Below are 142734 nucleotides of genomic sequence, written 5' to 3' on the forward strand. Positions count from 1 at the left end.
GGTTGCCTTTTTCAGGAGTAATAATGTTTTGTTTGCTGGTATTTTGCATGTTTTTTGTTTATTGTGCTAATCTTTCAAACAGAACTAAAAAAGCAGAACAACTATTTTCTTTCTTTCACTTCCATACTGTACATTGGATACTGTTGCCTCAGATGAAAATTATGCATTATGGATTGAGACTTTACTATTTACTTTTTTTAAATAAACATGATAACACTGTATGACTATGTTTATTTGATCTTTCTTGCGATGTGTGCATGCAAAAGTCTAAAGCCATAAAATACACATAGTTGTCCTAGCCTACCAGCCTTTATATTACATAAAATATTGTCTAAACTCTTAATAGTTTTCCCTTTGAAATTGCACTTTAAAACCATTGCTTAATCAACTCATTCGATTAGGACAGATGAGTAAATGACTGATAAAAAGCAGGAATGTCATTCACTTTATGATGATTTAATCTGCTTTCATTATCCCATGTGTCCTCATGGTTCTAGTAAGCTACTATGGAAGGGACTATGATTGAAGCCATTTTTTACACTATAAACACTACATTTTGGTAGATGCAAGTAAAGAAAAATAATTTCGCAAATATAATGATGAAATACAAGCTTTAAAAAAAAAAGCTTGTCAAATGTTCATTATTAACATGCAAAGCAATGATGAAGTGGTGTTTTGATTTCAGGCTCCATGGCACCATCTGTTGGTTTAAGACTGAATAACATTAAGAGAAATGGAAAAAACAAATAGCTTTATGACTACAAATGTAAAGTGCTCCGTAATTTTGTGATGTGATATACATGGTATCATAATTTACCGTGCTTGATATCTTATTACGGATTTTGACTGAAAAAGTGTCTCTTCTTTTTTTACAAGTTGGTGATCCAGACTGGAAGATTCTCCTGGGAGATGCTAAAAAAATAAATAATGAAATCATGTGCCTCACCAACCTCATTCTGTCAATAAAGAAACATTCATTTGCTCAACTTAAGTAAGAAGTGCAAGACTTTATTTAGGGCGCTTGAGGTGGTGTGATGGGAGGTAACACATACAGTAAAAAGTCAGGGGACATTTTTTTTAAACAAAGTGTCAAATTACCCTAATCGTTCAAAGTCCGATTAGGCACATTTGAGTGAGCGTTTACTCACTCAAAACGGTTTATTTTAAGCTATAGCTAAGCAATTGTGTATTCAGGAGACAACCAAGTGTGATTAAATAAATAAAAAGAACTAAAACAGTATTTTTCTTCAGTATACATCAGGTATCATGACATGTTTTTCAGAAAGGGTACAATAATGATCTACAAAGGCTTTTAATTAGGACAAGTTCACTTTAGCTAGCTTCACAGCCTGTAAATACCCTAGCCACTTTTTTTCTAAATGTATTGCTTGGTCTATACAAATTCAGAAAAAAGTGAAAATGCCAAACCCATACTTTAAAAATGTTGTCACTGATCATAAACCAGCGTAATGCACAATCAACACTAAATGAAATATGAGCCATTTGCTATCGAGTTGAACTCAACAACTGTACATTGTTTAAAGTTAAGTCAATGAAAATCTTAGAGGTTAAGATTAGGTTAGGTTGTCTGCATGGAAAAAAGTGTTGGTTTGAAACAATTAACTGTCTCTTCTTCCCATGTTTGCCACAAAAAAGCCACAATTCCTGTTGCATTTATGATAATTGGAGATTGTAAACAGCTGTATCGTCGAATATAAACATATTCCCTAATGAGTTGGGGCTGACTTTGAAAATATAAAATAATGGCTATTTATTAGCGAAGGCCTTATAGTAAGTTGAGTTCTCACGTTCATTTTTGATTTGAGGTATTATACATATGAACAATATTCAAAACAATAACCCACATAAAGTAACTGGGAAACACAATACTGTGCCTAGTTTTTAGAAATAAACTTAAGGGGTCTTCAGAACACAATATATACTGCATATTAACAATGAGTCAAAGCATGCATCAGGCAGCATTCAGAAGAGATTTGCCCGCTTCTTCATGTTGTTTCGTTTCCACAGTGGAAGCACGTTAAATTCTTGAAGGCCCATGCCAAAGACCTCAAAGAATGAATCCGGGGATAGGTGACGCTGCAAAGGAAAGCAGTAAAGAATAACATGGACTGTTGAAACGCAGCACAGATCATCTGTTTGGTGCATTTCCTATTCTAAAATAAAACTCTACTGAAACAACTAATGTCTTCAACTGGTTTTTCAGAAAAATATTTCAGCAGATGATGTCACTGTCGAGGAATTAATTAACAACCATGTAGGTGTAAGGCATGATGTGTGTAGTATTGACACAAGGCCATGCATTTATTATAGGGTAAAATTAAGAATTATTTTGCCCTTTCGGCAAATGTGAAGTGAAGGTGTTTTAATACAGATAAAAAATAATGCTAAGCAGCATGTTTATCCACTTTAATAATAATAATAATGTTACTTTACCTCAAGTTTTGTTCTGTCAACATCCTTGGGAAGCTTCACTCGGCCTCGACTACCAACTGAGAGCAGCTCATACGGGTAGACCTTGACAAAAAAAAGGCTGGTTGAGAATCCTTTCATAGTCGATTCTTGCAGAAGCTACACCTAAACACAATCGTTTGTGTGGTTTCCCTACCAGCTATTGAGATACCAGATGGAGTTAGAACATCACGTCCCATGCAAATATGCATCCTGTATAACCACTGCACTGTTGTCATGCATAGTAGTTAAATAGTACGGTGGCCCCTGAGTGCTAAACCACTACAACATCCCAGAAATAAAACGTTTTCACAAAAATGAAATCATTTACTGAAATATTGTTGTGTTTTAGGCAATGTGTTTGTGTTTGGACCCTCATGGCCACCATTAACTAAAATGATTTAATCTTTTTCCTAAAATGTTTTTTCTGAGAGTTGTGTTTTCTCCTATAATGTGTATTGTATATGTTGTTGTGTTCTGACCCTCAAGGCCACCGTCATATAGTATCTATAGTAACTGTGCCTCAGTCTTTAGGGTGATGCTATTATAGTGAAAGGATAATAATAATGACGTTGTCCTTGAAACATGTATTCTGTTATTTGTATGTATTATTTGTACTGAAGGTGCAGAACATGATACATCGTTGCAGGGAAAACTCTTGTATAGCACACATGAATATACAAACAATACTTGCTTTCAGTTCCAACAAATTAGGCATGGACACTCCTCTGTCCATTCGTGCTAATGGATGTTGACCGTCATGGATGAGCTACAGAATGATGCAAACACGTGCAATGGGAAAACGTCATGATAGGATTAATCACTTCAATTATAAACGGCCAAATTACTGCTAGTACGATATATTTGTAAAATGTGGGGTAAGAGTTAGTTATGTAATACGTGCAATATACATATTAATGAAGAGTTCTGCAAGCTGTAGCCACTGCTATAGAATTACAGATTTGAATTCAATTGAGTTACTTGATAAAACATGCTCATGCAGACTGTGGTGAGGCCAGTCCTTTAGAAATGCAGAAAACAAAAAAGGAAAGCAAAAGCAGAGATTTAAAGTATTTTCACGTACCTTAAAGTCTGGAAGGCGGGGGGGGGGGGGGGGAAAGGCAAAGAAAAAGCAACACGAATTAATATTCCAAAATAATTATAGTGATTACTAAAGTCCATGATAAAAATAAAGATGTCTAAATACTTACCTTTGAATCTGTCACTGCTGTAATGTGAGTAATCAGCTGACCGTGGCTGTATTAGAAGAACCGACAGGGGGCACACAGAGGAAACAACAATCATTCATTCATTATAGTAACTGCTGTAAATTGGACAAACCTCCTTTGGTTTTTATAATGTGTTTCTAGAGCCACCAATTCCACCTACAGAATCAAAAGGTCACCCAGTAGCCTCACGCAATAGTTCACACAGACGGATTATGTATCAGTGAGGTTGCTCTTACCGGATTGAGGCCATTGCGACCATATCCAGGCAAAGAGGCTGTTTGCGATGTGGAGGAATTTGGCTCTATGTGAAAGTGAAACAGACAGATTAGATCCTCATGAGACGACTTACAGCCAGACTCGGCTCTTTGTGCAAATAAGATCCGATTTACTAATTCAGATATACTTCCCCTGGTTCTGTTTTTAGCCTTTTGCTAATTGATCTGTAAAACACACTTCTCAGTACTGCTCTATTTTTCGATTTACGACTAAATTATATAATAAGGTATTGTCCAGGCGATTAAAATACCTCTGTGTTGTGAAATGAAACATCACGAAGATAATAATCAGAGGCTTTAAAAGATTCAAGCAGCATTTTAACTGACTTTGAAAAAGGACAAAAAGATAAAAAGGGTCATATCATACCTTGCTGTTTATAAATTGGCGGTCGTCTGTACATATTAAAGCCTTCGTCTGCTGATAGAAAAAAAATGCAACGTTAGCAGGTGATTCATTGTTAAATATCACACAGTAGAACACACATAAATGAACATTGGAAGTAAGAACCTGCTGTAGTGCATTTTTCCTTTTTCAATGTCTAAATATGGTATGTATCTGTAACTACTTGTAACTTGTAATTTGGAGGACATTCTCTGAAAAGGACTGGAACCAGAATTAGCATAATGTATATGTATATCTACAATCATTTTAATGACTTTTACAACACAAAAAGCAGGCCAGAACTGCCAAAAGCTTAAGCAATAATGACATTTACATTTGCAAACAAAAACCTCTTTGTAGATGTTTCTTAAATGTAATTTCATGTTATTGTACAGATTCAGAAGACATCAACGAGATCATTTTAAGGATCTAATGTTTCTTATTATTGAATATAAAGACAATACACCGATCCTTATACAAAATCAAGGCCGTGTAGTTTGTGAGGCATTTTCATCTCCCACAAAAAACACATGCCAGCGATTAGCGGTCAGAGCTTTTCATATTTCATCCACACACACATGATAAAACAGGCTTCACAGCACTTCTATAAATAGGCACGGCTTTAGAGGAATGTGTGAGTGATGTCGGGAACAGGCACAGGAATATTTACTTATTTAATCAATCAAACCCGTTTTATAAATACCTACTTTGATGTAGATTTATTTAAAGGATTCTTTCTTTCAGGGGAAGAAGTTAGAGAGGTGGCAGAACAAGAGAAAAGTACAAGTAGGGTCAAGTCAAATATGCAAATTGGGGGGAAAAAGGATGATCAGTGGGCGATTGATCAATGAAATTTGACCACTAGATGGTGGAATAAGAATAAAATACATCACATCTCTGTGCCATCCGTCCTAAAATAAATCCATCTTTGAACCTTAAATCAGTTTGTTTTTAGAACTTTTGTCGTCTTAAATTATTGTTTTATCAAACGTACCATAGTCCCTTTAGAACATAAAATGGTGGGTTAGGTATTAAATACAAGTGTTTGATAGGAAATACAAAAGAAAGCAAAAAGGTAAGGCAATACCAGGAGGGGGGAAGGGATGCAGTAAAGGTGGCAGAAGAGCAGGGGTTCTTACCTTTAGTGTGAGGGAGAAAGTTGTGACTTAAAGGGGGAGTGGGGCATGTGTCATTGTTGCCAGATAATAAAGAGGAAGAAAGCATCAATCCTGTGTGTTATTCCACGAAAGCAGTGGAAGGAGGAGTTGTGGAAGCAGAGCAGATAAGGGAAGGTGGTAAAACAAAAGAATACGTGAGCAGAGGTGGGCTAATATCTATGAAAAGGTGATAAGAACATTCAGATCATTTTACTTTGATGTGTTTTCCTCACCTGGCCGGTGGAAGTGCTGCGGTGATCTGGACAGAGTTGGAGTGTAGCTGTGACGATTGTGCAGTGAATGAACCCCGAACGATCCCTGGCTGGCAGATGTTGGCATGGACTTTCTGATTTCAAAACTCTCCTTGAAAGAAGATGGACACAAAACTAGTGTGAATGCACAACAAATCAACATTATTTTGTGTGTTAAATACGTCTGCTCTTATTAAAACAAATATTCACCTCTGTGTTTACAGATACGCTTCCTGGTGACTAAATCAGAACGACAAAAGAAAAAAAAAAAAGTTTAAACCAGAGCCCAGTCTGCTCTGATTGGTTAGTTGGCCGGCTCTGTTGTGATTGGTCAACCACTTAGAGATGTCCCGCCTCTTAGCCTATCACGTACAATGTGTTGGAGCGCTAGCCAATAGAAGCGCAAGTGTTACATGATGTCACTATGTTACAGAAGTAAACAAAGGAGTCCATTTCAGGCGTTTCAGGCATAAAGAAATCAGACACATTACAGAAAAGGGAAAACCCTAAAAAGCATAATAGGGCCTCTTTCAAATGTTTTATAAGAGGAAGTCATCAGCAAAATTATCAAATCAGGAATAAGAACAATTACCAAAGGTTTGATTATAGGTTTCCACATGAAACCAAGAAACCAACACCAAAACAATGAGACACAAACATCTGGCCGGTAAAAACTTGACGTTACCTCTGCACAGCTTTGCCTGTCCTGTCTGTTGCCTTTGTTGTCCAAAGTAGAGGAGTTGTCGTTCACAGACTCATAAGACATCATATCAGGATGCTCTATTTCATATATAGCCTTGACTCTGGGAATGGCTGCTAAATCTCGGTAATCAATGATCTCATTATCTACTTTTGCCTGGGACCAGGAAGAGGGAGGAGAGAGGAGGACGGGGGTGAGGGGAAGGAAGGACAAGGAAGGAGCAGACAGCATGGGTTACATCAGGTGAAAGGTCAGAGGTGGTTTATTACAAGACTTCGAGGAATGAAACTTTAATCCCACCAAAACTGTTTTTGGCACATGAGCTGAACAGATTAACACTGTAATCTGTGACTAGGAGCTCTTTTGTTTTACTCTCCATTTCTCTGTCTTTTAAATCTAAGTAAGGTAGGTTGTTTCTGGCTCATATCATGTTTTGATAGGGGGAAAGTTTATTCCTCAAGTAATTACAGTCTATGGAACATAATAAACTGGATCGAGGAAACTAAAGGATACCAAAAGCAACAAGTTGTTTTTGTAATCAAATTCAGAATTGCCATTGAATTCAAATTGATCTAAATTCCTTTTCAACATGTGGTTGATTTTTAGTCAACCACAATTGAAATCAATTTGTTTTCCTCTGGCATTAAAACTCTTTCCGATCAGTCAAGGTAAAGCTGTAAAACTATGCTTAAATATAATTTTTTCCACATTGGCTATTTTCCTAAAATGTTTGTCTTCATTGACATAAAGAAAGATCTTGCAAGAGAGACACCTTATCCACGCGACTCGCCTGTACAAATAAATGATAAATCAAATGTAAAATCAAGCCACGTGAATTGTGTAAAGCAGATGTCGTCACCAGAACTTACACAGATGGTTCGTCCAGGACTCCCCGGGGTGCAGGAGCCTGGCCGGGAACTGGAGCTTTCTGATGAGGATCTAGTGGGCTAAAAAAAAAAAATAGCTGTTAGTTTCACTCATAGGATGCTCAGGCAATTTCTCGTCACACAACTTGGTCCTTAGATCTCAACTAGAAGCAGTGGGCCTGGCATCATGCAGTTTATGTGCAATGCTCCAAATTGTAATATGCTCAATAATAAAACACCTTTATTTGTGGCTAACATTATCAGACAGGATTTGCTTTTGCATATTACATAATCACATATTGGTGTATATTTAGCAGGAAATAAAATAGCCAAGCATGCATCATTCTATATGCCACAGCTAACATGGTTTTAAAATGTTTTGCATGAAATGTAATACATATTGGACCAACGTTATACTTTACAGCTGCTATACGATAGGCTGAATTTACTAATAATAGTAGGCAAAAATGTAACTTTTAAGAAGTCATATTTTTGCTGCCTTGAACTAGCACACTTGAAGCCTGGTGAGCAAGTGAAACAAGCGAGTGCAGTTCATCTCAAAGCGTGAGATTAGAGCCTGCTCACTCTAGAAAAGCATCGCTGCAAACGGCAGGTCTGCTCACGATATTAACCTTCATTTTTTGATGGGGGAAAAAGAAATCAAGACAAGGTGTTTTTGGTCTGCTGACCTGGGAAGGAAGAGAAAATGTGAGGACAGCGACGTGCAAAGATATCACACTCGCGTCCTCCTTTTAACAGCAATTACACCTGCTGGGTATTATCCAGTATTCGGAGATATTTTTGATATGAGTTATATAACATGTTTCAGTGTAGACGTGTTAAGTTAAGGTGGTTTTACCATGTAACTGTCATCTGTTCTGCTGTTGCTTCTGCAGTGTGGGTGCCAAACTGTTGATCCTGTGAAGGCAGGGACATAAAGGCAAATAAATACAGTATTTCAAAAATAAATTCACAGTTTAGACACTGAAAATCTAGACTGCATTGGACAACTTTTTTTAATATATGTATCCATCACAGGCTTAAATCCCCATTCTCACAATAAAAACATGCACACCCACATCAGGTATTTCTCACACTGACCTTGCAGAAACATTTCTTCGCCTTCTCTGAACATTTTGTCACATCGACTGCATCTTGCACAGCTGGGGTGATAATGTTTCTCCCCTGCCTGTAGGTTGATGATGAGGAAGGCAAAAGCTTCAGACTTAGACATTATCACATAGACCAACAATTAACATACAACACCCTAACTCTTAATCTTCTGAATGTACTTTAAAATATCTCCTCAAATCAAGTTGAAGATATACAAATTATTTTCTAATAATTTGTCCGATATGTTTTTTCCACATTGAACAATTCAGAAACTATTTATAAGCAAAATAGGTTAGATAAAACATGTGTTGAGTAGAAGGGGCCAACAAACAAATACACTCAAGATAAGATGTCATAATAAAAATAAGAATAAGTTTAAAAAAATGTTTGCAAAAAATGCCAATGTTATGTTAATCATGCAACCAGGAGAAAAACTGAAAAAGTCAAGCTGTCTCACCTCTAGGACCTTTCCTGTGATAAACCTCTGACACGCGTCACATTGTACCCCAAACTGAATCTGGTAGTCCCTCTCACAATAGGCAACGCCATCTCTGAAAGAAAAGACACTTTACATTCAAATCATATATTCTTTAATGTGTCTAAGTTATACATTTTGCTAACATATTTTGCTAATTCCAACCTTATTTTGTTAGAAAAAATAAATATTTTTAAATGACAGATTTGTATTTACTTGCTGATATATTCTCCGCTCAGCACCTTCCTGCAGGCTTTACATTTGAAGCAGCCGAGGTGCCACTGCCCCCCCAGCGCTAACAGAGCCTGGCCGTTCTTGATGGATCTGCCACAGCCAGAGCAGTCTGAAAACACATACAAGACATATCCAGTAAGAGTCCAAGGGATGGATGACAAGTGTTGCCGAATGATTATACAGTTGGGGGCAATAGAGGAGGGTATTTATTAAATATATAACAAAGCAAATTCCTCGTATGTGTAAACCTACTTGGTAATAAAACCGATTGTGATTGTGATTTATGAGGGTATTTCCTACAGTTGATGGTGGTTAGCAAGCCCCAGGTAACTGTAATCTAGGATCCCTTCAAAGCAACCAGACTCCATGGCAGGAAACAGTCATTGTACAGGGGTTGCTGTTGTTATGGTGTTATTTTGGTGTTATAAAGGATGGTTCAGAATCACCAAAGTCACACAATAACAAAAACAAACTAACCGATCGAGGCATCAGCAGACTAGCAACTCCCATTATCCCTATGGTATATAAGTAGTCTACCATAGCTTTGAAAAGACCATAGATGACAGCTTCAGTCACCTGTCAAAAATGTGTCTGAAAGCAAGGTAAAGCAGTGTAAATGTATAATTACAGCAGACACTCTTATTGATATAGATATTTTTAGGTGGCTAGCACATGTTTTCTGATGCCTCCATCCACCGCAGTACATTCCTGAGTTTCCTTAGGTAATACACTTACTGGGAATAAGAGCCTCATATAATCCCACTTTAAAAAATCCCAACTATCCTTTTAACGCTTGACACCTAAATAGGCTCATGCGTTTTGTTTAAATTGAATTAAATGTACACATTGAACTTAATGGACTGAGTCTACTTGATCTGGGGAAACATTAGGAAACAACTCAGTTCTTTGATATGATTTCTGGATATACATGAATATAATTTGAGTGTCTATGTTGTTTCCTTTAGATTTGTTTTAATAAACCCCTTTATTTAAAGTACTTAAGAGAGAGCTACTTAATCCAGAGGTATTAAGAGTCTGAATCCTATTGATCTCTGCCCTATATATAGTTGTCAGCTAGATAAATTCAAGTTCATACGGAGAGTAGTTTTTCTACTGTATCTCTTAGTCTGTTCTGAGTCATTCACCGTGCAGGATCCCAGGGGGATTGTGGGGATTTTTAAGGTAACTCAGTGTGATGGCCACAGCGGACCATTGTTAAATGCATAATCCTCTGTCTGATTATGTCCACATGGGATCAGAGTCTCGGGTCTGTTTTAAAGCTTCGTTAATCAATATGTTTGATGTCAACACTGGATCAAATGGAATTAATGCTCAGAGAATCAATAGTTCAAAAGTTCACTTACTATTTGAAGAGCTGACGTCTTTAGGACTAAGAACTGGAGACACGGGTCGGATACAGCGCTGACAGAGGCAGTCCTTTCCACTGAAGGTGACGCAGTCCCCAGCAGGAAATGGCTGTCTAGGAAACAGAGAAAGAGACAAGTGTTTACTCCACAAGAAAAATAATTGTTCTGCATCCAAACTCCCATGATTCTGTTTTCTTTATTACTTGCAACCGGTGCACACAAAGCAGGCTGGGTGATAGGTCTTCCCCAATACTGTGACCACCTGTCCCTCCACAAACTCCCCACAGTTGTTGCAGAGCGTGCCGTGAATCCTCTGGAAGTCCAGCGGGCAGTAGTAGTCACTGTTCTTCGTGAAGAAGCCACTCTGGGCCAGGTCACAGCCACACACTGCACACAGACATACAGGGAGAGACAGATGACAACAGAAAACATTAAAGCTACATTCATTTTTCTTTTAATTATCTTTGGATCAATGGATTAATGTGAAAAATGCATTGTCCCTCTCCTACAGATACTTATCAGATACTTGGTCAGCTAATACTGCTAGATAAGACTAAACCACATATGTTTGTCTTTTAGAAAAGGCAGAACTCCTTCTTGATTTGTTTTCCTATATGTATTGGTTTGCTCATGTTGACTTTTGACTGACATTTTCATTTTGTTGTGTTCTTTAAGAAGAGCTTTGGGAATTGTATTAAATTAAATTCACGTTTTCATAGTTGTAAGTACACAGCAACTATGTACTCCATCAAAGATGTAATTTGGGCTGTCTGACCTAATGACTGCCAGAGTTTTTAAAGTGTTCATGTGTTTGGCATGTTATTGACAGTGAGGCAGTGTTTCCTCCGTGCTTTGTTTGGAGACATTTGATACCATGCAACCCATATCCGAAACTGTGCCTCTGAACCTGCCACCTCAGGAATGCCAAGGGCATTACTGCACAGCTCTATTCCTGTCCGGTTGCAACCCCTGTAGCTATGCATTTACAACTTACATGTTTTGTTTTTCGTTTTATTTTTAAATACAATTTTGTATCTGCATAATACACACATGAATACACATGATGAGCCCTAGATGCCCAGGTCTTCTCACGTACACTACTGCAGGACTCTCTGTTCTAAAAGTCTCTTTGTTTCCTCTGTGCTCTAAACACCGTCACATGGGATGAAAGGGCAACAACACGAGAAGCTTGTCAGGTTTAATTAATGGGGACAATAGCCTGATGAGAAAATATGTTTTCCACAAAACAAAGTAACTTTAATGAATCTGAGTCTGACAACCCAGGAGGTTCTCACAACAGCCATGCAGAATATTTTGTATGAAATTGAATTTGATGGCACGAACAAGCTGTCTAAAAAATGACAAGCAAATTCAACTCAATTGAAAACTAACCTTCTGAAAATAAAAGGTTTTAATGCTAAAGGCTCAAATTACTATATTCCTACTCTGTGATTGCAGGATGTCAAATAGTGCACTTATTGATGGTACTCACCCTTGCAGGTAAAGCAGTTTATGTGGAAGTGGTTGTTCTGGACTCGTAGCACCTGTCCCTTGCATGAATCCCCACACCTGAAGCACGGGATGATCCGCTTCCCCCCCAGAGAGCCCGGGTCATCCTGAGCAGCTAGCCCTAAAAAAGAGGGAGGAATTCATGAAACATGAGAAATGCATTATAATTGTTACCTATCAGAAAGCTTAACATCTCATCTTACAGTCCCTGAAAATGCCATATAGCCTATTGTTTTTAAAGTACTAATTTATGTCATCCTCCTTTAAAACCGAAAGTATACTGTCAAGTTTATTGAGTGGTTTTAAAATGTAGGAAAAAAAACAGGCTGCAAGATTCGACAGGCACGCTAGCAGCGCTTTTAGGCTAATGTAGGCCTATATTGGCAAGTATCTTACTTGAGCTAACGCTTAATGTTAGCATCAGCATGTTAGCATGCTCGCAATGTCAATACCAACATTCTGCTGTTGAGCAGAAAAATGTTCACTGTGTTAAAAATCGTAAAAATTAATACTGTAAACTTAGTGTGTTAGCATGCTAACATTTATTATTGGAATTGACTAAAAGTCTAGCGTGTAAGCTAATGGGAATGTCATTGGTTTTGCTGTGGCGTTTTCTGAAATGCTGTAGCGTTTTCTGAAATGCTGTTGTGTTTTATGAAATGCTGTTGTGTTTTCTGAAATGCTGTTGTGTTTTCTGAAATGCTGTAGTGTTTTCTGAAATGCTGTAGTGTTTTATGAAATGCTGTTGTGTTTTCTGAAATGCTGTTGTGTTTTCTGAAATGCTGTTGTGTTTTCTGAAATGCTGTAGCGTTTTCTGAAATGCTGTTGTGTTTTCTGAAATGCTGTTGTGTTTTCTGAAATGCTGTAGCGTTTTCTGAAATGCTGTAGCGTTTTCTGAAATGCTGTAGCGTTTTCTGAAATGCTGTGGTGTTTTCTGAAATGCTGTGGTGTTTTCTGAAATGCTGTAGTGTTTTCTGAAATGCTGTAGTGTTTTATGAAATGCTGTTGTGTTTTCTGAAATGCTGTAGTGTTTTCTGAAATGCTGTAGTGTTTTATGAAATGCTGTTGTGTTTTCTGAAATGCTGTTGTGTTTTCTGAAATGCTGTTGTGTTTTCTGAAATGCTGTAGCGTTTTCTGAAATGCTGTTGTGTTTTCTGAAATGCTGTTGTGTTTTCTGAAATGCTGTAGCGTTTTCTGAAATGCTGTAGCGTTTTCTGAAATGCTGTAGCGTTTTCTGAAATGCTGTAGCGTTTTCTGAAATGCTGTGGTGTTTTCTGAAATGCTGTGGTGTTTTCTGAAATGCTGTAGTGTTTTCTGAAATGCTGTAGTGTTTTATGAAATGCTGTTGTGTTTTCTGAAATGCTGTAGTGTTTTCTGAAATGCTGTAGTGTTTTATGAAATGCTGTTGTGTTTTCTGAAATGCTGTAGCGTTTTGTGAAATGCTGTGGCGTTTTGTGAAATGCTGTAGTGTTTTGTGAAATGCTGTTGTGTTTTCTGAAATGCTGTTGTGTTTTCTGAAATGCTGTAGCGTTTTATGAAATGCTGTTGTGTTTTCTGAAATGCTGTTGTGTTTTCTGAAATGCTGTTGTGTTTTCTGAAATGCTGTAGTGTTTTATGAAATGCTGTTGTGTTTTCTGAAATGCTGTTGTGTTTTCTGAAATGCTGTAGCGTTTTGTGAAATGCTGTGGCGTTTTGTGAAATGCTGTAGTGTTTTGTGAAATGCTGTGGTGTCTTGCACTTCAGGGCCACCGTAGATTTGCTTTGGCACATAGCTACACAGAGCACTAAACTAGAGTGCTTCAAAATATAGACAGGAGTTCTTAGAAGCCACTACTTCTCCCAACAACATTAGCTTTATGAGGAGCTTGTGTGCCAAACTTAGTCTCTTACTTTTGCAAGAACCTCATTCCTTCTGCTTTTGTCTCTTTCATGTCTATAAGGCGACAGAAGCTGTGGATGCCTGTACAATCTAATCACAGCCCCACTTGAGAGGTCTTGAATGTGATTAACAGAGGAGAGAGGGGAAAGAATGTGGCACGGTGAGAGCGCTGTGTGGACACCCAGCTACATAAACAGACACATGAGCTTCGTCTTCTCTTTTTTCATATATAGTTTTTCCACATAAATCATAACAAGTTCATTTTTTAACCAGATAACAGGAACATCAGTTAATCTGCACTAACTCTGACATTCTTTCGACTACACCAACAAGATGTCCTTACACATAGCCTACAGCTAGAATTTGTTCCCAACTCAATATGAAGAAAATTGAGTCAAGCACCATCGGTATGTGGCCCCACGACAGAGAGATTTGTCCCTATGGTAACAAGAATGAAGTAACAAACTAGATTAAGAGACCATGCTTCCCAAAGGTTAATAAAAGCCCACTGTAAATGGCTATAATCTCCTGTTAAATCTAATAAGTAATAAATATGTAAACAACTTGACCTTCGGCTTCAGAGAACACTTGTGATATATGAAGTCAACAAAGCATACAAAACGTACTGTGTCTTTTCATTAAAGTAAAAAGTATAGGACCTATCTCCAAACTTGGCATAATCCCATTGGGAATGTGACCCGTTCTTTTGGCCATGGCACCCTAACAATGACTGAAAATTCATCCAAACCAGCCTTTGTGCGATTACACCTCAGATATTTGTTAATGACAGAGCTGTGATGCCAACACAACAACAGGAAATACTCCTACTGATTAGACCTGTAGTTGTTTTTCTGCCAGTAGAACACATTGTATTGCGCTTACGTAACAGAATGATATACAGTATCTGTGGGGTATTATCCTATATATAAAGTATATCCTTTGTCTGCTTTTAGTTTTTACTCTTTCTTCATTTAGAAATATTTTAGGAGTCCAAAATGTCGTCCGCTCTTTCTTGATCTCTCCCAGAATGTGAAGCTGATATGGTGTCAAGTATTAGCAAATGGTAGATTTAGAAAGACAGCAAATGGAGAGAAACCTGAGAACGACAGCTAATCACACACTCCACTATCTCCAGCTATGAAAATCTACATCTGTGTGCAAGGAGGTAGGGAGTTTCTACTTTCAGAATCTTTATGTAGATGTTTAAATATACCTAATTCTCATTCTATGTAAAGTACAAAGTACCAAAATACTAGCTAAGCCTAATACAGTACACTGTAGGTTATACACATACTTTTGTATTGCTAACAAAATGTCTTTGAGTAATAGCATTGAGAAAAAGTACTGTGGTCACTTAATGATTAATGAAATAATATGGAAATCAAAAGAAAGACAAGGCTCAATTCAGAGGTCATTCTAAAAATCACATGCTGGTTAACCCACCATGATGCTCTACGAAAGCTATGCTTGCACTTTTCCCCACTTGGCAACAATAGTATTAAAGCTTTTACACAGCCAAACATCAGGATTAGTTAAAACATTGATAACAAAAACCATCCAAGAAAAGTCATAAGCAATTTTCGTTTTGACCTTTAACACAATTAAATGCCACCTCAAGCAAAATCACAATAGTCAACTCAAAACAATCACATTTGTGAAGTAATTAAGTTAGCAAAGTAATGTGTCCCATTGACATTGTTAACTTTCTTGGAGACAAATGTAATTACTTAGCTGCAAGACTGTATGACCAAAATGCTAAATAACAAGTTTTAAACCAGTGACAAGGAGGAAAAGACAAACAGAAAACCCAAGCTGTCACACTCCCTTTTTTCACATCCTTCAACACACACTCTCACACACACACATCCACAAACACACACACACACACAAACATACAAATGTCTACCTTTCTCTTTCATGACAGTTGGTTTCTGCTCGTCAGTGGGAGCTCACTGCAGCGGATCAGAGTGAGGAGAGGAACTAACAGGACTGCTGGTGAAGGGGAGGGGGTGGTCCAAAACACAGAGGGCAGGACTGTGTGTGTGTGTGTGTGTGTGTGTGTGTGTGTGTGTGTGTGTGTGTGTGTGTGTGTGTGTGTGTGTGTGTGTGTGTGTGTGTGTGTGTGTGTGTGTGTGTGTGTGTGTGTGTGTGCGTGTGTGTGTGTGTGTTTTAAATCTTTGACATTCAATCCTGGAAACATTATCAATGCTTTCAAATAACTTCAAGTTTTCTGTTACCTTCCACGTAGAACACAAAAAAAAGAGATTGAAGTCTGCAGTTAAAATGTTCCTGTTTGATATATTACAGGGCTGTACAATGTCTAACAGTACATTGAGGAAAGTCCAACTTGGAGTAAAATGTTTGCATTTTATTTTCCTTTTCTTTATTGTATCAGAAACATTTCAAATCCAGGCTCTAGTCTAAATCTCTTTTTCATTCTCTGTGTGCATTCACACTATTAGCGTATTTTCTCCTGGCTATACAGCACCAGAGAAGAATACAAACAAAGGAACGTTTTTTTTAAAGCAGCCGAATGTTTGAAAAATGCTCACTGCAGAAAATTGCAAAAATATTTGTTCCACTTTGATTGTTCCGTTGTTCACTTCAGATGATTCTGTGATTACAATACCAGCTGATGATATTTGTAGACATTATTTTGTGAATATTTGAGTTGCCTTCTTTGCACACAGGCTTCTTTAATCTACATAGTGATTTCATCAACCAAATTAGGTACAATATTGACGATACATGCAACTAAAAATGCTAGTTAATATGAAAAAGAGAAAATGTTGTTGCAAAAATACATTCTGTACTTTTAATTTAACAGAGGCAGATGGTGTTTTGGACGCAAACAAAATGAATGTTTGTTTATGTACACGGAGCAGACATTGTGAAACTCACATGTCCATTTTGTAGACCAAAAACCTTCAATATAATATCATATAAAAGGATGAATGATGGTATATAAGCCTGTTAACAGCAAAAATAATACAACCTGTGAGCAACATTAGGGTTCATAATAACTTGACTTCTTTTAACAACATAAATGCATTTAAGTAATAAGAAAAGACAGAAGATGTTCAATCTAATCATCATTTAGCATTTTCTGATGTAAATCAATGTCATATGATCCATAACAATCAATGGCCAAATTATATACTGTAATGACAAGTCAATAAAACAACTTATCAACATTACTACATAGGGAAGTAAACAATTCAATACCTGCCATATCTGCAGAACTAAACAATTTCTCACACAGGATGTAGTCGTCGGGGTTGATGAAGGGCAGCTGCTCCATCATGGACTGTTTAGGAATAAGGTAAAGGACCTCTGCAAGTTCACCATCTTCAATAATTGACATGCGCCTGACGGAGTTCTTCCTCTTGACCCTGTCCACTACCATTTCATTGCTGGATCCGCAGATCCGGCCCAGGAGGCCCGACATGCTGCTGTCGTTGAGGCCGTCGTCCGAACAGATCAAACTGCAGAGTGACACCAGGTGAGAAACCATAAAGCAGGTCTCAGGATGCTAAAGCCCCTTGTTTAAAGTCAGGCGTTACGTTGCTCTCTAAGACTCTGAGACTGACTCAGCGTGTGTGTGTAAATTGTCCATCAGGCAGGCAAAGACGCAGACCTGCCACACACTAAGCAGATTAAGTGAGGTGTATTTTTAGAGTTTATCTCCGTGGTAAACACGGGATCTGAGCTCAAGGACAGGTAACATTTTTTCCGGTGACCTTTCAGATGCATCCTTCTAATAATCTGGTAATTGGGGCACAATTTTAAGAAGATTATAAACTGTATCAGATCATTCAGTTATGTAAACCTTTATCATTTCTTTACAAATCAGAGTTTGCTGTCTGATCCTTGGTCGAATTATGACTGAATACAAGGACCAGCTGGACACAAATATTAATTTTCAGGAACATTTCAGTACCCTGCGTCTGCAAACATCAAACATTTGATTGTGTTTTTCCCCTCCTCGTTAATCTACTGGACTGCAGTCTTTAGGACGCTTACATTGAACCTGGAACAGGGTCAGGACAGGAGGTGATGAACCCTGAATGTTGAACTTTAGAGTACTGAAGTATTTGTGGAGCGCAACATGATTCAAGAGCAGACAGGGCCGTCTGGATCAGTTTAGGCAGTCTAATCTGCATTTAATCAAATTTGTATAATAAAACTCAGGCGCACAAGCTCTAACAGAAACCTCTTTGTGTAAATATACTCGAATACCCTAACTATAGGTTTGTTGTCCATATATAAATAAACATTTTCAGCAATACAGGCTTACGGATAAATGCTAGTGTTAAAATGACTAAAGTAGCGATTAACATCACCATAAATGATACAGCAATGAATCCGAATAGACATACAAAATAAAGGACAATTAGTGTATGTTTAAAATGATATATTAACTTTTGGATATTTGCCTTTAGCTATTTTAAAACAGCCTACATTCTTGCAGTTGTTGACAGGATGAGGGATGTGATGTGAAGCATTGGTAACTTGACTAGCTCTCCCCCAAATAACCAACCTGGCTCACAAAAAGGTTACTGATAAACCAAATATTATCAATTCGGTTAACTGTGCTTACTACGTGAGCTTTTTTCCCATAACAAACAGATATATGTAAACAGCTCCACCTACTGACCGTAATGTGAAATTACAATGCTGGTCAAGGCGATATTGCAAGATAAGAGCTAAAAGGGAAAAGCTCCATGATGTTCTAACTCTATCTGTCTTTTTTCAGTTTAGGCCTAAACAGGTATTACATTTATTTATTTTTTTTAAACGTATAAACTAAAAACAAAGCTATGAAAGTGAACCAAAACACTTAAGTTGTTTCCAGAAAGCAAAACAATTAGCTGGAACTCCTTAAAAAGCCTTAGGGAAGCTGCACATGGTACCAAGCCAATTACACTTTTATTTTATTTTATTAGACATGGAACACAGATTTGGCTTTTAAAAAAATTGAACAGCCCTTTTGCTGCTTTGGCAGTGTAAAATAAATCAAACTCCCTTCTTTTAAGGACAAGGTAAAATCTATAACTGTACAATTACAGAGAGGAGGTACAAATATTTCAATTCTTCATCAGAAAGTCATAAAAAAACTAAAAGTTACATATTGACATGCATGGTAAATTGATATTACAATTATTTAGTGATCTCGGTAACGTTGACATGTTCACTTATGGTTTTACAGTTGATAGCTATTGTTTAACTGTATAACTGAAAAATCAGCAATACCTAGTTAACATTTAATAAAATGTATTGATACTATTTAGTTGTAAATAATACTGTAAAAACAAGGTTTCATTTGTTTGCTATCATTACAATGTCCATCATCCACTGTTACATGGTTTTCAGTGAGTTGTGCAATAAAACCAATTGTGGTACATTTCAAAAACGCATATAAAAAAGAGAAATGTTCAAATTTAGGAGTTGATAGAAGGAGATCTAACCGCCTCGCCTCCCTCTTCCTCCTCCTCTCCTTGCTCCTCCTCTCCCTGGGTGAGGGGCTCTCTGTCCGACTCCCCCTCCGCATGCTGCGACTTCTTGGTTGTCTTGTTCAGGGTCCCGCCCTGCAGGTAAACAAATATTTACTGAGCACATTGTATCCTGTGGTGAAGATGGCTGACAATATACACACACAGTACAAATAGAGATCGATGAACAGGCTGTGTGTCTGACCTGTCTGCGGTCGACAACGTTGAGCACCACTGAGGTGACGATGCAGCCGATGGTGTTGGCCAACATGAAGATCATCATCCTCTGCCAGCGCCACAGAGGTATTTTAGTTTCACTGGAAAGGAAAAGAGCAGCTAAGTTCAAATGCAGAAAGGACAATGAAGTGGTCTACCAATATGTTCCTGGTCTCAAGTAATTCCTACCTCGACTTGGAGCCCAAAATCTGCCCAACGACCAGATTGGATACACCGATCCCGACCATCTGTACGGAGGTGGCCAGACCCATGGCTGTTCCCAGAGTCGCCTGAGGCACCACGAGGGGGATCGACGGCCACATGCTGGCCTGGAAAACAGCACAGATTGTCATTTAATTTTTGTTGGATTTATTTCTAGGTTTTGTTGTTAGCTTAGTCCTTTCTTATTACTGTTTTGTTCTTTTCTGTTTTCTCCTTAAGTTGAGGAAAGTCCATTGTTTAAACCAGTGGCTCCCGATACATTTCCTTTTTTTTTTCCTTTAGATCTTATATGGTCATGTGTGCTCAAAAAATAAACAAATACTGAGAAACAACAAATGTTTTTCACAAGAAAAATCTCTGCTTTGAGAAGATTAAGCTTTGAGAAGACAATCAATTACTAACATAAACTGGCCGCCACTATCATTTTCAATAATTTCTTTTGAGGTAAACTCACAGCAGCGAATGAGTAGGTGACTCCGAGCCATATGGTGGAGACCAGAGGAGGGACAAAGGTGAAGGCCAGCAGTCCGAACACAGGCAGCGTGAAGATGGCACAGGCCAGAGCAAAAATGCCCCGCAGACCCACAAAATCCTGCAAGAAAAACACAAGAGCCTCTTGTTTTATGTTGCTTTTTATGACAGACTTGTACCAGGCTAAGGTTACAGATACTTACTATGAGGATGCCCACGCTGGCTGAGAGGACCAGTGAGCTGTCATAAACAGCGCCAGCGATATAAGCCGCCTCCTTCTGACTGTAGCCATCGTACTTATCCTGAATGAATTTACTGGACAGGTAGAAAAACAGCCTTATGTTAAATTACTTGACAGCATACTGGCATTCAAAACCCATTTTAAATCTGAGAAACATATATGTGTGTGTGTGTGTGTGTGTGTGTGTGTGTGTGTGTGTGTGTGTGTGTGTGTGTGTGTGTGTGTGTGTGTGTGTGTGTGTGTGTGTGTGTGTGTGTGTGTGTGTGTGTGTGTGTGTGTGTGTGTGTGTGTGTGTGTGTGTGTGGACATCACTACCTGGCATCTGCAATGAACGGGAAGATGCCGTTATAGAAGAACATGATGGTGAGAACCAGCAGCCAATATCTTAGAGACAGGAGCTTCACATCCTGAATCCTCTACACATACACAGAAACACACATTACTTAGGAGTTAATGAACATTCAAAATGTGTACTTGGTGTGGAAAGCACGTTTTTTTCGTTAAAATATATTTTTGGTACCACTTTGCGGGACTCCTCTTGGATGGCGCCATCAAGTCCCAGCTGCTTCATTCCTATCTTATCCAGGGCGCTGACAAGGATGGCGGAAACAAAGCCCAGCACACACAGGAGTGTACCTAGAAAGCATGAGAAAAATACTCTTACTTAAGCACTGTGTTATTATCCACTCGGGTCATAAACGTGGTGTTTCTATCCACTTGTTTTATTAGTACCTACCACCCCAGAGTGTCCACTGCATGCCATATTGTTCCTCAAACTTCTGTGTGAGGAAGAAGTTCAGGACTGAGCCGAGGCGAGAGAAAGCCAGCGTCAGACCGAACGCCAGGGCCAGCTCCTTCCCTCTGAACCAGAACGCTGTGATGCGGTTCTGAACAACTGATGAAGACAACAAGAGCAGTTTAATAGGAACAGTCCTCTGAGTTGAAATCCAGAAAGAGTATGATTGTGACTTTAGGAAATTGGCCTTACTGGTCAGAGATCCATTTCCTGATCCAAACAGCAGTCGGCCTGTGAGCATCAGTGGCAGCAGATAGGGGGTTCCCTTGAAGTGGGAACCCAATGCAAACAGTGAAGAGCCCAAAACACACAGGAAGGAGAACAGAAATACTCCAACTGCAGAGAGGACGAAAAGGGAATGAATTCACCATGAGTTACCATAAAGTGATATCATTATCAGTTATAGATTTAGCAGATATTTGTTGATGTAATGGCAATTTTAATGTTCCAATGTCCTATATCCTTTTGCCATTACTTCACAGGAGGGCTGGAGAGTGATCCAGACGCAGACACAAAAGGATTTCCGGTCCTTTGGTGCAGTTTATAATTATGTTTATTTAGCGTTTTACATACAAAGGTTTAATTATACAGTTTAATGGTTGTGGTGAGCATCTGCCGGGCTGGTGGAATTGGTATGCTCTTTCCTCCTGTGTCCTCGTCCTTTCCTGTCACCTATGACCCTTTTTATACACCCAGTGCAGCTAACCCCCCGCCACCAAGTGTCCACAATAATATTGCAGTATAAATATAAATAGTAAGTAAACTGACACACCAACAACACCCATACAATGGCTCCTACAGTTGACTTACAGCGGTTTCCTAGTTTGTCAATCATGAAGCCGGCCATGATCACAACGACTGCATTCCTGTTGATAGGAGAGAAAATAATCCATTGTAGTTTTCTGATAAGCCACTCAGCAGTGTAATACAGTAGGGTCAATGTGCGTGTTGTTAGGGAAATATAATAATTGAATTCCCTACCCTCTCTGAAACCTCTTAATTCGGACTAAATTGAGCTGGATGAGCTTTGCTGGCACACTGGCGTTTATTACGAGTTCATGTTTGTTTGTCTGATTGTTTGTATCGGGGGTCTATATTTGTTTGTCTAACCGCCGTCTGGTGTATGTTTTGTAACAACTAATAATGAATCAGTCCATAGCCAGGGTTAAATAAACTAAACTTTAGTTAACTCACCAAAAGTAAATGACTTGAGAAAAATAAATAATATAAAGATGTAAAGAAAAATTCTGGTAGTAAAAATGTGCTGCAAAATGAAAATAAATAGCAAAAGAGTATTTTTATGTCCTGCATCTGAGTGTGCAGAGGAAAATGTAAACAAGAAGCACACTGTTCAGGGTGTGCGCTGTAGGTGTAAGAAGAAAAGAAGATTATGTTGTTTTAAGAATACATTCTTAAATTGTATTGCTGGTATGTTTGTGACCTTTTATAAACCCTATGCCCCGTCCTGCACCCTGAGACCCTCAGAGGCATCACTGCTGGTCATAAGACCTACCTGAGGAGGTCAGGGTTCCAAAATCTGTCTGCTCTTTTAGGTCAATGTTGTATTATTTGTTTAATTTATTCTTAAATCTATGTATTGTATGGTAATAATAAAAAAACGTAATGTATTGAACACATTCCGAGACAAAGCTGATAAGAGAGAACTAGACTCAGACATAATACGAATTATTGTAGAAACCTTTTGCCCTGTTGCTGCAAAATGGAAACTTTGTTGATTATCTATTCCAACTGGCCACTGGATTCAGATAATTAATATAAGTTGAAGTTCAATTACAGTTTTAAATATAGTTTAACATTCTTTATTAAACTGCTTCAAATTATTTCTCTTATCAACCAAATTGGTCTACATAGACATTACACAAATTCTAATAGTTGTTAAACTACTGACAAGTTTTCTGAAACTAAGCTTATGAACAAAATAGTTTGGATCCCTTGTTAAGCCAGGATCGATATATTTGTTGAAGTTTTTATTGTGTGCATAATAAAAGTGTTAAATGAATTGAGCAATTCTTTAAAAAGTATAATGTTGCAATCTCTTTAAAATAAGTAATTACAGTTAAAAAAAATAGAGGTTGTTTTCCAAGGGCCTCTCCTTCACAGGCCTACACTTTAAATCATGAGACTTTCAAATCATAACAGACAGAGATCGGTATCACTTTGTGTTGCAAGCCACATCCATGTAGGGGTTCTACTTGAGCCCAATTTAAATACCATAAAGAAAGTATTGAACCCAGCTCAAGCTAAATGTCAAATGTATTTAATTAATGTACAGTTGTCTTGATTTATTTTTTAATTCTCCAGTCGAGCTTCCTTCGAGGTCAGTCTAAGCAACAAATTGTTTCTCATAACATTCTCACTGCTGTCCCAAATGTTTTAACCTTGGGCCACACACACACACACACACACACACACACACACACACACACACACACACACACACACACACACACACACACACACACACACACACACACACACACACACACACACACACACACACACACACACACACACACACACACACACACACACACACACACACACACACACACACACACACACACACACACACACACACACACACACACACACACACACACACACACACACACACACACACACACACACACACACACACACACACACACACACACACACACAACACACACACTTTGGATAAGTATTCACCTTATCCACATTGTAAATTGTTGCCATCTTTAAAGTTATTAGTAATTTAAGATTAATTATTAAATTAAATGGGGTACATAAGATAAAATAAATAAAATAACTTGGAAAATGGTGTATTGATTAGATTCTGATCCGTGCACGTCCAATTTTGACTGACTTTAGTTCTAATGTGACTTCAACCCATAAGTAATTATTTAAATTAACTCTAAATTTCACATGATGATGGATTAGTGTTCCACATTTTTTTCCACACGTGTGAACTTACGTCCAAGCGTAGATGGCGTAAAGAAGATTGTACTGCTGAGGGTTCATCCCCAGTCCCTCCACACAGTCCACTGTGCCGTTGATCACCGTCACATTGGAACATGTCAGGTTCTGTCAGATGAGTGGAAGCCAGTGATTTAGTTATAATCATACTAGCCACAAACAAAGGACAGACTTCGTCATTACTCATTAGCACTACAATGATCCTGTTGAGTTAATTTGGGGAACTCATCCTTCAATACTGATTATATATTTTAGACCTATTGCTTACCCCCTGGAACTGATCCTGCAAAACACTGGGGATGTCGAAGCAGAAGTAGGAGCCAAATGTCAGCAGACAGTTGAAGAACAGCACCAAAAAGCGGAAATACGCTGTAAAGAAATAACAAGAATAATGTATTATTTATTATTTTAACTTAAGAGTCAAACTTCACTTGCAATGAACGCAAATGCAACATCCTAGTTTACTTCTTCTTTTTTTAATCTCACCTGAAATTAATATACAAAATATATATTCCAACCAAGCTTCAATACATCTCTTATTAATTATGTTTTTTGAAAACAGTGCTTTTGAAAATTATTAAAGCTACCCTCCAGACATATTTAAAAAGTATTCTGCTTCGAATAATAACTAGTTCAAGGATTTCCCACAAAAAAAGGGGAATCCCCCAGGTAGCTTAAGAATCTATTAATTATGTATAGTGAAGGACACACATTCAAGTGAAGCAACAATAAGAAGTGCATTTAGTGGAAGGGGGCTTTAGGAAAAATCTGGTATTGTACATTTCCTTTAACTCAGCCCAATGGGGATTTTGTGTTTACTTCACTGAGAAAACCAACTGTGTAAAACAACTTCAGCATTAGCTTGAATTAGCTTCAAATTGTCTGTAGTATGCCCATGAGGAAGCAAAACGTTTTTGCTGACCTCACGGTTTTGGCAACTTCCAGTTTAATCACATGAGTTTTAGCAGAAAGTGCTGAGTTGTTGTTCCAGTGGCCCAGATTTTCTTTAGGGAGGGTTACGACAGAAGTCTGGTCACTGGGTTATGCTGAATGTGGCTATTTTTTGCAAAGTAAAACTATAGACAGACGTACCTTTCTCCGCCAGCTGCGCCATGGTGAGCAAAAAGGGAAATGGTTATAAAATAAAACTTCCAAATCACATTCTTCAGTGTTGTTTACATGAGCAGCTGGTTAGCAAGCTTTAAAACTCTTCTTCGTTGAATTCAGCAGACTAGACGCTGTAATGGCGCCCTCTAACGTTACTGTTAGTTATCCTAAAGTCCAAAATATAGTCCACAACTCTGCAGATATTAGGTCAGTTTTCTTATTTGTAGTCCAGTTTTCCAGGTTTTGTAATGTTCAAAGAGTAAAAACAATTTCTCCAGTTACTTCCAGGTCTCTGCTCAACCTCCTCTGAAGGGAATATGTCATTCTTGCACAGGATGAGATAAGTCTCCACATGTCATCAGGGTGTTTCCCAATCAGAGCCAGCCCCCTCTTAACATACAATGCCCCCTCCTAAAGTACTGTGAACCTTTGCATATCCCTTTGTAAATGGTGCACGTTTTTGCCCACCAACATTACTTATTGTCAGACTGCACAGCTCTCCCACTTTTAATTCGATATTGAGTGAATTGTCCAAAACCTTTTTTTCCTGATTGTAATGTTTCACTTTCTTGAACACAATTTCTGATTTCTATGTACTTTATCAAATTATTTTGGATGCACAAATAACATCAATTCAGTATTTTTCTTTGTAAAACAAAATCCCTCTTTCGACCTCCCTAATTAAAATGTCCAATTGTTCAAATCATAAACCTTAATGGAATACAAATGATAAACCTCAAGCATCAAATGAACTACTATTGGCTACTACTGTAGTCTGAATTTGCTTGTGATATATGTATATATATATATATTATAAAACAACAACTGCATCCATTATATATTCAGGTTATATATATTACATAAATATTTTAGCCAAATAATAGCCAACTGTGCTACAACACATGTACTTTAATGATACTGTCATCCCGATCATTCACTCAGTGTTTTATCTTTGGGTCCTGAATATTTAATCCAATCAAACAAAAATACTTTCCCCTAGAATTTATTCATAACAACTCGAATATAGGAAGCGCGTTTTCTCTCTTTTGTCCCTCAGCGCATACCGTCGGAGTTGATACTCGCTGAAAGGGGTTAAATAATGCGTTCAAGGCATAGACTGTATATATAAAGGGTTCAAGGAGATTTTTGATTATGTTTTAAACATGCGAAATGTCTGTGTTGCGCAGAGCTAAAACATGGGAAGTATCTGACTCCGAGGACAGCGACGCTGAGAAAAAACCTGATTCAAACCTCGATGAGAGAAGTCAAACAATAACAGTGAGCGAAGAAGATAAGGCTCCGGACAACAAGTGCAACACCCTCCAATCGTCACCCATAACAACTGAGTCCCGTCAGACTTCAGCTTTGTCTCCTCCACGACAACATGCAACCCCGAGTCCTGCAAGAAAACGCCGCAACAAAGAGGAGGTGGAGGCGGACAGAGAGGCAGCCAGGGAGAGGAGGGAGGAGAGGGAGAGGGTGAGGACAGCCAAGACTCGGGTGAAGGAGGAGAGGAAGCAGGAGCAGCAGAGGAGGAGAGAGGCGGCCGAGAACCTGAAGAGTCTCCGGCCCGAAAACTGCCTCAAGAGTCTGACTGTCCGCATAGATCCAGGTACACCGTGCTGCCTTCAGGTGCTGTGGGAATTAATTTTTTCGTCGATTATATTGGGACTGCTGATCAACAGTGAAGACAGTTTGATAACTTTTTTACAATTGATGCTTCAAAATACATATAGGCCTATAGCAATACTTATATATAAACAAATAATTATATTATGATTAAAATAATTACTAAACTTTTTTGCTAAAAGTCAGTCCAAATACCACATACATATTGCAATATAAAGGTATTTTATTATGATGAAATGTTTGTTTGTTTCAATAAATATATACTAATAATAATACTAATAATAACTAATAACTAATAATATACTTTAATAAAAAATAAATGTATTAAGGAAAAATGTGCTTTATTTAGGCTTCATTTAGTGTTATTTCTTTATTTGTTTTCTTTTAATCAGTTCCATTATCAAATAATGTGCATTTTGTTGTTGTCAGTTTAGCTCTTTATCATCTACTTTAAGATGATCTGTGGGTACTCTTAGTAATCTAGTACTGGCTAATTAATATAATAATAATAATATGTATTTACAACCTACAAGCATTAAATTGGACCATGTTGTTATTTTCACAAAGAGAACAGGCTAAAATGCTGATATACCTATAACCTTGTGTGTGCTGTATTCCAGCTCTTCTGCAAGACGGTGGCTCAGACATCTTGCTGGACACCCTGGCTACCTTTGATTGGAGGTTCAGCATTGAGAGCCAGCAGCTCCCACACAGCATCACCTGGACCAGAGATTTACCTCAGGTTACCCCTCTCTCTCTGTACTTAAATATTCTTACAATCTCTGCTTTCTGCAGTGTGATCATTACTGCTCTGTCTATAGCAGGGAGAAGACAGCTTACTGGAGGAGGAGCAAGTGGTTCTGGTGCTGGGTCTGACGGACTTCATGGACACGGTGGTCTCTGTGAAGAAAGTGAGCAACCTTTGAAGTTGAAATATTTAACTTTGATGGCAACATCCATGCTGACCCTCCTCTATATTATTTTGTTGTCACTGCAGATGCTTGACAGTAACGAGGAGCAGACAGGGGCGGGGTCTTTCCTCTCTCCAATTTTGGAGTGTCTCAACAGGGACGCCAAAAAGGTGGTCACCCTCTTAGTGACAGACCCTCAGCAGGATTACAGGTAAGTGTACGTCAATATGACCTCTTATAGACAGACACAATCATTGACTTTCTTATATGCTAATTGCATTACTCTCTGCTGAGATAACACACATATTCTGTGTTGGCTTTCATGCCCACATTGTGACTTTAATTGTTGGTTTGCTTACCAATAGGGCTGATGCTGTCCCTTTACTGGATGAGACTCTACAATCCAAACTGGGGATGGAGAACGTGGACGTGGAGGAGGTCAATTTACTTTAAATCTGATAAGTCAATCTTGCATGTTGTTTTTGCAACCTAGTTGTATATTTTAAAAGGTAAAAATCAGCGAAAATGTACATATAACTGATTTGCACACTGCACACTTAATACTGCAGTTATTTTTCTCCAGGTTCTCGTGTACCTGCAACTCTGCAAGAATATCTCTCTGGTCATCCTTGATGGCTGGCAGGAAGTCACCAACCATGTGTGTGCCGTCACTAAGGCCTTATCAAAACGCCCTTTCAAGTAGGCAGCCACTCGAGTCATTTCCATAATAAAAGAGAAGGAACATTCCCCTGTTAAGATGTCTTTCCATGTCTTTCCAGACTGCTGACAGAGCGAGCGGAGCTGCCCTTCTGTGTGGACGGTTCCTGGGCCAGCGGGGTCCGGGTGGAGAGGGACGGCTCGGGGCTGATCCAGGTGTGGAGCAGGCAGGTCCAGCAGCTGAACAGAGTCAGCCCCACCGTGGCCTCCACTGTGATCGCTGCCTACCCGTCTCCACAGCTGCTGCTGCAGGTACAGCTGCCTCAGGGTGGTGCTGTAGAGCTCAGTGCATAGAGGACACTGCCAGCACGTTCTATTGCTTTGACAATATACTTTTAGCATTCAGTGGTAGGTTTTGAACAGATTTAAGTTAAAGAATGCAATAAGATCATAGACTTTAAACCAATTCTTCATCCACAAAACCATTATTCGTAATTGTAATTATCACCTTGTGTTACTTAGAATTGTTGAAGATGCTGTTTCTTGCATGGTGAACAACGAATTCAAAAACTGAGAAAAATCTTGATGATTTGAAGTAAATACGGTCTGCTGTTAACGACAGCAAAACTATATCAAAACCTCCGTTTGCAAACTCTCACAAAACTTGTACAGCCTAATCCAAGACTCAGTTGTTTGCACACTTTGTTCCAAACACATAGCATTTAAAACGTACAGTCTTACGCTGTGTGACCCAAGTGTTTTAAATAGCAAGGATTTTAGCAAAATGTGTTTGGAAAGCTGAGAGGATGACTGGATAAATGAGACTTAGATTATACTCCACAAATTGCGTATATATTTTATACTAAAAATGAGTTCAGGAAATTACAAATAACATGTACATTCTCTATGTTGTTTTTTAGGCGTACCAGAGCTTGGATTCAGAGGAGGACAGAAAGAGTCTGCTGGCTGGTCTCTTGGTGAAGAGCGGAGGTAAAGAGAGACGTATCGGCCCAGAGATATCGGCCAGAGTTTACCGCTGCCTCACAGCCCAGAACCCCCAGCTGGTCCTGGACTGATCTACTTGAAAACGTCAGCGAGGATTAAATCCGGCTCTGATTTCGTGTTGTCACCACTTGGCTGCTAATGTGTTCATGTTGATGTTTACAAGCTAAAAATATGCCTTAGATATCATGTGCACCTTATTATTTATACTTCAACAGATTTAAGCAGTATTATGTTTCGTAAAATATGGAAGAAAATCATGTGTAAACATTATTCTTTTTACATGCAAGATGTAATGTCAAAGGGACATTATACTACATGATATGTTTTGTTTGTGTGAAATGGCTTATAAAAAATTGTGGCAACCAAACTTCATTTGTTTTAATTTCTTGAGTAAGAAAGTTAATAAACAAACAGTAAATAGAAAAGCAAATTCTCTTGTAAAGCAAAAACACATCCACTTGATATTCAATCAAAATGCTGATACAAAACACATTTACAAAAAGTCATTTCCACAGTATCAAAAAGCCGTTTCCCCGGAGTATTCCCCAGAGAATAACAAGTGTACACTTTCACATTATTCCTAGTCAGATGGTAAAACATTGGGCCTTCCATAAAGTAATTTAAGATTATTATTATTATAAATGTGTATTATTATTATTAGTCAAGTTTAATACTTATTATTAATCCAGGTATTATTATTAAAACATTGGCTAAAATGCAATTGAATGACCCATATGTCACTATCAAATCTCCACTTCTCACATTCACATTGACAAAGTTGTTGATTCAGTAGCTGAATTGGTGTTGAATGTCACATACTCTTAATAAAGAGAAGTAAAAATCCCCTCAAAAAGTAGAAATATTGGCTCAAAGATGAGGTTGCACTTATAATTTCCAACAGGAGATGTCGATGGCAATCGTAGAATAGCTGTTCGCCAAACACTTACAAACACGTTTTGGCTAACGGGTCATGTCCAGCGGCATCTTTTGCTTTGGTAATCCTCAGGTTCAGAGCAGCAGCTGTCGTATTCGCTGCTGGGAGGAGTGGGAGGGCAGTGGCAAGTGCACGGGTGAGTTTGAGGTGGACAGGAGCACTGGTAGGTGTCGAGGAAGGGGCTGGTGCAGGGGCTGGGGGAGGGGCAGGCACTCAGGGTGGAGACTGGGCTCGGGATGGGGCTGGAAGGCAGACTCATTTCTTCTTGGAAATCATCAAACAAGTCCTCGGTCTGCTCCGAGGCTTCGGGGCTGCTGCTGAGCGTGAAGACCCAGCCGAGCTGCAGGTGGAGCTGGGAGCGGAGGCCGGGGGGCAGATCCACGGCACCGAGGACGTCCGGGCAGCCGGGCAATATTTGGCGGAGCCGGGTGCAGCAAAGGTACTGCAGGGAGGTGGGGGTGTAGCAGGCACGGATCACCTTCATACTGCTTTTAGCTGCCGTGGAGCAAACCATGGGGTAGAACTTCTTGTTCTGCAGCCTTGTGGAAGCAACACCTGTAAAAGAGAAGAAGAACATTTCAGGGTGAAAAACAAGGCAGTCATAGCTACATTGAAATGTTCCTGGGTATTATGGCGCTCACTGCTTGAATTAGAGAGAAACTCTCACCTATGCAGTGCCGGTTCTTGTAGAAAGTCAGGGTGCCATGCCAGGTGTCGAGGTGCACTCCTATGATGGAGCCCTGGCCAAACCGAGAGGAAAACCTCACTTTGTCCCCTTTGTGCTGGAGGAAACCTTCAAACAATTGTGACAATAAATAGTATTTAATTTGTATTCTCTGTGGTGTAACAAGTTCTCAGAATTGCTTATAATACAATTATTTTAAAAGCATTGACTTAAATCCTAGGGGAAGTTCAAAGAGGGAATGTCTCTTTGGTGGAAATGCTCACTACTCAAATTTCACAACTCGTATGTAACAACAAGGGTCCAATCTGGAACACTTGGAAATACTGAAGTAAAAGCACCTCAACATTGTATTTAAGCACAGAGCTTTCCTGTATTAACCCTCTCACCTGTGTAGGAGAGCCCCCAGCTATCTTCATCATTTCCCAGGAGGCTGCCAAAGCTGAATTTGAACTTCTCCAGGTTCACCTCTGAAGTCCCAATGCCCACCATCTACACAGACAAAATGATCAAAACAGAATCAAACAGGTTGACTAGTTCTATCTCTTCACTAGAAGATCTGAAGAGAGCATCTCCAGGCCACTTATCATATGACTTCCAGTATTAGTCAAATGTTTGCTACCCACCATATCAGTTCCATAGACGGGAGAGGTCATCTTCACTTCCCAGAAGTGTTGTCCCTCTGCGAGTTCCTTGGTGCCACGGATAGCCGCTGTGCCGCAGCTGTAGTCTGTGTGAAAGCTCACCTTCCTGCTGTCACAGCTGAGGAAGGCTCCGGATGATTTGAAGCGCTCGTCCCACTCCCAGTCAAAACCTGGGAACAAAAACGTATATATATATATATATATTAGCTGGATGATTAAGATTTGAACTTTTTACTTGAAAACTTAAAATCTAACTATTGTATTCAGCCAAGCCTTTAATACAAATTATTTGTAGACATTTCTTACATAATGTATTCACTTATTTCATTTAAGTTGTAAAATTGTATTCTATTTCATTGTTGTTTTATTCAATACTTTTTAAAAGTTTAAAAAATGTTTTCTATTTCATTGTGCTTTTATTTAATACCTATTTTGTTTTAAAATTGTATTCTATTTTATAGTCAATTTTTCTATTTATTTAGTAGTTTATTCCACTACTCTAATAAACAGTATACTCTGCTTTGTTCATTAGTTTAGCACTGTGATTTGCTCACCCTGATCCTCCTCCCCACAGAGGCAGTCACCACTGACGCTGAGGCCCAGGCTGAGCTCTTCCTGTCGGTCACACTGGCAGAAAGACTCCCCGATCACCGGTTCTGTACCAGGCAAGGCCACCACCTCAGACATGGCCTGAGAACTCTCCAGGTAATCCACTTCAGGCTCCATGTTGCTGATCTGATTGAGACAAACAGCATCTTGTAAGTCTGAACACATGGCCATGGTCCAGGGCTTGGTAGCGGGAGAAGGAATTAGATCTCTATGAAGAGCGAAATGAGAAGCATGTTTGAAAGACTGAAAAGTATTTTCCCTAAAAGCTGTTCCTATTGGTTACACAAGTCATGTGTGCCTGTAAGTAAAATGAGACCCCCTTCCAAAAATACTAAACCTGCTTTCCTTGCCTTTGAAGACCTGACTTACACACAGCCCTTTCAGAGAGGGGACAGTCCCCAGTGGAAAACTACTAGCCCTCAGGCTGAAATAGTATCTGTCATAAAGTTACACCAAGCTATACATTTAATATCCCCTGGAAAGTGTCTCTCTCTATTCAGTAATATACATAGATTTGATCTCCAACACCTTTAAAAATGCAATCTTTTCAGCCCACACTTTGATCCAATTTCTTTTTGTTACACTCTATATTCCCTAATGTCTCACCTGTGTCGTCACCTCCAACCCCCCTCTGTCTGACGTCTGGATCACTGCCATGGCATCTGTTTCTTTCCGTGTTTCACTCCAGGCTGAATGGCGAGCCCGTCCGCTCCTGCCTCTTCTCAGCATGGCAGCTCTGTGGATCTAACAACTCCTCAATCAGCTGCCATGTGTACAGTATGCTATGGACCGTGCTGAACTCCTGGTTCCTCGGTTAATTTCCAAATACATTACACTTCTTTTAGCTGACACTTGTATCCAAAGCAACTTACAATAAGTGCATTCAACCATGAATGCAGACTCTCTGATGTCCTGATATCAATTGGGAGCTCGTTCCACCATTTTGGAGCCAGGATAGCAAACAGGGGTGTATTTGTTTTTTGAGTTCAAATATTGTCTTGACACATGTACAGTATGTACAGTATGTTTGAAGAACAAAGACAGACATGACTCCCTATTTCGGACTGAATAGCGCATTCGTGGAATAACAGCTTATTGATGAAATCTACAACCAAGAATAATTGTTGTTGTTGACTAGTGTGTTAATTATTTCCTCTATTAAACACTACGTTTTTTGGTATATAAAAATTCAGAATATGGTAAAGATGTGTTAATCAGTGTTTCTCAAAGCGTAAGACGACATCCTCAGATGTCTTGATTTGTCCACAACTCATACATATTAAGTTGACTGTCTTAAAGAAACCAGAATAAATTCACGTTAAAAAGCAGGAATCAGAACATTTTTGCTTTTCTTTAAAAAAATATCTGTCAAACCCTTTGATCAATTATTCAAATATTTGATGATTCATTTTGATAGTCATCTATTATATTAGATAATTCATCTTTGAATATGAGTTTGACCGCAATATAAGGGACCAAAGAGATGAAAACATTAGTTCAATTATTTTACATTTTTAAGCTGCTGTGGTATTACTCATAAATTGGTGGAATGTGTTTTTCTCTTATAATTCAATAATCTTTCTTTCATTGTTTCATAAACTAGTGGGACACATACATTTGAAAGATCAAACATCCTCTCTCAGCTTCCCTCAGTTCAGCAGTTTGTTAACTAACCTTTACTCTCCTTACAGTCGGTGTAAACCTGCATAATATGTAGAAAAGGAAACAGGTCTGGTCCCCTACTGACTGGTGCGCTACAGCTCACCTATTTCTATCTAGCCCATATGCCGCAGTTGGCCGCAGGAAGTGTTTCCACGCACTTGTTTAACCTTTAAACCCAGCCCTCTGTTTTGCCACTGTGGCAGCACGCAGCTACCTTTCTCTGCAGAAAGGTCACTTGAACCTTGGGACTACAATATGTACCAGTCATAAATCACATATTGTAATATATTTGTGTTTTCACGGATGCTACAGTAGTATTGACTTTTACAAAATGATGCAGCACTTCAATTAACCATATTAGAGAAGTGCAGATGCAAAGCTAATAGCATTACATTTGGAACTGACTTATATTCACGGATAGAAGAAGACAAATTAAATGTAGCATAACCTCCACTTTTGAGGAAACTTTGGGTGAATTTAACCCAAAGTTTGATCCAGCGTGCAACAGAACTAACATCGAAAACTGATTCAATTCCAATGACAAAAACATTATTCTGCCTCTCTCCAGTGTGTATTCATGAAGATAGGAATGGCACATGCATAATTTTTGAGTGATAACGTATAACTTTACCGGTTCATGTTTCCAGATTTATTGAACCCCAAACAACAATGACTGATATGTTTGTTAAAAAAAATATACCCAGTAATCATAAATGTAATTGCCTTAATTGCAGTGCTTTGGTTTTTCTGAGTAGTATCCTTGTTTACATTACCCACATTTTAATGTATCCTCTTTTATAGGTGCTCATTTTTTATTGTATTACAAAGTATTTTTTTCTATATCATGATAACATTTAGTTGAACTTCACCAAGAGTGTTTTTTTTTTAACTAAACGCAGTAACCAAACCTGATAGCATGTTGCGGTTCATGCCACCAATGAACACAGCAGCTGGTGACTGCTTTGGAAGCAGGTGCAGGAGATAACTGCCATTAATTTAGATTAGTTAGTCTGGAGCTAGTCTCACTTTAATTGGGCTTTACCCTACTTATGCACATGCAATGACATTCCAGAGAAGACAACCCACAGTAGCTTTCAGGGCAAGTGTTTGACTGAGGACAGGGACAAGTTTGCATGTTTCAGATATTAAAATGACTGAAAACCACACCACTGTCCATCTCCTGCCAATACTTCCTGTTCAAATACAGCAATCCACTCCAAATCAGTGCACCAAGAGTATCTCAGATTGAGATTCTCACTGCAAGTCAAGATAATAGCATCTGCTGGATGTTTAAATCAAAGCACAAACTGTTGTTGTATTCTGTACCACTACATCTGATGTTTTGCTGTTATGCATATTCATCTGAACTCAGATACTAAACTAAGTAAACCACAATACAGCCTGAATACATTTTAGCATTCTTACCTTACAGTAGTCGTCCTATTCACCGTCTTGCAGTGGCTCATGTGAATGCCAGTGTGTTTCTCAGTATGCTACAGTGTGACAGGTGCAGTTTACACTCTGTCCCACTTCGCAGCAAGCCAGAAGTAAACATTACTTCTCCACGCCCTCATCGTGTACTTATTGGATAAGACTCATAGAGGGAGGAGTTTATTTACATGTTCTTATCTAACAATAAACTGTATATTCGCATCCAGTGCAAATCGTTCTCACTTTATCACGACATCTAAACATTCTGCTGACAGAAACACTAAAACTCATTATTCCATAAATTGAGAGCTCTTGCAGTGTGAGTAAATGCTCCATGCTGCGCACCAACAGCCCATTGGTGGTGGTGGAAAAGGGGCGGGACTTATCTGTAACAGGGGCTGTGTGATTGGCTAGGTGGCACGGGGTTATACGGAAGTAGTTGAATTCGGTACATGCATCAAATCCAAAACATGGAACAAAATAATGGTAAGTCAAAGTTACCCGTGAACAAAGTTCATCAGAAGGTTACATTCCTATATTTAGGTCGTATCATTGTTCTTTATTGATGGCAGCTGTTAGAAACTGCCGACTGTTGTATATTAGTTACGCATTTATAGCTTAGCTAACCGGCTAGCGGGAGCTAATTAGAAATAGGCTTACGTTTGAAAGATTCAGCTCTTTCAGCTGCTAAATAGGAGCTTACCGAAATACTTCTATATCCTCGGAGAAGCTAAACTTGATACAAAAAGTTATGATATAGTTTCTAATGTTATGTATATCGAACTCTCACCTAGTTACGTTGAACTTCTGAACTCAGGTGCTCCCTTTCATAACTGCGACATAACTTTAGTACTAACTTTACATGTATCTGCTGCGTTCATGACGTAATAAACCTCATTTTCCTTTTCATGTGAGACGGGGGCATGTCCCAAGTCCGGCATGTTGTGTTGGTGCTGTCGGGGAAAGGAGGAGTGGGAAAGAGCACCATCACCACAGAGTTAGCCCTGGCTCTCAGGCATGCTGGCAACAAGGTGAGTTCAAAGACCTGCTGAGGGTATGTTCAGCAGAGTGTCATTTAACACTGTACACGTGGTTGTAATGCATGCAAGAACACATAATAAACAGTCAGTATGTTGCTCCCCATTATTTAATTGCAATGTGACTACCAGTAATAATCAGTTTATACCTGTACGCAATACATAGTTTTAGGGAAAAGTAAGCATAAGTAAATGGACTTACTAATATTACTCTGTGTTCATCAGGTTGGCATTCTGGATATTGACCTCTGTGGCCCCAGTATCCCCCGCATGCTGAATGTGGGACGGACTGACGTGCACCAGTGTGACTCAGGATGGGTGCCGGTCTACACTGATGCAGACAAGAGCCTCGCCCTCATGTCCATCGGCTTCCTGCTGGAGGACCCAGACGAAGCAGTGGTGTGGAGGGGGCCCAAGAAAACAGGTAAACTATTCTCCTATTCTTCTGTGTCTCAAGAAAAAACGTGTGGGGCATGGTTTAAACACGGTTCTAACACCTTCCTCAACCAATATCCTCTCCTTCTCTGAATGTCCCGTCTCACAGCTTTGATTGGCCAGTTTGTGTCGGATGTAGCGTGGGGAGAGCTGGATGTGCTGCTCATCGACACCCCGCCAGGCACGTCTGACGAGCATTTGGCGGTGTTGGACAACCTTAAAAAACACAGATTGGATGGAGCTGTTTTGGTCACCACACCTCAGGTATACACTAGGCTGCAGAGATCTTACAGTCCATAATAGGAGTTAGAAAACCAACTAAAACTGGCGAATTCACTGACAAATGTAACTTTGCAACAACATACAATTATATGGTTTTACATGTCTGTTTAAAAGTAAATTTAAAGAGTAGCGTGAAGGGCACTGTGGCTCACTTGTCTATGTGAGCCAGTTGAGCTGCTATTTATTGAACTATAAACAAGACCCTAAACCTATGATATCCAGTGATGATTGTTCTTCCTGTTATGTGTTGGTTACAGGCAGTTTCTACAGGAGATGTGAGGAGAGAGATCACCTTCTGTAAGAAAACAGGGGTACGGATCCTGGGCATCATCGAGAACATGAGCGGGTTTGTTTGTCCACACTGCTCAGTAAGTAAACCTTTGTACAGTTCAGAAATGAAATATCAATAATTCCTAATGAAGTTGTAGTTACAGTAATGTGCATCAAAGTCAGACAATGAAGGACAGAAAAAACCTCTACAATAAATTACTGTATTACCTGTTTTAAAAACGTACTCAATTTAGATCTCCCAAAAAATACTTTTAACAAATATTCTCTCTTTTCAGGAGTGCAGCAACATATTCTCAAAAGGTGGAGGTGAAGAGTTAGCCAAACTGACCGGGTCAATATTCCTCGGTGAGTCCAGTGGGGTTGAATCAAATGTAATGCTAGCTTCCAGCCACAGGGTGTCACACCACACTGTGACATCCCCCTCACCCTCCATTCATGATTTCGAAAGCATTTTACATCACTGCCATGCTGCTAAAATGGTCGATCGGGATTTCAGATTTTCACAGCAGGTTTAGAAATACCTCAGTGAGGGCTTGATGCATACTCATCAATAGGTCTGGGTCAAATTAATAGATCATTTAATGGTTGCCCTAAGGGATTATCAGCCTTGTATGCAGATCAATCTCTTGAGTAATGATGCAGCTAATTCAGATCACCCTGTGGCAAGCCAGCTGTGTCTGTGCTGCTTTACACAGGGAAGTATTTGATTAGTGAATATCCCTTAACATCCACTTGACTCTCACTATTTATCATGAATTACTGAATCCCTTGGGAGTGGTACTTTAAGGCATAACGTTGTGTGGTTAATCAACATCATGTTTTGTCAATTTCAGGCTCTGTGCCCTTGGATCCTCTGCTCAGCACCAGCCTAGAGGAGGGCAAAGACTTCATGCAGTCGTTTCCCGACAGTGCCACCTTCAGTGCCATCAGCAGCATCGCTCAGACTCTGCTCAGCAGCCTCCAAACATCTTGAACCAAGATTACATTTGCTCAAAATGGTTTACGTTTGAACAGAGGCTCTGTAAAATGTACATTGTAATACAAATGTTAGTGATTGTCCGGATGATTTCCATGTTGCATTTTTGTCCTGTACAGTTTAACATTAAACTATTTACTAATTATCTGCTTTTTAACTCTTTTCTTAAACCTTTTATACCTAATGTCAGTATCCGCCAAATGTACAGAGCAGGCTTTGTGTGAACTTATGTCAGTGTTAAGTCACATCTGTTGATGTGTTAACCACATTTACAAGTGTAACAGGAAGACATGAACATAATGATGCTACTAAAAGTGCATGTCATGTCATGCTTCCTGTGTAAGTGTCACTGTAGAATATACATCCATTATGCGTTTGAAGCCAGTCACATCTAAGTTGGAATCTTCTTTAATTCGATTGTGACACACGTCGACACATCAGGATAACTTCAATATCAGTGGTAATACAGGATTGTAGATTGGCTCTTTAGTTAATGCGTCAGCAGCAGCTCCACTTTCAGAAAACAAACCCCAGATCAAATTGGACCGGTCCTTGAGTGAAACTAGGCCAAACTTAACACTAATCTCACTGGGTTCCTGCCGCATGCTACAAACACCAAGTCTTTGTGTCATTTAAACTTGATTTTTTTTTTTTTAAACAGGAAGTAGTTTCTTTTCTTTTTGATCTGGATTAAATCTTCTGAAACTAGCCTGCTCTTCCGCTTCATATCCAACAGCAACAAAACACTGAAACCCATGCAGGATCTTAATGGCTGGAATGTGGAAGAGATGGAGTTACAGCCACAGATGAGGAGGGAGGGGGGGGGTGAATAAGATGGAGATGAAATTTGGAAATTACACATTGTGAGACCCATCACGGGGCACACACACCTTTAATGCAAACAGCAGTACTACAGGAAAAACACTGACGTTTGAGAATGTTTGCGTAATGATTAGAATACAGCTACACAGAAAACTCCAACTTCACCAGCAACATACTAAAGGCAATCTTAATTATTAAACCATGAGTTACATCCAGAAGGAATTCCAACCACTTATCACAATTAACCCACAGTGCATTAAATCTATGTAGATATATATATATATATGTCTGTATATATGTATAATATATCCTGGGGAATTAAAGACTTTTGCTGCATTAAACAGTTCAATGAACAATTTCTTATAAATAAAATCAGTTGAAAAAAAAAAATCGTAAGTCCATATACATTTCTCTTTACAAATAGATCCTCAAGATTAATGCAGAAATTGTGTCAACTCCCAGGTGTGTGGGGAGGAGGAGAAGCTGTGCGGCCTGTGGTCAGCTCTCTAAGACCAGACAAGCTGCCTCGGCTTGCCTCAAGGCCTGAAATAAGTGGAGGGAAAAAAGGAATCTTCATCATACAATTTTGAAACACACACACACTCACACGACAGACGAATCACTACATTGCGCATTTACAAGTTGACTATCAAATTGGGACAACTGTACACATTGTTGAGATAAGACCATATTTATGGAGCCATTTTAATTCATTTTTTCCCCGCCTTCACTTCTTTCATCTCGAGCGGCAGACTTTTTTACAATTTTTTCCCCGTTTTACACTTATTCTCCAGCAGCAACATAAAGGACAGATCTTTGTAGTGGAGATGTTTGGGTTGTTTATTTCGTGGAGAGGATCAGGGCGACGATGAGACCGTAGAGACCCAAGACCTCTGCGAAAATCAAGATGAGGATCATGCCCACGAAGAGCCTCGGCTGCTGAGCTGTTCCCCTCACGCCCGCGTCGCCCACGATGCCGATTGCGAAGCCTGCTGCCAGCCCGCTGAGGCCCACGCTCAGCCCCGCGCCCAGATGCAGGAAACTCCTGAACACACACAGAAAAGAGTCCGTCAGCATGAGGGACGTTGGTGATCTGAGATAACACTTGGAGCCATTGAAGACATTTTGACTCAGTGCCTGATATGCATTCTTGGAGCAAAAGGCAGTACAGAAAACACTGTTTAGTTGATAAGGTGTTAAAGGTTCGTGTTAGGTAGAAAAATAATGAGTCTGCTGCTGAAATAATGTAATCTAACCAAATCCACCAGGCTTTTCTTGTTTTACTGTTCCTACCTTGCAAGTTTTTAAATGATAAAAAAAAAAAAAAAGCCTGTGAAGAATGTAAATAAATCAATCTTTCTCCAAAATATGAAAATGAAAATGAGAGCACAGACATCTCAGTGTAAATTTGCTCATATTTATAAATTAAATACAATTTAAAGAATTAAGCTGGAGTTATTGTTTTTTTTTTATATCATGCCATATTTTACTTTCCATATCATGAAAAGGATAAATGTCAAAAATATAGCACGTTTATGGATTTCAATGAAAATATATCATCAAATCTATATTAAATAACCCCATGGTAACCCCTATTTTTTGACTGCAGTGTGAAGAGTTGTAAGGCTGCATTGGGAGGCACTGTTTCTTAAGCATGCGCAGTGATGTCACAATGCTGCAATTGTAGTCATACTTGTTTACTACACTGGCTGTGTAAGAATTGGTGCAACTATTTGGCTTTTATGCATCAAATATTAATGAATGTGTAGAGCTATAATGAAATGTCAGGTTAGGATCAGTGTTATATTTGACTGTTTATGTCATTTCTTATGCCAAGCCTGACAAGAAGCAGAGCCACATCAGTATTGTCTTATAATAGACTTAATGAGACCTTCCTAGTATATTTTGCCTTCGAATGAAACAAATGTATTTTTGACATCTCCCAAATAATGGAGAAATGTAGACAACACAAAGTATGACTGTTCAGCTGCACTCACTTGTAGAGGGTGACCTTCTCTGAGATGTTGTTGGCAATCAGCACTGCTACTACCAGGCCGTAGATGGCTATGATACCCGCCATGACCACTGGGATGATGGACTTCATGATGAGCTCCGGCCTCATCACGGACATGGCGGCGATACCTGTCCCACTCTTGGCTGTTCCATAGGCTGCTCCGAGGGCTGGACGGGAAGAGAGGGGGGGAAATGATTTTAGCTAAACAAACAAGATGGGGAAACACTCCAAAGCAAGTGACTAAAGGTTAGTGTACGGATGACAGCAACCAGAGGGAACAGCTGAATATTAAAACAGAAGTAAAACCAGAAATGGATAAGCATTATGGAAATCTGTTAGTTTCTGTTCCCCTTAAAAATCCAACATGGCTCCATGAGGGGAATTTTGCCAATTGTGTTAAAACGGGAAATAACCAAACGCTATCGCAGAGATATGCAACTGAAAATCTGCTTTTTGTCTCATCTCCTCGTGCTTCAGCTCTTGTAATTTCGGAATGGACCCTGACAGACTGCTGCAGAGTTGTAAATCACTCTCTGAATGAAAAGGCTCAGGGAATTGCTGCCATTATAAGAGAAGCAGGATGCCGCATCCCCAGAGAGAGAGCATCAGTACAGGAGAGGAAACCAGCAGGACACACACTGACATCTGCTGTGTGGCGTCTCCAGTCCACACTCTGGCAAACATCACTGTATTGTGTCGGGGAGGGGGGAGAACAAAAAGCTCCATCAGCAAATGATCTACGTCAGACTGTGACTGAGGAGGAAGCATTTACGTCACAACTGGGTCTCACTGCAGGACGGGAGGGAAAGAGAAAATCAATAATCTTTCAAATCAAATGAGAAATATATAGAGATAAGTGAGTCAATTGAATGTGCATATATCACAGATTTGCCTTCAATCTGTTCAGCATGCATCACTCTCTATCCTTAGAGCCTCAATAAGGATTAGAAAAACAAATCTTAGAAATAAAGCAACAGAAGGCCAGGATGGACGGACAATGAATGTGAATGTGTGTCTAACAAAGCGTGTCGGAGCAGGGCAGTGTCAGGGATCAGAGACAGGCTGGTTGGACAAGATTTCCCACGTCACACAGGAGAGAGTGTGTGTGTGTGTGTGTGTATGTGCACACACACCTATCATTTCCTCATACACAGCAGAAGCAAGATAAACAGCACTGACCAGAATCTAGAATCAAATATATTTGTTCATACATGCTGTGGCAGGTGTTCCTATTTCCAGCTGTGTTCGACATATTTCCATGTAGTTATTGCGAAACATGTTTTGAATCTTTATGGATGCCGTTTGCCCTCTGTGAGTTCTCTTGATTCGACAAAACATGTAAAAGCTAGTTGTTGCCTGAATGCAATTAGCAAACAGATGTCAAAATGGCTGTCAGTAAATATTATGTAACTTGGTAAAACAATGCTATATCATAAAGTAAGCAAATATGCTATATTATTGTGCTAACCTTGTTATAATGTTGGTCAGTGTTCCCGCCAGACCAGGGCTGAGAGGGCGTCCACCCCGAGAGCGGGGGGGGGGTTGAATTTTGACTTGAGCCGTCCCTTATAGATACTGTCTTTTTACGTTAATGAGCCGGATCATTTGGCTCGGCTCTCTTATGGTGCAGTTCCACTACAGCGCGGAGCTCGCTTTAAGCGTGCCGTGTCGTGCCGTACCCGTTTTTGGTTGCGCTTCCACTAGGCCTAGTTACGGCCCGGCCCGGGGCCACTTTTTCACCTCTTTTCTGGCCCGACAAAATTGTGGTTCTATCGGGGCCAACAAACAGGGCTGAGTCGGGCTGAGTATGCTAAACTAGAGAGAGGAGCGCTGGCAAGAGGGCTCCAACTACAACAAGATGGACATATTTGACCGTGATTTAATTGTAATACACGTTTCAAAATGATGCCGAAGTAACAACATACTGATACCGGTTAGTAAAAACCATGAATTAATGCTTTGTCAAGTCTGCAGACAGACGGCAGGCGAAAAACCTTTTAAAATGCGTGTTTTTCTAGATGGAGATTGGCTAAGCTAACGCAGTATATGCCCCGACCGTCCACACTCACAACAACGGCCTATACAGACATAAATAAAGCAGCGACTGTATTCACCATGACACAGGCAGTCTGTGGTGTGTACTTGTTTAACTTTTGTCTAGTTTCTGAACATATATAAGGAGCTGTGAGCTCTGAGTGCTAACAGCTAACGGCTGTGTTGTGTTTTCTGGAGTTCTCATTGAAGATGACGTCACGGCTCCGCCTACACTGCGTTACTATAGTAACTACCCCAGTTCCTAAACTGTAATGGAAGCGCAACATGAAGTGAGTCGGCCCTGTTAAGGCCCAATGCGGCCAAGCCGTACCGAGCGTGGCCGAGGCCGACCGTGTAGTGGAAATGCGGCATTAAAGCGCCAGCTGTTTCGGGTCCCAAACGGCTCTTCATGTTACCACAGTTTACCACGGAGCCTCAGTTTCGCCGCTGCGAGGCTCTGGTGCTCGCAGCTCACGCACGTGCTCCACTAGCACCGCCCATCGCGTCCAAATCGCGCACGTTCCGTATTGTCCTGTAGCAGGCACCGCCGATGTCGGGGAAACGATCCTCAATAGTCCGAAAATAATCCCACCAGACTCCTTTCCCCCTCCAAAAAGAGGGATGTCCTTGTCCTTTTTCCTTTTCGTCATTTCAAGCGATAAAAACTCTCGATCTTCTCTCGAATTATTAATATTTTTGGACGCCCTTGGCTCGCATTCAGGGCGTCCCGAGCTGAATAAGGGCGTCAAATGGCGGCAGGACGCCCCACTGGCTGATGTTGGTGTATAGAGAACCGCAGTGACGCGTCCTAAAACCCGGAAGTAAACTTCTTCCGGTTCCTTCAACAAAAATGCAATGCAATTTCTCCATAGGATTTTGGAAAGTAGACATGTGGAGATTATCCGACTAAACAAAACGTGATCCGTCTCTTAAATGTGTGTCAACCACAGACCTTATTCCGAGCTATTTTCCAAAATCCTATGGAGAAATTGCATTGCATTTTTGTCGAAGGAACTGGAAGAAGTTTACTTCCGGGTTTTAGGACGCGTCACTGCGGTTCTCTATAACGAGGACCTGGCAAAGTAATGGTTTTCCCATTTCCAACACACTGATGATGATTACATATGAAAAGGCTCTGGAGATATAATCTTGGACAGCCTTGTAATGTGCATACAGCCTGAGGTGCCCGGCTCTCGGTTTACTTAAGTCGGTGTTGAGCAAGCCTTGAGATAGTTCTGGTTAACTCGGAGACTAGCTGCGAGGCTTTCTGGAAAATGGATTTAGAAAGGCAGACGGGAAGATGACGCTTGACAATCTTCAAATGAGCACATGGCAGCCGGCCACTGCCTAGACTCGACACATCACCAGAATGATGCTGTCGATACAAGGTTAAATCACTCATGCCCGTCTATAGAGATTTGTCTGATTATAACTGGACACTGTTGTTGCAAGCAGTCAGAGAAACACAAGAAATATTTGGATTTTCTGGCCAAAGTCTCTTGCTGGTGGACTAGGTTTTCTAACCAACGCCATCACAAATTATATACCACATCACATCAAACAAAGGACACAAGCCAAGCTCCACATTTCAAATGTAAAAGCTGACCAAGATAGAAGATCCCATTTTCTAAATAAGCCATATCAGAAGATCTATAGAACAATGTTCGAAAAACGCCTAAGCCATCCTCTGAACAGCTGATTCTCTTAGTTATTCAACCATCAACTACCAGCGTAACATGTTACCGTCTGTAACGTTATCCTCCGACTCCACTCTTTCTCTGTAAGCTTGGCGTCACTGAGGTGTGACAGGTGAGGGTTGGTAGAGAAACACCGGAGACCTCAAACACTGCCATTCTGTCCTGATGATTAAAGGTTTGCTGGGTGGCAGGAGCAGTTTCTGCATCGATGTGGAGGCACAACCACTGGGTTTTAATCCTAATCCCTTCAGCTTAGGTGGAGAGCTTTTTCCCACATTTTCTTTTTTCCTCCCTGCAGAATATTTCATGTATGGGATGCCTCGTGACGTCTTGTGATGTCAGAGCAGGAGGTGCCTCACAGCTAGGGATGATCTTGCATGCAATGTGCCCACGCAAAAGACAGCAGAGCGCTCTGCTCTGAACAGCGAGTGAATGGGGAGATACTATGCATAGCAAAATCAGGAAGGTCATATTGGAAAATACTTTCTAAGAAAACTGCGTGCTTGCTGTAGCACACAATGTGTAAAAAATATATGAGGCAAGCAGAAATTATTAGACTTGCTGACCAACCTATTGCATCAGAGGCTGAGGGATGTCTACAGCATATATTCTTCTATCAACAATTATAACTTCTATTGAAGAGCGAATGTTCAACGGAGATAGGGATATGTAATATAAAAGGTCAAGTAACTGAAAGCATAACAGAAACCTACTCTGCAACAAATTATGTGTCACTGGGCCATCAAAGAACTGCACAGGAAACTGAAAAAAGGTTTTCACTGCAAATGTAAGACACACCTTTTTAAGATTTTTAACAAACATGCATCTTAAACTGAAGAAAGTGAAACATGGGGACTATAAGCTAAGATAATACTGAAAGAGGTGGGGGAAACAGAATAACTGCAGCAAAGCTATAATGGGAGGGGTGGTACTGTCACGGATGACGGCACCTTGTGATTGTCACCTGTTCCGAGTGAGGCATCAGTCCTAAAGACAGCAGGAAGCCATCATTAGGCTACTGAATTGAAAGATCACCCAACACCAAAACGTCACAGCAAATTATAACCCGTTCCATTTAATTAGGATGAATCGAATGCATTTTAAAAAGTGTGAGATTTTGGCCATCCACATAATGTCTTACTTAAATAAGTCCTTATTTTCAATATTTGACTGAAAGATTAGGATGTTAATTGCAGCCATTGGCCTTCACCTAGTGTTCGCTAAAGTGATTAACATCACAGAGCTATGATTTTCTATCAATGACTCCAAAAGACACTAAGATCCTTAATGGGGAAGTCGGACTGATCACGTGTCCCCGTCCTGCCTACCGCTACTACATCCTTCTTTGTGCCAGAATGATCCCCTCACTACTAGCTAATTCCCCAGCTGTCACTCCTTCACCACCACAGACTAGTACTACTGCTAGAAAGCCTCAGGGGGCAAAAAACACCAGGCTGCCCTTGCCCATCACTACACATTAAACTTGAGTTATGACAGGGTTGGTTTGGCATGGAGCTGGTTATCATTTAGTTTTAGGGCTAAAAAAAAATATAACCGTGATGCCCTACCAACATTAACACTACAAACATCAGTTACTAGGTTAGCTTTCTTTTGTGTGGAAAATATGTGTAAAAACCTTGCTTTCACTGATTATTAAATAGGCATATCAATGAATAAATCTGTGATAACACAAAAAAGAGGTGGGAACAGAATCCAACATTTCACTCCAGTAGAAAAAGTTATTTCTAAATAGATTCCAATATTGTCTAATTTTCTTACACCGAAGCCATTCTCTGGTGATGTTCCCTAATGAAAACCTATAAACTATTACCACCATAAATGAGAGTTTTGCCAAAAGGCCTGGAGCTACAGCAGGTCAAGCCCTCTGCAACATGGTCAATTAGCAGATTGTTGATTTCCCATTGGAGCTTCACCAATACCACCAGTCACGTGAGGACATCTGCTGTGATACAGTTTATCATTGGCATATTATGTAGCTATAGAGTTCGATCAGAAGGGAAACAAATAAAAAGCAGAAGATATAAAACAAGTATGAGCAATAATAAAACAAGACAGATTCAATGTTCACTTTCTGTGTCACTAAACACTTCCTATCCAAACACACGGATACAATTTATGTCAAAACGTCCTTTTTTTTTTACATTCAAATGTGTCATATTTTCTTTAACAGGTTGAATGCTCAATTGTTAACTTTTGACTTTCTAGTAAGTTTTCACATGTTCAGATGGCAATTCCAAGTCAGAAGTATCATCATGTGATTATCATGTGACCTTGTGTCATTCCTTTGAGCAATAAGGAAGTTAACCAGCCGATTCCTGTTTCCAATCGCTATTTGAGTTGTACAATAGAGCAGTTTTTCAGATTAAAATCATTTGCACTAAATTAGATGCGACACGACAGAATTGACAAATTGTGACAGAATGAGGAACAGTTTACGCAGATCGACGTCACTCCGAATATTTTACTCCATTGCTTAACGAATATTACTTTAACTGTATTACATCATATTGTATACAACTAAATCCCTATTGCTTTTAACACCCTTAAGCCTTGCATGCAGTAGTGTGGCATGTGGCAAAAAGGTGGGATTTAACCTCACCTTTAAACCTCCTGCTAAATGCAGAAAGCTAGCAAGTGCAACCAAATGTATTAGGAACACATTATAAATACATTATGACTGTGAACGAATAAGCACGGCTTTAATACGAATGGTTAACATGTTTGTTCAGTATTATTCACCATGTTGTCCGGTCTGAATCAGTTCAAAAATCTAAAAACGTACAAAACCACATGCTAACATCAAAGCTAACATGTATTCGTCATCAGCTAGCTTGCCAACTAGCCGTCTGTTGTTGAAGAAGAAAAGCTAGCAGCGATAATAGCATTAACCAACTAACACTAACAAAACATTGGCAGGTTAAGAAAAAAACAAAGTCAATGGCTTTTCCCAGCTAGCTGTTATCCAAGGCTAAAATAAATGACAGCTCAAGATTAGCATTGCGACGTTAGCAAGGCTAGCGGGTGGCTTTAACAAGAAGCGTCCAAGACACGCACCATGGAAAACAATTCAGAGCTGGGTAAGATGCAAAAAGCAACAATGGGTTAGCATATTGTGTAACAAACAACAAGGTTTAAGTGTAAAATGTAAGGATAATTACCGCTGAACACCATAGCCGCAGAGGCTCCCATCACTGCGAAGAACGGAGCGTATTCGGGACTTTCGGCCGACATTCTTACTCACTAAGTATATAAAAATAAACTAAATGTACAAAATCTATTATTAATGTCGACTAAAAAATGCGCGGAACCAAACGAAGGCCACAGTCTTGAAATGAGATACAGACTACAGTACCAGGAGAGCCTAACTAGCAGTGTGTAAACGGGATAGTCACGACTCTTCTGATAAATACCCGGCGCAGCAGCACAAAATGGCGAGGCGGAAAATATCACCTGACTTGGCCGTACGGATAAAACCTATCATCGACTGGGTGTGGGGGGGGCGAACCAAAACAAACTTCGTTCATTTATTTATTTATTTACATTCATGATGTCACACAACGCCTTTAGGAAACAAGAAATAAGGGTTTAAAAATGTAATTGATTTATTTTGTATAAAGAAAGCGTTTTATATTTTTGTTTCTTTTCTTTTGTTATGACGGTCACCCCTATCGGGCATCACTTTGGGTTGCTCCGCTGCAGGCTTCCCCTTTGATATCTACGCATTCACCCTTCAGGAGCAGGAGGATGAAATGATGGGGGAAATCAACAGGGTGTGGAGAGACTGTTAGGCTAATGAAAAAAAATGATGCTTGATTTATCATATCAATCAGGGGGAAAACAAAGAAAATACATCATTTATATTACATGCCTTTTATATATTATAAATCAGATTATATGTAAAATAAATGTCATGCACCAAGAGTCACAGTTGATTACAGTGACATCTCCAAGAACTGAAATTCCTAATATTGCATTATGTTAAAACATATTTTCTGCATTTTGCACCAGGACTCTACTATACAACTGAGGGTGGTTTACAGTCAGCTGTGATATGCAGCAATGTGAGAGTGAGAGAATTTGAGGTTCAGTGTGTAAGGTTTGTGGTGGGGGGAGGGAAACGAGAATTCCCATTTCACTGTGTAGCTCCCAGCAAGAGCAGGCTCAGGGATCCAGAAAGAGGATGGGGGGGGGGGGGGAGACATCATGGGAGATATGAAATGTGTGTATGTGTGAGTCACAGAGAGCTTGTGCAGTCCCCATGCATCCTCCTCCTTCTCTTCCACCATCCATCCATCCCTCCATTCTGCTCCCTCTGCATTGCCTTGTCTAGTCAGCACCAGAGAAGGACCCCTCCCCCTTTATCACTGTAAAGCTCCTTCACTCGTGATGCAATTCCTACACAGGCTTCTTTCCTTTCAAACACTTGACTCGGCCAACGTCTTACTTCGGCTACCATCTGCAAGGTGGCGTTATGCAATGAGAAAATATCATTTTGATGCACGGATGATGTGCAGTGATGCATGAATGACAAAAAGGTCACAATGATTGAGATGGTTTTTACTCTCTCTTTCTCGACTGACTGAGCTATCATTGATCCAGGACAGACTCTTTTAGATGTAAGAGGATGTAAGCTTTTCTGTTGTTGAGGTTGGATTATGATCCTGTCTGAGGGATTCATGCTTAGCAGACATTTGCAACCCTCACATTTGACAACATGCAGCAATATGATAACCCATGTATTTACACTCTGTGGTTTCCTGTTTGTTTTGGTTGGATGGACATACAGATTAGGTGAATGCTCCTGTCCTTGGAGCACTGATCAATAGGTTGTAAAAGAGAGTGATAAGAACACAGCATATTCTGATGGATGGTCTTTGATATGCTGTTTTGAGGAAGGGAAACAGGGTGAGAAATTCTCACAAGGCCATGATTCAGTCAAGATATCATTCAAGATGCACCATAAAGCATTCAACACCATTTTAATCAACACTATACTGTGATTCTGGATATAGAACCTTAATCAATATGTGGTTTTTGTTCTTTAATACATGATCAGACCAGGATATAATTCTACAGAGTCTTGTGCTCGCCAAGGATCTAAATAAAGAAAGTATCTGAGCTAAGCAATTCTCACATCTGGCCTTTTTCTTGTATTGGTCTGGTTTCAGCATGTGACCAAAAACACAACTCTGTCTTTCATTTTCAGTGGGATAGAAACTCAATCCAATCCGAATCATTTTCAAAACACTAATGCTGTGGAATAAGTATTAATCCTACAATAAAGACAAATATCTGTATTCCTAAATGACATAATCCTTAAAATATAATGGTAATTATTCAAACGAGAGGTGTACCGCCTATTAGGCAGCTTGTGACATGTAATCAATAACACACCAGAGTCCACCCTCCCTATCAATACTACATTACAATATTCTGTCTGTAAATCAAAACAACTTTAGCTGGGACCGCCTTAGACTACCTCTTAATCCCCCCCGCCGTCCACAGCCCCTTGTCATCTGAGGGGCGGGGGCCGGTCGAGGAGAGACCCATCTCAGTGTACGGTTAAATACTTAAGCATCTTACTCCTTCAGGCTGGAAAGCATGTTTTTCAGGAGATGCGCCAGACCAACACCCAAAGGAGCCGCTAAAAATAGAAGTGCATGTGCGATAAGCCGAGTGTGAATCCTGAATGAACGGCTCTGGCAAGACAGAGTCAATGCCACTTACTGTAAAGAAGGAATTACACCAACACTAAAAATACTACAGTTCTGCAGATGCATTAGGGCTGTGCCACACCCACTGCAAATGAATTGAGCATTTATTTTAATAGAGCTTTCATGTACAATATTGAAATGGGATGCTCCCATACTGAAGTGTTAAGTGAAATGGCACTATGTAACAATATGGTTGTTAATTGTGTACTGTCTATAGCAACAAGGCATTTAAGGCAATTCTTTTGGGATTTAATTCTAACAAGGACTTAATTGAACTGCATTTCCGAATATAGCTGAGCACAAAAGGAGAAGGCTTTTAAAGATATATTTGTAGGTATATCTGACTCATCTCTGCTAAATGTTTTCCAGTCATGCAGTTCACCGTCAGCTTCCACAAAAGCAGACAAAGAAAAAATAGAAACATCAAAACGTGTGTATGAGTTATTTAGGAGTCATAGTTTGTGGTTTAGAACCAGACCTATACATCTACAATGTCCTTTGCAACAGTGTCATTTCTCTCCATTTTGTCAAATTAGGTATTGAGTTTGAACTAGGATGTTTTCCCAACCACTTTAATATTGCAGCTATGTTTAATTAAAAAAAAGAAATTGTTTTAAAATCGGTAACAGTTTGCATTTGTCTTTGGTATTAAAAATGTGAATAAAACATCAAATAAACAATAAATATTGTACGGCAAGTATTTTGACTTCTATTTGTGTAATTATTTAACAGTAATGTGTATAAACAGGCATACTAGCTGCATATACTAAGAGTAGAACAGGATTAGTGTGTGTGTGTGTGTGTGTGTGTGTGTGTAGATTTATGGTCAGCTGACCTTAAGGCATCTGACACACTTCTGCGACAGTCTGAAGAAATGTCCCCCTATCTTTGCAGAGACAGAGATGTGATAGATTTCGAAGAAAAGACAAAGCAGCAAAACAACAAAAGAAAGACCAAGTCGCTTGCTGTACTGAAAGCATGTTGCTGTATTTTCTCAAGATACATTTGTATTCACTCAATTGATATTTCACTGAAGCACATGTTTGAACATATACATAAAAACAGCGTTTATAATTACCCCAACAACACTTTGCCAACACGGCACACATTTGGACTTCTTTTGTTACGATCTTCACCAGGGAAAGGACGGAAGAAGCAGGGTAAGACTTAGAGATTGATTAGCAAACTGCATGATCTCCGTTACTTGTAAACCAAAAAACACCTTGAGTATCTCCTCTTATTCACACAAATATTCATATACAACACAAAAGAGAAACTGCCACTCACTCAAATGAAAGCTTTGACATATGGTACAAAATGGAAACACTCAAATTCACCATTGATTCACAAACATTTACCACATTAGCAGATCTCCCAAATATTTACAGCAAATTAAAATGGGGGGGAAATGCGTCAGGACTTAATTCAAACTTAGCTGACCTCACTCCACTAACACTATATTTAAATCTTTGCTTTTGACATTTAAAAACATCTCACCAACTCACCTCTTGACTTCACAGATTATTTCTAATATCTAATGGCCTGGTACATTTTTTTTTTTAAGGACTTTAGATAGCCAAACAGACAATTTGGCAGATTGAAATGAACCACAGATCATAAAACACTGACTTTACATTAAGACAATTAAATGTTAAGCTCATGAACGAACCACACCCGACATGATAAAACTAACTTCCTTATCTAGATTTTATCCTGACTTCCTTCATACTGTATAACCAGACACTTTAACATAATGAGCACACCATAAAAAAAAAATCTGTAAATACAAAAATAAACAGAAAACAAATACAAATTTCACATTTTTGTTTTCAAATCTGGATTAACTGCATTAATAAATACAAAATTGTTAATCATATATTATGCATTTGCAGGACGGATGTAGATCTGTTTGCATACCTGTGTTTCCCACCTCGAAACACTTTGCTGGACATTTTATATCTAAATGTTAAAATATGTCTACATGAATGTGTCTGTATGGATCTAATCTATGTGCGTGTGTGTGTGTGTGTGTGTGTGTGTGTGTGTGTGTGTGTGTGTGTGTGTGTGTGTGTGTGTGTGTTGTGTACAGCACTATGAGGCCATGGCATCCTGGAAGCCCCACGTTTCGAGCAGTGCAACCTGGAAGCTCTCGGCACACAGCGGGGGGTTGTCGAAGGTGGCGCAGCGGCCAGCGCGACCGTGGTTGAGCTCAGAGTCGATGTACAGAGCGTTACCGTCCCCCCCGCCTGATCAGAGACAAGAGCACACAGTTTTATTAGCTGGAAGTCCAAAGTGTCTATGTAACTTGAAGAAACACTCAGAAACACACAAATTGTCATCAAAATGCGGTGTTCTTTATGATGAATGGCTGACAATGAAATACCACATTTGATACGATTCCACATGTTTTAAGAAAGGAAAAAAATAAATAATCGGGTAGCTGAAAAACATATAACTTTGGCCAGCTACCGCAAGGAGAGAAAAAATACCACACCACAAATCACAATCTGAAAACTTGAAATTGGGTTGCTTTATTTTAAGAAGTAAAAGTCAAAATGTTCAAAAAAAAATTGTAAAATAAAATAATGATATTTATATTAACATAAAGTAGAATTCAAATAGAATGTAATAAACCTATTATATAAACACAAGGAGTTCAAGTAAGTAAGTAATGAAATGTGGACATTGTACTACTATATATAAAATTAGAAACCTGTATATTACAAAATATAAATATATTTTTAATAATATTGAATGTTGCAACGTTTAAAAAGGGGACCAGAATGACTAAATACACACCAATACCATACAGTATTTTCCACTCACCCACTATGATGGAGTCAAAGTTGCCGGCCATGAACATGGAAGTGTTCTTGGAGGTCAGGTTGAAGTGGCGGGCGGAGAGGAAGGGCGACAGGTCTCCAGCAGGTTTCTCTGGCTGCTGTAAGCCGTTGTTCTCAGAGTTCTGACCCTCAGAGGAGGCCGGCTCTTCCTGGCTCTGAGCGTTGCTGGAGGACGCCAACTCAGGGTGGCGGATCACCACCCACTCAAAGTGCTCCATCTCTGGCTTCATCTAGCAAGAGAGACAGACATTCATTATTGATTACTCACCTGAGCATCACACATTTCATTGGTGTAGTACTGCATTTATTAACAATGAAATACATGTATCCTTCTTTACAGCAACACACGTGCAAAAGGTGACAAAAGAAAGCTTTAAAAATAATAATGCTTAAAGAAAGGGATACTTCATGTATGCCTTTAATTCCTTCCTTAACTACACACGTTCAACCAACATATAGGAGTTGCATTGCATGTTTTTTCTACATTAGCTGCCATGTAACCTTTGCTCTCCGGTCTATAAATAATTACACTATCAAGTCACAGGATATTGTAACTTTAGCTGTGCTGCATGTTTAAACAGATCCTAGGGGAACTGGTTTCAAATGATATGCTCCCCACGATCGAATTAGCTTAAACAAAACTAAAACCTCTCATTTCAAGAATATCCACAAGTATTTGCAATTCCACTTGTAATTGATTTTCTTCATGTGAAGCCAGTGTCAAATATGTATGATATTTGTGTCTAGCAAACTTAAACTGTATATTTATCGCTGTACACACCTTTGACAATCTCAATGAGACACCTTGTTTGAGTTGAGCATTAAATACAAAAATAAAAATCCTCAGACAGACAATGGCCCTCGCTAATTGTCCCTTCTTCCTTCTGGTGTCAGGTGAGAGCCAGACCAGTTACTACTGTATCCGGTTACAGGAGTTTCCGATCTGAAGTATTAGTGTGCAAGACGACGGTGTTTTCTAGCCTAGACAGTCTACAGCTGTGCATCAACACGGATAACCAGTAAATAATTCATACAGCAGGCGTTAGAGAGCCGGTCTGTTCTGCTATTTGTAGCCAGGTGTTATTATAACTCAAAGCAGGGGGGGGTGGCAATGCCACTGTAATGAATTGTGACCTACTAAGCAGGCTTTTCCAAATGGGAGCCTGACGGGCCAAGTGAGGCCAGTGACAATTAAATCAAGTGAAAACCGAGTGGATGGTTCCCTCTGGTGGCTATAGTGTGGTATTGCTCAAAATGAAAAACCTCCCCTTAAAGGTGGGGTTGGTAATTTTGGAGAAACCAGCTCGTGTGTGCTAGAATTTGAAAATACACAGCCGGAAAAAATCTGCCACTTCCTTACAGAGCCCCTCCTCCAACACACACGAACGCGCACATGACCAATGAGGGCACGAGATAAGTTTGTGCACAGATGGAAGGCTGACAGGCAGGTAGGCCATCCAGTTATTTTAGCCGGACCGGCTAAAATGATTGGTCGTGCTTTTTACAGTACTACAGCTTCCACAGATGACGTTTTTTTATGGATTTTTTGTCAAAGCACTTAAGATATTCATTGCTATCGGGATGATAAGAGCATTCCATGGAATATAACAAAAAGTGTATCTCGAGCCGGTTTCTCAAACTTACCTACCCCACCTTTAATTGATTCTTCCAAAAGCTTCTTCAGATAACCTAAATACTAAAATAAAGACACATTTTCTGAAAGGAAAGCCAAACGTAAATATACTAAAAGTAAACTCACCCTGAAGACAAAGCACTCCCCTGTCCCAAAGAAGCTCAATTTGTTGCCTCCTCTCTTCCGCTCCTGCCAGTCTGTGGACAGGAAGGCTCCACATACCTGAGGCAAAAACAGAAATTGAATGAAACATTGGGGTTCATTTCTTGGTCTTCAAAATTCACAATAGTGGAATATTGTTTTCTACAAACTGATACTGTATTGCTGGGATGTGTTAGTCGCACTGTAATCCAATCATAAGACACATACGTAATCATGACCTAGGACACCAATTCAAAGAAAAATACTACAACTGAATTATATTGTAAAATGCAGGAAGCTCCTGTGGACCTTTTTAGTAAGTTAAATACATTGTTGTTTAGGTAAGTACAGAAATATCAAGTTTTGCTAGTGTGGATTTTGGTAACATACATCTAAGTGTATGTTACCATGATGTCTACAAATGTACCCATGTTATCATTATAATGCGTGTGTGTGTGTGTGTGTGTGTGTGTGTGTGTGTGTGTGTGTGTGTGTGTGTGTGTGTGTGTGTGTGTGTGTGTTCCTTACATCGCCATCTGTGGTCCGGATGAGGAGCAGAGTGGGTTCGTAGCCTTCACAATGCTGGTAGAACCTGGAGGAAATTGTGCAAGTTTAATTAAGGATTAACCTTAAGGTTGGTATACTGTATTTACTTAACTATATGTGAATGTACAGATAAGAAAGTTGCTGTTAAAGTAAATGCAAAACTCCCAGCTAATGGCTTATAATTGATTGATTACTTCTGCTACACAATGGCAGGTCTGCTGGTTACTGCAGAGACATTGTGTTCTGTTCAGAAATCTCTGCACCTTTTTTGTATCTCTTGCTTAGCTTCATATCTTTTTTGGCTTCTGTGTTCACATTGAATCTCCCTTTTAGACTTTCCGCCATCATTTCAAAAACTAAATGCTAAACAGAGCGGGAAATTTAGATCTGAAGTCAAAGGTTTGATGATGTGTTGAGGTGAGCCCTGGACGATGTACCTGTTCAGGCTGCACCCGTGGTTAGAGGTGGTGAAGAGCAGCTGTGGTTGGCACAGGGCAAAGCGCTCAGGGATCCACGACCAGATGTCCCGCATCTCCTTGGCGCTGACGATCTCAGAGGAGAAGGTGTCGGGGTTCAGAGCCAGCTGCACGTTCCGCCTGGAGACGCCCAGAAAACAGACACAAAGAAAATGTAACTATTTGCACAGTATTGATGCATAACCCTTTAATAGAAAAGTCAGTCAAAGCAGATTCTGACATGAATGTATTTAAGGTAATATATGTTGTTTGACACCATAGTGTATGACAACTTAGGTGCCATTGTAACATCACATCCATTTAAAGAGTACATTAACATTGTTTGAAAAAATAAAAAATGGAGTTTGAGAGGAGCATAGAGAAGAGAACCCACCTAGGACTGTGAAAAAGCCAATGAAGGAAACACAGGAGTGAAGCGCAGATGAGATAGAAGATGGTGGATGGGATGTAAAGAAATGCAGAAACCAAAGGCAAAGGGAACAAGAACATAAAGTGAGACAAGGGAGGAGCAACTTAAACCATTCACCAAAGCATGCCAGAGAAGAAAACTTAAACTAACAGGACCTTCTTGCCAGTTTTTGAAAAGAAAAATGTTATATAATTTGTCCTCAATGACTAAAACATATCCCTGTGATAGATTATGACCTGATTATTCACTATACCGCTTCTGTTTGACAGTGATTCCTTTCTGCTGCAGGGACTTCTCATTGGTGAGCTGCAGCAGGGTGATCTCCTTACGGCTCAACATGCGGATGGAGAAGGCCTTCTCTAGCAACTTTTCGGGGGTGACGGTTGAGGCGATGCCCTTGATGAAAGCTTGAATGTCCGCCCTGACTTTCCCTGAATCCTGCGGCTGGCTGCCCTCTCCTTCCTGGGCCCCTGCTTTATGTTTGCGGTAGAACTTGAGCAGTGCTATAGCCATACGGAAGAGAACCTTGTAGCCCTCCACTAGGTAGACGTCCAGGACCCTGACCATGTGGCTGAAAGGCAGGTCAAACAGTACCCAGCGCTGCCAGTCTGTGTAGACTTCCAGTGCGTCCTGGGCTGTGGCCACGATCAGTTTGTGGCCGGCAGGGCAGTACTTGATGGCCAGGTCACCAAAAGTCATGCAGCTGGACTCAAAGGCCAGGAAAGTCTGATCAAGCAGCCGTTTGCCGGGCTCGTTGCAGGCTAATATGCGGCTGACGAGCTCAAAACACTGAGCTTCATCTTTGCTGAAGTGCAGGAGCATGGAAGTGATAGCAGGTAGAGACGGGCAGTGGGAGATATCTGGAAACTGTCCAGCCACGCAGTTTATAATCTGATGTGCTGAGGTTACTGCCTCCGCTTTCAGGCAGTACAGAGGCAGAGCATTTCCATCCACAAACTCTGGAAGTGGGATGTTCGAGGAGGGCTTCTTAGTGCCTGCATTTCCCATAATGTCTCGATATACTTCTGCATCTGGGGTAACTGTACGACAGGGGATAGTTTTGATGAGCTGCTCGTAGACTTGTGCCCGTAGTTTGTGGTTTTTGGCCCAGTAACCCTGCCGAGCCATCTGTTTGAACTCCTTCAGGTCTTTACAGTCCACCTTGGTGGGCCCGCTGCTCTTGGCCAGATCTCCCATCTGGTTCCAGTCCACAAAGCTGCCATATTCTTCCTCAGCCATGGTGCTGGAAACTTGCTTGGACGGCCTGAGTGTGAAGAGAGGATGGACGCTCAGAGTATTGCTAACCTTCTGTCCTCCAAACAGCAGATAACTGGCCTGTTTTTCTCAACTGCCCATGATGGTTACTAGATGAGACAAAGAAGGGAAAAATAGATTAATGGGTACAATGTTAATGAATAAATAAATGCAAAACAAGTTATTCTGTCAGAGGCACCGAAGCATCATGAGAAGTAAGAAGACTAAACTTGTTAGATACCTTGGTAACAGTTTTAGGGGAATTCCCTCAAGCCTAGAGTTCCTACATATCTAACCACATCTGAGTCTATGATGTCAATTAGTTGAGGAAAATACATAGACTTCGACTGAGGAGAGATGCTAATATATATTAGTTTGGTAAGAGATTATTTGCCACAAGTTGCAATTACAAGGAAAAATGGCCACAGAAAAACTGTACTATAAAACAACATAAAACAAATGTCACTAATCAGATGTATGCTCTGGTTAAGATCTTCAAATGGAAAAGAGCATGTACATCATGCATTCCATCTGAAGCGAAAAACAAATTAAGTAAACCCGTAGCTTGATCGGAATGCAGAACAAGACTATCTTGAGCTCGAGATGTGAGGTTATGCTCGTAGACAGATTTAATTGGCGAGGCAAAGCATGATATTAAAGCAAATGTAATTGTGAATTATCGTGGTGGGGGAAATCAAAACTTTGGGAATTTTACAAATGTTTACTTTCAATGCAATTTAAAATCGACCTTTAATAATAATCTGATCTTTTCCTGCAACGCACATAATAAACATGAACATTCATGTCCAAAGACCACACACTGAAGTACAGTATACTGAGAACCGTTGTTGTGAAATCATGTCACTCTTTTTTCAACCCAGGTCACATGGAGATGCGTGTCCAAAGATCAGTAGCAATATACTGAGAATAACATAAAGTCATACCATCCTCAGATCATTTCACATTGCTACCGACAAGTCACATGGAGGTGCATTAAATACATTACTGCGTGTAAAACTGGAAGCCTTATGGTGAGTCTGTAGAGAGGTTATCTGTCCTGTTAGAGGGTATGTTATCTAAATGTTGCCAATTCACCTTTGACACAGGATCTATTTTTGTCTGAGGCAGACTTGAATCAGACTTAACAACTTAAACTGAAATGGCAAAAGGCTTCTCTGACTATAAAGTGAATACCTTGGCCTTAAAAAAACAATAGCAAAGTACACTCAAACCATTATGCATACAAAAGGGAGGCATGGCAGCATTCAAGCTACAGTAACTTAAAATCAGGTTGCGTAGATGACAAACCAACAAGCTTCGGTTCTTTTAGGATCGTTTGGCTAGCCTTAAAATAATAGTGCTGATAATTGAAACAGGTGTCACTTACCCATACAATGACAAATACAAATAAAACATACTTCCTTTACACAATGCATAAGCAGAAAGATCCACACACACACACACACTGATGTCTGTGCAATAGATGAAAGATGTCATGGAGTAGGCAACTACCATATAATTTTGCATTTTGCATTGAATAAGCACTTCCCATGTCTTCATTCATTTGGTTACATTAATTTAAAAAAATCTGATGACATGCTACAATCCAAGACTATTCAAATGATGATGTATCTACTGCAAACTAAATATGAATGTTTAAGGGACTGAATGGAGGAGGAAGCTGCCTACAAGACTTAAGAAAGCTCTTCCTCCACTACTAAAACTGGACAGACAGGGGAATGCTGGTGTAGGCTAAATATATGCAGATACAAAGACATTAGCACATAAATGGCTAACGTTACAGATTCTGATACCTTACCCCCTGAGCACTAAGTAGGTAACTAGGTAACACTACAGTGTCAGTGTGTACAGTTGTGTCTCCACACACTGGATTGACAGCTGCAAATACACGCAAAGCTTCGTATATTCAGTCAAATAACCTATTAGCCTTAGCTAGCCACCATACGTGATAGCAGCCTGTGCATACGGGTCATTTAATATTACCGCCCGAGCAAATCTGATACACCCTTTTTCATTCACACTTGCCGGTGGTTAGCATTGCTAGCGTTAGCAAGCTGCTCCTGTCAGTGCATGTAAGCAGCTAACCTTCACCAGACAAACTAGCAGCCAGACAACATAACACGAAGCCATGCAAATATCGACCGACAAACAGCCCATTAAAATATGTCTGCTAACGTTGCTGCACCAGCTAGCATGAATGTCACCAACCACAAATGAATTTGGTCCGCAGGCTGTCTTGGAGTTTGATGATGTGGGGAGGTTTCAGCTTCAATTTGTGGAAAAGCGATGCATTGAAACACAGAGCCGGCGACAGGAATACATAATACTTCAACCAAAAATGACCGACGACTGGTAAATAAATGATAAATCACTGACAACAAGTAAACTGTCCTTATCCTTACCTGGATGTGAGATGTCTTGAGACGTGAAGCAGTATTCATATTAAGTTGCCTCACGCATGCGCAGTGCCTCCCTCCTCGGTGACAGTCCTGCTGCAGAGGGGCTCAGGTGGGCTGGGTAAATATAGCAGCCACTACTCTGGTTAATTCATAAAAACTTCTCAAAGAAAACAGTTTTATAATTTTAAGATTTTCAATGAAGATAAACAACTAGATTATAGTCTAATACACAGTATAACACTATTATGTTCAATTTTCCATGCACAAAAGGTAACATCATTCAAAACCCCAAAACACTAAAGAATGATAAAGGACAATACTAACACACCTCCCAGGTTATAATCAGAGCAACACTCAAATATGTGTAAATCAAACACTTAATATCAACAGAAGTCAATTAACACAGGACTGAATTAAACAAGAACAAATACAAATAAATTCAAAGCCAAATAAAAAAGGTGGGTCTTTAGTTAGCCCCATAAGTATAAGAATTATAACACATTTTACAGTACTATGCTTTTAGTGAGTATTATAGGAATACCACAAGATAATCAAACGTCCCGTTTTACAGTCTGGTCCTTTTATCGTTTACCTCGAGGAGTTATCTTACAGTGCTGTGAGAATGAGGTTGCATGGCAGATCCCAGTAACTGATTTGTCTTGTTTACTTGCAGACATGCTCTGTCTCACTGGGAGAGGACAGGAAGTACCCTAGCAAGGCCAACAAACGCATCCTTTGTCCCGCACTCAAATCAACCGTCAAAACACAACCGCCCAACACATGACACTTATTACCGGTGATTAAATTGTAGAGCCACTGTTGCCTTCCACAACAAGTCAGGGTAAAATGTTTATCGGCCTAGTCCAGTGCCTCTTAAACACAGCTGATGTTTTTCATATTCTCGTTAGTACTGCAAAAGTGATACAAATGTTGTGTTTTATATGGTAGTGTGTGATAGACATGTGATCATAATCTATCAGCTTGAGCCAAAGATTTAGCATAATTTAGATTGAAGCTATTTCCCAACCTACAGTAACACAAACATATCTCACAATATTGCACAGTATTCTTCATTTTAATTATTGTTTTATGTTGAAGATCCTCTCCTCATAGCTACCATCAACCACTTTAAACAGCCAACCGACTCTTCAGGCCATAAAGTGTGTTGGAATGAAAAGAACAAGCATGTCACATGATTATGATAACAATCATAAAGTAATGGATTGTCAGAGTGTGTGTGTGTGTGTGTGTGTGTGTGTGTGTGTGTGTGTGTGTGTGTGTGTGTGTGTGTGTGTGTGTGTGTGTGCGTGTGTGTGCTTGTGTCTCTGTGTGTGTGTGTGTGTGTGTGTGCGTGTGTGTATGTGCTTGTGTCTCTGTGTGTGTGTGTGTGTGTGTGTGTGTGTGTGTGTGTGTGTGTGTGTGTGTGTGTGTGTGTGTGTGTGTGCGTGACAGTGAAAAAGAGAAAGAGACAGATGGGTGTAAAGCCAGTAAGCCTTTAGGTCGTAGCTTACAAAGGTTTATGCTCATCAAATCTTTTCGCTCACACACGCTGCGTGACATCACTCCAGTAACTCCACCCCATCCTGCTATCTCACAGGTACACATACACAATTGTGCACACATGCATATAGGTTAGGTGGTGCACACCGACCTGTTTACACACACACACACACACACACACACACACACACACACACACACACACACACACACACACACACACACACACACACACACACACACACACACACACACACACACACACACACACACACACACACACTAGATGTCACAAGACAACACAGAACAAAGACCTGAAACACTTTCATATCAGATGTAACCTGTGAGTTCTGAGGAAACCTGTATTTCACATGGCTTAGACCAGAGTCCAGCGGTTTTGTGTATAAGAAAGAATAAGGATGAACACAACTCAATCAGGGTGTTACACAATACATTGGACTATGTACAATACAATTAACGGTATAATAGGTAACATTTCCACATTAAGATGTCTAAAGACAATTAAATGATATATATATACAGTATATGTATATGTGCGTTGCCATTATGTGGTCGCCTGTAATGGCATCGTATCTCCTTTGCAAATGCCTAGTTGTGTTTGTCTGTCATTAAATGAATTTAAATCTAGTTTTAAGTTAAAAAAGAAAAGATGTAGTAATTGATTATTTTATTCCTAAAAAAATAATACAAATATATTTCATAATTAAAAGAAGTCATAGGTACGTACGTCTTCATAAACCTATACAAGGCTTATAAAATGAGTTTAATTGCAGTTTAATGACTTCCTGTAGCCTCAGCAGGTTAACCTCAACTCACACACAGGAGCTGTTGCTGTCAGCCAATCAGGATTCAATATTGTAGCTGCGTACTTGTTTATTGGGGTTAAATTAGAGCACTTCTTGGTAGCATCATGTCAGCTGATTGAATGACGTGTGTGTGCTATCAATCTGTATCCAAACGGGATGTTGTTAATTAGATTAAGTGGTGTGGAAACTTTTGGCATGCTGTATGACACTGTGATCTGAGGTCCTCCTAATTACTGTTGCACGTTGGTTCTCATGATCTCCCTTTTCAGAAGCAAATAGATCACAATGCAATTATTGTTTGTTGTATTTGCTTTGATTTGAGTAACCAGAGTTGTATTTTTTCAGTGCTTCAAGAAATCTTTTGTGGTTAAGCTGTATTTCCTTTGCTAATGTAGTATTCCAGCAGTTTCTGGTCTGCAAAAACACCTCGGCACTTTGGCGCCCTCCTTAGGTACCTGGGAGACTTGCTCCAATTTAAGTGCATTGTCACCAAAAGTGGAAGCTTCATAGTTTTGCATGATTTAAAAAAACAAGAATTGTGACTGATAATAAAATATTCTGGCTCAGTAAAACCTACTTGTCATTCAAAGAGGTGAAAGCCTCTCAGTTTCTCTTGCATACATTTCAATTCAAGCACTTAAAACTAGAATAAACCCCCCAGTAATAAATTACTCCCTAATTAAAATATTTGACAACTGTGATATATCCCAGTAAGTCAGAATTACAACTTAACTTAATTTTCTATAAAGTTTCCATTGGGTAATTTCTTGGGTCTATTATTATGTTTACCATTATTGCTGTCATTACATTTGTACTGTCTTTTGTCTCTTTTGTGCTGTTCAGTGGCAAAGGTTTGAACCATTTGAGCTTTTTAAATCAGCTCGCTGCTTGAGTATCAATTCAACGGCCGAGGCTTAAGTCTAGCCGGCGGGACTGAAAGAAACTGTGTCACCCAATGGCGTGGGCTCCATTGTATCTGAAAGGCCTGAGCAGCACTCTGGGTATTGTTTCTTTTAAAGGGGAGTCAGGTTACCTTGGCAACGGCAGGATGCCTACCCATAGGCCGTGAGACAGAGAAAAGGCACGGCCAGAGAAGGAGGGAAAGAAAAGCGAAAAGAGACAAAAAAAAGAGGCAAGATACTTCCCAGCCCAGACTTTATTTGCTTTTTTTCAGTTTGTGTGTTTTGAGAAAGGGCCGGATGGCTGCAAGTGGGTTGGGACGGAGACCCAAGGAGGTGAGAATGTGTGTGTGTGTCTTTTTGTGTGTGTGTGTGTCCTGTGCTGGTTTGTTTTGTGCGCCAAGCTATTGACATCTCTCTATCTGCCATACATTGACACTGAGAGCAAATTTGGTTTTGTTGAGGTTCAGTATTACTGTCAGTCTAATGAACTTGTTTTACACACTCAGGCTGAAAAGGCTTTCATGGCCAGTCATGCTGGCAATAGCATTCCTTGAAATCTATTTATTCCTTCAGACTTTATTGCAATTCATGTGGAAAGTGTGACCATTCATTTGCAATTTAAAGGAACTTCCTTTGGTGCTTAAAGCCAACCCAACTAGAGGAAATGTACTTGTGTAACAATAGAGCAATTGTGTTTTCTCTTTATCACTGAGCATTTTGACTTTACAGGAGTTTGCAATGTCCTTGTTTTGACAGTGAGATCCAGCATCCTGTAAACAGAGGGCCATGCATGTTGCACTGCGGCCTCGCAGGTAAGCCTTTGTCATTGGATCAGCGGCCAGGAAGTAGTACAAATGTTTAGAGTGACTGATCCGTGTCCCATCCAAGCCTTTCCCTGCAGCTTGCACTGACCAACGACACTTAGCTTTATTTAGCCTACTTTAAAAAATACAAATGTCATTCTCATTTTGAAAGCTTTTTAAACCGTTGCACATGAGTACATGATTATATTCGTTATCACCCCAGTAGTTCAAACATTTTTAATCCCTATCCGATCGGATCAGATTTGGATAAATAAGATGGCAAAGTTTGTTAACTGAAATAATACACAATGTTTAGCCTTCATGGCAAATCAATTTTATTTTTCATTTTTTGGTCACGTTTGTGGTGGCCTACCAACCAACCAAATGTTGATGACATAAATGTTTATGCTCATAAAAGTATCACAACAAAGATTGTCAAGCACAAATGTAATTTAGATTAAAGAAAAAATATCTTCAACCAAAAAAAAGTCCATCATCTGTCATCACCTTTCAAAAGTAATTGCGGACAATAGATGTCTCTGCAATGTGGTCTCTTGTCTTCCTTGTATTATTTTTCATATCCACTAGATGGAGATCGGTAGGATTAAAGCACTGATATTCAGGATCTAGTAATCTTGAAAAGTCTGAATCTGGATCAGGTTGATCCTATGAGTTGTCTGATCCTGGATCACAAAAAATGGGATTTCAAAATCTGATCGGATCGGATCTGAGATTAAAAGTGTTGAACTACTGGGCCCTGGAGCTTAACTTCCCAAGCATGTGACCTCACCTACAAAGTAAAGTAAAAATATGATTTCCGGTGCAGCTTTGCAGCTCTCCTACTTTTCCAAGCTGTAAATGCCCTAAACGGAAGACATATGATGTTGTGATGAGTGCTCTGACAACTTTGATGAAATGCAGACAGATACATTGAAAAGGAAATAATTGGTTTGGATCTGAATCTGGAGCTTTATAGGCGTCTAGGAGATACTTGAATGTTTTAGTGCTCGTTCTTGAGCTTGGCCACACCGTGTTTCTTTGGTTGAGGGTTGGTGGTTTTACTGGCCTGATGAAAGCGAGAGCAAAGTGACGGCTCTCTCTGCCCCAGTTACACTGAAGCAGGGAGCAGACGCATGATATAACGTCCCATCACGCTTCAGATATTTGTTTTGACACACCAGGGTCCTCACGTGGAGTCATGGAACAACTCAGTTCCCTACATTCTCAATGTATTTGGCAAAAGGCAATGTCAGGCTGTCAGATTTTATTATATCAGATCCGCTCTTAAAGTCAAATATATTATGTTTAAAGGAGATTTATCTAGTTGGTTATGACACATATTATTAGAAGGTGGTCTTTTATGTCATCTCCAATTTGTGGCCAATAAACATAATAATAAAATAAAATGATGGAGTCGTTTAAGCCAACTCTACTGAAAATACTGATGTCTTTTTTTTATTAAAAAAATATGATGCAAAAGATTGGGCACTTACTGAGAATGTAGATTAACTAATTTAATAAAAAATAAATAAATCCACATATTAAGACCTTCATTTTGGATGTTTTGAAAAATGAGTTGTAAGCAGACAACTTAAATGTCAAAGTTCAAAAAGAGTTGATCATTGAATGACATTTAAAGTAAAAAGAAAAGTGCAGATAGTTAAAAAAAGCAGGGAATTAAATGTAATGGATGAAAAGTTGAGTTAGCTAAAAGTTACATAAATAGTTATTGGATATATGGTCGGAAAGGCTAGCTTAAAGTACAAAATGTACAACAAAAAATGACAAAATCCAGTTATAAATTGTGCGAAACATGGAGTACTTACGTTTGTCAGAAGCTGGAGCCACTGATGTGCTGTGTGCTGTATGCTGTTTGCTGCAGCATGTGACGTGATTTATCTGTGTTTTGTTTCCCTCTAGTGGATGCCTGGTGCTCTGTCTGTGCCTCTCTGCCTTCACCCTGCTGCTGCAGAGCCTCTGGGTGCCTGCAGAGATAACCAGTGAGGAACCTGCAGGGAGGTCACCGGAGGAACAAGGTAACACACACACACAGTTTAGGTTTAAAGGTGGATTAAGCTAGAAAAATCATGCAGAAAACGTAACTTTTGTAATAACATGTATTGCACCAAATCCATGGAGTTGGAGCAGCACTGATAATGAATAATAAACACATTGCATATCCTGTGTGATATCTGTACACTAAACATTGATTTGGGAAATAGAGCAGCCGTATGCATATTTTGAAGAGACTTACTGTATTTGCAGTGTTGGATGAAGCTTTGTACACAATCCGCGGAGGGTCCTCTCATGTGTGTGACAGTTGTGGGTTGCGGTCACAAAACTCCTGTCCAACAATTGTCTGGCTAAACTGTTTCCCCTAAAGGAGGGAATATAAGGGGGCAGGAGACAAGCTTTGTTGCTGGTTTACAAGGAAGAGACACATGTTGTCAACAATCTCCTGCAGAGTAGGTTTTTCTGTCAAATTATCATTCTGAGGAACACATTAGCATATTCTGGAGCCAAAACTCCTCCAGGCTTCTTGATCAACACGTTATTTTTAAACATGATGAGGAGCATTTTGGGAAAAACATGCAGCAAGATCCACTCTGGCTGAGGAGATCTCATTAATGTCCAATGGTCTATTTGTTACTTTTGTCAGGAATCTTGATTTAGGCCCTTACTTGAGAGTCTTTGCATCATTTAAATATTTTCTTTTTCACTTCAATTTAGATGGCTGGCTGAACACTGACATATAAACCAATGTATGGATTTTGTTAAATGCATCCATGGTTTTCTTTGTGTCAAAGACTTAGATCAGATATATCAATTGTATCACATGAAAGGACTTTCTATCCAAACATCCTGATCCTTTTCTTCCCAAATTGTAGAAACATTGTTTTTAGCTGACAATATAAACCCAGTCCCACAATACCTCTGTGCTTTGAGGGACCCACCACGAGTTGTTGTGTACAAAGAGCCACCCAGCAGTAGTTGTGTTGGAAAATTGACCACATGGGGGAAGCGTCAGCTCACACAGTTAATCCAGCTCAAACTGACCAAATGCTTATTTCCAAGCATTCTGCGGGAAACATTATCCGTCTGACCGAGCCATTACATGTTATATTCAATCTTAAAATCAACCCTTTTCACCACAACCCTAGAAGTGACATGAGATAATTCAAGTTGAATTGGTGTGCTTGCTTCAGGAAAAAAGGATGCTGTCTGAAAATAGAGTTTCACCCACATTTCAGGTTTCAAGTTCCCTTAATTGTCATGTCCACAACAATTACAGAGACGCAGTTGGTAAATAATATCATAGATTTCAGGCTCCCTCCAACACAAACAAATATGTATAAAAAGAAAAACACACAAGGAAATATTGGAAACATAAAAAGGAGCTTTACACACATCTACTCACAGCCTCCCACACATTGTTTTATAAGCTGCTCATACCTTTATACGTTTTTAAATGATGTGATCATATATTTATCTCACACAACTGGCATTAAGTTGTTACAGGATCCCGCCTCTTCTCCCCCATTCATCTTTCATTAAGTCTGTGCCCATAGGGTCCCGGTGCGTTTAAGTAGTGATATGCTGAGAGTCAGCTGAGCAAACAGAGACAAAGTGACATCACCAGTCTGGTGGATTTTACTGTGTATCACAAGTTAAAGCTCAATCCCCAAGGAAACCCAAACTCTAACCTCAAATCAACCCAAACATCACCAGCAACCCCCCAAATATAACACTCAATGTTCCTCATTCACTGCCAACGTAAGTCTTTTAACAGTCCTCCTTGCCTCATACACATATTTCAATCAAGCCACCCTTGATCTGCCATCTCATATGGTTCATTTAAGACCCTCCGGCAGGCCTTAAAATGCACATTCACTGTTTTTAGTGTTATGTCTGGTAACAGAGTAGAAGGCTGGCAACTAGCTATGTGGCTAACAGAACACTAACACTAGATGGCATATCCGAGCTAAACCAAGACAAACAAGAGGTTACTGTCAACTTTTAATTTAACATTGCTTGTTGAATTAGTTACAATGAGTAGAAACAACAGGTGGGTTATCTGTTATGGCCTTGGAAAACCGTATGCTTTGCGAATGAGTCTTGTAAAATTTGGAAGCCCTTGTCTTTGAATGCACCTTAGATGCAAGTGAGATATTTTTTGCCATGGATAATCTTTCTCAGTTACTTTACATCAGTAAAAACAGGTGGAAAAAAGGTCTTGGCAGGTGAGTGTCATTTAGACAACAACAGGCTTAAAGGTCACCTATTATGCAAAATCCACTTTTTCATGTATTTTCTACATCAACATGTGTCCCCTCTGTGTAAAGAGAGTCTGAAAGTTTCAGGAAAAAAGATTCTCTCTCTTTTTGTCCTGATCCATTTATATAAAAACCTGTCTGAAAATGAGCTGATCAGATTTTGGCCACTTTATGATGTCATAACGATTTGTTGGCTTGTGTAACCATTAGCCAATCACCAACCAAGGTAACCCCCCCCCCCCACACCTTATCACCTGAATCTCCTCCTAGAGCACCATTGTGTTCTTTTTAACCAAATATCTCTCAGAGGGGCGTGGGGAGGGGCTCCTTATTTTTCATCTAAAGTAACAGACAGAGAATCAGCACTTTTGGGCTGAAACTACAATGATCTGTTTGGTATATCTGAGACCTATAATATATTGATGAAAAACAGTATAATAGGCGACCTTTAACTTCAACACTACATTGTGTTCTGTATAGATGAAGTAAAGCTAATATATAGGAAGGAATTTTTTTTTTACCTAGTCCAAACACACAAAAAAATAGAACAGAAAACAAAGATCAGACTTGGAAAATGTATCCCCACAACTGTTATTGCTTGAGGCAAAAATAGTTAATCTGTATGAAAAAATACATATTTCTCTCACATTAAGTTACTTTATCATTTATTAAAGCAAATATTGTCTTATTTTCCTTGTAAAAATATTGGACACTACTTCAGGGCAAGGAAAACTGAACTGCTTACGTCTCAGTTCTGCTTCGAGGTAATTCCCTCTGACAAGGGGCTGCAAAGAGATGTCGCATCGTTTTAAGGGTGCACAAACCCTTAGGAAAATCTATGTAAATGTGCTGTTAGTGAATAGGAGGCCAGCTATTTTAGCTCAAGCTTTCAACCATCTATTTCTATGGTAACATTCACAAAAACAAATGCATACTGTATGAGTTTGTCTCTGTGTGTCTGTGTGTGTGTGTGTGGGCTGCCTCTAAAACCACAAAGCAACATGAGATGACCATAAAGCTCCAGTTCAAATTTCATTAAAAAGTTCTTAAATAAAATTCCCTATATGTGACTATATGCCATTACCCCCTGCATGGAACATGGAAAATACACATAACCATAATTGCTGTGTGGTTTTTCAGCAGATCAGGCTAAGAAAACAGCATTACAGTACATAACCCTGCTGTTTAATGATCCTCAGAACACGATTTGCCATGACATAATACACAGTATTACTGCTTAAACATTATGATAGGGAGTTACATTCGATACTGTACATACATGACAGGCCATGTTGTATGTACTTTATGTCACAGGTCATCGCGGTCTTGGTTTCCGCCGCCTCGCTCTCCGTTTGGAGGCTCTGAGTACTCAGGTGCAGCGGCTGAGCAGAGAGAGGGATGTCCCCCAGCTGACCAGAGATGATCTCAGCCTGTTACTGCAGAGGTATTCAACAACATCTGCAGCCTATATACGCAGATAATGAAGCTTATAGTGTTTGTGTAGCAGTGTGACTACATGTGGGTTTGTTTTCCAGCTTTAGAAAAGACCAATTAGGCTTAGCCCGCTTGATGGAGAAGGAGCTGAAGAGAGTCTCTATGAGGCTGGAGCAGCTCAGCCGTCACCAGCACCACCAGCCCAACACACCACCCCCACCTGAAGCCCTTATACACACAGGTAAAGCTCAGCACAGAACCTTATCACTTCTCATTGTTCTGAAATTAAAAAATGTTTTCCTATAAGGGTTTTTTGATTGTGACTAATGTCTGCATACAGATAGCCTTGATGTTGAAAGACACCCTTAGTTGATCTCTTGCTTTCCATGACTTGCTATACTTGTACATTACAGACTGTACTATAGATGACTAAACTGTGTAACTTCTACAATACTTACAATCTAACCTATAGTTTTATGTCACCTCATTATGTTAATTTATAATACATTTTTGCAGAAAGAACCATTATATCTCCCGCTGTCCAAACACACTGAGGCTACATTATACTACATATAAGTGTGTTACGTAACCAATCATCAAAATACTAACTGGACAATTGTGGCGTGGCATACTCATATGTACCATATATTACAAGTCTTTCAATAAGAAGCCAAAAAAAAACATATTCACTCAAACAACACCCTATATGCAAAACATACATTTTCTACAGTGTCAGAGATGCTTTGAACAAATATTTTAAATTAGAAAAATCTAAATTTGAATAAAAATGCAAAAACGGAGGGACCTAAAAGGATTAGACAGGCAAAGGGTCTGCTTCTAGTACACCTACTTTTCTCTGTATGTATGAAGAGTTCAGGAGACCGTTTTGTATCCAACTGTTTAGTTTGGATTTGTCATGTCTTGTTTGTCATGTCCAAATAATTAGATTTGAGCAGATATGGAGGATCTATGTGGTTTAAATAAGCCTGACTTGGTCCAAGGAGTGAGATTTAGACTTAGAAAGCAGGTGTTTCCACACATATAGCCAAATGTAGCTTTTATGACATGGTGCACTGCAAAAAGCAGTGTGTTGCCCAATCTAAATTAGAGGCTTACGGGTTAATTCCAGCTATAATATGCTTTAACATACTGACTACACCAAATATATACACTCTCCCCTCCCTGAATGTTGGCAGCTTTAGTAATTGCAAGCTTTTCTGTGGTTTACTGCGCTGGTAGCGTGATACTCGGAGCCAAATGCACGGTTCATAGCCTCAATGGAGGGTTAACCACACAGTGAAATTAACAAGCTGTGATAATGGAGGGTGTGAATGGGGGGGTTAAAGGGCAGTGGGTGCAGGTGGTTATGGGGGATGAAGTCCTTGAATAGAAGTTTAACAAGTCCCACAGAGCCAGTGTCGATCAACTGGCCGTGGGGAGAAGAAAAAAAAGTTTACATCTACACTACGACCCTCCGGAGAGGTGTCAGGTGAGAGCCGGGTTACGCACCCTGGTTGGCATGCGAGGGGAAGTGTGTGTGTGTGTGTGTGTGTGTGTGTGTGTGTGTGTGTGTGTGTGTGTGTGTGTGTGTGCGTGTGTGCGTGTGTGTGGGCAGTGGGGTTGAGAGTCTACATGCTTACATCCTTTCCCAAAAAGGTAACTCATATGGGCCACACAGACACCATGCCGTGCAAATGAGGGAACACACTTGTCGACATGCACACACACGCCACCCGCATGCACAAACACACGCTTCCCCATCATCAGTCTTTTCCCCCCCTTACCCTCCACCTCTCACATTACCTCACACCCATAAAATAGGACCAAATTACCCAGGAGTCCTTTCACCAACTTGTCTACTCGTACTCTTGTTTTTGCAGAGCGAGCACTTTTTCATACAGCCCATCACTGTTTTTAGGCTTTCACACCTCGACTGTGCCTCCGAGTTTTCTTATCTTTTTTTTTCGGTTTTACTACGTTGTTTTACATAGTTAAGGACTGTATATTTTGGCCTTGGCTGGCATTGTAAAAGGTTATGTTTGGTAGGAGGCAGGTTGGTCAGGTGTGTGTGAGCGTGTGTGTTCATTCCAGTTGATTGACATTGGCTAGAGATGGTGGGGGGCTTACGGGAAAGGGCCTCTGAGAACACACTGCCTCTACTCTCATGCCTCTTACATGCATGGCAGCACTATACGTCGTGCTGTGTGATGGCTGCTATTCACTGTGAACATTTCAGTATAGAGGTTGTATATCAAAGTTATTATCCACTGTTCTTCATTACTCACGTTGATTCAACTCCACAATGTGCTTTCTGTTACTAAAGCCAGGATGGTGGAATAATGATGCATTGAAAATGAAAAACTGAACAGAAACACTGTGTGCGTGATGGCTAATATCTCACCCGTAGGGCCCAATGAGAAGTGTGAGGTGCCAACGGATCGTGCATATCCGGTGTGTGCGGAGAAAGTGGAGGTGAGAAAGTGTGGTAGCATGAACTTAATGGCTCTGTGTGTGCACTGTTAAAGTCGTATTGAAGTGTTTACCTCTAGAGTTTAATATTTAGTCCCCAGTATATGAGCTGGATTTGAAAATAATGGGTATTACAAGATGCCATGTAAATATTGTATGGTGTTAAAAGTGTGCCTTGTTATTTTGGCTGATTTAACATCCGTCTCTCTGTCAGTTCCTGCGGGCCCGATGGCAGTCAGACCCCTGTTATGCCTTTTATGGGGTGGATGGCACCACCTGCTCCATATTGACATACCTCAGCCAAATAGAAGACTTTTGTCCCCCTCGTCTTGGAAGAAACCACTCTGCGCTGCCATGGCACCAGAGAAATCACTCCTATACAAAGAAGGTAAAACCACAGCGTGTTTATGCAACTGTACTATTAATGTAGAATAAGGCAAGACACTATGGGCTAAAATTGTTGATTTTCTCAAGCTTTAGTCCATTTTGAGATTACGGGCTATTTGGCTTTTAAAACATTTCTTTACATACATTTTTTTACCTTATTGTACCTATTGTATCGTACCTACACTACCAACTATAGTGTCTCCTCTCATGATCCACTGAAAAACTAAAACACTACTACTACTATTATTTCTAAGAGATGTACACACTTTGCACACAGGCTGAGATACGTACAACTCTGAGCCCGCTGCATGCGGCCATCAGGAACAACAGCGGTCCTGCCGTAACCTTCATCCGGTCCAGAGTGGAGAGGATGTCTGAGCGATGGAAACAGGCTGCTGTGAGGATGAGACAGAGCAGCAACCAGACTGACTCCACCCAGATGAAGGTATAACCTGCAAGACATTACCACAACATATGTTTTAGCGTCTGTGCTCAAAATGTGTAAAAGCCTTCCGTGTAGATACTGATTTCTAATAAAATGTTCTAAAAAAAACGACTTTTCACACTTAGTTGAAACTCACTTCACATCAATATAGTAAGAAGTGGTTACCCTTTCTTCCACTTGACTGTTTTTTTAGGGGAGGAAATGTCTTGTGAAGTAAGAATGTCACAAGACATGTCTTGTGAAGTGAGCTATTAGATATCAATAGTCATGCTTAAAAAAGAAAAAGGATGAAAACATGCAAACCTACATTTTTCTAAGCAGTATTACAAGCATAATTAACGTAACAATTTATGTTTACAAGTTTATGTTGGCACTAAAACGGCCCTTACCTCCCATCCTCCAGGTGCTGCTTTATCCCGGGGCCCTAGCGGGGAGTGCTGGCCAGCGTTTCGAGGCTCTGGTGGAGACGGGGGGTCCTCTGGGGGAGCTGGTCCAGTGGGCCGACCTCAGTGCCTCCCTGACAATCCTGGGACACAACCTAACCTTCAGCACCTCACAGCAACAACTCCACAGGTCAGCACCACTGTCATATACAAATACTTTGACAAGAAATACGATGTAGTGCTTAGCGCTGTGATGTGTGTTTATTGTGGTTGTTTCAGTCTCATAGGGGCTGCGCCAGGCCGAGGCAGTTGTCCAATCCAGAGGCCCCTGACCTTTGACCTGATCTACACTGACTACCATGGCCTCGCTCACCTTCAAGGCGCCATGGGACTGGCTTTCCTGCATTACAAGTATGACCACAATTTTCTATAATCAATAATGTTAATCAGTTATCTATTCTCTAAATAAAATGTCATCTTTAGTTTACAGTGGCAGTTAGAAAATGTACAATGAGCTACAGTACACATGTGTTTAAAAGTATTTGGGATAAAGACATTTAATGGTGGATAAAAATACTTAAATACATATCACCACATCCTTGTAGGCCGCTGAATATATATCCTGCCAAAAGTGAAAGAGGTTACATTTTAAATTGTTAACGCAACTGTAGAAAACTGGTGTTTATCTATGAAAGATACATTTTGTGATTTACTAATTATTTAAAATTATTTTTAGATGTCGCTTCAGAATCCTGGACTCTTTTGGCACTGAACCAGCCTTTAACCTGGGGAGTTATGCACGCAGTCATGGATATAAAACCCTGTGGGGCAGCTGGGGTCTGCAGCCCCTACAGTACATGACCATGTTCCGTAAGTCTGCATGTGTATTTGTGTGTGAGACCACAATCAATTCAGATATGCACTACCTAATACACACATTTGCAGCTCTGATCTTTCACATACACCCTTCCAAGCATCTTCACAGTGAGAGGAGGATTAATAGCTGAGGTCAAATAAACTTGGTGCCCAGACAGAGCTTTCATTCCAACACCTCTCCATGTCATCTTTCCCACCCTGCCAGAGACGGACACAAGCTGGACACACTGGGCCGAGAGCCTGAAACACTGTTTATTTGTCCTGCTGAGGCGGAGACAGGGATGGATGTCAGCTGATGGCGGGGAAGGGGCAGAAAGAGAGAAACAAAGACATGAGGAAAAAAGGAAAAAAGCTTGAGAAAAGAGCGGGTGTGTTTATGCTTCTGTTTTGAAATGGAGGAGAGGAAGATAGTCAATTGGAGACAAGCAGTTGAACCAGAACGGTAAACAGGCAGCACAAACATTGAAAGCAAAAGAAACGATTCCTTCCCAGCTTCCTGTCAAACCCCCACATATTTTGCGTGAGTTTGATCGTATCAGTGTGCCGATGCATGGCTCTGCTAATCTGATAGTGAGACCAGACAGGTGTTAGAGACAAGTGGGGAGAAATGGAGCTGAAAAAGAACAAGGAGGAAATAATGTGCTGCTGTACAGGTGAACGAGGGGGAGATTTGGCTCTTTAAACGTTGAGAAAGGAGAGAATGACATATCCCGCACACCTCCCCAACACACACACGTTTTACAACTCAATGTGATGCTTGCACACACGTCCACACACACCTTTGCCAGCACATTCCTAGTAAAGTAAATACTCATCTTTCACACCTTCCTTAGTGTGTCAGGTGTCAGCTGCCTGTTCAAACAGCCAAGACGTTAACCTCTCATATATTTCGACTTCTCATTTCCTTTACCAGCTGATTTATACACTTCACAGCATGTTTTTCCTCTCGCACAGAATTTGAATCTTAACAATTTTTCTACTGTTGTGTTTTGTCTGTAATGTTGCTGATACTCTTTCCACACTGCTGCTTAGGGTGCAAAGGCATTCATTGTTTTGAATTAGGTTTTTCTGTAAAATAAGGACACTTTTAAGTAAAGTTATACTATACTATTGGAAAACCGTGTGCACTAGCTAGCTTTAATTTTGTGATCGGGGTTTTAAATGTGTGCATGGGTTCAGACCATAGACGTTGAGTATGATGTCCTCTATCTTTCTGTCTGTTTAGCTCATACTCCTGATAATTCCTTCCTGGGTTTTGTGAGTGAAAAGGCAGTGAAGGATGTGAAGGAGGAAGAGCTGGAGTCGGACGCCAACAGGAAAAACAGGATAGCAGTCGTCTACGGCAAACAGGACTACATGTGGAAGGTACAATGAACAATATGGAAAGCATCTGTATGGAGAAAATCAGTTGTAAGCATGTCAAGAAGCCAGGTTCTTCACCGTTTTAGTGAAGATTTCAACAAGACACATTTTGTCATTTTGTACATGCTGTTGTTAAGATACTTTGTGTCCTGTATGTTATGTATGTGTGTGTATATACCAGGGTAAATCTGAGTATGTGGAGGTGATCAGTGAAGAGCTGGAGACCCACGCAACAGTCTATCAGCCTCCAGGACTCACATCAAATCTGCCCAGCTTCATCAGAAACCACGGCCTACTGACTCAGGAACACTTCCTACGACTTCTCCGTGGAGCCAAGGTCAGATAAGAGAACATATATAAAAAGGTGAAGCAACTAAATCGGAACATTATTTGAAGGTTATCTGCTGCTTCCCCTCTCAGGTGTTTGTAGGTCTTGGGTTCCCCTATGAGGGTCCAGCTCCAATTGAGGCAATAGCTCTGGGGTGTGTCTTCCTTCAGCCCCGATTTGACCCGCCACACTCATCAGAAAACAATGACTTCTACAAAGGCAAGCCCACCACAAGACAGGTAGGTTACTCCTCAAACTCTAGATTTGAATACACATATGGCACATCCAATATTTAAATCTAAAGAGAGTAATTAACTTTGGATTACAGATCTCCTCCCAGCACCCTTATGCCGAGAAATTAATCGGCAAGCCCCACGTGTGGACTGTGGATGTGTCCAACAAGACTGAAGTTCGGGAGGCCGTCAGAGCCATTTTACGCACAGAGGTGGTGACCTGAAAAGAAGCAGTTTTACTGTTTACACATGTATTCAACCCCACACCTTATAATCCTATACATTTCAGTGGCAGTAGCAGGGTAAAAGGGCATGTGTATGTTTTTGCAGGTGAAGCCATTCACTCCCCGAGAGTTCACATGTGAAGGAATGCTGGAGAGGGTTCGTGATTACATTGCACACCAGGTACAGAGATTTAGCAGTGTAGGATAGACCTGTTGCAGTTTTTTTGGTGCTCTTTTTTCCTCAATAGATTCCTGACACGGCTTAATAAAAATCTGTACAATAGCTGAACTTCAAGAGGGAGTTTTTGTGACATTAGAAGATGTTTTCAGAAAACCATTTAGTTGTAAATTGATTCAAATGTTCAACTTTCTTCCTCTCAAATACCTCCAGGATTTTTGCAGGAAATCTCTTCCTACTTGGCCACCAGAATGTGCTCTAAGGGTGCACCTGGGTCCCCTGGGTCAGTCATGCGAAAGTGTGTGTCGACGGTCCTCCCTCGTGTGTGAGCCGGCTCTGTTTCACCACCTAAACACTCCTGCTGCATTCGCCAGGTAAGGAATCTGCCCACTGTACAGGTTGGGGAAAAAGACAGTTTAATAGAGAGAAAAATAACCAACGTAAGGGACTTTGTATGTGAGATGACTGTAAAACACATGCAAGTGCGTTATGTCGTGCCCTATACAGCTGTTAATCAACTTATTTTAGCATTCAGTATTGATGCTCCTTAATCAGAATATCAGACCAAATTAATAGCAACTCGATAACTAAAATGCTTTAAATACACCAATATATATGCTTTCATTTCCCATGTTATAGACTCAAGATAGGCTGCTCCAGCACCAGACAGGAAGTCAACCACCTGTTTCCTGCCTACAGCCCTTGGGGTCAACAGTGTGGCCTTCAGCAGGATCCTCTGTTGTTCAGTTGTGCCGGCTCCGACCTCTCTCAGCGCAGACTGTGTCCCTGTAGAGCTCACCTGCCTGGACAGGTGGCACTGAGCCCTGACTGCCTCTCATAAACACTATCAAAGAACTCAGGAAAAAGCAGAACGCGAAGAGGATGATGATGGAGAAAGTACCAAAGAGTCATCTGCAATAAAAACTGTACAGGAAAGAACTGATCTCGACCAAAGATAGCTTGCTGTCCTGCCAATGGTTTTGGAAGCTTTGAGGTATGTTAGTTGATATCAAATCGTGATTTTTTTGTATTACTCAGGAACCAAAAAACAATTGTCTTTTCGTAAGTGTTTTTAAAGAGTTGAATGATTAAATTCAAGGCCTGGTGTCTCATGGAGAATAAAAAAACCTCTTTGTAACTTTTCCTTGATCCCTTAAGCAAATAGTCTTTAAATGAACGCAAGCTGCACTTTAAGGAAAAAGTGTTTATTTTTAATGGATATAAGTTAGAAGTGGCCCTTATGACTCTAAAGCCCTTTAATTATCTCCACTCGCTCCAGATCTTACACAGTACAGTGCACTTCAATATTATGCTGAATAAGTATCTAATCATTCATATGCTTACAGTAATGTATCATGGTGGTCAGCGTTGCATGGGATTACTGCTCATGTAACGCTCGATGCATTGCTGGCTGCAGATATTAGCCCGGGCCTCGGAGGAGAGCGGGTGACAGCTTAAGTGATGAGGCTCATTATCTGAGTGAATCATGGATAACCTCTGGATGCCTTTGGGAGGTCATAGCCATATGACCATGATTATATTGTCATATAAACCATTGGTTCCCAACTGTCTTTGGCTTAGGAAACCCCCTCAGCTCTGTTTAAATCCATGCCCCCCGCCAGTAAAGGCAGAACCTCATTGTTTGTCTTTCAAACACATATTTTGCGTCATTTAGACTGGGAAAAAGTCACCGAAGGCAGGATTAATTATGTTTTCTTGAGTTATTTTACTAGAAATTATGATTTTGCTCTTAACGGATGACTCATTTTGTCCCATGTTCTTGCATTTGCTACAGTATTATTCCTTCCCCGCCTCATGACCCACAGATACTTAAAGCCCCTCAAGGGTATTTTGCAGGTTGATATGAGCAAACGTGGAAACTTTACATACAGTATGATTTGGCTACATGCAAAGAGAGGTATTAAGCCTGAACGTTTCCATTTCAAAAGCCTTAAATGGTCACACAGACTTATCCCATCATCTCTGCCTGCAAAACAGCCAGTGAAAGAAACAGATGATAACAACTAAAGGCCAAACTACAGTGTTGTAAGTGATGGGGTGCTGGATTTACACGGAGCAGCTGTTAGCAAAGATGGCTCCAACAATGGCAACACCTGGTTGATGTGAGCTGTTTCTTGGAAAGCACGCACTCATGAATGTTAATTTGCAGAACAAGAGAGCTTTTCCTCCTTGGTGCACTTCATGTGACCAGAACATAATTGTCATTCAGGGATCAGACCTCTCAGGACTGGTCGACTATGAGATTGACCAGTAAATGCCTGTGAAAACGGGGGATGAAAACAACATTTTTGATGACTTTGGTAGAATCAATTGGACCTGTCAAATGTAACTTGTGCTTAATCAGCTGAACGGTCCAAAGATGACGGAAATTAACTTGTGTTTATGTCAAAAGGCTGCTTGGATTAAAGGAAAATAAAAGTTGCTTTTGACTCAGAGGGAAGTCTCAAGAGGGAATTTCTGGTAAGTGATGTGTCATTTCTCGATGAGTCATGTTAATTCATATCAGTTACATGTGTTATAGCATATAAAATCTGTCACTCACTTCCCAGGGGGCTGATAGCAGAGGGTTCAAACTAAGGGTTCAAAAACAGAGTAGATATGAAGCTAATGCGTACATGTGGACATACAAAGGTTTTAGTGTTCCACAACGCTGCCTACTTACCTCATGATGAATGGGACTGTATTGCAAAACTGATAAAACCCATAGAAATAATCCTTAACAAACTGTAATCTCATAAAAAAAAAGAGTCTACCCAATGCTAGCATTTATGCTTGACCTTGTAGGCTACTTAGGCACCATGCTTTGAGCTAATTGCTAGCATGGCAACATGCTAACAGCGACAATGCTAACTTTGTATAATTTTTTACCATGTTAACTATTCTAGTTTATTATCTTAGCATGCTAACATTTGCTAACTATCAGTAAACACAATTTACAGCTGAAGTTGTTGAGAATTGAAGAATACGTTAACCTGTTGATGATGTCTAAGGTGCGGAGGTCACAAAGGTAATTGAAATGTATCCCACGAGGGACACAAATCCAATGGTTGTTTAGATATGACTGTACAAAAGTGATAGACAAACAGAGAGACTGACATTGCCCTCCATACAGAGCCAGTATGTTAAAAAAAGACCGGACTCCTGCCGCCTCTGCACGTTGAAATAACGATTAGAAAGTTTGAAAATAAGGGGATGATTGATGGAGGAGAAAAAAAATCAAAACCCTCGAGAAACCAAGAGAGGAAACTTGAACCTGTGTCAGGATCAGCCAGACATCATGGAACGTTCACGCTCCAGCAAAGGTTCAATAATGTTTGTCCGAGTGCTTTTTAATTTTACATGAGAGACAGGAACTCCTTTGGCCACATAGGGACTCTTTGCTCCTATACCTTTCAACTGTGGAATGTGGTGCAAATCACACTTCACTGCCAAGAAAAATGAGAGATCTTGTTGAAGAAAGCAATACATGGAGAGTTTCGCCTAGATTCAGACTTTCAACCTGTGTCATTTCTGTCCTTTTATACACAAATAAAGATTTATTTGTTAGAAACCGCATGGTATAGTGAAGTAAGATCACTTCTTTTCAGATTGTTATGTTGTTTAACAAACATCAACAACTTAATCACAAGTGAGGGATGAAAAAGGACAAAGAAAAATATCACTTTTTCTTTTGAAATACTGCTTTTTAGTTAATTCGAGATCCTTGACAGTAGCTGGTTAGTTCTTAGAAAAAGAGAAACATTTTGTTTAGATTTAAAAAAATCTATATAATGTAAAAGCTAGTGTTTCAAAAAGGATCAAAACATAGTAGTAGTAATATAAATCTACGTTTTTTTAAACAATGGCAGTTTGCACTACTGATTTGTTCACCTCTGTACATACTCGTAATTCTGAAATGGCCTGAAACAATTAACTTTTAATTAATTAATTTATAACCCATAATAATAGCCCAGTCCTGACGAACCTCTGCCTCTTTGCTTCTCCAGCTTTGTTGATTTGCAACAGCAGGTTGTTCCCTAAAGGGGGCAGTGTGGTCAAGCTAAACCAGCTAGCATTACTCACAGCATACCAGTTAAAACCTCAGCAACCTGCTAAGGAAATGTAACATATGAAAACAGAGAAACATAAAAAGCATCCGAGCAAGAAGTGATTTTTTTTGTGCACAGAAGAAAGAGTTCAGAAGTTCTGTAGATGTGTTAGGATAAAAATGAAGACACTTAAAGTATTTTCTACAGGTAGCTCCTATTGTAGTCCAACTATCACACTTGCAAAAAGGGGAAAAGAAGGCAGGAGAGCGGCTTAACTGCCATAAGAAAGCAGCTGCTTTTATTGAAACCTTCTTATTGGCGTGCCAAGATTACACTGAAAAACAACAACCCTCCTCCCTGGAAGCCAATAAAATGCCGACAACAAACACTTGGCTTGCCTACAGCGCTGTTAGAAGCCACAGAGGTTGGCCTTAATGATACTTGGTAACTATTACAGACTATTAAACCAAAGGAATAAAGGGGGAAACAACGGAGAGAGAAAAAGGGGAGAGGAGCGATTCGTTCAGAAAGTTATTTCCAGGCATGATGTAGATAGCTGACTCATTGTTGGGCAACCTTGAAGAAATGCACTGTTGGTTTAGTTGTTGAAGGAAGAAAGGTCTGCCTGGAGACAGATAAAAAGTCCTCTGCCTGAAGTGCTGTTACATCCATCAGCAACACACTACAGTCCAGAGAGCTGTTGTGTATGCTTGAATGGTCGGGGCATGGCACAGGCCTTTCCCTGATTTCCCCCAAACGTCTCGTGTCAGTATTCCAGCAAATTCATCACACCTGAGTAAATCTGAAGCAGAAGTGATCCGATCCATGTCTTGTGTGCCCCTACATGCGTGTGTGAGTGTGCATGTCCAGATAGCTGCTAATCCCATTGTCTTTATGTATGTATTCAACTGAAAGCATTTTATGACCTCTGGGGAACAGGAGAGGTCATCCGTGCAGACGGAAATCTTAGAAACCACAAGTGATTTCTAAAGGTGTGGTAAAATTACAACACGTGATGCTCTTGCATAGGCAAGAAGGAAACCTGCTGACCAATTTTGCAAGGAAAGCTTGGTATAGGAAGTAAAATATATTATTTTGTGCTGAAGTCCTCCTTAGTAGAAAGTAGTGAAGACAGACAGAGCTAGCTCCAAGAAAGCCCAGGTCATCTTTCATCCTACACCTTCAAATTGCCTTCATTTTCTTGGGGCCCATAAATGGGCTCTTATTGTCCCATAAATGGCTCCTTTTGGGGTGGGATTTATAGTGAGGGGTGGCAATGGGGTGTGCAGGGGGGGGGGTTTAACCCACCTTTTGATGTCCCCTCTGCTTAACAGGCAATGCAGACGCGCCTGCCCATATGCTGCACTGAGCCTTTGCCACACACTGCTAGCGTGCGACTCTCTCACACACAGGCACATTAAAAGATATTAAACTGCTTTTCTGCTTTCATTCAGAGTCATGGGATGTAACAGCCAAGCAGGGTGGTTCGCGTTAAGCTGCGCCACTTCCTCAGCTGTAATTAAAGCCGCCCATGCAGGGGGTCTCTAACAGTCTTGTTTTGCTACACCCCTGATCCTGACCTTATAAAAGGAGACTGCAGGGCTTTTTTTTTTCTTACACTGCGCAATAGGTTGAAATAATACAGTCTGGAGTTTATTTCTTGGTGGTGATGTGGTTTTTCCTGTAGTTTTAATAAATGTCCCCCAAGCATGTGACAGGTAGTGACCAAATTCATCAACCAAAACAAACAATATAGCCCCGTAGAAAGGTACGAAAATCATGTGATAACAGCTTCAGACATTTCAGCCAATAAAATGGAAATACTTCAGATCTGATGTCACAGAATTAAAGTTTTACCTACTTTGGTACTGCAGTTCACACTAGATCACATATCTGGTACCTAAAAGCAGGGCATATGTCATAAAAAAACACTTAACAAAAGGCTGACAAATTAAGGGTGAAATGTACATAAAGTGTCTCAAAGGTGTAAGGGGGGTTAACACCTGGGCATTTGCACTCCAAGCCAGTAGTGGGCATGTGGTAATGGTGGTGGTCCAATATTAGATGATTTAATGCACATATGCAGATAGCATGTTGCAAAATAGTAAAAAAACTGCAAAACTGTGCAACAAATACAACTTCAGGTCAACTTTGCTTCAAGTTGCAAGTTAATATTAAAAGACAAAAAAGAAAAGATAATAAAGACATAAGTCTTTTCAGACATCAGTCAATACTGAAACATCTTCATAAAGCAATCAGCTTTGCAAACTTGGATTTTCTCTATACAGATTCTCTTGAGCTTAGCCAGGGAGACCATCAGGTTCCTGGTCAACAACAAGGCCATTCTCCCCCAAATGCTCAGTTCAGCTGGTAAGCCAAACTTCTTCCTTTTACAAAGTATGGAGGTTATTGAGACATTTAATTCAGCAGAAACCTTTTGTAGCCTTCCCCAGATCTGTGCCTCAACATATCTGCAAGCTGTGCCTTCGACCTCATGGTGTTGCTTTTGCTTTGCTATGCATTGTCAGCTTTTTACCTCATATAGACTTTCCAACTCATGTCCAATCAATTGATTTGAACACAGGTGGAGTCCAATCAGAGTGCAGAATTGGAGGCACCTGAGCCTGTCACTTTGAACATTTGTGTCAATGTCATATTTCTGTTGTATACTTTTCAATGCATTTTCAGAAATGTCTAAAATCCTTACTTTAGGGGGTATTCATTGTAGATTAATGAACAAATAAAAAAATAGCAAGAGGCTGCAACAAAACTAAATGTAATAAAGCCCAATAATTTTGACCTGTTGAGGTTTTTCTTCTTTTTAAGATACTCCTTCACTCTGTCCCTCCTTTTTTTCTATTCTCTGTGTCTGTAGTAAGAATACTCCCCCCCTTCACTTTATCTCACTCACAAACACCTTCGCTCTCTTTTCAATCCCTCTTCCCTTTTCTGCCCACTTCTCTCTCTTTCTCTTTCAGAGGCTGAGCCAGGTGATAGTAACACAGCCAGCTGTATGCCAGTTACCACGGTGATGACAGCTGCCAGCCCAGGTGCACAGGCAGCTGGGAAGGCAAGGAATGTGTGTGTGTGTGTGTGTGTGTGTGTGTGTGTGTGTGTGTGTGTGTGAGAAAGAGAGAGAGAGAGAGAGAGAGAGAGAGAGAGAGAGAAAGAGACAGATAGAGGAAGATGTCTGTGACACTGGTACCTGTGTGTATGCATGCTGCTGTGTGTATGTGACAGAGATAGTGGGGGAAAGGGACCCGGTTGCTAGTGAGGACACAGGTGTGTTAGTGATGGTGGGAGCGTGGGAGAAAAGGAGCGGTGTCGGGGGATTTACTGACCTTTGACCCTTTCATCGTCTGGGCATTTCCCAAGATCCATCTGCAGCGACTCGGATGTTTCTCCAGGTCTAGACGTTTGTCCGTCACTCAGTGCTCGGCGACCGTGTCTCGGCGAGCGTAATTGAGTCAAGACATGAAATCACAGCAGGAAGCACGCAGCGGGGCTAGTTAGTGCTCGGATGACATCAGCTTGTTAAATTGGATCCTGTCAAATAAAACAAGGATATGAGATGAACAAGAAAGATAAAGAGTGGCATCACGATCATTCCCGCACCGTTGATTTTTTTGTGCTTATTTCATTGATGATTCAAGTGCTATTGAGTCATCGCAGCAGAGCACATTCCTCCTGTGGTGCACCTGTGAGACAAGCACAGATGATACAACTAACATCTCTTTCAAACAGCCTCTTTCTTTTCCTCTTTCTGTCTCTTCTGGGAACATTCCAATCTTCTCCTCTCGTGCACCCTCTCCTCTTCACCTCCTCCCCTCCCTGTTCCCTCTCCTGAGAGCGGGAGGCCTGCGGCGCCATCACTCACCACCTGCTGATAACCGGCACAAAGGGGGCCTTGGTGGCCCCGGCTGCGGCCGCTTGGGGTGCACCGCCACTGGGGAGAGAGTAGAGGAAAGTCGCCCGCCTCTGCCGATTCCCTCCAGTCCTCCGTCGTCCCCACCTCCTCAGATGATGAAAACTCTGTCAGTGCGGATTAGGAAGGAGCGGTGAGTGTCGGTGGAGGGAATAACCGGGATGAAAGCCGTGCCGCCGCACCTCTGTACGTCCATCGCTCTTTCAACTTGCTCACTCTTTGTCACTTTATACCACTTTTGGGATTCCAAGCCTTTTCATGTTGCTTGTCAAGCTGTTCTTAAGCTTCAATTTTTTTATGTGGACTTTAATGGGTTTCTATTTGGCCTTGCTCATGCATTTTGATGATCAAAGGAAAGCTTTTATTGTATAGCTAAGTAAGTCTTTGAATTTTACACAGCTACTTCACACATACAGGTGGTAGTAAAACAGCATGATCAAGGTGAAAATCAAACATATTCAGTGTGTGGTCTCAACAATCACTGTGAGTCACATTTTAATATACACTATGCAATCATATTACATGTACAGTCCAAGATCAGCGATATATGGCAGAAAGATGGGTTCTCGTGAGACATTTTGAACAGTGGGTGAGGGCAAGGAAGAAAGGGAGACAGGATGACGATGTCGGGCGCCACTAGGACACAAGCCTGAAGGATTCTGGGACGGGGATGTGGGCATTAAGTTGGGAGGGGAGGGAGTATTCTCAGGCTGGCACAGCAACAGTCTCGCTTCATGGTGAGAGAAAATGGGCGCTGGAGAAGGGTGGTGGGAGGGTGCAGGCTCTGAAATTGATTTCATGCCGGAGTCAGACACAGCCCCAAGGAAGGGATAATATGTGTGTGTGTTTGTCTGTGTGTGAGGAAGAGTAAGGGAGTCCAGTGTGGATTCTGAGGGAAGCACAATGGTAGAAGCAGAGAGGGAGAGACAGGAAAAGAGAGGGGCCGACCTGCATCAAAGAGGCTGGATCTGCATGAGAGAAAGCATGTTGCTATTTCGCTGTTGACATCAGAAGCAGACAGTGCCCACTAAAAGTTGTTGTTTTGTAGTTTTCCCATTATTTCAGTTCCACCGATTCCTGAACTACATTTCTGATGACATTACGACCACTCACTGTGTTCGATAGCATGAAGCAGATCGATAAAAGGATTGGTGAACTCATGAATTTTTATGACTATGACAAAAAAGTTGAAATAATAAGAATCTTATCCCTTAAAGGAGTGTTAATGTTCCTTAATGAGGATCCAGACAGAGTGAAGGGCAGCTACAATATTTCACATGAGAAATCTCCTCAGTGCACATCCCCATTTATGTAAAACATATGCAGCAGACCAGCAGGGATTTCCATACACTGTAAATTATCGAGACCTTGAGGAATGGATTAGAACATTAGGGGTACGTGCCATTTAAAATTCAGGCTGTTTCCTCCTTTTAATGTCTCTTCCACACACACATTCATGTGCACAATTGCACACTCAGAATCTACGAATTCTCACACACGCTTAAGTATACATGTACACAGACACGCTCAGAGAGTGCATACCTTTGAAGCGTGTTTTGAATCGGTCTGCTCCACAGACCCGCACAGATGCTTTTATTCAGACTCATTACACCTATCATAAACTTTCTTCCTTCCTTTCTTGAGGTTTTGTCCTCTTTACCCTCACTTTCCGTCTTCCTCTTACATTAAGTCCATCTTTCCCTTGATCTCTCCTTCCTTCCCTTCCTCAGTCCCTCTCCATTCTCTCTCTCTCCTCTGTCCTTTCCCCCCTTTCTTGGCATCGGTGGCAGCATCTCTTTTAAGGCACATGTCAAGGGAACTGTCTGCCGCTTTCAAAGGCCTTTGTGTCCGGCCTTTCTTCCCCTTAATTTGGTTTCCCCAAAACACTTTCCCATAGCATGGCCGTCTCGCCCCCTTTTCTCCAAGCTACCCCTCTCCTCTCATCTCTCCCTCCCTCTCACTCTTTCCACTGTCCTAAATACGTTTTTACTGAAGATGAAATGCACAACGTAGCGACATCTCAGACTCTTGTTGTGACACAATTCATAAACATGCTCTCACATAATATGTTAACGGATCAAAATGTAATGTATGCGTATTCAAACGCACAAATTAGTCAGTTCTCCTTTAGACCGATTTTGACAAATATATTTTCATGAGAGAGTCGCGAGATGAAGACGATATGATCAAAATCCTTGAACAAAATCGTGGCAATAAAATTCCCCAGCATGGTAGACATAATTTGTAGAACCGGGCCCTCCATTGCGTTCCTTGCATCCGGTTTCCCCGCTGCCCTCTTCCCATGACTTCTCCGACCGCATAGGTTTCTTCAGGGAGCTTCTTGTCATGGCAACGCTCTACAAAGTATTGTTCAGTTAGCAGGCCCGAGTAAGTGGTAAGATGACCTTGGAATAAAAAGGAGTGTATTTATTTATTTGCTTTGCGAGGCGAAAGAGATGACATGTTCAAAGTTTTAGCGAGCGGCAGAAAGTTGGCAGGAGGATTAAACTCTGGCGTGCCGTGGTGGGTGAAAGTGACGGCATTCTTCCTCGCATGTGTGTGCAGCGTTGCGGTGTCCTCACCTTCAGGCAGACACATGTGGTTTTAATCCACCTTGTACATACAAATCCTCCACTCTGTCTGCATCTTCTCCCCCTACAAACTTCTCTTGTGTCTGTTCTTCTATCCCATCAGTCCATTCTTTGCTCCCATTTCTGTTTCTTTGACAGCAGTCTTCCTTTCTTCCACAATATACAGTATATTCCCTTTTCATACTTCTCATATCCCTTGCCAACGTATTTTCTACTTTTCACCTTCTGCTGAAGTCCTTACTTTCTTCTTTCCCTTTTAGTCCACCCTAAACCCATCAGGTATATATGTACCTGTCATTCAGTCTTCTCTGAAATCTTTGAAATATTTCCCTTAGAGAGCGTCGCAACTGTGTCACTGAAGGCTGTATTACTTACCTCTCACATCCCCCTGCTTTGAGAGCGTCATGCCAAAAACATCTCTCTTAGATGTCAGATTGTGTGCGTTTCATCAATGGTTGGAGCTGTATCCTAAACCACGAGGGGTCAGACATACTGAATGTTTTTATAACTGTCCAGGGAGTTAAAAAGTCCAAATCTGGAGTAGATAATCTTTGCTTTGAGGTGTGTGTGTGTGTGTGTGTGTGTGTGTGTGTGTATGTGTGTGTGTGTGTGGCCGTGAGTAACTACATTTCCAACAGTTTTATAACCATAATTGTGTCCAAGTGTGAAGTAGACGTGGTCTCTTGGTGCTGAGAGCTTTTCGGATGATAAAAGGACGTGGTTGAAAAGGAGACGTCTGTATTGACTCAATGCCGGATGTTTCCACAGCTCTGAAGGGAAATCACATCTTAAAGTTGGTCCATTTTTTAAAAGTGTTTTCAATTTTGACAGCCAGAATAGGGCCAATGCAAACCATCTTCATACCTCTTTCAAGGATTGAGGGGCCTTGGGTTGAGTTAAACTTTCTCTATCGCAGGATCAACAATGGGATTGCATTACCGAGACGACAGGAACTCTGTGGAAGCAATGAGACATAAGATGCTTTTCAAAAATGGTTTACCCGACTTTAAGGCCTTTTTCAGATGGATGATGGTTATTGAGAGTGATATGGAATGAGAGCGATACGGCCAGGGTCAGATCAAGTCCTCCTGCGCACAACAAAACATGAGAGAGGCCTACTACAATGGAGCGATCATGATGGAGGACATTTGCTTCTAATTGACCTCCAGCCTCTCGACTGGGCCCCCCAGTCAGGCGTGGCCGGTCGCCCTGAGTAACCCCACGCAGCATCTCCACATCCCAGAGTGGTGAATAGGAGCTCTCCCTCCTTCTATTGACACACACAGCCTTGTACCTTTGGCCTGAGAAGCAGGGGAGAGGTTGTTTTTGCTGACTGAACTCAACCAACCATCAAACCGCTCACAGCTGGGACCCAGAACTCTGACCCGGGACCAGAACTGCGGGGAAACTTCCTCCGATTTGCCTCCTCCAGAGCAACATCAGTGGTAGTGGGGATACATCGAGACACTGCTTCAGCGAAGGTTGCTAAAATGTGCTGAAAGGGTTTCTTTTTCATAACAATTTCGAAGCTTTGGTTGCAGTCTCACCAGCAAAGACAGCTCGGACACAGGAAACAAAGAGAGGCACTTGATATGATACAACATGACATAAAAAGTTAAAATCATGGTCCTATTTTCCACGATCCGTTAACCTGATGTCAAACAACTCAGTGGAATTGCCCATTTATTTGGTTTCCAAATGAGACAGGCCACCACTTCAAAGAGATTGATTACCGCTGCCAAGCATGCATGAAATCACAAGACATATTTTCAGTTGCGCCTAAATTATTCCAAGCGCTGCAGTCGGGAGGTTAGACCTTTCCTGATGGCTCCAGACAATGAATACATGCACACAACAATACAGGCAGCGACGCACATGCTTGAAAACACACACACACACACCACAGCTCAGACAGCCAGTACACCCCCCCTTTCTTTCTCTGACGGTTTGTGTAAGCGAAGACTGAAAGTGGAAGGAGAGCGAAGGGTTATGTGCCTGTGTGATGGGAGTTTGGGGGGGGGGGGGGGATAAGAGGGAGAGAAGACACTGAGAGCGAGCTGGTGATCTGACAGCGTTTTGATGGCCGCAGGCTGGAAACAATTTTGGGGAGGGGGGGTTGTTGAATTTAATACAAATTCCTCCCAGCGCAGCCATGTGTCCCGGTCGACCTGAGCTGCCCCAGCACACCTCTCTGGAAACTCACACCCTCTGCCCACCTCCCTCCTCACCCACCTCCAATCTCTCCAGCATATGCTTAGCTGTCACTCATATCCTCCTGTCACATTCTCCTCACGCCTGATGTGTCCGTGTTTGTGTGCATAAGAAATGTGATGTTTGAAGAGAGAGGTATTCTGGGAGTCAACCATATCACGCCAGAGAGTGACAGTTGATGGGCCCGCAGGAGGAATTTAGTTTCACAGTACCTGAAAGTGTTTTGTCTCAGCCGTCCTCACCGTGTAGGTCTAAAACTGGATTCCTGCGGCGGCTCAGCTCCTGTCATGAGGTGCTGCCACTGATCAAACGATGTATTGACTTAAAGCAGAAATCTGGATTATAGAGTAAAAATAAAACAAGTTGTAGTTGAAAGACGGCCTCATACTGTTTCAACCTGTCTGCCATTAGTGCATCATTTGTTCTCCTTTTGATCAAACAGGTCATTTGTGGTGAGGATTAGACACAGTTTATACTTAGCAATCATTGTTCTGAGGCAGAGCGTCCTGCTCCAACTTCATCATCCACTCTTCTTGTAAAAGGATACCCTTCACTTTTCTGCACCATTTGCAAGCATGATTGACCACAATTAGGCCAATTGCAGACAATTTTAATGACTAGGACAAATTGATGACAGGGTTTATGGGAGCAGCTGTCCTCATTTTAACCATATTGCTCTCATCAGCCTGGACATCACTGGATAAACGGAGAGGCATTGAAAAAGCTGGGGGAAGTTGCAGAGTGGAATGTCCCGTACGTGTGTGGAAGCGTAGGCGAGTGCTGGAGTACTTTTTCTGTGTGAATGCAAGTGTTAGGGTGTGTGTGTGAGCATCTGTGTGTTCGGGTCGGTTGTTGAGTCACGTCCAGCGCTGATCTGTAGTCGCCGCTGCGCCAGAGCTGCAGGTGTCCCTCTGCCCCGTCGATTGTGAGCCGCCTCTTTTTCCCAGGAAAATGCTTTCAACCGGAGTTGGGTTACTGCAAAGCAGCACAGACATCTGAGAGATGCCTGGAATGTCCTTCCCCATCAAAGGGGCAGCATTTGGCCATTTTTATATCTGCAATTAAAAAGGGAACAATAAGAAGAGAGAGGGAGTGAGTTCGTGGATAGACCGAGGACAGACAGAAAAAGAGTTTGAATAGAGGGAAGAAGTGGAGAAGGAATGTCAGCACCTGCTATGGCTGCATGCGCTGCCAAAGAAAAAACAGGCCCGAAAAGACTGATGAAGTATGATTCTACCCGCCGCCTGTATAATGTTTAATAAACCCTTTCATAAAAGGGAATGCCCCCTCTTGACCTCAACTTGTTGGGGGAAGTACCTTTCCAAGTTCAAAAAAGAACCATGGAGCTGTCAGGGTAATGTCCACTATATACTTCCCCCAATGCACCAAGTTTGTACTAAGAAAACAGCGTCTAGGAGGATTATTATTGGACTAGCATTCATGAGGTGGACGAAAACCCAATTTTAAACGAATGATTAATTCTAACCTGCTGAATGTAAAAAAGAACATGGTTTTCTAGCTTTGAGCAGCAGTAACCTGCTTGTCTGAAAAGTGAAGCCAATGCATACTTAGGATTGGCCAGCAAGATGCGACCCACTGGTTGCAAAAATAAGTCTGATTGTATAAAAGACTATGACAAAATGACCCTAAGTTTTCCTAACAAGCTTATGGTAAGTCAAATAGTCGCTACTAAAGCATTGCTAGCGTTGTTCAGTGTTTGGTCGACCTAAAAGACAGCCTTAGGATTTGGTTCTTACAGTACATTTTGTTTTTAAACACATTTTTTGTTAGTCAAAATTAGAATCCCAATAAATATCACAGTTCAGGTGAATTATGCACATTGCTGACCAAGCTAAGTAGCTGACAATTTTGTTTCCTATGCCTTGTTGGCAGGGCATCGCTTCACACTATTTTACAAATATGGTCACTTCTGGGCTTCTCTGGCTTCGAAATGGAACGCCAAAATCAATGGGTAACGTCATGGTGACTTTGTCCACTTCTTTTATAGCTACAGTTTAGTGTATATCAATTATTGCAGGTTCAAGCTTTATGCGTTTCCTCTGGAGGAAAGAAGGCTCAATTGCACTTTAGTGTTTTTACCATTCTGTTATTGCTGCTTCCTCTAAAGGTCAACAATGATCATCGTAAAGAAGATGACCCAGGTTGTTTTCACTTGGAGTTGAGGAAACCATATATTTTATGGATTTTCATTTTTAAAAGTGCTGAAGTGCCTTAAAAATCTCTGTGCTTCACTTGTTTCCTGAATTATGCTTGTTTTAATGGGCCAGGAAAACAGTCCAACACAGCCCAGAAGGAGGCACAACACACACCTTGGGGTTTTGGAGGCTTGTAAAAATGGGTGTTCATTGCCTTTTTCACCTGTGCACACTACCTTTGCTTTCACTTTGCAAAATGTAAGCTATATATTTAGACCAAAACAGAACAGAGTTTTAACAAAATGTTCTCTTGGATTTTCCCCAATCGTTGACTTGCATGGAGATTTCAATTTTGATCCATGAAATTAATTTTTCGTGGTTGGCAGCGGACAAGTGGTGGAACTTAGTCGATCCTTTGAGTTGGGTGTGACTGTGTTTGGCAGAGCTAGACGAGTCACTTAATGGTCTTTTTTTTTTCATACTCTATGTCTAAATCCTTTGCATGCTCCCTCTGTCGCTCCCTCCCACTTTGGCTCCCCCTCTCTCTCTGTGACTTGGGGAGCTTTCAGTCGGCACATTGCGTGCGACAGCGAAGCTACAGGCTGTAAAGGCACAGTCCAGGAGCAATAACATGACATTGTGCAACGTCGAGGAGTGTAACCGTGTGTTTCTGAGACAGTGGATGCACCTGTAACCTTGGAGTGTTTTTAAGTGTCAGTCTCTATGTGTTCTTAAAAGACTTAAACATCTGGCAAACGCCACTAGAGATCCAGCAAATCGCAGCTTTGCCCGTGACACGGACTTCCATGGCCAGCTCCAGCAGGCAGCTGTGTTCTGGCGCCCCATAAACAGAATTCCTGCCTGATTTTACAGTTCTTTCCCTTTCCTTCAAGAAAATATGGATTAGGAGTTATGCCTTATAGGGTTTGAGCTGTCAAGCCCCCTAAGTCTTTTAGTTGCTTGATCAATGCCACTATTCAAAAATGTGAGATGAACTAAAAGGCAAAATTGTTCCAGTAACCTTTCCAATTCACAAGGCACCTGTGTGACACAATGCAAACAAGGAAGACGTATACCAGCTCTGGGCACGCTGCTCATGAAAAAATCCATATCGTGAGTGATGGTGGTTGGTCACTGATTGAACCACCATATTTACACACTGCTGTGATAAATCGGAGAGGCACTATTACTCTCTGTTTTACTTTTCAACTTACAAATTAGTCCAAATGAATGGAATATCCCTTAAAAATCAGTTTGGTGAACATGGGGCTCTGAGGAAAGACATTGATTGGCTGGTGCCCTGCTGAGATGCTACAGAGGTGGATTTTTATTGGAGTTTTTTTTGGGGGGGAAGCAGGAAGTCCCTTCGGACGCTATAAAGCTTGCTCATATAAAGGGGTAATCCCCAGATAATTACAGGTGGAGTGCTCTATGTACAGACTTATACTGAGAGGGAGGCACCACTACCCCAAGGTCAACCCCCAACCAAACTCCCTTACCTCAAACCATGAATGATAAAACACTAATAGGCTGAGGCTAACACACGCTATTGCCAGCAGTTTATTTCCTGGCTATGGTGGAAGAAACTGAGCCTTAACAGGTGGATTCAAAGTGTTTTTCACCAACTGTTTCTAATTAAAAATCATCTAAGAAACAGGACAGCCAATGTACATTTGAAAAAGCCCCACTTTTTAAAAATGTATCTTACAGGATTTGGGGTTATGAAAAGACTTCAGAGTGTTGGACATCAAGTTGATGCTTGTGGTCTGACCCACAGCGGCTGTAGATAGAGTTTCCACATCCAGCGGTTTAACCTCTTCCACTAATGGTAACGTTTCTGCTGCATTCTGTCATACCAGACGTGCTGACATGGTCACGGCTAGAGTTACAAACCATCCCGCATAAAACAACACAGTTGGCCGATAATTAAAGGGAAAAACATTACGTTAGTTAATACATTAATTCAGAATGTGGTTTATTTTGTCAAGATGATTAAATTGAAGAAAAAGGCCGGTTTAATTATTGACTTGAGATTCTTAAACAGATCACGCTAGAAGAGAATAAATATCAGAGCGAAAGAGAGAGATGAAAAACAGACAAGCTCTCCTGAACGTGTGTGTGTGTGTGTGTGTGTGTGTGTGTGTGTGTGTGTGTGTGTGTGTGTGTGTGTGTGTGTGTGTGTGTGTGTGTGTGTGTGTGTGTGTGTGTGTGTGTGTGTGTGTGTGTGTGTGTGTGTGTGTGTGTGTGTGTGTGTGTGTGTGTGTGTGTGTGTGTGAGTGTGTGTGAGAAGGGTCCATGTTTTATAAGACCCTTCCATTGAAAAATACATTTTAAACCTTGTTTAACTAGTCTACATGGTGTTTTGTTAAATATGCTACAAATGTATGTATGTACTGTATGTGTGTGTACTTTTGATGGACAAGAAAAATAAATATCTATGATTGCTGCTACATATTTAAAGAACATAGCAGAGTTTCCCTGGGAAAGTCCTGCCCAGCATTGGTTGTTTTAAATATATAAATAAATATAAAATATTTCATTACCTGCCCATCGCTTGTACAACAGTTTCGCTCTATCGAAAGTACCCAAGTGTCAAAATTGATATTGTTATTTGAGTTTTGTATATTACTTCAGAGGCTCCGGCTGAGGCCCTGTTAGTATTATATATTTGAAGATACTACAGCTAACTCTTGTTGTCTTGGCTTCCCTCTGTCTCTGCAAGTTGATTTACAGAGGGCAGCGGTCTGCGACAACAACTGTGACCGTTCCTCAAATATACCACCGCTCTAGTGTACACTAACATCCAATACTATACAAATATGTGGCTTTAGGCTCCCCCGAAAGTATGCAAACTATGGCAGATACGACATTGTGCATAGCAGTTGCTGTGCTGGCTGCCAGGTGGGATGTCATTCTGTGTTATTGGACAACATTTATTATATATTTACATCTTTTCAAGTAGGCTTTGCCCATTATCTAAGAGAGAAGTCTTTACCTTTTAGCAGCTTCAGATGGAGACCAGGGTGATGAATCAAAGCAGGGTGTTCAATTCCCTGCACAACCACTGCTGCATTGAAACCTTTCAGAAAGACAAACAATTAGATTTAGTCATTCCATTTTGGAATAACAAAATACAACATCAGTGAAGATATGATGTTCAGTGAGCAGCATGTTCTCTATGCAAAAAATAAAAAAAGGGGGGAAGAATAGGGGCAGTTGTGGGAGCAAGGTATTCCCTAAAAACACTGGAGGCCAAGTGAAATTGAGCCTAATTCCCTGGAATGCCGCTTCCGTCTGGACATGTCGATAAAAATAAAGCTTATTGTGATAGTGGGGGGGTTCAACCCTCAGGTAGAGTAATGAAAAGAAAACTGGCAGAGCTCCCAATGGGAAAAGCTCACCTTCCACCCTGCTGGCCATGATCTTGATATTCAGGTGGATGCAAACCAACAGGAGGGAAGTGTGTGTTTCTTTGTGCCTTAATTGTGTGTTTATGTGAGTTCAGAATGTTAAGCTGCACACAAACATGCACTTATCCAGTGTCGACGGAAGGAGAAGCTGAGGGAAAGTGAATGAAGGGGTTTGGAACCACAACATGTATTTAAATGACTGTGCAGGTGTTTGTGGTGGTGAAACAGGAAATGGGGCTGAATCACAGATAAGAAAGTCTGACATGAATGAACACTGGAGGAATTAACTTCCTCATACATACAAGGAAAAAGCAATGATCAAGAACTACAGGAGGAGGTGAGTAATGCATGACCAGGTAATTAGTTAGTTGTGAAAGTATGGGATGTGAAACAGGTAGCTAACAGTCAGCGAGCAGGACAGGCAGACAGCTGCAGGTCGCTCCGGCTGCTTTACGAGCCGGCTCAGGTGTGCCTCTATGAAGGGCCTTTACAACCAGAGGATGCATTTAATGAGACTGGCTGCTGGTTCTGATATTCATACACATGCACACTAATGCATTTGAACACAGACATACGAAACAATTATATTTTCTGTTAGAGCTGTCAAACAATAGATATTTATGCCAAAACTAATCGGTGATTAATCAAAGTCATCACACCCACATGTTTCTTAACATGCTGAGTCAGCTAAGCCTTATGCTAAGCTACAGTCAACCAACCAAGTTGTGGCTGTAGCTCACAGACTTGATAGAAGATGAAGGTGTACTGTAGTCTCTGAGATGTTACATATTGGTTTGTGGACTATTGTTTTAAAGCCACAAATTCAAGCCGCAGCCTTATTTTAAAACCAGATGTGACATGAGAGGTTGGAGCTAAGAGCAATGTAAAACAAGTATGAGAATTGCAGCCAACCAAAGTGTAACAATATGGACACATTCAAAACAAGCTGTGGATAGGTTAAAATTGTGGGATTAGCACACAGACAAAATCCATTGGACGCCTGGTAGTGACCAGAGAATCCCACGGTTACCCTTAGCATCTGTTTTACTCAAATAGTGATCATAATTAAAAAAATTGACACAATGCTGTATTGATGAAGGCTTCAAACTAGCAGACAATAACTTTGTTAGGAAAATGTTTATGGTAATAAATCAAGTGAGAAGTTGGGTGATTTTCTCATAGACTTCTAATAAGACTTTAACAACCTGTGAAATCACCCCCTGATTCAGGCATTGCAAAACATGGACATTTAGGATAATTGGCATTCAAGTCTGACACTTAGAATTCTTAGGCAATATCAAGTTGAGTATGCACGATATAAAGGCAAAGGTGTGTGCTTATGATTCAGATAAAAAATCTTCAATATTATGAAATAAAAAATGTGGAAAAGGTTTCAAATCCCTATTAAAACCAAATGGAATAAAAGAGTTTACTTTACAACATGAGCAGTGTTTACACAACAAGACTTTTCTATGTCACCTGGAAGAGATCCATGCTTTTAGTTTAAGCAAATGATAAATGCCGTGCAGACAGAGCTTTGTTTGTTAAACGGATCCAACATTCACTCACTGCCTAATTGAATAAACTTTGTTTTACAGGTTGAGTCAGGTCTGATAGAAAAGCTCTGAGAAATGTTTTTACTTTGTTCCTTTTGTAGTTTTCATTTTTAACATTTGGAGAAGAAATTGCCGCATTTTTTACAATGACTGACAAAAATTTGTATAAAAAATATGGTTTATGATATAAAATATGCATGTTTTCATAGAAATAATACTGGGTTGATGTGATGTAACTCCTAATATGTTCAGGATTCTTTGTTACAGTATATGACTGAAGGGTTGGCTGACTCTCTGCATGCTGCCTGGGCATCATTTAAACATCATCTAACATTACACTAACATTGCTACAACATTATAGTAGCAGTTCAGCCAGTAGGGTTGATGCTAAGCAGACAGGCAGGCCAAAGGGTGTATAGGAATGCAAGCTTTCTGTATGTTTGTACTGCCGCAGCTGGGCTTGGCCGCAGGTATGTACAAGGCTGTGAGGTGGAGTACTGACAGTGGGCGGAGGTCCATGCCATCTGCAGCACCGACTGCGCACTGCACCGTGGGAGAAAAGCTGGAGGATAGACGGGGCAGCTAGCATGGCGGTAAGAGATGTCAAGACAAATAGACAGAGGAGGGAGAGAGTGAGGGGAATCCTTGTGCTGCACCAAGGCTGAAGGAGGGGATGTGGGGAGGCAGCTGGTAGGGATGTAGCTATAAGGGTTGGCAGACAACACCAATGACTGACTCTGGGTGTTGACAGTAACACTAAAAGTATCATTTGTACATTTGGCAACGGACTGAGGCAATTCGCAAATGTATAATTTATTTGGTTAATCTTGATCTACTGGCAAATGCTTTTTTTTTTTTTCGTCCTTAAGCAAAGCTGGTTGTTATAAGAAGTTTTTTTTGTTGGTTCCACCTTTGTTGAGGTGCCATGGGAGCTAAGTGGATATTAAAAGGTGGACTGAAGACTAAAGACTACTGGTTAGTCTTGAAGAATTTTCACAAACTCGCCATTTTTAAATAGCCAAGCTAACGTGATTAGCTTCCGCAATTTTGATTATTCACTCGATGCATATTTAAAGGGGACCTATCATGCAAAATGCACTTTTTGATGTCTTTTATACATAAATATGTGTCCCCGGTGTGTCAGGGAACTCACGCAGCGTCAGAAAATAAATCCCTCTCTCTTTTCCTCCGTACCCAAATCTCTAAAAACGGGGCTACAACGGAGCTGTTCCAGATTTGCGTCCGATATGACGTAATATCGGAAATGTAGGCTGGCTTTACACCCACGGCCCTATCAGAAACGTTGCTATCAGAAACAATGCCCGACTGTTTTGGACGTAATATGGTCGGCGCATGTTTATATTAGCATCGCTAACACTCAGAGCTAACCTGCCTACAGGAGAGATCATGTGTGTGAAGAAGCAGGAAATAAAAAGGAACTCACCTTGTGGTATAACCGGCAAGAGAGAAAGCCTTTGAGCTCCATACTGTTTCAGAAATAATCCATGATATGGCGTTTCAACACGGCAGTATTTGCCGGTAGAATCTCCCACATGAGCTCCGCCCCCTCCTTTTGTTTTTTATCATTTTTTTTTTTTTTTTAAAGCTTTATACCCCAAATCAGCACTTTTGAAACAGGAAGTGAAATAGAGTGATATGAGGCATGGTTAGAATGGGTGATCTGTTTGGTATTTTGAGCAAAACACTTCATTGACATGTTTTTTATATATTTTTTTATATATCTGAGACCTATGCTCTTGCCTAAAAATAGCATGATAGCTGCACTTTAAAGCAAAACTGACACCATAGGGGATTTGATAGAATCTATTTAACTATACCTCCTCTTGTGGCAAATTCTAGGAGATGGTATTCTCTAGACTCTTTTTAAACAGTTTATTTTATTTACACGTCAAGCAATTATGAAGCAACTATATTATTCACCTGGAGTTGATGTGTTAAAAATAAAAATCCAATTGTGTTTTTAGCTCTGTTTTGGGTCTCTACCAATTTGCTAGTTTACAAAGGTCAAATTCCTCCCTGAAGAACAACCGTTTGGCTGACATCAACAGTAGCTTATTAATCAATGTTTATTGCATACACATTTCTTAAAATGCTTATTCATTTTGACATATTCTGCAATGTGTAGCCACCCTTATTCTCTGAAAGAGCTCACCTCTCAGGTATAAAAGTGAGCGCTGCACACATGTGTAACTTTCCATCTTTTGAGGGGATGGGGCGTATGAGGTGGGGGTATCCAGATGGCCCCTTAATTAAAAGCAGATGGTGGCAGTTAAAAAAAGAATGAAAAAATGAAAGGATGCTTGCATTACACTGAGAAGTATAAATATAGTAACCTGGAAAATGACAGTGAGTGTACAGATCATCTTTTGTTTGGAATCAAAAGTGTGCATCAATAACAAACAGGAAGAAGTCATATCAAAGTTTTACATGCAAAAAAAAAGTAGTACTGTGGGAGTACTTTACTCTTCTGGAGTTCTCCTTAATTTAACATTAATGGGAATTCAGAGGGAATCATTTCGCAGTTTTGAACTGTTTAACAACGCAACATTTATTTTGCCTTGAAAAAGCAATAAAAGTAAGATTGTGAAATTCTCAAACACACATTTTCTCATTCTCTAAACTCCCTTCACTCTTGTGTTGGCTAAACCTCAGAGCAAAACAAACATGCATGTCAAAGGAAATCTTTCAGATGAGACATGTCACAAATCTGTTTCAAATTATCCACCCACAAATAATGATTCAGGTCCATATATTTTCGAAGTAAACTCCAAATGGCTCCAAGTCAACATGAATTCACTCCAAAGCGCTTGAGTCGATCAAACTCCACAGTAGGCCGTGCTAACCGCCGCTGAAAAGTCATAACCACAGTGATTATTGTAGGACTGGTGTTAGCCATATTGTAGCTCAACACCTTCTAATGACCGTCAGCTTATTGCAGCGCACTTTAAATGTGTAACGCGATACCGCTGTTCACACCACAAACCAACAGGTCTTCAGGGACTTTTCAGAAGGTGTCTTGTAATTGACTCCCAACTAACGTCGCCCTCGACTGACTGACTAAGATTTGTTGAAAGAGAATAAAGGGAGATTAAAACAGGTTAGGGCTGCCAGAGATTGATGGTGTTTCTGGCGTAAAACAAACAGATTTTGTTTAAAATAGTCCGTTTGGCTTGTGACCGTCTGCACTCAACTACAAATTTGGCATTTTCGTGAAGGTCAACTATGGTGTTTACAACAAGAAGACATAAACAAAATCCCATTTCTATTCTTGCTCACTTTTAATCCCGTTTCTTATATTTGCAATCACACAGAGCTTCAGGAGTCGTTTGCATTCCAGCGAGCTTACGAAGCCCTCTCACCTGGTTGTTATTATGCATGCTTTTTGTGTGGTACGGCGGCCCCACTCCCTTTCCCCCAATAACCCTATCCTCACCTCAACCTTGAAATAATAATCATAACTTTGTCATGGCACCGTGGCACACATAGCCCCCCTGCCTCCTGACCTTCGACCCCAGAGATAACTGTCATTTGTAGGTTTCTAGTGCTGCAGCAGAGCGGATATGGTTGGATTCAGGAGTTAAGTGCTTCTTCATGATGCTGCGTTCAGGTCTGCTGTGTTTTTGATTATGCTCAAAGCTGCTTTATCTTTCTGCAAAATGGCCTGCTTTTGTCAGTGGGCTATGTAAACATCCTATCCTTCATATATGAACATCAGTGTTGACTTTTCAAAGCATGAGGAATGAGAGAAAATATATATAGAGTCTCGCTGCTTAAAAGATGGTGTGTTGAGCAGACAAAAACACACAAAAGTCTGTTGAAATATACAAAAAAACTCCACACATCTGGCTCTTTCACAATCACTTCGGTGGGGTGTTCCCTGCCCCCATCCCAATCTCGGGTTTCTTGGATCGCTCGGACAGGTGCACATTCAGGTGGAGCATTACTCAAAGGTCCTCTCTATTGCTCCTTACTGACAGTCCCATATCTCACAATATCATTGCTTGTGTTGTGTGGAACGGTTTGAACACCTGCTTTTCATAAAAAAAGAATGTACAAATGTATTTTTTGCCGGTCCTTTGGACGGAAACTTCAAAGCAAACATTTTCATCCCATCTTAATTTCAGTTATAAATTGCTTTAGTGAGGCTAAATACGTTTACATTCCTAGACGAACTTCATCAAAACAAGCTCATATGGTAAAATTATCCAAATATGACATTCTTACATAATGGAAACTGTAAGGTAAAAATAACCATAATCTGTTTAAAAAGTTATAAACAGGTTCACTGAACATTATGATGGAAATCATTTGTGTAATACTTTTCAGTCCGGTTTCCCTGAGGCTGAAATGTACCGTATTTTAAAGAGGAAAGGATTTATGTCTGGTTATGCAGCGAGTGGTTATGATTATCTGGCCAATTTCACTGGTATGGATTGTTTTTCCATTCACTTGTTTCTGCCACTGAAACAAATGCTCGCAAAAACAACGACTTACCAACACGTCGCAACAATCCAAAGCTCATCAACATTCAAACCAATAGGACTGTTCTTCCTGTCAAGAGAAAAATAAAACAGAAATAGGGTTAGGGTTAGTAATTTAGTTAATGCCAGGATGACCCTTGCCTAAAATGTCGCCTGTGTCTTTGAGCACCTAAGGGTCTCAGTCGGCTTGGTAATTCTGAGGTTAGTGTGCCAAAGTAAATCGTGATGTCTTTCTGGTTATACCACATGAAGCGATGCTTGTGTTGCCCTGGCCGTAGCTTGGCATCAGCCATAACCGCTCAAGAAACAGGAGTAGAGGACGGGAAGTGTGGTTTCCTCTGGTTTTACACAACCATGTCAAGCCCTGGGTCCTACACAGCTCAGCAAGCCACTGAACTGTGACACACACTCGTAGGAATTTCGCCTTTATTAAAATGACTGCCTCTGTTGCTCCTTGTATGTGTAGTTTGATGTTTTGCAACTGCTGAGGTTGTTATTCCTAGAATAGTCTCTATATGCTTTTTTTTTGCAGATCAGAACCTTCCACACAGTTTAACCTTTGTTTGCCATTCATTTGTGCTTCAACCAGAATTTATAAGCACGCAATGTTACACAAATGAAGCCTCTATGGCACGAAAACCAGATCTAGTCCTCAGCCCTACCATCACGCTAGCGAGGTGTTTTATTGGCCTGCGGGCGTGGCTGCCGAGTGGCATCTGTCATCAGAGCGTGCCCTTGCTCCACGCCAAGGTGAGTTTATTTGGTTTGATACGTGGTGTGCTGCCCATATTTTCACAGGTGCCTGTGTTGTTGAACCAAGAGCCTGATTCCTGCTTTCCCTGGCAGACACAAGGCCCTGGTTGTCCAGAACTTCCTCTGGTGGACGGGGGGGAGGAAGGGTGCCCCTCTCCCCCTTAGGAAGCCTTCCTCTTCAAAATATCCTTCCTCGAAATCCAACCACACTATCTCCCTTAATCGATAATTTAGGGTTGAGGTGGTGTTCGTGTAATTGAACATAATTTGTTTTATTTTGAAGACTTATTTGGGATGAATTGAAACTCATTTTGTGCGAGTGCTCTGAAGTGACGGGGCACTATTTTCTCCGGGGAAGCAGCACAGTTTGACATTGGTTTTTAAGAGTTACCAAGTCTGTAAATGACAAGTATTTATTGGGCCATTGAGTGATTGAATGTCAAAAAGCAATAGAAAAAGCACCATGGTTCAAGTCTTTCACTTTCTGACTATTTTTAATACTACATCAACACATTTAAGTTCAAATATCCATGGCCCATTTAGACATGTTGGAGGAATAATGATGGAGGAGCTGTCGTTACCTGTGATGGGTCTCGGGGAAGGGGGTCTTCCTGGCAGAATCACGTCCTGGTGAGCAGCTGCAGTTGAGTCACGCATCAGCTGAGGCTTCAAAAGAGAAGCCAAGAGCAGGTTGACTCTGGTGAAGATATGGAAAGTCTGTCACATGCCTGTTGATGTCAATCTGGAGTCAGATGGATATATCTTTGCCTGTGGAACATGGGGAGAAGATGGTGTCTTGTCATGGCTTAATTCAACTCTGGAGAGAATACATTTACTGTTAAGTTTGAAATTAAGTCATTTTCAAAGTATTGGCACTCATCAATTCAATTATTTGTCCCATCCTAAACCCTGATGACGATTAGCCCATGGGAAAAACTGCCAATATATCTCAGGGTTTCCACAGTAGGGGATATCTGGCCAAAGTCTTCCTGCGTTGCTCATTGATGACAAGAAGCCAACTTAATAGCTAATTTTAGGAAAATAATGTAATGAATTGTTGTCAAACTATGCTCAATGGGTTCTGAAATTGCATTTGCGGCAATGTGTTTTGCCTCCTTTGCTCTTGACACAGATTGTTTTTCTCAATTCAACAAAAGCCAGGTCCAATGTGATTGGTTAACACTATTCAGACTAGAACCACTACTACCTACACTACCAAAGCCTTGTCCTGTTGCCTAGAGATTCTGCATTCACAAAGTGATTTCTAATTATACAGAATAAAATGTACACAAAAAGTCAAATGTGATTTGTCAATACTATTCGGACTAACACTAACATGCCAATTCCAAAAGTGGTTCTCTGTTCTAATTAGCAAATGTTAGCATGCTAATAGCCCAAATTTAGAAATGTAAAATGGTTTCTCTCAGAACGTTATTGACAATGCAGTTTTGTAATCATCGTAATTTTAAGGAGACCAGTCAGCTCCATGACAAGAAGAAGCTCCTCAAGCCCCGTCCAAGCACTATAGATCTTCACTTGTCTAACTGTCACAATGCTGACAACGACCACAATTCCCGCCAGCTTGCAGAATTTCTGGTCCTTTACATGAGAAGTGGACTCAGAGGAAAATAAAAAGTCTCAGAATGGAATCTTTTTTATTTTCACTGGGGGATAATGTGGGCCTGCATCGAAGCTTGACAACTGAAGTCCCGCTGAACTGTGGGGCTTGATGACATCTCACTCTGGACTCTTCGCTGTCGTCTCTGGGGGGGAAGCTACTGTCTCCACAAAACCACAAAGTTCACTTTTAACACATTTCATGAGTCGTCTCAACCGCTAACCCATCCAGCGTTCCCATGCTGTCATGTGGTCTCTGTTCTCCATGGCATTCTCTAATCACTTTCCTTTTTTCTCTCAACCTCTTTCCCTAACCTTGCTTGCCCCTTTCCTTTTTAAACCCCCACTCTCCCCATTCTCTCTGTCCCTCTTCACAGATAAGTAGGCATCCCTCACCTTTCACATAGCATCACATGGTAGCAATCAGAGTGGGCTTTGGCAGACAAATTAGGGCAGTTAATGTGGACCGGAGATCAGTGCAGAGGCGGGGAAGCTGGCGCTAAATGCCACCAGATGGGGCCTGAAGTGGATCGGCCCGGCCTGACGCAGTACGGTACAGTATGGCCTGGGGTGAGGAGCTGAAAGAGGGCCTGAGCCTTGAGGAAAGAGGAGCATTATTACTAAATCAATTTTTTTATTACCGAGAAATGGACCGTTGCCAGAGATGGTACACACATCCTTTACTCAAGTAGAAGTACAGATACTCGTGTTTAAAAATACTCTGGTAAAAGTAGAAGTACTGACTAAACTTATTTTCTCAAGAGAAAGAAGTATGGGCTTTGAAATGTACTTAAGTAAAAAGTACCCATAACTACCATCTGTTTTAAAGAGTAACTGACCTCCCTTTATATTAATAGAACAATAATGTCATTGTTAGCTAATGAATGTTTCGATGCTGAACAACGGCAACATGACAACGTTTTCATTGGTCCCTCTTCTTTAGAGAAGACCAGGAAATGATGGATACACAGATCGTGTTAAAATCAATAGGCACGCAATGACTCTAAATAATAATGATCACGCCACCAAACACACATTCAAACTAAAGTAACAAACCTGTTTTGAAAATGTAAGAAGTAGAAAGTACAGGTATTTATGTTAAAAATGTAAGAAGTAAAAGTAAAAAGTCGTAGTGGAGTAAAGTACTGATACCAGAAAAATCTACTTAAGTACAGTAACAAAGTATTTGTACTCCATTACTTCCCACCTCTGACTGCTGAATAGAGAAAAGATACATTCGAAGCTAGTTTTAGTTAAAAATGACAGTTTTTTCATTAAACCTGGGTCTGATCTGAGATTTGTTTTGAGAAATTCTGTCTAGAACCACAGTTTTTTTGAATAAATGCTTACAGACATATCGTCAACATCATTGCTCCCTTGCTCGATAGGACTTTGCAACATGTCTTTCTCTGTCGCTTTAGAAACTGTGTATATGTATTCCAAAAAATGAGTCAGAATTCTTTTAAACACAGCCCCCAGTTCACCTCTGAATTATGCATATTTAATCAAATCTTTGGCTGACGCGGCCGATTGGACTCAAAGCCAATTCAGAATGGATACTCCTCAAATTGCACATGTTCACCAATCAGTCTGTCGTCACTTGTAAAAATGTAAATGAATAATGCTCTCGGAAATCTATTAATTCAAAAATACTTTTCTCCTATAAAATGTGAGACTCATCATACGTTGCTCTGTCAGCTGTCCTCGTTTGATGAAGCGTTCCTCCTGTATAGATGATAAATTGACTCTTTACATCGGATCTAACCAGTGACCTTAAAGTCCTCTCCATCCGTCATCCAGGCCAGCTTTTGAAGAGTGCAAGGTGAATTATCTTTTAGACATACCTCTCTCCTAAGACTTTGGCCAAATCAAAAGCCAAGACGTTCTCTGATTTCGGTATCCAACCTTTATCCTGAACCGTAATGCGTGCCCCAGGCCTGATCCCACAGTAGCCCACCATGATCCGATTGGACGATTCTTTGCCAAATACAACCCTGCAACATATTGAAAGTGTGTTTTTCAATACATTCATTAAAAGTGTTAGAGCCCACATTGAAGTGAATGTTTAATAATTACTTACCCCTAAAGCCAGGATTGTAAGTCTTGAAGGAAAGCTATTCAAATGTGCCGTAATAAGTGAGACGACTCACAAAGGGGCTTAAGCAAAATCTAACGGTGTAATTTCTATTTGTCCATCTGCACACAATCCGCTTTTTGTGATCACCTTAATACATGGGCAGCACACACACGCACGCACACACACACACACACACACACACACACATTCCTCTTATGTTACAGGCTTTGAAGAGGCAGGCTCATCCCCATTTTCAACAGTACCCAATCAAACACAAAGCTGAGGGGCGGATTAGGAGCGGCTTGTGCTGCACAATGCTCCTATCAGGGACCACACTGGTTTTAAATTACCCCCCTATTCCTCACTCATTCTCAATCACTCACTGGCCCAATAAAGTTTGTTTCTCCAATAAAAAAGAGCAACAAAGGAACAGTGAATCCCAGTTTTGTGTGACAGCAGACCCTTACAATTCTCGACACTGTGTGTTTGTGTCTGGAAAATTGACCATGAATGTGATTGGCCTATTTGTGGGTTAGAAGATTGGATGGGTTTGAAAGTGAGAAGAAGACATTTCCTTTTGGAGGCATTGAACATGTGCTATTTTAAGGTTAGATGGAAAAATGGAAAAGATTGAAGGATGACAGATGTGCGAGCAGAGGTGTGGTCATTGTCACGCATGTTGTCAGTTCCAGAGGGAGTGGTGTCTCTCCAGTCGGCAGCTGGTTTCACTCAGAGAAAAGACATGCAGCAGAGAGAGAGATCAGACCTTCACCACTGAATATTTATGATCTGGGTCCACACAGATTTCTCGCCACATTTTTTGCGGTTTTCAGTGGGGGTTAGAGCTTGGTGACCCACACACACTCACAGACTCACAGACAAGCATACATGAGTGTTCACAGATACATTCAGATATTCACACATGCACTCGCTGTCTCCAAGGGGGAAAAGAAAAAGAAGAAATAAAAATAGAGGAAATAAGTCATAGAGATCATTCAAATGAAAAGTGAAAAAGAGAAGATTTAAGAAACAGACCTACACACACACACACACACACACCAAGACCCCATGCTGGAAAATGCCGTTGTTGAGCTTTGAAGCACAGTGGTAATGAGGCTCCATTTAAAGCCAATGAAGCCGCTTTGGCAGCTTATGAAAGCACGATTGGTAAGCCCCCCCCCTCGCCTGCCGCTGGGTGGTGTGGATGTGTGATTGTCAGTAAGATGGGGAGGGGGAAGAATGGACAGTATTTGGCCAGATCCGCTTTGCTCTTTTCTAAGATTAAGCTTTTCCCCCAGACGAGTCACTCCAGGCTCAAGTTTTCCAAACACACTTGAATTTCACACAGGAAGCCGACAATAATCAATATGATTCTCTCCTGCCATTTGTTGTTATTATAGATATCTCTGATAACAATCACAAGGAAAGTTCCTCAAGTCTTTGTGGAGCCTATTACACATTTATAAAAGGTGGATTAGGGAGAAAGCCATGTTGTTGGCAGGGACAGAAAGAGAAACAAAAGGGATAAAGTTAAAAGGTGTGAAAAAACGGGTTTCAAAGCCTGTTGTTGATATTAATATACAGGTGCAGAGGCGTAATCCCAATCGTAAAGCAAGTAAATGCTGTTTAATATATCCTTTAATACATAGAGTGTGGAAAAAGGCCTCTTAATGGATGGAAAGGTAACCTACTGGATTGAGAGACTTTGGGGATAGGACGACCAGCCAAGGTTCACTTAAACGTGGCATGATAAAGAGAGGCAACTACATTTACAAAATAGTTATTTGTTTGGTTGCAACTTGACAACGCTGGCAGAAGTTTTGATATCTCTTTATCCTACAATCTGAAAACTCAAGGGACAGGTATTAATGGAAATATCTTCTGGTGAGTATTTGAGTTAAGATAAGTCAGATAATGCAGATCAATGCTGAAGCTGATGATTGTATATAGGGACAATGTACAGTAGTTACACTTTCCATGGTTTGTATCTGGGTTCAGGTGAGGGGCTTAACTTCATAAAAGTAAAGAAAGAAAAAAGAAACCGTGTGTGTGTGTGTGTGTGTGTGTGTCTCCTGACAATTTCAGCTACCTCTATTCTCAAAGCCTTGATGGCCATGCCTGGGGAGAGAGATGATAAATGGTGGCTTTCCTGTAAATGACCTTCAGCAGGATGGATGGAGCTAGCCTGTTTGGTTAGAGGGTGGAAGAGAGGAGACTGTATAGGTGAGGGAGAAAGCGAGAGGAAGGAGTTTCCTGCTTTGGACCTGACTCTGGAGTTGGGTTTCCCTCAGAGGCGAGGTACACGCTGTTTATTTACAGAGCTTGGCCCTTGCTCTGTTACTGCAGACTGTTACCTGGTCCTCTCCCCCCTCCAGACCCCAGTCTCCCCCTGTGAGTGGAAACACACTGAAGCATGCCCACTGTATGCGAACATACTTTCCAATGGGAAACACACACATATCAATCTGACATTATTTCCACAGCTCAGTCTAATGACTGCAATTATAGAGACACATGATCAACACAACACACAGCTCATTAACTAATAATTTATTTTTGTATCATTTAGATTAAAAAGTCAGTGGTTCATTGCCTCAGAGGAAAAATGTACAAGGAAGACTTTGATATAGCAGAAGAGCAGGACTGCACTGAGGGAAGAATCCCTTTGTTCCCAAAGAGTGATAGGTGGACGATGTATGTGTGAGTGAAGCAATATTCCCGGGAGATGAATGAAAGTGGTGGGTTGTCGTGTCAGATCCTGTCCGTGACTCTACGGGAAAAGCAGAGGGTCGGATTAACCCGCGTCACATTTGCACTAAGTTCTCCGCAAAGTCATTAGCGATAGGGCAGTTGTTGTCTGGAAACAACATAAAACCATAAAAATAATAAATTCTGTGTAATATCCAAACCACATCTTCTGGCCGTGATCACAAAAGCATATGTTTCTGGTTTCCACATCCATATAACATCATCTGGTTTGTACATCCATACAGTGAGTCATCCGGGGCCAAGTGACGCTTTCACAACAGACAAACATGAATGGCAGAGGCAGTTCAGTATATTTACAACATTTAAAATGACTCATTAAACAAGACATGATGGAAGTGAACCAAAACAAAAAAATTGGGAATCAGGCCAGGGGAAATGTAAATTATATTTCTTCATCATAAGCTGTTCAGACTCGTCAAACATTAAACAGTGGCCAAGCTGAGGAGCTCTGAGCTCCGTCAACTGAGAGCTCTCTCACCTCCAGTTCATCACTTGTTTACTCGTGTAAGGTTAATTAGACACACACACACATACACACACACACACACACACACACACACACACACACCTGTGAATGCTATAAATGCTGTGAAGAGGGGGGGGGAAACAAAGCAAAGCCGTTATGGCCTCAGTTCCACTGCCAAGCTGCTGGGCTTGTTAACGTGAAACAACAGGACGGCTCTCCCTATGAGGCTCACTAAAAAAAACTTTCACAAGACTTCGCTTCCACCCCCCGAACAACATCTGGCTCACTTTTTACTTCTTATCTTTATTCTAACATTCAGGGTGGGCACTTGAGAAAAGGAAAACAGAGCCAATAGAAAAAGGAAAGAAGGATTTTGTGCATGAAAGAAAGTCCAGATTCGAGGACACCGCGATTTCTTTGCAAGTGTGTTGGGTGCTGGAGAGCCAGAGAGGCCTCCTGGACACGCACTCTGACCATCAATCATAAAGTGTCACGCCGAACTCACATACCGGGGCGAGGAGACTGGTGCTACTGTAACACCACCTGTCTGACGGCCCACTGCGGACAGCCAACACACAAATAATTGACTGTTTGGTTCTGCATTTTTGCAAAATTCCAACGGTGGGAATTGTGCCCTGGGCATAGTGCTGTCAGAGCTTTTGGTAACACTTTCTATGACTCCCACATCTATAATGCATTAAAAACATGCTTTATAATCTGCTAATAGCACTGTTTCATTATAGTTTTAAGCACTCAAAAATATAAATATAATACATTTTATAAGAATCTATATGTCAACCATCATAACACTTAATAATATAATGCATATAAGGAGATAACACGTTTCTGTAGGTGGTCATTATTTGCTTTAGGTAAGAAATATAATTAATGTAAGAAATGTTGTTCTTGTCTATGTTTAATTATCTTGTTTCATCTTTACTTTAAGTTAACCTTAAGAGTAACCTATAACATGTAAAAAGCATACAAAATGTATGTATTACATAAATGGGAATTATAATATATTAGGATTATGCATACAAAAATGTGACCAGCTATTATAAAGTATTATGATAGTTGACCATATCAGTAATTATAAGTGACTTATTAGGTCATACATGATGGTAATTGTTTAACTCATTGTCCATTTTACGAGTGCTTATAACCAAAAGTATACAGTGGTATAAACATATAACACATTGCAAGTGTGGTTATAATGTTGATGTTTTTAGATAAGTGTTACCAAACTTGTTGTCTTTTTGTGTTCTTTGCTCTTTTGTCACACCACACAATCACTGTGGGTAAATTCATTTTGGTTAAGGGTTTTGTTTTTGGATTAGATGAAATGTGTCATTATAAAAACAGACAGATAAGCATAAAGATCAACCATCCTTGAGCAACATCCCGTTCAAAGTGTATAATAGCATTGACTGTCATGGCGTCCACATTCTTTGTAACATACATTTCATAAACACTTCACAATCAGACCGTACACGAGTGAGCGTGTTCTTCACAGTTTGACATACATTCTCGGAAGACGTGAAAACAAGAGCTCCAGCGCGGTACAGTAAACCACTGAGGGGGGGGGGGTTTGGCAGCCTCGTTCTGCGCTGTCACTTATCTGAGACACTGAATACACAACATGCAAAATGGGTTTTAAAAAAAAAGAGTTTGGGGGGGCTGACACAGAAGAGAGAAGAGACACTTTTGGAAGAATCACAAACCAAACTTACGGCCGCAGCAAGGGGAGCGTAACCACTCGCTAGCATGACAGGTCTGTCCGCACACTCACTGCTACGCTAGCTTGATGCGCCCCTCAAAACTGTGTTTATCTTGTACTCTATTTAAATCAATTCTAATGTGCTTTACAAAATGAAATAACAGCAAAAGGCAGATAAAAAGCTTGAGAGCAACCAGACGGTCTCTCTGTGGTTTTCGTTGGTCCTGACATCTATAGCCTCTTAATTGAATTGAAAAGCTGACTACGCTTATTTGGCAAAGGATGACAGGGTCTGTGTAAGGGTAGGCAAGTGGGGGGGGAAGATGACTTGGGAAGTTTTCCTTTGGATGCTCATTTTTAGTTTAGGTCTTGCTCGGCTCACTGTAAGGTTTTGATGGACCAGCAAAAACCACAAACATGCAAACATAACAAAGCACATGAGGAATGAAATATGATCCTCACATGTCATAATACAATCAGTGAGCACTAAAACCTTTCCAGCCTCATTCATTTTGTCAAAATACACTAGAGAAAAACACGATTATGTTGTTTATCCAACTGTTTTCTTTTTACTGCATGAAAAGGAACTCTCGTTTCAATCTCTTATTTCGGCAAACAAGAGCCTGCCAGTCCAAATGTTCAGACATTTAAATACAAATAAATGACAATGGTTACACAACAACATCTGGAAGGCCACTACCGAGCGGAAGACATTATCCATAAAGCAAAGAAAAAGTCTCCTCGGAAATATTGGGATTGTTCTGAAATTCCAGCCATTTGTCCACAACGCTTAATCTTTCTTCCAGAAAAATGTGACAAGCCATGAGTCATGATGGTGATGCATGACTTTATAAACCACTCATGAGAGGGACTAGTGGTGAAGAGGCACAGCCCCGGAGGCCTGGAATGTGACTCACACATGCAAACAGGGTTTGTTCTGCTTAAATGAAACAAAAGGATATATCTCAAACAAGGATATGGCTGTGATATGGATGGATGAGATACAAGTAGCCACACGAAGAATATAAACTCTACTATGAGCTGTGGCGTTGAATACTTGCAGATACAAGAGCCTACACGAGCAGTTCGTTCTGTGAGGGCTGTCTGGTTGCAGCAGCAGTGGTGGTGCGACTGAGGTTTGCTGTGGAAAACGTCCCTGCACAGTTTCATAGTTACAGTCTGTAGGAGTTACTGCAGAGACCTTTAGCAAGTAGGTCTAACATTTTAACAGCAAACGTTGGAAGGTTGTCAGGTGATCCAGTTCGAACTGATCCGAGTTGTTCCAACAATGAAACGTGAGGAGGCCAAGCTGAGGGTATGCAGCCTGTTTTGTTGCTGAGATCAGTCAGTGACAAACACTGTTGAATAAAATCCTCAGAGTGTGAAATGTGGTATTTTCATACGTCAAACAAAGTGGCAGGAGACAGTCGGGTCTTGACAGGAAGCGGAGGCTGAGGGTCAGAGGGTCGTCGTCGGGGGACGAGTGGACATTTCCGCTGTCGTCGTCGAGGGAGGGAATAGCGTCTGTTTTTGTCTACACTTCATACCCTTTTTAATGGTCCCTTTTGAAGGCAAACCAATTAGACAAAACAAAAGACACAACAAAGACAAACCTTGACAAATAAAAAGGAAAATAATTATACAATATACACAAAACGTGGTCCTTAAAAACAGGAAGGGTACATGCAGTCTTTCTAATGTGCAGTGTTCCCGTGATGGTGGGAGACGGGGGAGGAGACAGAGTTGCTGGGTAAGGGTTCATGAAGGTGGGTGATGGAGGTAGGGATGAACACTTCTGTCCCATCACGCTTTGCTGCACTTCCCCTTCTTCTCTTTGCGCTGGAACTTCCTCAGACGTCTCGTCCAAACGTCCCTCCACTGGATCACCAGGCTGTTCTTATCAGCCATTAGGCCAATGCGCTCCCCCCCTGGACTGGTGGCCCCGCCCCCAGGCCCGACCCCGGGACCCGTCCCTGTGCCCGTCCCGCCGTCGCTGCCGCCCATCACCAAGAACCGTTTGCTCATCTGGATCTTGGGACACTTGCAGGCCAGGTCCTTCATGTGGACCCACAGGATGTTGTCGCCTCGCTTCAGGGGCTCTCCGCGGCTCTTGTACACAGACACCAGGTTAACTGAGAACTTGGCCCAGTCCCCGACCGTCTCCATATCCAGCACGTTCACCTGCACCGCTGAGGACACATTCATAAAAAGACACCCTCAGGTCAACAGTCCCAACACAGTATGTCTCTTAATTATGGCTGTGTTAAATTACATTTTCTTACCATAATCCTTTTTGCAATATTTCTTCATGTTGATCTTCAGGTTGCCCTTCACTGGTTTACAATACGACTCACAATCTGAAAAAAGACAAGGACAAAACATATTTACTCTAGCAGGCTGTAAGAATACTCACTGACACTCAAATTACACACATAACGGGACACTTACACACTTGAAATTGGAATTGTTGTCATAAGGTTGGCTGTCATAAAGCATTATGTGATGCTTTTGTAGCAGAATCAGCACATGTGTAAAGTTAGTTTGAAAAAACACTGTAAACTGTTATGTGCTGTGAAACCACCAAGAAACAATACAGCTAAAACAAAAGCAATCACCAGGTGGCTTTCACATGGACACATGCCACGTTTGTGAAATAAACACATTATGTGCACTTTCTTTTAATATATATATCTGTTGTAATTTATTGTCTTTTATTGTGATTGCAGTAATGTGTTTTTATTACATGTCCAGCACTTTGGCTCGACCAATAATCGCTTTTAAATGTGCTTTATAAATAAAACTTGATTTGATTTTGACTGTAAGAAGATTATTGTCGAATTAACAGTATTTTAACAAAAAGGATATAGTAATTGCTGTATTTCATACCACTGTTATATTACCATTACACTTCTTACAGTACTTTGTCATTCTGTACAATTCTGTGCAGTATTATATTATATGCGACCGTAGCCTTAATCTCCTTGAGTCTAAAATGTAAGTCACAAGCAATATTTTCTGAACGCTGATGTTAAAACTTACAATAAAACAAACGATAGAGATTTGCACATTTTTTTTGGCCAGCTGTTTGATTTATTGTAGAACAATAAACAGTTCCACAAATGCATTGAACATGTACAGTGGCATTCTGTACACAGTAAATATATTAAGAAACTTAGAATGCATTATTACTATGAAAACACAAAATCAAAGCTACTTTTTGGATTAAATGTCTACTTAACTCGAGCACGCTTATATCCCCACTTGCCCTCACAATAATATATATTCACTGACAGGGCTAAAGGTTGGATAATGTTGAGCTTGGTTTGGTTGTTGGGTGCTAAAATAAAACTTCTGACGAATCACACATCAAACTGCTGCAGCAGCCGGTGCCGGGACGCACGTTGAAACACACCAGAGTATAGTAAAGTGTTCGGTTTGACATGTTTTCGGGGGTCTGAGAAAAGACAGAGCGTGGTGGAGGCAGGTCATGGTTGGATGCATGTGAATAGACCTTGGCTGCCAGCGTGACGACGGAGACCACACACCGGACAGATGACCTCCACTGACCAATCAGGGAGGAGCCGCCGTGATGAGGTGTTATAATTACCATCGTGACAGTTAAAATAGACCTCTTGGCTCAGGGAACAATCTCCGATCTTTTCTTGACTGTCTTAAAACAGCCTTGGTTTGGTTGTCATGCATCTTTTGGAGGTTGACACTTCTTTAAACCGTCACGTGAATATGGAAACTGCAGTGGAAACAGTAACGCTCAGATTTTTCAGGCAAACCAAGGTCAGGAAGCTACTACTTCACATAATTTTACAATTTGGCCGAAGTTTACTTTCTACCTGAATAACAAATGACAACCTTTCCTTTAGACCAAGAAAGTTGGAGATAGGTTTAGTCGGAAAGATCACATGCATGCATCTTTTCCCAAGTTTTTTTCAAGCAATCTTGAAATTAATTTTGTCATCGTCAAGCTGTGCTTCTTTGTGATCTCGAAATGCATTTTCCATGAGCTTAAAGCAAAGAGAATGCAGAACTAAGAAGACAGGCCAAACTTAATGAACTTTCAAAAGCAGATGTTATTGTTAGAAATCAATAACAAGTGTTTTTAAATTGTGCTCATGGTAACTACTGCCACTGGAGATGTGACAAGAAAAAGAAATAGACCCTTTTAATCATTAGCCAGGCTCTACTGCACATGACATTAGGTTTTATGAACCGTAGAACATTAGATCCACTTATTTCAATTGCAAAACTATGAGGAGGACACACAAATATTAAAACAATTGCCAAGATAGTCAACATGGTTTTTGTCAGTTTAAGTGAAAGGGGTACAAAAACCTGACCATTCTGCTGGCTGGGAATGTGGGGGCATAAAACTGAAAACCCACATGCTGGACTGGTATCTGCGGTCAGGCCGCTCATTGCCTTCAAGAGGAAAACCATTCAGTCATGTTGCTTCCCAAAGCAAACCAAATAAAATAGCTTAAAGTGAAATGCCCCAATTAGAAAAAAAAAGCAGCCGTGAGAGAGAGGAATTACATTTTTGGGGTTGCATGAGAGTCGGGGTGTTTCATCGTTCATTTTCTGGGGGGGGAGGACGGATGGAGCAATGGAAGGAGTGCAGCAGGAGAAAGAAACAGGGGACCAAGGAGCCCATAAAAATGTCCAGGAGGCTTGGCTGTATATCAGAGTGCTGGAGATTTTATTAGCCAGAGTGAGAGAGAGGAGAGACAAGGAAGGAAAGGGAGAAAGAGAGAGCAGATGGCAGCTTCCAATAACTCAGAGACAGGGTGGCTTTAAAAAAAAAACGATGATTGGAGGTGTAGATGTGGACGGGTTCAGAGGTGTAGGTGTGGATGGATTTGTGATGCTCACATACTTGAAATAGATGATGTTAAATATCATAGCTTGCTTAGGGTCTTTTTCATTATAAGTGAGCTTGTGGTTTCATGTGCAGATCATTATCATGTAAGTGTGCATGCAACTGTGACAGGCATGCATTTGTATGAGTTGTGCATGGATTTCATTAGTGCACTGCCAATGTGTGTGTGTGTGTGTGTGTGGGGGGCTGGCCTGAAGGTATCAGTGGCTGGGAGACAGTGTGTGTTTTCCCATGAATGAAGAGCCACTTACTGCTGGCTGTTCACCTGGAAAAGCACTCGGTGAATCGCCCGTTGACCCAGAAGACCGGCCCACTGAAAACACTCACTATTGGCTGTGGGGCTCTCGATGCCCTCGTTCCCTTCAGCCCCTCTCACTGTGCCATGACAAGGACAAATTGCACCCACCGCCCCTAACACAAAAACTTTTTTTTGGGGCCTTGGGTTTGGACAAGGATTGGGGGAAATGCTCTGGGGTGTTTGGTGGCACCTGAGGTGAATTGGTGATCAAGAACTCTTGTGTTTCAGGACCCTGTAACATTTTCCCAGGGAAGAAGTACACACAAGAAAAGACTGTGTATGTTTTTTTGAAAAAGTTCAAAGGCCCAAACAATGAGCGGAAACAGAATGTGAGAAGTCTAAAATAAGAAACTAGAATTACTTCCTCACAGTATGCCTCTGACACACAGTAGTGCAGCTTATATTGATGTGTGTTATCGCTTCATAATTTGTCCTATTAGATGTGTATGTAAAATAGTCATTTTTAGCATGTCAATTCTTCAGTTATGGCCAAAAATGCATTTTGTGAGGTCACATTGTACTGGGCCTTCTACCATCAAAATGGTATAAGTTCATAGGGTTGAGGCTGATAAAAAAAATCTGAAAATATGATATAAAAAGTTGTATTATTGAAATATAGTATTACTAAACGCTGTGGTTATATTGCATGTGCTGTAACTGCTCGCCTATCAAGGTTCTCCTCCTGGGTTTTTCCTGTTTCCAGTCTTTGTGTTGAACTGATTCAAGCTCATTTAAATAAGCCAATTTATTATATTTATTTATGCACATGAGAAGGGTAAAAATACTCACATTCAACTCTTGGCAGTAGTAAAATAGGCATATTTTCTGAACTGTCAAACTAATGTTCAGTATAAATTCTATATCAATTTAATAGGGTTTTCTCTTTATAATATCGGCCTATGTAATGTGCAGCGACTGTGACCAAGTTTGGCATTCAACTTCAATATTTTCCAGTAAATTTAAGTTTGTATCAGCCATTATAGACCGCATTACCCTATAACTCAAACTGTATATGAAATGTAGGAAGTTAAGAGTGTTATGAGCAGAGATCTACTGACAAAATAAACTTTAGAGAAGAGAGAAGATACAAGAATAATAAAATGACATGCTGATGCTGTAAAGTGTGTGTGTGTATGCGGGTGTGTGAGTGTGTGAGTGTGAGTGTGAGTGTGAGTGTGAGTGTGAGTGTGAGTGTGAGTGTGTGTGTGTGAGTGTGTGTGTGTGTTAGATGATCTGCAGCCTGAGTGATGATATATTCTATAAACTCCCTAATGAATCAACATTTCCAAATCAACACCACCCTTCAAATCAAATAGCCACAGAAGGAAAAATAAGGGCAGGGTAATTGACCGGAGCGCAAATTGGACAGTTCGAGGGAGAGACTGAACAAATTTCCCCTCAGCCTCTTGCCAACACTTTTTCACGCCTCAAAACTCCCCCTTCCAATATATCTCCCAGCTAAACTTTAACTAATCACCTCTGCTGCCTATCTAGCGGCCTTGGCTTTTAGCTGCAGTTACAGAGAGAGCACAGCGAGGCTCCACTAACTTGAGGTTAGCGGTTTTGGGGGATACTGTGCCAAGGACACGGGATTTTAAGACAATGGAAAAAGTCTGCAGGTCCCAGTGCACTCGTTCTCTTTGCCGAACTTCAAAAGCGGAGACCCACCCTTCATTAATATTTATTCCACACCTTAAAACTCGGTTCCAGAAATATTAAAAAAATGTGTTTTTGTTCCTCTCATAAAAGCAGTGGTGCTCATGGGCGAGGTGCAGAGAGCGAATACTAACCTGCTGGTTCCTCTGTGCTGCTCACCACAACTGTGGGGTTGACCACCGGGATTTCTGAAACACACACACAAAAGAAACACAAAGTTATTTTGCTGCTTAAAATGTACATTCATGCCTTTCAAGTAGGGTCGTTTAGATTCTGCTCAATGCCTGCTTTAAAGTGCATGTGTGATTCAAGAAGTAAAACTGAAATCATTAAAAAGTTGCTCCGAAGTGTTGGCATGGAAAACCTTTTTGAAAATATCAATAAGCCCACAAAATAGGGAGAAATTAGTGTTGAGAAGAAGTAAAAGGTGTATGAGTTCACCAAGGTCAACAGGACTAAATACCGAGGTTGTCATACAGTAGGTTTGTATTGTGACTACTACATGGGACAGTGCAGATAGACATGCCAGATAAACACTGGCAGACTGACGGGGATACTTATTGGTGGTGAGAGGGAAGACAGGCTTAAATAAACCATGCATTCCACAGACTAACATGGTGGTTTCACTGTCATTTTGAAAGAATATGTTTGAAAATCCTGAGAAAGTGGAAGACCCAATGGAGATCAGAGGAGCAAATGTAAGTTTAAGAGCCAAACTCAGAGGATGCATCACAAATTCTCCCAGTAATCCAGTTTGGAGAAGTCAATCCATTCAAAGTCGGCACACATCTGAGGCAGGGGTTGATTCTTTGAGGTTGAAATAGAAAGGTGGCTGCACTAGATTAGTCTCGTCCTCCCCTAACAGATGTGGGGTTAACACAGCTATGTAATCTCCATACAAGACAGATGGACGGATGGCAAGGGGGCAATTTTGGTTGGATCGCCTTGAGACAGATGCAGCCCGCCCTCGCTGTGCCCGCTGGCTCCTCTCAGAAGTGCCTTGTGGAATTCCTCCAGGACTTCAATTTTAATCGTATGCAACTTTCCAATACAAATGCTAATGCTAACAACGGGCCCTCTGCTTGGACCGTAAACAGAGTTACTGGAACGCCGGCTTAGCATCCACCCAGAGGATCTGCTTTTGATTGGATTTGGAGGTTGAAGGTTTGAACCAAGCGAGTGGGAGTGTGTTGGCAGGACGAGGGGGGGTTTGTTGGAAAGCTGTTTTGAGGGAAAAGCAGCAGTTGTCTCTCTGAAATTATGGACACCCCGCCAACAAAAACAAACAAGGGCACAGAGCTTTGTGAAGGCAGGCGCAGCTGCTCGAAGCCACTTTGAGTCCGCGTGCCCCCATGGTCACATCTTGTGAAGACAGACAGATGATGAAAGGATCATTCAGATGAGGGTTGCTGCCATCATACTAATTGGCTGCTTAATGGGCTTGTCTTCTGTCTTGGGGTCCGGGAGCCTCAAAGGAAGTAAGATTGCCCACCGTGAGGCCATATTGACACACACAGTTGTCATTAACTCTATTCGTAATGGATCCAAATGGGCGCATGTACTTAAAACGCACATACACAATTCTTCTTGTTCTCACTGGGATGGTTCAGTGGCACTCAGCTGAGTGGGGTCTGCCATGCATGACCACAGTTGTTTTCGTCTTCTCGCCCGTCCGCCATCTGCTCTGGAGCGGCATGTGAGAGAAGCAGCACGGCAGCATGTGGCACAGCGTGGCGGAGATTGGTGCGGCGCTGGGCGGCGCTTTGCTTTGGTGGAGCTTTTTCTTGTGAGTGTGTGCAGCCTGTGCCCGTACCGCCTGGCACACAGTGTGGTGGAAAGTTGCCCTCGATTACACATGCCCGCATGTGCCGGGCCACTGGCAAATTTCATAACCCCCACGCGCACACATTCGCGTTTGTCACAGGAAATTAAAAAGCTGATGTAGTTGACATGCAAACTACACACACTATATCATCGACAGCAAGTGAAACAGCAATAACCAACTCATGAGTTCTCACACTACCAGCTCTCCACAAAGATCTGACTTTGTCTCTAGGCCCGTTGCACACATGTTTTGGGCTGCTCTGAATGACATTAGAGCATTTCAGTGGCTATGCAAACCCACAGTGTACTGTATATACAGGGATTGTGTGGGTTGGGTGTGCCTTTCATGAAGTCAGAATGACTTTCGGCTACAGGGACGTGTGCTTTCAATTATGATCTGTAATCTTACTGCTTTGAGTATGTTCTGCTTTATGTGTATTTCTCTACTCTTTTGTAACAATCCATTATGCCTCTTCTATTGTGTTCTTTAAAAAAGGGGTGTGCCAGTGTTTTGCAGTTTTATGCATTGACTCACTGCCAGGATGATTACATTATTAAGCTGAATGCAGTACGTGTGTGCGTGTGTGTGTGTGTGTGTGTGTGTGTGTGTGTGTGTGTGTGTGTGTGTGTGTGTGTGTGTGTGTGTGTGCATGTGTGTGTGCGTGTGTGTGTGTGTGTGTGTGTGTGTCACTCACTGATGCAGGGGGCCACAGGCGAGCGGCTCTGCTGGTAGCCCTTGGCGCAGCGGTTGCAGGTGATGCCGGTGACGCCGTCCTTGCAGGGGCACTGACCGGTGGTCTGGTTGCACGTCTTGCCGGCTGCGCCCACAGGGTGGCAGTCACAGGCTGGGGTGGGGGAGGGGGTGGGGGGGGGTTAGGTGTGAGGAAGAGAGGGGGTGTGATACAAGAAGGAAGGGAGAGAGAACATACATTAGATGTTGATTTGTTTTAAACATTTGAACAAAATGACTCACTTTTATGACTATTTCTCGGTTATGAAAGATATGCATGTTACTGGGTAAAAAGGAACAAAAACATTTTCTTCCAAGGTGACACAAAGTTTGAAGCATTGCTTTAAATGTTGTCTCTAATGATTTTGCAGCAGACAACAGATAAGCGGTATGACTAAATGTTTGGTTCGGGGCTTCAGCGTCTGTTTCGATGCTTTGGGTTCCTTGAAACTGGGAACATTTGTTTGTTTGTGCGAAAAGAGAAATTCATTTAAAAAAGCGTGTTTGAAATTGTCAGGAGACAGAGAGGAGACCACTGTGCCCTCCTCTCTCCTCTCTGCTCATTTCCGCTCCCTAACCGCTGTCTGGTTCCTGCCAGGTGACACATGCTGCCGTTCATCACTTCCCAAACGTTCAGTCGATGCCCAGCGAAAGCCAACAGCAACAAAAAAATGCTCCGGTCACCTCGCATTTTATGACTTTTGCTGGTTCTGGGCAATTTATTAAATTCCCCTTGAGCAAGGTGAGGTTTTTTTGTATTTAAAGAGGTGTTAAATGAAAGAGCTGGCGTGTTGGTGAAGCCTAAGAGAGCTTTACTAGATGATAGATAGGATGAAGCAACACTTTGGAGAGTGAAATGTGAAGTGGAGGATCTGAGAGGAACAGGGATAGAGACAGCGTGTCAGTGTAGTCCAAACAGAGCCTCTGGTGTGCTGAGCAGCATAAACAACAGTGAATCTAACCAAACTGTGTCTACTCCGACTCCACTAAATAAACACACATTTGTTCTTTGAGTAATAAACGCATACTTAACATTTCACAGCAGTCCAGCCAGACAAACACATCAGTGACATATCAAAACAAATGTAAGACTTTTACATCTCGCTGAGTGGTCTGCAGGGGTGTGACTGATTAGTTTCACTTCGAATGTGACACTTTCTGTGCAAAACAAAACAAGTCCGAGGACAGAAAAGTATCCTCTCATATCTTATCTACCGACGTGCTGCCAGAAATAAAACAAAGCAAGGAAATGCAAGGGGAACATTCTGCCTTGTTTGCAATGTTAGTGTTTGGAAAACAGGCGCAGGCTAGTGCAAAATGAATGAAGGGAGTGACTCAAACGTAACACGATAGCTTTAATTGTCCAAACGTATCAAGGAAAAGACAAGAAAGGCCAAAATTACACTTTGGGGAAAAACCCTGTAACCCAACAGTTTGTTACAGGGCTTGCCAGAGGAAGGCAGCTGCTAACATGTCACGCTTTTTCTTCCCACCACTTGATGGAACTGTGAATGTGTTTATTTGTGCCGGAAATTTTGTTCGCTGCTACAACAGAGGAGAGGCTAAAGACCTTACCACCTGTTGACTGGGCAAAGGGAGGGTTTAAATGGCTGAAACTGACCCAGGAGTGATCGTGTGTGTCTGGCTGCGGGGTGGGGAAAGGGATTAACGGCGGCTCAGATCTTCAGAAACACGTTTGCCTTTTTCCCGGCAAGGCCAAAGCGGTCCACAGGTGTCAGAGTGCCTGCGCTCTGTTTGAAGCTGTGCACAGAGACGTAAATCTGATGCTTCAGCGTCCGTGCAAAACTCAAGCTTTGAGGAAACTCAAGCTTTGGTGGCACTTGGTAAGAGTTCCTGTCTGACTTAAAGGGAATACACATCTGCATATGGCAGGATGGCAGAGGTCAAATCAACAAGAGTCCCCCTGCTGTGTGTCTGATGCTCTGTGCCAACCACATCATCTCATCCACAAGAGCTGTTAACAGGTACTAATCTCAGATTTTGAATACTTTCTGGTTTCTTTACTTCTCTTGGAAACACTGATCAACATATCAATTTTCTGGCATTTTCTGAACTACTAATCTGTCATTCCTGTAGTTTGTTCCCCTCTCCTTTTCTGTTAAATAATTTGTCCAAAGCTCATGTGGGACTAACCCCCCCCCGTTATTTTATCTGATAGAAGTCTGTAGTCGGTCTGTCATGCCTGCAGAGACATGATGACGAACAGCACAAGCTATCAACTCAATCCTCTGACTACGAACAAGATGTGAGTAATGTTAGGAGTTCTCACTTGCCGTCTAAACAATCATAGGCCGTTAAGACATCGTAGTTTATTGTCCGTGCACATTGTTCCGTAAACAGCCAGCACAGATCTGAACGGGCTGTAAGAGGCAGGATGGGGACGGGGGTGCTGGTGTCAATCTCCACCCCCAGATCTCCTCCTTGAACTGCTTTTCTGAAGTTTTATGTGCAGGGGCTCGGGCCAGTTTAGAAGCAGTAAAAAGCGTCCTCAGGAGGTTGATGACTTTTCAAGCCTTTGCGACTGCCAGACGTGACAGGCAGTGCGTAGGGATTTGTAGTCCTTTGACAGGCTCAGTTTAACTGATTCGCGTTGCTCTGTGCCTGTGCGTGCATATGGGATAAAGCACTGTTGAGGACTGCTTTTTGTCTGCTGTTGTTGACAGTAGCATTGCACATTCAAATAGGGGTGTTATTTGTGCCCTTTGTTGGACATTTGTATCAGTAAGACATGTTTCGTGGCTTTTTAACTGTGAAAATACATAAAAATGTCAAAATTGTGCATTTCATGGGCAAAAAGAAAAAATCGAGATAATAAGGATCACATGTTTATGCTGCTATAGGCCAGGCACCACATTCCTAACCTAAAATGACCCTAAGGTTGGGTTGTGTAACACTTTCTGTTCGCAGTGTTATCTAGATCCTCATGCCCTGCTTTAAAAAGATATTGGACATAATATGACAAACTGCCAATGTGGTTTATGTTGGCCCGTGCTGCTTCAAATGGACCATGGCCTCCTTTTGAATGCCTTTTATCAATGCTCCTTGTGGTCAAACGGATAACAGCTGTACGGCTTGGACTCACATAAAAACCTTGTACTTTTGAGGAGCTCATATACTGCAGCCAGGCCATGTGGGGATTGCCATGTTTTTTTCATTTTGCTGGCTGCTAATGCTCGTGACACTGTAAAGGGCCCGCGGAGAGGCTGGTTCCTGGGCATTTGAACTGGAGAGCTGGCACCCTGCAGCTTTCTGTGTGTGGGTGGTGATGGAGGCAGTTACACCTCCTCATATACTCCACAGAGTGTGTATAGACACCCGTCCACAGAACACGTCTCATTCGAAACAGACACGGCCTGTTTGTCATCTCAGAGCCTGCGCGGCTACCCCCCACTCCTGTCTCGCCTCTTAGAAAAACACCTGTATTTTATTGCTCAGCCACACCGCACCTCTGACCTCTTTCTTGACCCTGACACATGGAGATAAAACACGGAGGAGGGCAAAAATCAGGGACTCTGCGGTAAAAGAAAAAAGACAAAGGTTTGAAGGCTCCTCGTGAGTCATGGTGAGATAAATTGGAGTTCTGGAGGAAGAGAAGATGGCGGTTATATCAAATCAAGGGAGATGGGAGATAAAATAAGTGAACAAGGCCTGATTTGAAGGAAAATGACAGCTCCTAGAAGGCTGTGGAATTGCTCCGATCAATCATGGAGCCAGACGCTCAGCGGTGGCTTTTCGGACGTTAACTTTCATTTCCGTCACATCTGGGGCCTTTGTGAGGGAGGGAGATAAACTGTTTACCACCTGATCGTGAGCTTTGATAAGGACAAATTGCACTGTCAGGGGGGTGTGTGTGTGTGTGTGTGTGTGTGTGTGTGTGTGTGTGTGTGTGTGTGTGTGTGTGTGTGTGTGTGTGTGTGTGTGTGTGTGAGAGAGAACATCACACAGCAAGATATTGCAGGAAATGGAAGATGAGGAAACAATTTGCACACGTGGACACACATCTCAGGACTGATCTCCTGTCAGATCTCCTTCTGTCAGCGCTTTGGTGCAGCAGCAGGTCGAGTTACTTCAGTTTGAAGGAATGTGACCAAGTCGCTGTGAAGTATTGCCATTATGTGATGCATGGCTCGACATCTTAGCGCAACTAACATGGGCAAGTGTGCCGTGATATCGTGCCATTTCTAACCTCCATGGTGTTTGGTTTCAGCTTGGGTCGGCTGCAGAAGGAAAACTGAGCGGCGGCCAGCGGGAGATTTTCGGCATGACATTTTAACCAAAAGATCTTCACGGCTATGAGCGTTGGCAGCTCTGTCTGATGCCGTTTTTTTATTATCTGGAAGTGATTCTTTACCTTCTTCAGGATCAAAAGGATAAGAAACACTTTCTCTCCGCTATTGATTTGAATATTTGCCTGAGCAACAAGTAAAGGGAACTGTTGTTATTTTAGCAATGAGTCCAGTAAGGCTTCCAGTAAAATATCAGGCTAAAAGATATTCACTGCAAATGTGAAATAATAAAGTGAAATATAAATATGTGTGTTCAAGATAAATGCCTTGGTCAAGTGATTATATTATGTGGTGTGTGTGGTAGAGAGAAACATGTTATGTGACAGCCAGAAAGGCTTTGGGCAAATCATACATTTGTTTCTCTTTGCTTTTGTATGGCAAGCTAGACATGCTGATATTTCTTATTAAAAGTTACCATGAGCGTGCGTGTCTGTAATCATAACTTTTCAGACGTGATTACATAAGTATTAGCGGGGTTAGAACGTCTCAATCAGCTTTTGTTTGAGCATTTTCTAAACATTTAGCACAGCATTTTGCCAAAAGAAAAGTCAAACTGACCTTAAATTAATAATCCGTGACATTTTCATATAAATAACCGTTCATTTCTGCTACTCGATTACTGATGGATACAACAGAAAAGTGATTCTTGTTCATGAGAACTTTTCCATTAGTAGTTATAAACATAGGGTTGGTAATTCTTTCCCAGAAACATTCTTGTGTTTTTGGTTTCTGACAGCAGAAGAAGAACTGGGTATTAAGTTTTGTATAAGCACTGATCAGCACCATGTATGAATAGAGCAAGAAAAGCGTGCCACGCAAACCTTATGAACAGAAAGTGGAAGAGAAAATAGAGCTTTGTTACTGCTTGATTGACAAATGATGTGTAGAAAAACGTGAAGCTATTAGCACCAAGGAAAATATCATGGAAACCAACTTGTAAAAGATCTATTACAGACAAATAAACTCAAAGCATTAAAGAAATATTTTACCCCTAAAATGATCACATTATTTAATTACACCATGTTACCTGGAATTTGGGAATAAAGCTGTGTTTATTCATTTGCCTCCAAAAACAGAGAACATTTGAGATAAATGCATGTAAATTGGGGCCGAGTTTAACAGCAAAACTACTTAAACTCGAACATTGACAAACTCTAACACAATTGATGCAGTATAATCCAGGTCATAGTCGTATGGTTCCTGCTTCCCAAACGCGTGCATTTTTCTTTGCTAAAACCTTACTATTACCGTATACCTTAGTAACCTAGCAATAACTGAAATTCATTATAGATTTCATCCTCTGCTTTTGGACTCTTTCTTAACAATTAAATAAGGTTTCCTCCAAGAATTCAAAGACGAAGTAATTGATATACAATTAAATGTTTTGAGAAAGAAGTAGCCCTTTAAAGGTCACCTATTATCCAAAATCTTTTTCATGTATTTTATACATCAACATGTGTCCCCTCTGTGGAAAGAGATTCTGAAAGTTTCAGGAAAAAAGCTTCACTCACTTTTTGTCCTGATTCATGTATATAAAAACCTGTCTGAAAATGAGCTGATCAGATTTTGGTCACTTTATGATGTCATAACGATTTTTTGGCTTGTGTAACCATTAGCCAATAGACAGAGAATCAGCACTTTTGAAACAGGGCTGAAACAGAGGGGATTATGGGATGCTGCAATGATCTGTTTGGTATTTCGAGCCAAACACTTCAGACACATGTTTTGTATATATCCGAGACCTATAATATATTGATGAAAAACAGTATAACAGGGGACCTTTAACTAGTATGCATTCTGCAACAGTTTTTTGTTGGACTTTACCTTTGCAGGCCCGTCGGTGGGTGATGGGTCGGGCCATGTCTCTGTAGAAGCCCTCCTTGCAGTAGTGGCAGTGGCGGCCTGCGGTGTTGTGGCGGCAGTTCATGCAGACGCCGCCGCTCTTCCTCCCCGACAGCTTGTACAGCTCCATGTTGAACCGACAGCGCCGAGCGTGGAGGTTGCAGTTGCACGCTGCAGAGGGAAGAAGAATGTTGTCAGTAATGTGATATAACATCAGCAAATGTGGGTAAAACTCAACGTGTCTTCAAAGTTAGAGGAAATGTTCCCATGGAGCGTGCATTGCAGTTTAACTTGTGCTCACTTCCGTGTATATCACAAGAGAGCTGGCGGAGACTTTCCAGTAACAGCGAGTGCTTTATAATCCACACTGCGGCTGTGTGCTTGGCTGCTATTCAAGAACTCATCAATCAAAAGAGATATTTGCAGAGCTCATTTTCTCCATTTCATAATTAATGAATTCAGCTTTTCTCAGTCCATTAGGTATTAATCACTGCAAAGAGAGACATCAATTTCATGAATCACTGATGGGTAAAGGCTCCTAAGATCTATTAAAAGCTAGACATTCTCAGATAAAGAAGTGGGCTGGAGCTAGCTGTCTTCTAAATGAGGCGAGTCGCAATATATGGGCCATAAGAAGTGAGGTAATATCTTTTAAAAGTTCCTCGCAGTTCCACTTGAAATCCAGCGGATTCCTTTATGTCTTTTCACCTCACCATTATTTCCTCCACATTAGGCCTCGTTCACCAGCTCTGACATATCCACTCTCTTCATGTGGGGTTTGCATTTGAGCAGCATAATGAGAAACCTTGCCTTCTTGTTTGTGTAACAGAGTTTGATCCATACCCTCTGCTGCTAAATCAGAGTCAGACCTGAGACATGAAGACTTGGCCGTGGCTTCAAAGACGAGCTAAGCTCCGGTTCAAAGTGATCCGCAGATAAATTAGAAAGGGGTAAACAACAGCAGAGATGTTTGACCAGAAATGTCAACAGTTATGGCAAACAAGGATTATTAGGGCATCACAACAGAAGGTGATATTAATTATTCTGGTGGGAACGGATTGTGAAAAATGCACTAACAATGGATGTTTTGAAGAGAATAAAGACACAATAATGGGGAATAAGTGAAGACAGACTGTCTGAAGTAATAGGAGGCTCTTTATGCGAGTGGCTTTGCGTGCATTACAGTGACTAGTGAAAAGACAGAAATTAATCTAAAACTGACAACACAAGAGCAGCAATGATAGGTTTTGAGAATATATTAACCTTTAAAGTAATTTTTAATGCAAAAAGGTTCGGGAAAATTGGTTAAGCCTCCCAAAAATGAAGATTTACTTGTTTTCTCAGTTTAATATATCTCATTAAACTTAAATAATTGCCAGACTAATCAAAAATCATTGATATATTTTAAACTCTGACATCCTTTGGAAAATGTTCTGTTTCCTTTCCGTGTGTGAGTTTGGAGCATGTGTGAAAATGCAACAAATATAAGTTGACATATCATTTTAAAGTCTCCTCCTCCCTAGCTGACACTGCTGCTGCAGCCAAGGTCAGTGCAGCAGTTACACTGAGCTCAATGATGTGTATAATGTGAAATGATCTCCTCTAGGTGATCAAATATCACTTGTAATGACAGTCATGGTTCTTTCAGATAAGGACAATGACTTGAATAGGATACATGTGATTTGTGAGCAGTGAAGGCTATGCACCTCCATCCAAACTGAAGGGGAAGCCTGGCACCAGATTGGGAAAGAGGCCCAGTTTTCCCTGGTCGCAGACCCTGGAAAAAAAGGGGGAGCACATTCCCAGACTCTTTCCCAATTCCATCTGGTTATTACGCAGCCCAATTTGTATGGAATTCTGCAGTTAATGAAATGCTGCTTCTCGATGGATCAATATTGAGGCAGCGCTGTTTGTGTAGAGACACTGCTGCTGCTTTGGTGCGCTCTCAAGATCTCGTAGGCTCAAGATGTGGATTGACCTCTGACCTTGGGGAATTGTCCAAAGGAGATACAGAGGGCAGCTTGCACGTTGCACAAAGCTTTTTATCTTAAGTGATATGGTCCGTGTTTAAGCTTTAATAAAACACCAAATTCATGATTATCTGTGTGAACTAAACAGCCTGTCGGACTTCTTCTAAAAGCAATGTGACAGAAAACACACCCGCTCCGGTGAGTGTCTGGGCTGTTGGTGGGGAGAACAAGGTGGGGGACTGTGATTATGATCAAGCGTCTCAAACACACACACAGCTGTGAGCACTTGTGACCATTAACACCTTGTAGCAGCACATGAAAGCCACGGATCACATTCTCTCCCCGGCTGGAGCACCGACGGTACCTCTGATGGCATCTTCTCGACTCACAGCTGTGCAACAAGTTCGGCCGACACAGTCTGAAGTAGGAGAGGATATGTTGAAGCGTGGAGAATGTAAAGAAAGCTCCAATTGAATGGTTTAGCATGTGTGGCAGTGATGGCTTTAACACCTTTTGTGACAGTTGTGACGGAGAATGAGGGAATGGTAGTTCATTGGAAAAAAGGTGAATGAAATTGAAGTCCAAAAAGGTAATTGCTTTGAAAAAACAATCAGGCAAAAAGCATTCAATTAGGTGTTTGTATGTTTGTATGGTTTTCATGCTCTGTGGACTTCACTTCAGCTTGGAGCTGCAGCTGCCCAAGGATCCTGGAATGTTTATGGGTTTGTTTTGAAGTGCTACACACACACACACTCACACACACACACACACACACTCTCTGAGACCCCACTTTCCCCCCAACCTGCCGTCCCTCTCCACCGCAGCAGCCCCCCTCACGCAAATTAGGCTCCGCGGGGATAACCGAACACTGTTGAAGGCCGTTTTTCAATTCATTAACACATCAAAGCCTCGCAAGTGCTACGCAAAGATCCCTCACTAACTCATATCTGTCAGAAGGGAAAAAACAGACAGACTTTTTTTGTTGTTCTGCATTCTGTCGGTGGTGGAAAGTCAGCAAAGAAACCGAGATCCTCCAGTGAAGCGTGGCTCCTCTATGGGTCAGTGTCCAATTCAAGGATGCAAAAATCTGGTTCCTCGTGTTGTCGTGGAAATCAAACAACAAACACAAGCTACGAGCTTGGCAAACAGAGGGATGCTGCAACAAAGAGAGGAATCGAGGCAAAGGAGTAAAAAGCCCCTAGGAAAATATTAGTGGAGAATAGTTGCACCACTTTGTCATCACAATGAATCGAGCCAAATGCAAATGTAGATGGAATAACTGCTAAGAGTAAATGTTTTGTTTTTATCCAATATCTTACTCCGTGCAGTTTGTGATCTACGTTGAGCTTACTTTTTTAAACACATGCAAAAATAGGTATATTTCAGGTCGACTGGCAGAAGAACAAATAACTGTTACATTTCATTACAGGTGCCTCAACACGTAATAATGCTCTGAACAAGCGCTTGGTCTGGTGTGTCATGTGTGCTGTGACAAGTTGGCCCGTAAAGACTGAGACTCAAAAATGCAAGTGTGTTTGTGGAGTCCTCTTCATATGTCAGGGATAAATCTAACCTTATTTTCCCTTCAGCTTCACCAAAGCCAAGCCAGTAAGCACAGCCAATTGATTTTGGAAGCCTGTGCAAAACCCAAATCCCATGGCTAAAATTGGTCCTTGAAAATTGGAGGACTGCTCTCCCACCATCACCTCTCCCCTCTTGGCCCAGGCCTGTAGTGCAGACCTGCTGCAGCCCCCTTGGGTTCCTTCTCCGCCTGGCCAAACAGGCTCTGCTATATGGGATCCTGCCATGATGTGTGTGTAAGTGTGTGTGTGTAAGTGTGTGTGCCGGTGTGTGTGTGTGTTTGGGCTGAGTTACGCCTGGCTGCTCCAGCCACCTGCTCAGGGCACCGGGGGGAACACCCGGTTAATTAGCTCCTCATTAGAGCCAAGGCAGTGTACAGTGTGGGCAAACACACACACACACACACACCAACACACACACTAGAGACACTGCTTCAAGGGTTTGTAACCACTCACAAAATGACATGGATCAAGTGACAAATGCTGAAAAAAAGTCAAACAGAAGTGAGACTTACACGGATGTAAATACCGCAGAGAGTGGACTCTAATGAGCTGTGGACTCAGATTTAAGAGGTTAAGAGCTCCGAGCTGAAGACTAACAGGAAACTACAAATGCTGTAGTCCTGCTGTGTTAAAGTAGCTTCTCCCTCTTTGTAACAAAGCCACTTGCTCTTTCCATCTCCTCCACACAGCCATATCGTTCTCCTCTGGCTCTGACACCACGTCTTAGCCGTCCCCCTCCCCTCCGCTGGTTTCTGCGGTTAGCCTCGCGCCGTGGGCTTAAGAGCCGGCTCTTGGGAGCCCTTTTGAACTGAGAGTCCCCTTAATTCCTCTCCCACCCCTCCCCTAAGCTTCCCTTCCTCGCTGCTCTTACTTTCATGAGACACCATCCCAAATACTCTCACTGGTTGCCTCTCCCTCTTTTCTTTCTCTTGTCCATCCTTTCCTCTGTCTCCCCTTCCTCTTTCTCTGGATGGCATCAGGCGGGGAGAGATTTTAACAAGATTAGGCTGGAGGGTTGCCATGTCGGGGGGCCTGGTGTCAGCGGAGAGTTGAGTCCTTAGCTCTACTCCCTCTCTCTGGTCTACTTCACTTCCCCACATCTAAACATTGTTATCTGTGTCCCGCCTTTTCCTTCACTCTCTGTCTGTCTCGGTTGCTTTTATTTTGTTTCCCACCGGCAACATCCTGAAGTCCTGAGCGCAGGAGTAGACGTCTGCTGTGCAATCAAATTATCATGGTGAATCAGTCAAAACCGAGGTAAAAACAGATGTACTTTTGACATGACTCTTGGCATTCACAACCATGAGGTCCAGTCAGGGGGATGCATGCCATGCCTGGGCTGGTTTAGAAATAGAAAGTGACAGATGGAGCCTACTGTGGAAATTCACCAATGTGGCCAGAGATGATAGTAGAGATGCTGAGGGAAAACCTAATGGTTTTAGTTTTTCTCTGATCAGGTTGAGACGCAGCAAGGAAAGCAGATGAGTCCTGGCCTGAACATTGATGTCTGACAAAATCTATTGCAACAACCACCATGTAGTTTTCAATTTGAAATGAGATTACTATCAGTTTTAATGAGATTTTTTAGCCGACAAGTTTTCGTCCAACAAATGGTTTCTGAAGACTGAAACTACTTGGTTAGGTTTAGGCAACACACTTATTTGATGAGGGTGAGATAAAAGATAGTATGCTTGATTCGCTATGGAGGTAATGTTGAGTGACATAGCATCGTTTGACCTAATGCAACAAAATCTCTTATTCATTCTATACTGGCTATGAAGACATACAATAACAGACAATATCTATTTCATATGCATGAATGCACTCCATTCATATGATATCAAATATGTCAGCCACAGTCAGACCAAACCACAGCTTAAGTGAGCTGAGCGATTATTGCATACTCATTGTTAAAAACCGACATGTATTTTCTCTTAATCCCCTCCGAATCTTGCTGCCACCAGCAACACCACAGCCAAAAACCACATATTTTAACTAACTTCAGCGGCATAAATAGAGGCAAACTGTTACCCAAACAGAGGGGATTCAATGAGAGAAGAGTAAAGAACTTATATCAGCAAAAAATACATATGAAATAAAAGAAGAGGTAGAAGAGAGGGGAACACGCAGAGAGTTAATCTTTGACAAGAGTCAGTTACACCAGGATAGAGAGGAAGAGAGCGCCGGCGGAGGTGATTGCTACCATCTGTGGTGAGAGTCGATGGGGGCCTGGAGAGCAGGGTGGGCACGCTGCAGCTCCACCAGTTTGCTTTGGCACGGGGATGAAACGCTACATCACACTAGAATAGTACATGTGGCTCTCACACATGCACTAAAGATGCACATGCACACACTATTACACACACTTGGCCTCAGAGCATATCCGAAAAAAATCCAGAGTTTGAACCCGGCTGACGTTAATGTTGTTATTTGACACTTTGCTGTCCTTAACGTTTGTTTCACCATGTTCCCTGGTTGCCAAAGAGCCTTTCTGGGTGTCTTGATGGAACGGGAAAAGCATCAATCCCTTCTCTTGTGGGTTGGCCGAGGACCAGAGTTGCAATACTGACAGAGGGAATACAAGCAAAGAGCAAAGCTATGGGACAAACCAATCAAATGGACCAAATCCTGTTGTCTCATTCAGATGGAGGTTACTCTTGCTTCACACACACACACATACACACACACACACACACACACACACACACACACACACCACCAAAACAAAACTCACAAGCCTCATGTTTGTAGCCTCTGCGTCTCACGCTAACCACCCCAGAGGCATCATTTCATAGGGCTGTTGATTTTAGAACAACATTCCTAGCCTGTGTAATTATTTGAACGCACAGGAGGTTTCTTTTTCAAAATGACTTTCTTTCGCTCAGCACCCAGCACCCCCCACCTACACACAAACATCTCTTGCTCATTTGTGTGTCGCGCTGTAAGTAATTGAAGTGTCGGTTCCTTGTTAGCCTCCAGCGACAGGCGGCAGAGGAGGGAAGGGAGGGGGGGGGCCGGTCTTTAAGTCAATTAGCGAAAGTAGGAACATGGCACATACATGGAGTAATATCGAGGCAGCTCTGGCTTTTTTCATCCCTACCCGTCTATATTGGGCATCTCCCTGACTTCATATCATGTTGCCCTCCAGGGACAGACAGCTACATTGCAGCCGACCATTGAGGACAATTTCAGGCTGCAGGATTCTCAGAGTTAAATCGAAGTTCTCTCTAAGAGCAAGCAAAATAATGTTGCAAGAAAAAGTGCACACAAGTTTAAGAAACTGGGAGTTGATGGTGTTATCCAATATCATGTAAACCCACAATTGTTTAATGTGTGGTGTGTTTGAGAGTGAGGTAATTTCTTGATCACCGGGCATAAAAAGTGTCTAGGTGACTGGATCAACGGTCTTACCTCTGGAGGGGGGGAAAGCCTATTTTTTAAATCAGCATATAAAAAAAAAAAAAACATCTCCCTCTTGTCGGGAAGGGAAACTAAAAGAGAAAAAAGTGAGTTTGTTCTTCTGTGGTCTTTGGAGTTTCCACTGATCTGTGCAGATCTGAGGGCTTATTCTGAGCCATGTTCATGTGTTTCTGGCCTCTTCCTCTGACACACACACACCTCTACTCGATGTACTCTGCTCCCTAAGAAACACATCTGTCGAATTTCCCCTAATAGTTTCCCAAAGAAAAGCTCAGCCCACCAAAAACCACACACGGTTTGAGCGGGCTTGTGACTTCAAAATATGTCTGTTCTGCTTCTCCTTACTCTGCTGATTTATTCAAGTGTGGCAGACATGATCTAATAACATCTGTGATGTAACAAGTAATAACTAATTTGTGGGAATTTCCTTCAGGTGATGACATGATGTATAATGAGAGTTTGCAGTGAATACTTATTTAGTTGATTCATTTCATTTGAAAGGAAGCTTCTTGTGCAGAATATCATATCACTAATTTCCCACTGGACTCAATTTGTCAAAGCCTAGTATTAGAAATATTCAACAACCCCACACCCAGACGCTGAAGCAGAGCAGGAACACCCGGATCTGCTACTAACCTGCATTTCTGGCAAATCAAGCAAAAAGGCATTTCAAACAGCCTTCATGTGACCTCTGTGTTTAATGCTATGAATGCATAACAGTGTGCCTGGCGCAACACTGGGAGCAGACCTGCTTTAAGGGTCCATTAGGGATGGATGATGTCTGGCCCTGGACTCTTAGCGTCCCAAAGCAGGACTCTGGACTTCCTGCAGTCCAAAATGAGGGAAAGGAAGGGCTGGAGAAAATAAAAAGGTGCTGCAGCCAAACGGGACCAATATGGCTGCAGACACAGCCAAAAGCAGAGCGCTCCTACACCGCCATAAATTATCATCTACTCAGGATGTCACATTGTCGTTGACTCCACGAGAGACCTCTTCATCTTCTACAGTGACTCTGGCAGGCTCTATTATGGCATGATACAGCGTCTCACATGTTTAAGTCAACATAAAGGTATTTACATAACGGCATCGACCATGCCAGCAGAAAAGCCAATACTCCATCACAACCAGTAACCAAATAGCTTTTATCCATCTGTTTCCTGATTCTGTCCTGTGGGCAGATAAATCACAGCTTTTTCCATCCTGTCTCCCTCAATACAAACAGACACGCTCCTTTACGAGGCTGCCCTCTCTGACTACTAGAGCAGGGATTTGTAAACCCATGTCTTGAGGCAGGATTCATAGCGAGGGAGGAGGCAGATGGGGCGTGTGTGTGCATGGCTTGTGTCTGCAGACAGTACACAAGCTTGCCAAGAGCACAGACAGTAATCTTGGTGCGGTGCATGTCAAACATTTAGTAAGACTGGCGAACAATCAAACCAGCCTGTTAGAGACAGTGTTCTTGTCCTGCTGGGGGAAGATTTAAGTCGGGACGGCTACGAGCGAGAGCAAAGCATGGCAACATCTTTAAAAGCATCCTAACAATACTGTTGTTGAATAGGTAACCAGGCACTCGATTTCCCAAGGACTGACAGATTCAGAGTGTGCAACAACTATTGATTTGGCTCTGCTCTGAATTCCTCATTATCCACAAACCATCTCCCCCGTCAGCTTAACCTTGTCACCACCTCGCAAAGGATCGTGACCTCAGCCTGCCCCCCTCAGACCCTAACTCCAACCCAAACACCCGGCAGGCCTCATGCAGGCTCTGGTGACACCTAAGGGACTCCTTGGCTCTGTAACATGCCACTCTTACACACTTGCCCGGGATAAATACTTACACCTCGCGGCCACAGTGGCTCGCACTGTAGCCCACCGCCCTTTTGTGCACCGCGTCAGGAAGAAAAGCATGCAGAGAAAAATCAACAAGGGGCGGACGCATTTTAAGAATGGGTTTAAATATACATTGGAGAGGCCTTTTAAAGGCTGCTCAGAGGATATGTTGGAACCAGTTCTACCGGACTAAGCTGTAAAGAGGCTTTTGGAACATGAAATTATGGACATCTGGGACTTACTTTTTGGCGTGTCCGGATGTATGATCAGGTATAGCGTGCAAATTGCAATAGGCTTTAACTGCCCTGTATCAACACTAGATTAGGTCATCAGAGTTGGCCTGTGCAGCGGGGCTGTTTAGTCCAGAAGTCATGGATGGAAGTGACATATCAATCCCGCTGAGAAGAGCCCTACGGGAAGCGGGTGTAACATTTCGGAAACAACTACGGGCCATTTAAAAGAAGGCGTGTGCAAAAGTTTAAGCGAGAAAACACTAAGGGATTCACAGGATATTGTTGTAGAAGGGGCTAGGTGTGTAACGCGTGTGCCTGTATCTTGGAGAAGAAAAAGTGAGGGTGTAAAAGCCAAAGTAAGGTAGTGTTGGCGTAGGAAGTTTATGGTGCTAAAAAGGCCAAAATGTTGCTCTGGCTCTGTCACTCTCCTGTTTAAACAGATCTGGCACTGTTCAACGCTAAATATGATCTCAAGCCAGCTCACCGGGCAATTATAACATGTTAGAAAAATATACACTGCTTTTCAATGTGTTGCTCCTGTTTTTTTTTCTCTGGCTGTAATTTCATGTCATTATGGGGAAAGGTTAAAATGGGGACTGCGGGTGCTAATACGGTTTCATTTTTTCTACGCTCACACTTTTTTATGACAAACAAAATTGACTTGAATGAGGTCCCACCTATTTCTATTTATACTAAGAGTAATGCTGTTAAAATGACCACCAAAGAAACAGCCACATGTTTTGAGAACATTTTCCAGAGTGAGGGGGAAAACACATGGCTAACATGGCATGTGTCTTAAATCTTTGTACAGCCATGAAATTAATATATGTTCTAAATATCACATAAAAGCCTAATCCAATATAAATATAACCCATTTACATTAACAAAAATTGCCACAGAAATTGCTATAATGTTTACTTGGCAAGCTTTCAGAGCACGTCTGGATGGCTTTTACAGAGCATGTCTTGAGGTACAGGCAAACACTGCCAAAAAACATTCTTGGAAGACTTAGCTGTAGCGCTGCGCCAATGACTCGAGCTGTTGTCATCCACTGTTTAGACTTGCTCGTGAAAAAGAGACAAGTCCAGAAAACATGAATTTTGTTACAAGTAGGGTTGTTTTTTTTCCCTGTAGAGGGGCGGCAAATAGAAAGGACTGATGGGAAATGCAAGGAACAGGTTAGGCTCATGTTTTCGGACACGGTGCCCACATTTATAAGTTCAACCACTATGTGCTACCAGAACTCCTCACCTGCACAAACACAAACCTATCCGGTATGCTCTGGCAGCTCTCTTAATTACCGCTGTGACAGTCAAACACAGGTCATCACAGTTAAATCATTGCTGTCATATCCTGAGTGGGTGGTGAAAAGGTCATAACTCCAAACATGGATTTTTTTAAAGTGTCCTAATTTTCATAAACGCTTTGAACTAAAAATGGAGCAGCTGTAGAAAGAACGGGTTTCAACACATTACATTTCCATGCTACTTTATAATGGCCACTGAATTAAACACAGCTAAATGATATCCTTTAAGAACAACCCTGTCTCCACACTCAAACACATAACACAATCAAATGACTTGTTTGCTGTAGATTTTGTCCATAAAACTCGTTGGTTAGGTTTAGTAAAACATCATGGTTTGGCTTTAAATGTTGTTATGTCGTTTTAAGTTAAGGACGTACATTTAAAAAAGGACTTGGTTTGGTGAAATTCCTGTGTTTGTTTAACCTATCCAGCCCAGCTTCATCCTTTTTGCAGACTTTGTTTACTATTACTAAGTATCAGCATTTCATTTATTTAAAAAAAATGTAATTTTACATCTAATGTAAAAAAAACGCTTCCCAGAACACCAAATGTAAGTTCTCATAAATGATCTGTAATGATTTCAGGCAAAAAGTAATCTGCAGTATGTCCCACAGCAGCACAACTGAAACATGTTAAAAAGCATATAAAGAATGACAAATGGTGAGAAAAACGTACCCAGACACTCATTGGCCTCGCGAGCATTGGCCCTCTGCCACGGCCGGTCGTAGTGAAAGGGCTTGCAGCGGTCACATTCAGGGCCCTCTGTGTTGTGCTTGCAGTCACACACCAGTTTCCCTTCCTTGTCTTTCAGACAGCGGGAGCCGTGTCCGTTGCATTTACACCTCCCGCCCACCTGGAAGTCTCCCACTGCATAGAAATAAGTTGGCAGCGACGATGTCACCGCCATGGGGTCGTCGCTGTTGCTCGCAGCCCCCAGTCCCTGCTCCCGGGGAAGCTGGGGCCGGCTGAAGACCACGCGGATGTCGGTGACAGTCACCCAGTCCTGGAGGACGGGGCTGTTGTCAAAGTCTTTGCCAGAGGGCCGTCCGTCCAGAGTGCTGAACGCGATGAGTCCTCCAGACAGTGGGTAGAGGTCGGTGTGGCCATCTGTGCATAAAGCCTCCTGCTCGTTCTGCTTGGTAATGGACGCTTTGTTTGGCCGATTGTACAAACGACGGCACTGCGAGGAGTAGAACTGGTAGGGCATCCAGGTCTTGCCGTAGTCCATGCTCTTGTAAATGGCCAGGGACTCGGGTCGAGGTGAACAGAACTGCAGGCTGACATAGGTGATCTCAAACTTTTTACCCAGTGAAAGGGTGAGAGTCACGTTGTGCGGCGAGGTGTTCAGATTCTCCGACTGCCAGCAGGTGAGGTTGTGCGCTGAGTTGAGGTCAGTGAGGTAGGAAGCTGGGTGGGCACGGCGAGGGTCCGCGGCGTCACAGATTTGGCACGAGCGCACAGATGGCCGATCGTCGCCCCGCTCCACAACGCTGCAGGACCGGGATGCAGGCCGGCCGCAGACGCTGGACACCATCACCTCCTTGCCAAAGGCAGCGTTGATAAACTCGGGGATACAGCGGCGGGCTGCGCCTTGGTCGTCATAGCAAGGGTCCGGAGGGGTCTGCTGCCCTGAGAAGGGGTTGGTGGCGCTGTGGGTGAAGGCTGAGCATGTCAGGAGGATCAGGACCAGCAGGCACCTCCAGGGTTCCCCCATCCTGCTTAGAGGGCCTGAGTGTGTGTGTGTGTGTGTGTGTGTGTGTGTGTGTGTGTGTGCGCCTTCGTTAATGCAGAGTCTTTGGGTGTGTACCCCAAACGTCTGTGAGTGTAAATGTGGATGTCGTGGTGCAGATGTGTCTGTGTGTGTGACTTTTCCCCTATGTGTGTATAATTGTGAGTCAGTGGAAGCGAAGTGTCTGAGCTCAGTGACCCTTCACTTCAGGCTGACCAGAGCCTTCCTGCAAGAAAAAGAAACAAACAGAAAAGGTCAAGGTCATGGACATATTTTTTTACCATAATAGGATATAAAATAGAATGTAATCCGACTGTATAAAAACAACTTTGACCATCTTCCAAACTAAATTACATTTGCCCTTAGGAAGGAAATTAAATTGTATCTTGTACTGTACAAGTGCATATTTTCATTGACTAAAAGCCTGTCAAAGGATAAGACAGTTAGACGGGGGCCCCAAGGGAAAGGATGTGACCATTTAAAGAGAGACATTAGTCGCTGCAAGTGACTGCATCCTGAATTGTAATGCCGGCCTCTCATTCAGGACTTCCATTCAGGTCAAAAGTGGACCAAAGCTTTCTGGTCATGCTTCAGCAGCATGGCAGAAGTCACCCCATAATCCCTGGCTATTCTGCAAAGCAGTGGACCGTGTGTGACCCTGGTCATGGCTCTGCTTCAGGGTTATGTTTTGAAAAAAAGGGAACTATTTTTATATATGAAGACATGGCTTTACTTTTCAAGTTCTTACGAATTTGATGGGAAATCAACCGTTGCAGCACTATTGTTACACAGTGCTGACCCTAGAGAAGGAAGCATTATCTTCATTCACTGAAGCAGAACATTCTCCAAAAGTGATAGCTGCTTAGGATTATACTGAGGCTATGAGACTCCATTCAAGCCTTTCACAATCTCTGGGTCAAGATAGATACCTGGATGACATCATTCATACGCTCACAGCTAGACGAGGGGCCTCTCTGTCCCAAAAAGAGAAAGATTGAAGGAGGGGGGGGGGGGGGGGGGGGGGGGGGGGGGGGGGGTAAAGCCTTTTGGCGAAGAAAAGGACAGAGAAAGAGATATATATAGCCTGAGGCTTTCCTTCCTTAATCCCCTTTTTACTTCCCTGGGTGTCAAATCCAGAAGAGCCCCATTTCAAAACAGACAGCTGAGGGGGTGAGAAGGCACCCCAGCCCTCTTAGCTAGGTATTTATTAAATGACAATGAATCCCACCCACCTCCTCTTACCCTCACTCTCCCTCTTATACTACAGCATCCCTCTTCATCTCCGTAGAACAAAAGGCCGCCTCTGTATCCACTTCAGTCAAGCGGGGAAGGCAGACAGACGGTTTAAGGGGAGACGGAAAAACAAAAGTTTCGTTCTTTTCTTATGCGAGGGGTCCAAAGCTAGCAACCCCTCAAAAAAGGGCCCAGCGGCCTGGTAAATAGGAGCAGTCTTCTGTGTTCAAGTGCTTAAACCCAGCCATTTGGCCCCTTCTCAGGGGTGTTAAGGGAAAATAGTGTGAGGGAATTATACCAAGCATAAGACTTTGGAGAAGAAATAGCGGAGGCACAGCTGTTTCTTATGGCAATGATAGAAATGTGAAGGTAACTGCACATAATACAAAAAGAAAAATTCAAACTTCTGGAGGTTATTTTGAACTAAAGGGATAAGTGTGTATTTCCTGTAATGCTGAGGTAGCCCAAGAAGTTTGAACACAAAAAAAAGTGCTATGCTGTTACAATATTCATCATATGAAAAATGGAGTGCATGGAAATGGGCCTGCTCATAAATGATTGGAGTAAGTGGGCTTTGCCAGGACGGATCAGGCCATTGATCAATGACATGTGTCTGAGGACGAGGAGGTTAAAGTGGGCACACAGGCGGGAGTTCATCAGCCAAGGCACTCCATCAAAAGGCTGGCCGCTGTAAAGCTGGCGGGCCCGACACCCACCGGGGGGGGGGGGGGGGGGGGGGGGGGGGGGGGGGGCACGGGAGCCGGCTGATAGAATTAGCAACTCATTAGCATCCGGGCCCAGCTTCCATCAGCAGCATGGAGAGACAGTGGGGAGGCTGTGAAGGGGAAGAAGGGGGGTGTGAAGGAGCGGGAGGAAGGCGTAGACGTTATGACAGGTGAGGGGGAAAATATGGAAAGAGGGAATTATTCAGACAGAATTTGATGGGTATGCTGTTGAGGGAGTGAGAGGAAGTTTAATGAAAAGCAGGAAGGAAACATGCTTACAGGCGTAAGAGACTGAAAGAGAGGACAAACAGGCACAAGGAAGAGTTTCAGTAGATAAGAACCAAAAGAGGGGGAGAGAAACAGCGAGGGACGCGACAGTGATAAAGCAGAAATGACTCGAGGGGGGGGGCGAGCGAGGACAGATATGAATGGAAGCAGTTTGAGAGAGAGGGAAAGTGACAGAGATGGAGGGAGGGAGTCAAAGGAAGGACTTTTAAAACGAGAAAGGGAAAGATGGAGAGAGAAAGAGACTGGAGGCAGATTAAGGTGCAGGACAGCGTTGGTCTGTGTCTGGACGTCGGATGACTAAATATGGTGCGGTCCGTGTGCCGCCGGGCCTGCTGGGAGATTCTTCCAGAGTCTGGTGCTGTCAGGCGCGTCTGGCAGATGAGCTTGTAGGTTAAACAGAGAGAGAACAGTGACACGGCTGTTTAATTCAACTCTGTACGCCCTCTGAAATAGATGCTAGCCTCGCAGCAAGTGTTAGGGCTCCTCGGAGGCGCTCCAGCAACACTATGCTCTGGCAAAGAGCTGCTCTTTATGAGAAACGTCTTCCACATTGCTATAAACACTGAGCCAGTTCCACAACATCTTGCTGGATCCATGAAGCTTTGCCAGGATGTCACAGTGGTGTAGCTGGCTGACCTTTAGATACTTAGAATCTGTTTCAGCAAGAACAATTCTTTGCTTTCAGCATTGACAAGTGTGTTTAACAAGCAACAATCTTGCCTCAGTGGGGGCAGACATTGTCTTTCATTAAATGTGGTTGAAGTAGCAACAGCTGCAGGCCCCTCTTTCTGAAGGAGACAATGCATACCACACTGAAGTGCTGCTGGTTGTAGCTTCATTTTAGGTTTACAAACATGTATCGATCTTCTCATCTAATTCAGCACAGAAGCTAATAAGCCTATTTGTTAAATGTCAGACTGTTGCTTGTATACAACAAGAATTAATCCATGAATTAAAACCTGTGTCAACTTTTCTAAGATATAAGCTTCTTAGGCCGATCTTGCCAAAATAAATTCTTAGTTGGCTATGTTGACTTATCGTTTAGTGCAACAGCATAATATGTGAAAAGCAACTTATAATACAGTGGTTTGTCTGATGTTACAAAACGTTTTTCCTCATATTTTGTGCATTAACCTTTGAATGTCCATTTTCCCTCGCTACAACATGCATAATCGGTTCAACGTAAAAGTTGTCTTCAAAGCACACAAGTTAGTTACATTTAGGCAACAAAACCGCTCTCTACTAACAGCGGTCTCCTGACCCAAACCATCTCCCTACCCAGAATTCCTTGCTTTGTATGCTTCCTGATTCACAATAACATGGAATATACACACATTACAGCACATAAAAATGTCATAGGTATAGCTTCAGAGTATGAGAACAAGCTAAAAGACAAACTGTTCCTGCAGCAGCTCAGACATTTCTAAGTGAATGGCTGCTGGGAGTGTGGTGATAAATACAAACAGTATAGCCAATTCATCACTGCTGCATTCCTCTGTGGATTAATGGCGAGGAAAATGTACTTGTGTCGACGTGCTACAACCCCCTTTGGCTAAGCTACTGCAGCGTTACTCTAGATGACTTGCCCATTAGTGTTATGGACACAGTATGCGAATGGATGAAAAAATATGGGGCTTTTAGAGTGGAAGCGGAGTGGAGTAAGAAGTCGTGTCTCACCTAAAAAGGCTACTCAGGCCATTTGGCTATTGGAACGTATTCAAGGGATTTAATCAAACTGAGACAGCGCAATTAGAGAAGGTAGATGATGGAGGGCAGAAGGAAGGGAAATTAGAGGGGGGTGAGGAATAG

At 41.4% G+C, this 142734-nt stretch overlaps 9 protein-coding genes across 14 annotated transcripts in view; 3 read left to right on the forward strand and 6 right to left on the reverse strand.

Annotated features, from left to right (window-relative positions):
• Positions 1-982: 982 nt before the first annotated feature.
• Positions 983-15878, reverse strand: LOC117473326 (actin-binding LIM protein 1-like). 2 transcript variants are annotated; one of them, XM_034118870.1, is made up of 20 exons: positions 15813-15878; positions 12011-12148; positions 10722-10905; positions 10516-10631; positions 9134-9260; positions 8900-8993; positions 8431-8518; positions 8189-8247; positions 7962-8018; positions 7333-7410; positions 6449-6619; positions 5974-6003; positions 5746-5875; positions 4341-4388; positions 3935-3999; positions 3681-3726; positions 3554-3561; positions 3164-3238; positions 2455-2535; positions 983-2097 (listed from the first exon to the last, which is right to left on the reverse strand). In XM_034118870.1, exons 1-20 carry the CDS (start codon positions 15823-15825, stop codon positions 1984-1986), a joined length of 1722 nt encoding a protein of 573 aa, XP_033974761.1. In that variant the 5' UTR covers positions 15826-15878; the 3' UTR covers positions 983-1983. The 2 variants fall into 2 exon arrangements, with proteins under 2 accessions (XP_033974761.1, XP_033974760.1); XM_034118869.1 differs by having other exon boundaries at positions 4341-4391.
• Positions 15879-18893: 3015 nt separating this feature from the next.
• mfsd1l (major facilitator superfamily domain containing 1-like) lies at positions 18894-25727 on the reverse strand. The gene is made up of 13 exons (XM_034120045.1): positions 25413-25727; positions 24589-24689; positions 24319-24428; positions 22155-22210; positions 21537-21680; positions 21285-21443; positions 21069-21184; positions 20864-20964; positions 20511-20622; positions 20291-20428; positions 19804-19943; positions 19604-19715; positions 18894-19494 (listed from the first exon to the last, which is right to left on the reverse strand). The coding sequence occupies exons 1-13, from the start codon at positions 25432-25434 to the stop codon at positions 19348-19350; spliced, it is 1458 nt and encodes a 485-aa protein (XP_033975936.1). The 5' UTR covers positions 25435-25727; the 3' UTR covers positions 18894-19347.
• Positions 25728-26503: 776 nt separating this feature from the next.
• Positions 26504-30565, forward strand: LOC117474043 (probable crossover junction endonuclease EME2). 2 transcript variants are annotated; one of them, XM_034120046.1, is made up of 8 exons: positions 26504-27039; positions 27677-27798; positions 27878-27967; positions 28054-28178; positions 28333-28405; positions 28551-28666; positions 28747-28936; positions 29545-30565. In XM_034120046.1, exons 1-8 carry the CDS (start codon positions 26598-26600, stop codon positions 29698-29700), a joined length of 1314 nt encoding a protein of 437 aa, XP_033975937.1. In that variant the 5' UTR covers positions 26504-26597; the 3' UTR covers positions 29701-30565. The 2 variants fall into 2 exon arrangements, with proteins under 2 accessions (XP_033975937.1, XP_033975938.1); XM_034120047.1 differs by having other exon boundaries at positions 27881-27967; positions 29545-29891.
• On the reverse strand, positions 29993-35878 carry LOC117474044 (SPRY domain-containing SOCS box protein 3-like). The gene is made up of 7 exons (XM_034120048.1): positions 35586-35878; positions 33105-33242; positions 32444-32624; positions 31872-32059; positions 31635-31737; positions 31231-31356; positions 29993-31118 (listed from the first exon to the last, which is right to left on the reverse strand). Exons 2-7 carry the CDS (start codon positions 33225-33227, stop codon positions 30598-30600), a joined length of 1242 nt encoding a protein of 413 aa, XP_033975939.1. The 5' UTR covers positions 33228-33242; positions 35586-35878; the 3' UTR covers positions 29993-30597.
• A 104-nt stretch (positions 35879-35982) lies between these two features.
• nubp2 (nucleotide binding protein 2 (MinD homolog, E. coli)) lies at positions 35983-38757 on the forward strand. The gene is made up of 7 exons (XM_034120049.1): positions 35983-36077; positions 36507-36622; positions 36854-37052; positions 37173-37327; positions 37603-37713; positions 37912-37981; positions 38470-38757. Exons 1-7 carry the CDS (start codon positions 36044-36046, stop codon positions 38607-38609), a joined length of 825 nt encoding a protein of 274 aa, XP_033975940.1. The 5' UTR covers positions 35983-36043; the 3' UTR covers positions 38610-38757.
• A 247-nt stretch (positions 38758-39004) lies between these two features.
• Positions 39005-48641, reverse strand: atp6v0cb (ATPase H+ transporting V0 subunit cb). Its single transcript, XM_034120051.1, has 3 exons — positions 48359-48641; positions 41432-41615; positions 39005-40479 (listed from the first exon to the last, which is right to left on the reverse strand). The coding sequence occupies exons 1-3, from the start codon at positions 48429-48431 to the stop codon at positions 40275-40277; spliced, it is 462 nt and encodes a 153-aa protein (XP_033975942.1). The 5' UTR covers positions 48432-48641; the 3' UTR covers positions 39005-40274.
• Positions 48642-51880: 3239 nt separating this feature from the next.
• On the reverse strand, positions 51881-66548 carry tbc1d24 (TBC1 domain family, member 24). Of its 3 annotated transcripts, XM_034120053.1 has the most exons (9): positions 66495-66548; positions 60640-60750; positions 57216-58326; positions 56927-56932; positions 56515-56673; positions 56060-56123; positions 55517-55612; positions 53741-53987; positions 51881-53160 (listed from the first exon to the last, which is right to left on the reverse strand). In XM_034120053.1, exons 3-9 carry the CDS (start codon positions 58199-58201, stop codon positions 53006-53008), a joined length of 1713 nt encoding a protein of 570 aa, XP_033975944.1. In that variant the 5' UTR covers positions 58202-58326; positions 60640-60750; positions 66495-66548; the 3' UTR covers positions 51881-53005. The 3 variants fall into 3 exon arrangements, with proteins under 3 accessions (XP_033975944.1, XP_033975945.1, XP_033975946.1); XM_034120054.1 differs by lacking the exons at positions 60640-60750; positions 66495-66548 and adding an exon at positions 60446-60623; XM_034120055.1 differs by lacking the exons at positions 56927-56932; positions 66495-66548.
• Positions 64652-78335, forward strand: LOC117474047 (alpha-1,6-mannosylglycoprotein 6-beta-N-acetylglucosaminyltransferase B-like). Its single transcript, XM_034120052.1, has 17 exons — positions 64652-64677; positions 66589-66704; positions 70257-70386; positions 70478-70617; positions 72784-72848; positions 73060-73233; positions 73510-73677; positions 74081-74250; positions 74340-74471; positions 74797-74930; positions 76162-76301; positions 76480-76635; positions 76719-76865; positions 76955-77071; positions 77190-77264; positions 77475-77635; positions 77901-78335. Exons 1-17 carry the CDS (start codon positions 64652-64654, stop codon positions 78100-78102), a joined length of 2253 nt encoding a protein of 750 aa, XP_033975943.1. The 3' UTR covers positions 78103-78335.
• A 30308-nt stretch (positions 78336-108643) lies between these two features.
• The window catches only part of ntn2 (netrin 2), a 43120-nt gene continuing 9029 nt past the window's right edge, over positions 108644-142734 (reverse strand). For both annotated transcript variants that reach the window (XM_034120181.1, XM_034120180.1), the window contains exons 2-7: positions 137626-138905; positions 126591-126779; positions 120425-120574; positions 118040-118093; positions 113343-113417; positions 108644-113249 (exon numbers count right to left, since the gene is read on the reverse strand). In XM_034120181.1, coding sequence (XP_033976072.1) covers positions 112864-113249; positions 113343-113417; positions 118040-118093; positions 120425-120574; positions 126591-126779; positions 137626-138664 — 1893 coding nt within the window. In that variant the 5' untranslated portion in view covers positions 138665-138905 and the 3' untranslated portion in view covers positions 108644-112863. The remainder of the gene's footprint in view (positions 113250-113342; positions 113418-118039; positions 118094-120424; positions 120575-126590; positions 126780-137625; positions 138906-142734) is intronic.

This window comes from Trematomus bernacchii, unplaced genomic scaffold (genome assembly GCF_902827165.1).
Source record: "Trematomus bernacchii unplaced genomic scaffold, fTreBer1.1, whole genome shotgun sequence".
NCBI classification, from domain to species: Eukaryota; Metazoa; Chordata; class Actinopteri; order Perciformes; family Nototheniidae; genus Trematomus; species Trematomus bernacchii.

Coding starts and splice junctions, on each gene's coding strand:
- atp6v0cb (XM_034120051.1), bottom strand. CDS start 48,431: ATGTCGGCCGAAAGTCCCGAATACGCTCCGTTCTTCGCAGTGATGGGA. Junction 41,616..48,358: donor TGCGGCTATGGTGTTCAGCG/GTAATTATCCTT, acceptor CTTCCCGTCCAG/CCCTCGGAGCAGCCTATGGA. Junction 40,480..41,431: donor GAGAAGGTCACCCTCTACAA/GTGAGTGCAGCT, acceptor GTGTGTGTTCAG/GAGTTTCCTGCATCTGGGCG.
- mfsd1l (XM_034120045.1), bottom strand. CDS start 25,434: ATGGCGCAGCTGGCGGAGAAAG. Junction 21,681..22,154: donor TGACAAACTAGGAAACCGCT/GTAAGTCAACTG, acceptor TCCTCTCTGCAG/TTGGAGTATTTCTGTTCTCC. Junction 21,185..21,284: donor GCAGTGGACACTCTGGGGTG/GTAGGTACTAAT, acceptor CATGCTTTCTAG/GTACACTCCTGTGTGTGCTG.
- LOC117474047 (XM_034120052.1), top strand. CDS start 64,652: ATGCATGTTGCACTGCGGCCTCGCAG. Junction 74,472..74,796: donor CTGGCTTTCCTGCATTACAA/GTATGACCACAA, acceptor AATTATTTTTAG/ATGTCGCTTCAGAATCCTGG. Junction 76,302..76,479: donor AACAGGACTACATGTGGAAG/GTACAATGAACA, acceptor TGTATATACCAG/GGTAAATCTGAGTATGTGGA.
- LOC117474044 (XM_034120048.1), bottom strand. CDS start 33,227: ATGCTGAGAAGAGGCAGGAGCGGACGGGCTCGCCATTCAGCCTGGAGT. Junction 32,625..33,104: donor GGTTGGAGGTGACGACACAG/GTGAGACATTAG, acceptor TGTCTCAATCAG/ATCAGCAACATGGAGCCTGA. Junction 31,357..31,634: donor CTGGGGGCTCTCCTACACAG/GTGAGAGGGTTA, acceptor AATTGTTTGAAG/GTTTCCTCCAGCACAAAGGG.
- LOC117474043 (XM_034120046.1), top strand. CDS start 26,598: ATGTCTGTGTTGCGCAGAGCTAAAACATGGGAAGTATCTGACTCCGAG. Junction 28,667..28,746: donor TTATCAAAACGCCCTTTCAA/GTAGGCAGCCAC, acceptor ATGTCTTTCCAG/ACTGCTGACAGAGCGAGCGG. Junction 28,937..29,544: donor CTCCACAGCTGCTGCTGCAG/GTACAGCTGCCT, acceptor GTTGTTTTTTAG/GCGTACCAGAGCTTGGATTC.
- LOC117473326 (XM_034118869.1), bottom strand. Junction 8,019..8,188: donor GAACAGATGACAGTTACATG/GTAAAACCACCT, acceptor CTTCCTTCCCAG/GTCAGCAGACCAAAAACACC. Junction 6,004..6,448: donor ACAGGCAAAGCTGTGCAGAG/GTAACGTCAAGT, acceptor GTTCTGATTTAG/TCACCAGGAAGCGTATCTGT.
- nubp2 (XM_034120049.1), top strand. CDS start 36,044: ATGCATCAAATCCAAAACATGGAACAAAATAATG. Junction 37,328..37,602: donor TTTTGGTCACCACACCTCAG/GTATACACTAGG, acceptor TGTTGGTTACAG/GCAGTTTCTACAGGAGATGT. Junction 37,714..37,911: donor TTGTTTGTCCACACTGCTCA/GTAAGTAAACCT, acceptor CTCTCTTTTCAG/GAGTGCAGCAACATATTCTC.
- tbc1d24 (XM_034120053.1), bottom strand. CDS start 58,201: ATGGCTGAGGAAGAATATGGCAGCTTTGTGGACTGGAACCAGATGGGA. Junction 56,124..56,514: donor CACGGGTGCAGCCTGAACAG/GTACATCGTCCA, acceptor AATTTCCTCCAG/GTTCTACCAGCATTGTGAAG. Junction 55,613..56,059: donor TCCGGACCACAGATGGCGAT/GTAAGGAACACA, acceptor TTTTTGCCTCAG/GTATGTGGAGCCTTCCTGTC.